Below are 108,224 nucleotides of genomic sequence, written 5' to 3' on the forward strand. Positions count from 1 at the left end.
GTGTGTGTAGCTTCCCAGGTGGTGCTAGTGGTTGAAGAACCTGCCTGACAGTGCAGGAGACATAAGATATACAGGTTCGATCCCTGGGTGGGGAAGATCCCCTGGAGGAAGGCATAGAAACCCACTCCAGTATTCTTGCCTGGAGAATCTCATGGACAGAGGAGCCTGGGAGACTATGGCCCATAGGGTCGCAAATCTTTGGACACGACTGAAGCAACTTAGCTCACATGCTTGCAAGGTGGCTTTTAGAAATAATCAAGATATATCAAATAAGGTGTTTCCAAGCTGTATACACACCATTCCAGTGAGGGTTATTAGTAAGATATTGTATAATTTAACCAGTACTACCACTCCAGTACTCTTGCCTGGCAAATCCCATGGACGGAGGAGCCTGGTAGGCTGCAGTCCATGGGGTCGCTAAGAGTCGGACACGACTGAGTGACTTCACTTTCACTTTTCACTTTCCTGCATTGGAGAAGGAAATGGCAACCCACTCCAGTGTTCTTGCCTGGAGAATCCCAGTGATGGGGGAGCCTGGTGGGCTGCTGTCCATGGGGTCGTACAGAGTCGGACACGACTGGCGACTGACGTGACGTGTTGTGACCAGGAGTGGTCGGTAGAGGGAGCAAGAGGAATTTTTAGTAACTTTCTGTTGGTTTTATTTCTGGTTTCAAGAAGTCGAAAATAAAGAGATGAGTGGAAGCCAGGATGAACCTCCTCATGAGCTTGAGAACCAGTTTATACTGCGTCTGCCTGTGGTAAGAAACCCTTGTATCTCAGACCAAATATCTTCAGTGCATAAGTATTAGCTTTGCTTGGATTCTTAAATATTTCTGTTTATTTAAGATAGCCTATAAAACCAAGAACATTTGTTTCCCAGGAATCGTATTCTATTGGCAGCTCTATCCCAGCATGTACTCTTTTAAGCAGTATTTTTTTCATCCTGCACATGCCACTTATCTTCCTGGTTGATTTCCTGGCAAACGGTTAGGACAATGATGGACTCAGTCACTTATCACCAGTGCTAAGGGCTTTGCTCACTGGACAGCCCAGACAGGACTCTTCTAAAATAGAGTTCTTTTCTGTCACCTCAAAAGGGGCAGTCGAGTGGTCAGCACTGTCTCCTCAGATTTGTCACCATGCAAGGCTGTTGAAGCTCACCTCAACAGTGTGTTAGCGTTTCTTCCCCTGTTGATGCCTGTGTTCAAGTATTATTTAGTCTAAGAAGGGTATATTAAGGATGGGCTTCAGACAGGTATTTCCCCACTTAGGGTTAATTAATATACCCTATAATTAGTCGGACATGACTGAGCGACTGAACAACAACAAATATACCCAGTAAACTGCAGCTAAGCCTTCCCTTAGCAACCACAACTGAAGGGCAGCAGTGAAAACCAGGAATGTACAGCTAGGAGAAGGCATTATCTGTAGCTACTAAGAGACAATAGTGAGATTAGAGTCAGCTTCTTCCTAACGTGACTTCACAGTGCACAGTATCACATGGTGCATGGCACTCTTCCTAACGTTTGAGATGTTTAAGGTTTTATTTAAAGGAGGACTGTTTCTGACATATCTTTCTATTAGCTGCTAAGTTGACAGCTGATCCTTCTGATTTTTCAATTTACCTCCTTTTTAGGAACATGCTTCCATTGTCAGAAAGATGGTGCACTCTGGAACTTCTTCCATGAAGAATAAACTAAAAATTGACTTATTTTGTAAGTAGTTAATATCCATTCACCATACATTGAACAGTAATTCATTAAGGGATTGCTGTGTGTCAGGCATAGTATTAGATGCCAAGGATGTGGCAAAGAATACAATGTGGTCTCTGCCTTGATGAACTCAAAGAGAGGCTTCAGTCACCCCCATCTCTCCTTTTTAAGAGGAAAGAAAATAGAACTTGCATAAAACTTGAGGTAATTATCATGGTGTGTATAAGACAGAACTTGGAGGTCAACTGTGGGATTTACATACTGGTGATTGTCTGCTAGATGCAAGTTTTTCTGACTTACTAGGGGAATAACAAGTGAATTTACTATTTTTTGTTCACAAAAGTGACATATCTTTATCTCTATAGTATTTATTAGATTTTTAAATATGGAGAGGTATATGAAGAATAAAATTTTAAATGGCCCATAATCCCAGCACTCAGGTAGTGTATGACTGATTGTTTCTCTCTCTCTCTCTCTCTCTCTCTCTGGCTATTGTATAGAATTTTACCTTTGTGACTTTAACTAGAGATTGTAACTTGAGACATATTAGTACTATTCTAGAATCAACCGTTCCCTTTGAAAACACCCATGTTCAGTGACATGATTGAGTGCTCCTAATGGTGTCCAAATGAATGGATTTGAATGAATGGAGTTGGTCTTTCAAGATGAGAATGAAAGATTTACTGCCTCATTCACTTTTAGTTCACAACCATTACCAAGAAACTTATCTACTTTTGATTGAGTGACATAAACTGGAAAAAAAAAAAAAAAAAAGAGCTCCATATACTCCACTTTCTTTGCTCTGGGAAGTTGCTAGTTGTGTACCCAATTCTAGCATTATGAGAAATAGTGTTTCAGTGAAAGATGCATCTGTCTCACATAAGTCTTCATTATTCAAACCATCAGTTTTAAGAGTACATTGGGAAGATGTGAACCTTAATTTTTTCTACTTTTCTTTAGCTGACGCACGTCGTGCAGTTGTTGAGGTAGACAATGTCTCACTAGCTGCTAAGCTGGTTGATTTGCCTTGTGTTATCGGAAGCCTAAAAACTCTGGATAAAAAAAGTTTTTATAAAACGGCAGATATTTCCCAGGTATGGACAAGTTTTCTTAATCTATTCACCCTCATATCCTTTTAGGATTTCCTTTCTCCCTCCTTTTCTTTCTTTCTTTTAATTCTCCTTTCACCCGTTTGTCATTTCTAATTTCCAGCTCAATTGCAGAGGAATACAATGTCATCTGCTAGTGTAGCGTTTGATCCGTCACTTTTCACTACTTAATTTTATCCAAATAGCCTTTAGAGCCTCCTGTTTGCCATTTATCATTATTTGAAAACTATGAACATCTGGGATCTTCGTCTGAACTTCCTGCTAACTCTGGAGGTTTACACTGCTTCTTGTTCATCATCTCTACTGTTGATTTTTTGATTTTCTTTCTAAAGCAAAATGCTAAGATATATCTTTTTTTTCAGCCATATTCCTTCTGCAGCGGTAAGCACTTGAGCAAAAAGCAAAACAAAATAGAAACCTCTCAGCGTCCATATGCAGTGCTGCTGAGATAGAGAGGGAATGAATATGAGTGTATGTAATACTTGGTTTTCTGGAAATGCCAAGTAACATTCTCCTTCTGTGCCACAGGATTGCTGGTGGTAAGAATGATCACTGTCCATTACTAACTGAAGATTTGTGGCCATGGTCAACTTCTTTGTCTTTGTCAAATGTAGATGCTTGTGTGCACTGCTGATGCTGAGGTTCCCTCTTCTCCTGAAGAACCAATAACCTCTACTGATCCTAAAGCAATCAGGAAAGCTGAAAAGCGGAGAAAGAAAAAATATACCTGGAAGCATGGCAGTAAGTCAACGACAGTCCCTTGCTCATTCTGGCTAACTATATTTATCTGCTGAGTTCTGATTACTTGTGAGCCAGGGATCTGTTGTCATACTTAGGTATTTGGCTCAGGAGGCATCTAGACACCCTTCAAAGAACAAGTCATGTCACGAGCCTGTAGCTTATAGTGTGAGCTTTCTCTGTCCAGTTCAGATAGATATGTGACTACCATCAATCATATATACATTTCACCACGTTGAATTTATTTCAGTTACTCCACCACTTCAGAATGTCAGAAAGAGAAGGTTCCGCAAAACAACAAAAAAGGTTTGTGGCATGCAATTTCTGTGTCTTCTGGGTGGATTGGAAGAGGATTATGGCGGGGAGGGAGGGAGACAGTTGGATGTTCATTTGTTCATTCATTTATAAGTCCAGTAAACATTTATTGAGTGTGAGCAACATGCCAGGCACTGTGTGCTAACAAATGGAAATATGTAATGAACAAAAATAGACTGGACTCTTGAAGTTATAGGCTGCTGCTGCTGCTGCTGGTGTAAGTCGCTTCAGTCGTGTCCGACTCTGTGCGACCCCATAGACGGCAGCCCACCAGGCTCCGCCATCCCTGGGATTCTCCAGGCAAGAACACTGGAGTGGGTTGCCATTTCCTTCTCCAATGCACGAAAGAGAAAAGTGAAAGCGAAGTCACTCAGTCATGTCCGACTCTTCGCGACCCCATGGACTGCAGCCCACCAGGCTCCTCCATCCATGGGATGTTCCAGGCAAGAGTATTGGAGTAGGGTGCCATTGCCTTCTCCAGTTATAGGCTAGTGTTTAGGAATCTAGATGTGTCATGAATTTGAAACTTCTGCTAATGCTTTCAAACATTTCCAACTGCAAAATCTTATTTTAAAGTGAACCCAGCCAGAACATGAGAATTGGGAAATGTGGTTGTAGTCCGAACCTTACCTCAGATTTGTAGAACCCTGGGAAAACTACAAGAGTACTATGCCTTGGCTTCTTTTTTAATTACATTTTTTATTTTGAAATAATTGTAGATTCACATGCAGTTATAAGCAATAAAAAAGAGATACCATGTACCCTTGACCTAGTTTTTCCCATTGTGACTTTTTGCAAAACTATAGTAGAATATCACAAACAAGAAATTTACATTATCACTATTCACTAATCTTTTTCAAGTTGCTCCAGTTTTCTTGTACTCCTCTGTATGTGTGTGCATGTGTTTGTTGTTGTTGTTTAGTCGCTAAGGCATGTCTGACTCTTTGCAACCCTATGGACTGTAGCCTGCCAGGCTTCTCTGTCCATGGGATTTCCCAGGCAAGAATACTGGAGTGGGTTGTCATTTCCTTTTCCAGAGGATCTTCCCAATCCAGGGATCGAGCCCGTGTCTCCTGCATTGACAGGCAGATACTTTACCGCTGAGCCAGCAGGGAAGTCCTTGCATGTGTTTAGTTCTATGCAGTTATCCCATGTGTGTATCTACCTACACCATCAAGATACTAAACAGTATTGTCACTACCGGGATCCCTCATCTTGCCCTTGAAAGCTACACCCACCTCCCTCCAACTGCCACCACCAGGCTCTAACCCCCGCTAATCACTAATACGTTCTCCATCTCTATAATTTTGTCATTTTGAAAATGTCATATAAGTGGAATCATACAAAGTATAACATTTGAGATTGGCTTTTTTCCACTCAGATTAATTCCCTTAAAGTCCATGCAGACTGTTGCATGTATGAATCGTTCCTTCCTTTTTATTGCTGAGTGGTAGGCTGTGTTATGAATGTACCATAGTTTGCTTAATTGCTCACTCATAGAAGAACATCTGGGTTGTTTACAGTTTTTGACTGTTATAAATAAAGCTGCCAGCAGATTTTTTGTGTGTGAACATAAGTATTCATTTCTTTGGCATAAATACCCAGGAGTACAATTACTGGATATGTTGCATATTTAGTTTTATAAGAAACGACCCATAGCATTTTCCAGAGTGGCTGCAGCATTTTACATTAGCACCAGCAATGTTCACACATCCAATTCTCCATTTTCACCAGCATGAGGTGTTGTCGCTAGTTTTTAATTTTAGTCATTCTGATAGTTGTGTAGTGATCTCACTGTGGTGTTTGCTTTTCCCTCGTGGCTAATGATGTTGAGCATCTTCTCAGGCGCTTGTTTTCCATCTGTATGTCCATTTCAGTGAAGTGTCTGTTCATGCCTTTAGTCCATTTTCTAAATGGACTGTTTTTAATTGAGTTCTGAGAAGTTCTTTTTTTATATTCTAAATACTAGTTTTCTGTCAGATACGTGGTTTGCAAATATTTTCTCCCAGTCTGTAACTTGTCTTTTCAACTTCTTCACAGGGTCTTTCAAAGAGCTAAAGATTTTTATTTGATGAAGTCCAATTTATTGATTTTGTTTTCTTTTAAGGATCTTGTTTCTCATGTCAATTATAAGAACTAATTGTCTAGCCCAGATCCTGAAGATTTCTCCTATTTTTAAAAAAAGTTTTACATTTAAGTTTGCAATCTATTTTGGTGTTAATTTTTGTACTTGAAGATTAGTTCAAGATTCTTCTTCTTTTTTTTTTCTTTGCATGTCCAAAATCTCCAGCACCATTTGTTAAAAAGGCTGCCCTTTGTCCATTGTATTGCTTCTGCACTTTTGTCAAAAATAAGTTGGGCAAAAAAAAAAAAAAAAGTTGGGCATATTTGTGTGAGTTTTTTTCCTGGATTCCCTATTCTGTTCGACTGATCTGTGTGTTGATCACCAGTTCCACAATGTAGCTTTGTAAGAAGTCTTGGAATCACGAAGATTGATTTTATTTTTTATTCAAGATTATTATAGCCATTCTAGAGCCTGTACCTTTCCATATACATTTTAGAATAAGTTTGTCATGTATTACAGAAAAGGTTGTTGGAATTTTGATAGGAATTGCATTAAACCGATAGATCAATTTGGGAAGAACTGATAGTTTTACTATGTTGAATCTATGAACACAGTTGCTTTGGCTTTATACGGTTAGTCTAGAGCATTTATTGAGTGTCTACTAAATAGAAAACTACGTTAAGAATGGGTCTAGAGCTCTTTACACTTTAGTAAAATAGAACAATTTCATCGTTTACTGTCTTCTCTTTCATAGGTTACTGATATCAAACAAATTGAAGAAATAGAGCTTCCTGAGGTAGACAAATCATAATATAACCTCGTTGTTTACCTATAGTGGATTTTATTTTGCAGCTTTTAACAAACCCCCAAAACTATCAAGTTTACTTTTGAGCCTTCCTTCTCACCTGTAACCCCCACTCCCATACACATAGACTGAATTTGATTCACTGAAAAATGAAGAATTCATTGTTTAATGTTTGACAACTCCTAGAGCGGAAGATGCAATTTGATCAGTAGTCTTGGTATCTTAATCTGCTTCTTTTCTGTGATATTTATTTTAAAAAATTTTCTTGGAAGCCAGAGTTCACTTTTACCAGCAGTTTTTTGCAATTGCTTATTCCCCCTCAAAGTTCTAATTTCTATTTGTGGCACAATGAATTGGTTGCCATGGAGATAATTGTCTAAAACTGGATTTAAGGGAGAATGTGTATAAAAACAGGCTAAGGTCCTGTTTTTATAAGAAACTCTCTAATAAAGATTTGGGAAAGTAGAATCTGGGAATTTGGGTCTTTACACAAAATTACGTCTAAGTAGCAAAATATCATAGTTCTTTGCTAGTAAGGGTCAATGCAAATAATTAATAAGTGAGACTTAAGGGTGGTACTTCTGAGAGAGTCTTTAGAGTTGCAGATTGAAAAGATTAAATGTCTCAAGTAATTGGTTGGGAAAAAATAAGCTTGCTGTACAAAAATGTAGACCCTGATCAAAGTTTCATTTATAAATAGCATTGTTTAAAGTAGAAATTTGATTGGATGTATCTTAAGCCTAAATTTTTTAATTCATTTGTGTGTAGGAAAAGGCCATTCCTGCAGAACACAGGGTGTTAAGTGACATTGGTATTCCTTCTTTCCCTACTGTGGTTCAGCACATTGAATCTCCTGATGTGGAAAAGGAAGTGAAAAGACTGCTGTGTTCAGATGCTGAAGCTATCAATGCCCGTATCCTTTTATACAAAATATTTTCTGTGCAGTTTGTTCCACCTCAAATGCACTTGGTGGCAAGCCCTCGTTTCTGGTATTTGTGTGCTGACGTTAATGTACAGAACTTAGAATTGGGGGTAATGTTGCTTCCCAGCTAGGAACAGTACATTCACATAATAGAAATCATTCACTTGTGTAATTCAATATAAAACATTTATCCATACTAGGAATCCAGCTACAAGCGGCCTGAAGTTGGACTAAATTAAATAGCACTTTCAGATAGAGAGCCTTTTCCCTTTCAACATTGCCTTCTTTCTTTCTGCCTTTTCCTTGACTTCCTCTCCTTTTAGGGTGGGAGGTCATTGCTGAAGATGAAACCAAGGAAATAGAAAGTCAAGGCTCCATTCCTAGCTATGCAGTAGCCTCAGGAATGAGCGACTATAAGCAGGGTCCTATCTTACCAGGTACGCTAATAAAGGCAAAGCAGAAGATTCAGAGAGAGCAAGTGTTGACTGTGTGTAGGCCCATTCTCCACAGACTCACAGGCCAATCACAAAAAAATAAAAAAATAAAAATGATGCCTTTGCCCTTCTTGCCTCTTATTGTTCCCTCAAGTTAAGGGGTTTTATATTAGGGTTCTAATATCCCATCCATCACTGCTATTCTAAAATTCCTATGGGCCCTTAGGTTGTCTAAATATTTTGATCATTGAATACATGAGTGAATCTTACACTGTTTTGTATTTTCTGTCCTTGTTTTATAAAGGGAATCATCTTCCTGTGAGACAAATTATTTATGAAATTCATTGGTTGCCCAGTAAACTTGAAGGGGAGTATAATTGCAGCTGGTGTGGGAGTCATTTAAAAAGCTTAAAATGTTTTCACCTTCCTCTCTTTTAAAACCCTTAGAATATTACATGCTTCAGGAGATGCGCAATGATTCTAGCAATAACACTGAGGAGGATGATAAAGAGGAGGAGGAGGAGGAGGAGGACGACTATTATGAAGAGGAGGAAGATTATTATGACGAGGACATAGAAAGGGAGCTACAGGCTGGGTTCACTGAATATGGCCAGTGTGAGGCAAAGGAGGGAACCAGCTCAATGGGTAAGTTAGAGGGAAAAACAAAAGGGTGGGACAGAGTGGGTGCCAGTACTAAAGACTGACTTTTTTTTTTAATTTTAATTTTTACTTTATTTTACTTTATAATACTGTATTGGTTTTGCCATACATTGACATGAATCCACCACGGGTGTACATGTAAAGACTGACTTTGAACTTGCATTAGATGCAAAGTTAAGTTTGAGAAATTATTGCTCAAATATGTGCTGGAGTTTTAGTTGATTTGGACCTTGGTCCACTAGTTTAGGCCTTGTTTAATAGATACCTGACGGTTTTATCTATCTTTGTTAGTCATGGACATTCAGAAGTACACTCAATACACAGAGAAAAAGCTCCATGAGATTCAGCGCAAGGCACAAAGACAGAAGGAGCTCATCAGCAAAGTGGAAAACCTGACACTCAAGGTAAATTCTTGTTGGCGGGTATAAAGATCTTACTTTCAAAATCCCATCTCTGTGTTTTCCACTCATCTCATCTCTGTGCAGCATTCTAGTTCATTCATGAACCTGAGCCGTATTTTGTTTTACCTGAGTAATTTTGTTCATCCTATATAAGCATTTGGGGGAAGGGACCAGCAGACTTGAAATAATACTTGCCAACTTTGAACATTTAACAATGTGAAAGGCATACACAGAGCTAAGCATTTTACATGTTTACTATATTTCATCCTGACATCCCTGAAATACAGGCACTGTCACTATTCCCATTTTATAGATAAGAAATTGAAATTCAAAGTTCAGGAATTTGCTAGGGACCACAGTAAGTGGTAGAGCACAGATTGCATCTTATTGCTCTGTATCAAAATGTATTCATTGCAATGAAAGAGAATTAAAGTTAATTTTTAAATTTCATGATGCCTGCTTGAATAAGAATATCATGCTTGAGTTTTATTAATACAAATTAATGCATATTTTATTAATACACATTTCAGCAAAAGGAAAATGTATGTCTAGGCCATGTTTCTTCCCCTTTTATAGTGAGGGAAATTCTGAAGCATTCGGGGAATTTCTTGCCAGATTTCTTTTTCTGTAGAGCTTTTGTCATTGAAGGGGAGAAACCTGATACAGAACTGTACTTATTCAGAGTGTTGTCCTTCACAATAACCAAGTGAGATAATAGATGTGGACATACTTTGAAAGCTACAGATATCGTGATTACTATTGCGTGCAGTATTAGTTAAGAATGATAATATTCTGTCCGAGTGCAGGGGAATGAAAGAGTCAGTAACAAATTCCAGGCCAGCTTTTTAAATGGTTCACCACAGTCAAAGAATTTGTACTAAGCTAGAGAAAGGTAACATGGAGGCATTCCAACTGTTTGTTTTAGGGCAAGAAAAAAAAATGCTTTGTAGGGTCAAAAAATCAAATAAAATGGCCCTGTAGTTGGAGAGCATAGTTTTTATACTCTAAATCCTTTTTAAAATTTTCTATTGAAGTATAGTCGATTTACAGTGTTGTGCCAGTCTCTGTTTCATAAAGTGATTCAGTTACACACATAAAGACAGTCTTTTTCTAAATCCTTTTTAAAAGTCTTTTGTTACAACAGACAGTTTTTTTTTTAATTTATCAAATTATTTGCCAAACTCTTTGTCTCTCTTGGTTCTCTTTTCCTTTGCGACTCAGCATTCATCATTTATATGATTTGCTTTCCAGAATCATTTACAGTCTGTGCTGGAGCAGCTTAAGTTACAGGAAGAAGAAAAAACTGAGCAGGTAAGAAGTGTGTTTTCACATCAAAGAAAATTATTTGTTTCATACAATAAATTATTTGATAGAATCCCCCAATCTCATTTCTGGCTATTCTTTTCATAGGAATAGTAGTGGCCCAAATCTTCTAAATGAAGGTAGCAGGTTGAAACAAAGTCTTTGTGAAAATTCACTCATTCAGTAGGTATTAAATGCCTACTAAGTGAAAAGCACTGGATGTACACATAGTGTTGAAGAAGACAGATACAATACTTGTCCTAATGGAACGAACAGTCTAGCGGGGAAGATCAACAGTAAACAAATTATAATACAAATAAAAAGGTGCAAATAATAAAGGAGAGCTGTGAAGGAGAGTCAGGGATGTGCTTTGAATAAAGAGAGTCCTGAATTAAATTGGGAGGGGGGATCATCATCAGCCTTTCTGAGGAAGTGATATTTAACCTGAGACCTGAAGGGTAAGTCCAAGCAAAAAGGATATGAAGAACTTCTTGGGTGGAGCATATGCCAGGTCCCACACTGGAAAAGAGCTTGGTCTCTTTGAGGACCTCTGAAGTATTTAAAGCAAGGAAGTGACTCAACGTGAGGTTGGTGAAGTATGCAGAGGCCATATTGTATGGTCCCTTGCAGGCCATGATAAGGAAGATGGGTTTTATTCTTAAGAATGCAGTGGGAAACCTTGGAGAGTTTAAAGCAGGAAAGTGACATTTAATTTATAAGTTTTAAAGATCCCTTTGATTATTGATATCTGGAGAATGGATTGTGGGAGGACAGGACTAGAAGCTGAGAGGGCAGTTAGGAGGCTGTGTTGTAGTCTAACAAAAGATGATGGTAACTTGAAATAAGGAGGTGGAAATGGAGATAGAATAAATAATTTTCTTTTTTTTACTGAAGTATAGTTAACTTACAATGTTGTGTCAGTTTCAAGTGTACAGCAAAGTGATTCAGTTATATTTGTGTGTATGTGTGTGTGTGTGTGTGTGTACATGTGTGTGTGTATCCATCCATATATCACGTGCTCAGTCGTGTCTGACTTTTTGTGACCCCGTGGACTGTAGCCCACCAGGCTCCTCTGTCCATGGATTTCCCAGGCAAGAATACTGGAGTGGCTTGCCATTTCCTGCTGCATGGGATCTTCTCGACCCAGGGATTGAACCCGAGTCTCTTGAGTCTCCCACATTGCAGGTGGACTCTACCGCTGGAGTCATCTCTTTTCAGACTCTTTTCCATTATAGGCTATTACAAGACACTGAGTACAGTTCCCTGTGCTATATAGCTGGTCCCTGTTGTTTATCTAGTTTATACATAGTAATATGTATATGGGGTTCCCTGATGGTTCAGTGGTAAGGAATCCACTTGCCAAGCAGGAGATGTGAGTTTGATTCTTGCCTGGGAAATCCCATGGACATTGCAAAAGTCAGACACGATTTAGCTACCAAACAGCAACAAACACGTATATGTTAATCCCAAACTCCTAATTAATCCCTCCTCACTCTTTCTCCTTTGGTAACCATAACGTTGCTTTCTATGTCTGTGGGTCTATTTTGTTTTGTATATCAGTTCATTTGTACCATTTTTTTAGATTCCACGTACAAGCGATATAATATTTGTCTTTCTCTGACTTACTAATACTTCACTTAATATGATAATCTCTAGATCCATCCATGTTGCTGGAAGTGGCATTATTTCATTCAGAAAGAATATATATATTTGTAAATGCAATAAAATGTTTTATAACTGTTTTATTGGGATATAAATTCATGTGCCATACAATTCACCCATTTAAATTGTACAACTCAGTGACTTTTAGTATGTTCACAGAATTGTGCATTCATCACCACAATCAATTTTACATTTTCATCACCCCCAAAAGAAACTTGTACCCATTAGCAGTCACTTCCCATGTCTTCTGACCCTCCCACACACTCCATACCCATCCCCACCCCCCAGCTCTAGGTAACCACTAATCTTCTTTCTACTACCCTACTTTGCCTATTCTGATTATTTAATATAAAAGGAAATATAAAATACATGGTCTTTGTGTTTGGCTTCTTTCACTTGGCATAATGTTTTCAAGGTTAACCGTGTTGTGGAATGTATCAGTACTAGATTCTATATTATGGCCAAATAATATTCCATTGTACAGATATACAACATTTTGCTTTATCCATCAGTTGGCACTTGGGTTGTTTCCACCTTTTGGTTATCACGAATAATGCTGCTGTGAACATTTATATATGAGAGAAGATATTTTAAAGTTAGAATTGATGGGACTCAGATCAGTTTCTGGGCATTGAAGGAGAAGGGAGCGCTAAGGGCATAGGCTTGATTTCTAACTTAAAAGACCATTATTTAAAGCCCCCAAAGAGTGAGCAGAGTGAAAAGAGAAGAGGGCAGTGTGGGATTAGTGAAGGTCAAGCAGCTGTACAGAAATGTATGCTGCTTAAGAGTAGGATAATGGTTTTAAAGAGAATGGTGGTCTTATTATGAGGATGGACTTAGCATGGGGCTCTTTTTAGTTATTTACTTTTGGCTGCCCCATGCAGTTTGGGGAATCTTAGTTCTCTGACCAGGCATTGAACCTCCGCAGTGAAAGTGCACAGTCCTAACCACTGGACCACCAGGGAATTCCCTAGCATGGAGCACTTAAGGTAATGATGCCATTCCCCCATGTCCATCCCCATACCAACAAGGTCAGGAGAATTCTCACATTCTGTATATGCCCTTCCCCTTGGCACATCACTCACCCAAGTACTGCTTATATACAACCATGTGAACAGTTAATGCTACGATTGCTTTAACACCCACTGAACATCTTTATTTTCCTCCATAAAAGTAGTTAATATTGGGGAAGTGCTATTTTCAACATAGAACTATTGCTGTACTCTTTATTCACTTAGAGTCCTTTGTGTGCTGCGTGCTGAGTTGCTCAGTCACGTCTGACTCTTTGCGACCCCATGGACTGTAGCCCACCAGGCTCCTCTGTCCATAGGGATTCTCCAGGCCAGAACACTGGAGTGGGTAGCCTTTCCCTTCTCCAGGGGATCTTCCCAACCCAGGGATCAAACCCAGGTCTCCCACATGGCAGGTGGATTCTTTACCAGCTGAGCCACAAGGGAAGCCCTTTATGTTAGCTCATTGATTCAACACAGATTTATTGGGTGCCTACTTAAAGCTAGGCTCTGCAGGGAACGACAAAATGCTTATGTCACAATCTCTGCCTCCAGTTGGGGAGAAATCCATGAGAGGGATAGGAATTTAAAGGAATGAGGGCTCACTTTTGTCCATGGAGATTAGAGAAAACTTCATACAGAGATGGTGTTTAGGGCCTTAAGAGGTGGGTAGGGTTTCCCTTCCCAGGTGGCCAAGTGGTAAAGAATCTGCCTGCCAATGCAAGAGACTGGGTTTCGATTCCTGCGTCGGGAAGATTCCCTGGAGCACAAAATAGCAACCCACTCCAGTATTCTTGCCAGGAAAATCCCATGGACAGAGAAGCCTTTGTGTCCATGTGGTCACAAAGAGTCAGACATGACTGAGCAACTGAGCACACACAGACACACGGTTTAATAAAGAGATAGAGAAACAAAGGCATTCTGTGTGGAAAGTAGCATGCACAATGGCTCAGAGGTGGTGATGCCAAGCTTCAGAGTTGAGATTTTTGGTGTAGTTCATAATAAACCTTAAAAGCTTTTTCACCTGGAGAGTAACTCAGGAAAATTTCTGTGCCAGAAGTAGATAGGAGAAATTGAGGTAGGAAAAGATTAGAGGAAGATGCAAATGATAGAAGGAATGTGAACTTAAAAGTTGATTGGCACTGTTCTTTTTTAACATTTTAAGACTAAATAAGATAACCTTATAAATGCCAAATGACAGTTTTTCTATTTGGTTTATATAAGTAAATTCTAGATCAAGTAATGGGACTTAAGATTTCAGATGAATTTTTCATGTTTTTTTCTCCCTCTGCCTACAGCTCAGTTATCTACAGGAAAAACTGAACTATTTCCTGAAGAAGTGAGGAGAGTCTTCAATCTGGCACCCAGGCCTTCGATTAACCATCAGACCGAAGCCTAGATAGATAAACTGTGCCTGTTTCTTTTCCTTTCATTGCCTTATGCCAAATCATTTGTATTTACTTCTCTGAACCTTTTTTTTTTTTTTTTGCTAGTTCTGTAGGACCTGAAGACCCAGCTCAACTATGAGACTTGGCTTCTTTCTATAAAGTTTTAAGAATTTATTAAATGCTTCTGTACTGTGGTGCCATCAGATAATTTGGCCATGCTTGCCAAAGGCAGACAGTCTTAACCTGAAGGCTACATAGCCAGTCTGCATAGATTTTAGCTTTTTCTTCTGCTTGTTTCAAATATTTACTGAAACAGAACAAAGTCAAACCATTTCTGCCAAGTGCTAGAACCCGCCACAGTGAATTTAAGTGCCTTCCTGGCAGCAGTTGATACTAAGTTGTGAGGTGTCTTTGTTCAAGCATTAGCAGCTGCTTTCCTGCTCAGGGGAAATTTCTTGCTGCCACCATCTTCTTTCCATTGTTAATATTTTTAGAATTGTGCCTGGTTGTTATTTGGAAGCTATGGGAATAGTTAGAGCAGAGGTGAAATTCTGAGCTGTTATCCTTATGTCGAGCCTCTGCATCCTAACCCCCACCAGAAAAGGTTAGGAAAAAGCAGACACCTGTGAGTGTTCCCTGGTAGCCCACTGGTTAGGATTCCAGGCTTTCCACTGGCGTGGCCAGGGTTCATTCCCTCGTCTGGAAACTCCTGCAAGCTATATGGCCCAAACCAAAAACAGATGCCTGTGAAAACATCCTTAAAAACCCTGGGCCAGTTCCTTTATTTCTAGCTGTATTAAGATTTTCTAGTCTGTGTTTTTAAGCAATAAAAATATTTAAGTGGACTACTGTCACTTTATTAAAACAGTTCCCTCGAGAAGTACATTCAAATCCAAAAGGAAACTGGTGAGACAAGCAATAAATTCTGCAGTTAGGAAATGACAGAAGATGCTGTCAGCACTGGGGCATCCTTCTAAAGAGCTCTTAGGATGATTCCTAATGAGCTAAGCAAATCGTCTCATATTCACAATACATCACTGGGCTTTTGAGAGAACATACAGAGAAGTGATAAAAATGGCAGCTCCAATATTTGCACTGAATTATGTTGTAGTCGAAGGAACACAAGGTTAGAATCCTGGCTCTGCTACCTAACTTGGGCAAGTCCCTACACCTCTTAGAACTTCTGTGTCCTTATGTGGAAATTAAGGGTGATAATGCTTATCACCAAAAGGCAGCTGAAGGTTTTCTGCAAGTAGCCCAGCTTGACCCAGGTCTGGTCTTAGTTGGTGAAGTTGGTGCCACTCTAGGAGATGAGCCCCCAAGCTTTCTCTGCCACTTTTAGTGCTCCCATTCCAAGCTGGAAGTAGTGAGCCAGGGGCAGAGAAGGGGAAGTTAATATGTATGGGCTGGGCCTGTGCAGAAGGGATGAAGACAAGGAATGCTTGGGGGAAAATGCCGGGGAAAAGTGGGACTAAAGGGAAGGAGAAAATGAAGCCAAGCTTAGGAGAGAAGCTAGAGGACAGTTTGAAAACCAAGATGATTTTTTTTTCAGAAACCCAATTTAAAAGATGAAAGAATAGGGAAAAGGAATTGTCATAGGCAGATGGTGGGGGAAGAGGCAGGATTCGAAAAGAAGGTAGGCGTTTCCAGGTGAAAGATGGCAGAGGACTAGGGAAGAAATGTAAACAGTGCCCTGGGGACATGGCTGGAGAGACTGCGGCCAGAAAGCTGGCACATATGCCACATGTGGGGCCATCATGTGGGAGCAGGAGAGCCTTAGTCCGGCCTCTGTCCGATACTGCACCCCAAGAGCAGCCAGAGCTCTGGTGAGAGGCCATGGGGAAGAGAAGACAACAGGCAGGAGCAAATTCATGCATCTGTGGCGCCCTTATGCTCCCTCCACCACCACATCTCCTCACCCTGGGGAACTGCCTCACCACTGTCCAATCCCCCCTCAGGCGGCAGCAATAAGCTGCCCTGACTCCCTCCTCACCCCAGCACACACACGTGATACATCATGAAGTTTTCCTTCTCTACAGCCCAGTGATTCTGACTTTGACATGTTACAGAACTGCGCTGTCCAATATGGTATCCACTAGCCACATGCAGCTTTTGAGCACTTGACCTACGGCTAGGCAAAATTGAGGTGTGTCTTTCCACATAGGCAAGGCTCAACTGCAGGAAGCCCTAGGCCTTGGCGGAATGCTCCATGAGCCTCCTGAAACCTGGAAAGATAGGCAATCTCATGGGGATTCAGGACACTCAGCTTCCTGTTTGGAGGGAGGCTGTCATGGGGCAGTTTCTCATCTGCCTCCCTCGTCCTGGTGAGGCATGGGGTTTTTTTGCCTGCCTCCCTTCTCCCCTGTCCTTGCCCCAGAGGGTTCTGCTGCAAGCCGTAGAGCTGCTTAGCGGAGGTGTGGAGCTGCCACTCAGGAACACAGTGCGCCGCCACTCCTATTGCATGCCATCTGGCCCCTTTTGTTTCAGTATCATCCTGTGCAACAGGGACACATGGAACAGTTCCCATTGCTGGCCTTGCTTTTACTGTCTCTTCAGTAATAAAGTGCCTGGCTCTATGTGGGTTTCTAGTTTTTTACCAGCTGAATTTGTACCCTGCTTGACAATTTCTGAAAGTGTAAGTGAAAGTCGCTCAGTCGTGTCTGACTCTTTGCCACCCCATGGAGTGTAACCCACCAGGCTCCTCTGCCCATAGGGATTCAGGCAAGAATACTGGAGTGGGTTGTCATGCCCATCTTCAGAGGATCTTTCCAACCCACAGATCATAGCCAGGTCGCCCACATTGCAGGCAGATTCTTTACCTTCTGAGCCACCAGAGAAGCCCAAGAATACTGGAAGGGGGTAGCCATTCCCTTCTCCAGGGGATCTTCCTGATCCAGTAATCAAACTGGGGTCTCCTATATTGCAGGCAGATTATTTACCAGCTGAGCTACCAGGGAAGCCCCTGACAATTTCTAAGGCTTATTTAAAAAAAAAAAAAACACCAATACAGTATACTAACGCATATATATGGAATTTAGAAAGATGGTAACGATAACCCTGTATGTGAGACAGCGAAAGAGACACGGATGTATAGAACAGTCTTTTGGACTCTGGGAGAGGGAGAGGGTGGGATGATTTGGGAGAATGGCATTGAAACATCTATAATATCATCTATGAAATGAATCGCCAGTCCAGGTTTGATGCATGATACTGGATGCTTGGGGCTGGTGCACTGAGACGACCCAGAGGGATGGTACAGGGAGGGAGGAGGGAGGGGGGTTCAGGATGGGGAACACGTGTATACCTGTGGCAGATTCATGTTGATGTATGGCAAAACCAATACAATATTGTAAAGTATTTAACCTCCAATTTAAATAAATTTATATTGAAAAAAAACAATATAAAATATGTTAGTAATGGTTTTATACTGATTACATGATAAAATGAAAATATTTTGGATATATTGGGCTATTATTAGAATTAATTTCATTTGGGTTTGTTGGGCCTTTTTTTATTATGGCCGCTAGAAAATTTTAAGCTGCATATGTGACTCACACCATATTTTATGTCAACTTCATTGACAATGAAGTCATAGACTGGTGAGAAAGAAGATTGGTGGTGGGGAAGAGGGACTGATGGGGATTTATTTTACCAGAAAGATGTATTAAAAAAAACTTACCACCAATTCACAGAGACATTTAACACAGACATCCCCTCAAAATATATAACCATAATCTCAGAATAAAGGATACATTTTTCCTGTATCAGGATACATTTAAAAATTGAATATATGTAACTTTATGGAAACTCCCTGCATTGTCCATATTTTTCTCTTACTGCTTTAGGGTGGTGAAAAAGCCCTCAGACTGATGAGGACGGTGTTGAAGAACCATTGCTATAGAGAGCTAATTCCCTGAGTAAATAACTAGCTAATTTTTATGGGGCCTTTAGAGGTGACCACTGCAGGTAACAGTGGTGGATGAGGCTCATGGGGTGTGCCTTTTTTGTCCTGTAGGTGTTGGACTCTTCTGGTGTGTTTTGCAGTGTTCTTGTGGGCTTGTGGCCCCACCCTCTCCTCCCACACGCAAATGAGGGAACAACAGAGAGTGTCAGAGTCAAAGAGCGTAACCAGAGGAACCAAAGTCAACAAATACGAATTTATTCTTTCAAAGCAGAATTTAAGGGAAAGGGGGGAAAGCACCACGGTGAGTGGCAAAGTTAATCAATTTGTTCCCAGCCCTGTCCTTTCATTCCAAAATTTTCTAGACTAGTATGCCACGCTTTCTGCTTCCCTGAATACCACCCTTGTGGCCACCAGCTCTTGTAGCCAGCGAGCAGCATCACAGGCTTCAATCTGGCCTCAAGACTGCCCTAGGGACACCAAAGACATTGAGCAGGTGCCCCTTCAAATGTGGCAGCTGTGGGAGGAGATGAAGCCTAGGAGCTTAGCCTTGGCCTTGAACCTTTTGCTCTCCCACAGTCACTGGTGTTTAAAGAACAACAAGGAGCTGATGTATTCCTTTGTTCTCAGAGTCAGCTTTTGGCAGGAAGGCCCAGAGATAGAACTGCCCAGCTGAGTAAGTCTCCACAGCCCTAGGGCAAGCCTCCACCTTTCTCCTCCAGAACTATTTGTCTTAGGACAGTTACATTCTTAGTTATCTGTCACTTACATCAACAGAACTTTGATGAGAGTCTTGGCTTGAAATGTTCTCAGAGGCCATGATTCTGTCATTGAGAATGCCTGTTCAAGGAATGTTCTAGCCTGAAGTTGAATATGGAGCCCAGATCCCAAACACACACCGCAAGCATCATGGGTATTCCTTAAAATTTATCCGGAAGGAAATCATCACCCAGGATTGGCCTCGGTTTGACCTCAGGGTTTCTCATTACCATGGCCTGCCAGCCCAGCCCCTAAAGTACGACAAACTCAAGCAAGTTTCTCTACAAGGAACTATCTCCAAACTTTGGGCCTTGAAGGAAATGGGCATTTGAGGGCCTTGGTTTCAGCCTGTCCATCCTGGAGGGAAGGGTGCATATCCTGGGTTGGACCCTCTCTAGGGAACCATGCAACAAACAGCCGGATGTCCTCCAACCAGTCAGCCTTCCTTAATAATTTCCCAGTCAACCTGACTCCACTCTGCTCTCACTGGAAGCAGAGGCACCCTCCTAATGGCTTTTTGGCCTCTGTCAGATTCTGGCAAGAATATATCACCTATCGATCCTAACTGTTCCCCATACTATATGACCACAACCCCAGCAAACACTCACTTTCCTTACCACTGATGCTAATCCCACAAGTCAGAGGTTTTCATTAGGCCGCCTACCCAGCAACCCCCCTCACCACCCTTCCAGCGCAGGGCCATAAACTACGCAGCACCACACACTCTACCTCTAGGAGACAAGCCACACAGCAGACGGCCTAACACACAACACATCTCAGGAAATCTCACCTTCATCTGAATTCACAGTGCCCAAAGATCTGTTAACTTCACTGTGGGCAAACTGTGCTGCAGTGACTATCACTGGACCCTTGAGCCATATGCTCACCTCAGGCATCAAGGTAAACACAGGACCACAAAGTGTCAGTGACCCTATTACTGAGAATTCAACCCTTGACCTGCTGCTTCAGTCCGCCTATAACACAAACCCTACATAACGAGATCTACATCTTCTCTACCGTGACCCACTGCAGTTGTCATGGGCCCTCAAGAGCCCAAGATCTCTCAGGCGGAGTAGAGATTATGGAAAAAGAGTTTGCAAAACTTTCCTGGTAAGATTGTTTCATAACATGTGCTTTCTTCAGGCTTAGGCAGGCATATGCCTCAAAGATCCTGAGCTCTCAGTCCTATAGAAAATTTCTCCTATCCCTAATGTGCTCAGTTGCTCAGTCATCTGACTGTTTGAGCTACACACCCCATGGACTGTAGCCCACCAGGCTTCTCTGTCCATGGAATTCTCCAGGAAAGAATACTGGAGTGGGTTGCCATTCCCTTCTCCAGGGTATTTTCCCAACCCAGGGATCGAACCTGGGTCTCCTGTATTGCAGGTGGATTCTTTACTGTCTAAGCCACCAGGGAAGCCCCTACCTATATTCTAGGCTCCTACAAATACAGGTCCCTTGCCAAGCTTGCTAACCGATGTCCAGGCTCTTTGTTTGATGCCTACCTGCCACCTGCTCACCGTATATTACCAGTTCTCCTGCCCTGAGACCTCATGAGCAGTAAGGCAATTGTCATGAAAAAGTCTGACACCCTGAACCTGTGGCTAGTGCCCCTTGGTGATTCTAGAAGGAGGCAATCCTAGGTTTCTGGACCAAAGCCACTGCCTTCCATGCCCTGCAGTAGATAAATCTAGTTTCCCAGCAGTTCTACCCACTGGCTACTGCTTGATTATAAGAGAGCACGCCAACCATCTCACACCCTTCTAACCTTTGTGGCAATTTCTACTTTCTTTAAAGCCCTGAGTCAGACTTAGAAATTGGAAGGGGCAAGAAGATGTACTCTGTGTCTTAGCCTGGCTATTTGTTCCTCCCTTTATGCACAGGATGGGTAGAGCTTGGATTTTCTTTTTTTTGGCCCTTGAACCATTATTCAGAGAAGCCCAGAAAAATTCACCCCAGGACCAGGTCTTCAGGGAACAAGATTTGGAATGAATGAAGAGAACAGAGTGACTCTTCCTGTTACATTCCTCTGTGGCCACAGGCTTTCTGTTGCTTTGGTCTTGAGGATGGCTCACCTCAAATATGAATGGAGAGACATCCTAAATGAGCAGCTAGGAGGCATCTTATCTGTCCATCCAGAGGCTGGGACTAACAAAGAGCAAAGCAGAACATTAATACTTCAAGAGGTATTAGAATTTAATGTGTGAGTGAGGCTGGGGTAGTACTGATGTACAGTCAATATGAAGGATAGCTAAGTATCTATATAAACTTAGGCAAATCAAGTCAGTTGCAGGATTCTAAGTTATAAAGTTCCTTTTGACAGAAATCTGCCTAAATGAGACCTGACTCTGTTCAAAGTTCCCAAGCCTGCTCCCCCGAAGCTCCCCCCTCCCACTATCTACTCTGAATAGTTTCTGGATAAAGGGATCATGGTATGTGTTGCCTAGGAAGAGTTAGATAAATCCAGAAATCTGCCTAACAAATTTGAGGACTGGGTTCATTTTCCAGAGTTAGAAAGAAAGGTTTTATGCAAAGGAAGGCCCTGCTGTTGTCTGTGCAGAAAGTAGCCAACTTGCTGATCTGAAGCCCGTGGATCCTAGGAAAGGGCTGCTATTCAGGGTGGACTGCTGCATGTGCCTTCTGCTTAGCTGAGGGATATCAGCCACCTCACCTGATTCAACTTAAGAGAAAGAAGGGTCACAGCCGTCAAGGGTGTGGGACAGTCACACTCCTCTGGTCTAGAGGGTGGCTTTCCTTTCCTCACCCAAGGAGAAGGCCCCCTTGCTGAGAAGCTGCCAGCCGCCCCCCGGGGCTGTGAGGGCTGACTCAGAAGAGTTGGTCTCTCAGGATGCTGAGCCTTTCAGGAACGAGGAGGATCCGGGGAAAATATCTAAGCCCTTACATATTTCTTTACTGTTTCCCAAAGTAAGGTGAAAATAGGAACCTGAATGAACTGTTCCCCCTTGAGAAAGGTCTGCCAGGGACTGAGGCAGAAGAAACTGAAGATATTCACAGGGGAAACAACATCTAGGTAGCATCAGGAGGACCAGAGCTATACCCTTGAGCTGAAGTTACATGACATACATTGCCCAGATTTTTCTGGGGTACTTTGGGGGGGGTGGGAGTGTCTTCAGACTACCCCTTCACCTCCCTTGTGTTGGGTCAGAGAGTAGGGCTAAGTTCTGTGTATTCATAATGCTGGAGCCTTGGGGTCATTAGGTGCCCTCCATCTCCATCATTCCATAGAGAATGGAAAGGGACCAATGGGCACTGCTTCACAAGGCAACCCATCTGAATGGCTTCCAAGTGCCATCAGCCTGGGCTGCAACAGAAGCGTACTGAAGGGACTGACCTCAAACTTGAAGTAAAGGGCACATTTCTAGAATCAGAGGAATGATGCCTCTCCCTCCTCCAGCCCCCCTACCCCCGCCTCGCATACCACCAAATCTCTGCTGCTGCCCGGAGCACAAATTACTCCAGCTGAGGAGAGTGGGGCCACTGGGGACTGGGAAGATTGGGTGAAGTCTGAGGAAAGCCTTTGGCCAGACCAGGAGAGGACCATGGACTATAGGATGGGGCTCTGGTTCCCTCAAGAGGCCAGCAGTGTGTTGGCAGTCACATCAGAACTTCGTACACTGGGGAAGGCATGGCGGAGCTTCTCCATGATGTCCTCCAAGCAGAGGCTGACATCTTGGCTCTTCAATCCCACATCATCTGAATTGGAAAGAAGACAACTAGAGATCCCCTTATGAGGTCGAGGGGCCGAAGTAGGATGCTGCCTGCTGAAAGATCAACCTGTAGCATGTGTATCTTCCCAGCACGATGCCTAGGTACGCATGAGGTGATCAATATACATTTGTAGAATAAAGAAATGAACGAATCATCAATAATCCAATCATCCCTGACCCTAAGCTCAAAGACACGAGAAGAAACCAGTCCCAGCCCTAGCAGAACCTTGGGCAGGAGACCTGAGGCAAGACAAAGCCATGGAGGAAGGGGTTGTGAGAACTCACCTGCAGCTTCAGTGTCTGGAGTAGTCTGTCCTTTCTCTTGGGGGTGACTGCCTTCTGACTGCTGTGGAGAGGAAGCCAGAGACGAGCCTGCAGAGCCATTGCCATTGGATTCGATAGGTGGCTGGCAAGAGGTAAGGCAGAACTTAAGTGACTTTGCCTTCCTGACCTTACTTTGACAGACTCTTGAGCTTAGAAAGGTCCTTAGAGACCTCATGCCCATCTCTTTACCCTAGGACTTGAAGAAACATTTGATGGTGCCCCAGTCAGTGGCTTCTCCTTTCAGGAAACTTCTTAGAATATTTAATTACTAAACATCTTCTTCCTTCAACACCAGGTATCAAAGGCTTCCAGTTCTTATAAGGATGGCATTGCCCCCAGAAGATCTCTTGCTTGTCATTTCAGCTATAATTAAACTATTTAGAACCCAATTCTGTCTGGAAATATAGAGTTGCACCCCTGATCCTTAGGTCATGACATAATATCATTTGTTAAGACCTCCAGAAATTGATCCAGAGGTCATCCCTTGGAAGATCTGGTGTGGTATTCCCTGGTATGGATAATGACAACAATAGGTAACACTTATGAAGTGTTTACTAATATTTCTGGCATCATGCTAAATTCAATAAATGTATTATCTCATTAGATTTTTACCACAATTCCATGAAATTGGTATATTTTCATCCCTGTCTTACAGATGAGGAAACGGGCTTAGTGAGGCTAAGGAAGTTGCCTAACAATCCAGGGCCACTAATTGGCAGAACCATATTCAATTCTAGGGCTGTTGAACTCCCGAACCACACTACATTCTATACACTCCCTCTCAAAGAGGAAAGGGATAAAAAGTAACAAGTGATCTGTCCACAGCTAAAATCTTTCTTTCGCCAAGCATGCCCAAATTCGCTTCTTTCCAGCAAACATCAAAGCAGCAAAATCAACCTTTTGGATGGTTCTTTAAACTTGTTCTTTCAATACCAGACTCAAATGGGGGTTGGGGACATGAGCCCCCAAAAGCCCTCCCTCTGCCCGAGGCCCCATGGTGACTTGAGAGTAACACAGAAGGATGGAGTGGAAGCTCAGTGCAAGAAAACTGGCTGAGTGTTGTGATATAGTGGCTCCTTCATTACCCCATCTTTTCTGATTGCCAGCTCAGCGCTCTTTAGAAAGTCTTTCCAGCCCTCCCGTGCCCAGAGGCTGCTCTGGTTCTTCCCCTGGCCCCAGACCCACCTGTAGGAGCAGCTCCCTTAGGCGCTGCAGCTGGGACTCCAGTTGCTTGTTGTGGTCTTCAAGAATCTGCATGCGCGTCTCCAGGCGGCTCTTGTGCTGCCGAAGGATCCGGGCCTCAGCCAGCAGCTCCTCATTGCAGTGGCCCTGCGCCACCTCGGCAGAGCCCTCAGTCAGGGCGGGTACCTCAGTGGCCTCCTCATGCTGCCACTTCAGGCGCCTCAGCTCTCCCTGGAGAATCCTGTCAAGGATGGAGAAGCCGAGGCTGAACGTCCTCATGGGGTATTGACTGTCCAGGGCCCAGCGTCCGCTCAGAGCCAGGTGTGAACAGTCCCTTTGCATTCCCGTTCCCGGCCCACTCCAGCTGCGCTCCTGCCTGAATGGCCATACCCATTTCCTCTCCAGCATATGTGTCATTCACTCTGCTGTTCCTAGGCTGCTTTGGGGATTAATTCTGACCTTAAAGCCAGGCAGAAACACATTCTGCAAAAAAATGAGGCATGAGAGCCGCTGACTCACCTACTCCACTTTTAGATTTTTAGATTACAGGGGAAGACATGACATAAACAAAAGATCACCCATCTTTCCTCTTCTCTCTGCCACCCTCCTCTTTGGCCCACTTTAAACACCCACGTTGGGTCATCAAGGAAACAGATTCCAAAGAGATGGTCTCCTTTGGGGGATATTACTTTTTTTTTTTTTTTTAACAATAGAATCACTCTCTCTCCGGTGCTTCCCAGGGCCTCCCCACCACTGCTCTAGCACAGCACTTCTCAAAATATCCATAAGGAAAAACCAGGGGGATTTTTCAATCCATTGAGGATCAGCGTTTGGTCTGAATGCATATGGCTAGTACATTGGTCATGCCACACAGCACTTGCCACACAAAGTTCAACAATACTCAAACTGGTCTACATCCTATTCAATGGAGACAAGTCCACTCATTATATGCTTGGATATCATGGCAATGTCAAATTGCTATGAAAGTTTCTAAAAGCTTACTCTGTATTTATGTATTTATCTTGTCTTGAACCAGTAAAAGATACTTTGCGAACAGGCACTGTTCTAAGGACTAGCAACTCCAGACACAGTCTGTTAGGCCAGCAGCATGGGCAACTTCTAGGTTAGAAGAGCAGGAACTGAGGCCTCACCCCAGACCTGCAAATCAGAACCTGCATTTCACCAAGCTTCCCAAGTGGCCTGTATGCACACTGATGTTTGAGAAGCACTGTTCCAGGGGGTGCTATTTATTCTAGGACACACCCGCAAAGAGGCTTAGATGCTCTTCAGACTCCTGCTGCCCTCTGTGCTTTAGGGAGATCAATGTCATCCCCGTAATCATCTTCATCTTCGCTCTTCCAGTCCTCACATGTTCTATGCAATATTATCCTCCTCTCACCACTTTCACTAAGTGATAAGGATTTCTTTCCATTTCCAACAGCTGAAAGTTTCTTGAGGGCAGAGACAAGCGGCATCTCTTCTGTATTCTCAGTTTGCATTCTGTCTGCCAGCATCTCCTGGGTACTTGGAGATACTCAGCTTGACTTAAAATGATTCAAATAATTATTAGTAGTGTGTGTGTGTGTGTGTGTCTATTTGTTCAGTCATGTCTGACTCTTTGTGACCCATGGACTGTAGCCCACCAGGCTTCTCTGTCCATGGGATTCTCCAGGCAAGAATACTGGAGTGGGGTGCCATGCCCTCCTCCAGGGGATCTTCCCGACCCACGGATTGAATGCATATCTCCCATGTTGCAGGTGGATTATTTACCATCTGAGCCACCAGAGAAGCCCAAGAATACTGGAGTGGGTATTCTAACCCTTCTCCAGAGGATCTTCCTGATCCAGGAATTGAACCAGGGTCTCCTGCATTGCAGGCGAATTCTTTATCAGCTGAGCTACAACAGGGAAGACCAATTATTAGTATAGCTAGCTTTTATTTTAGCTATTGAAAGGGCCATTTTAGAACCCTTTCAATAAGACAGACACTGGCTAACACATTATATGCCTGATCATTCTATCTTCACAAATAACTCTCAGACATAGGTACTATTATCACCATCCCCATTTTACAGATGAGGAAATGGAAGATCACAGAATATAAGTCACTTGTTCGAGTCCACAGAGTTAGGATGTGGAAGTCCAGGACTTGAGTTAAGCTGTGACTGTAGAACCCACACAGATCTCTGCCATTGTCACACCCACCGGTTCTCATCCTCTAGGTGGGCTAGGATCTTCTCAAGCTCCCCTTTGCTCCCCGTGGCCATGCTGTGCAGAGCCTGCTGTCTGAAGGCCGGCTCCCGGTCTGTAACAGGGCTGGAGTGCCGTAGCAGGTACTGGTCCTCATCTCTGTGTGCGTGTGGAGAGAGGAAAGAGGGCTGGGCATTGAACAGGGAAACAGCTCAGGGTGTGAGTTCTCAGCTCCCAGCTCAAGCCCCAAGACACATGTTGGGGAAGTCCCTCTCTAAGTTGCACACAGCAGGAAGAGGGATCAAAGTGTTCAAAGGTGCAAGGGTCGTGCTTGGGGGTGACAGGAGAGAGTGCTTCCAGGATGCTGGGGCATCTGGGTTCTACTTGTAGTGATCTGGGAAACAATGAGCAAGTCACTTCCCTTTCTGTGATGTTCCCCCACCCCATCCTCCTTCGCTTTCCCATCCCAGTCCCAGTCCCAGAACTGGATTTATCCATGTAACTGACAGTTCCTAGGTCCTCTGAGAAAGCTGGGAACCTCCCTAGAAATGACAGGTCTCTTCTCTGGGCTACAGCATCCAGGAATCTCTCTGGCCACACTTCAGTCAAGCCCCTGATATCTCCCCAGGGTTGATGTGACCCAAGATGGGGCATTAGCATTTTGAGCATAAGATACGGCTTATTCGTGAAACTTTAGATGAGGGCATATTCTTCTTCCCTTAGAGTTGGGTATAGAAGGATGGGATCTTACAACAGAAAGGGACCTTGACGGATGGCAGGGAGGTAGTACATCCTTCACTGCCCATTTCATCTGATAGAGGGCACACTGTTTCCCTCATTAAACACTGTGCCCAGAAAGCAGCCTTCTTTCCTTAGGGTGTCAAGGACCCTAACCACCACATCCCTCTTCCCTTGAGGATATACCCTTCCCAAATAGTGGCCAAGGAGAGCTATTCTTGGCAAATAAGCAGCTGTGAAAACTCACATGCTGTCATCTGGGGACAGGCTGTCATTAAAGAAGGAGCAATTTTGACTTTCCATCTCAGCAAGCCTGGGAAGAAAGAGCAGGAACATAAGGGAACACAGAATATGAAGCTTGCTTTCATCTCAAGGACTCTCATCACACAAGAGGATAATCAGGGACTTTGGGGGGCTGTCCCAACTCTCCCTCCCCCCAAACATTGGGCCTTGCTGGCTGCTGCCTATCCTCACTCTGCCCATCCCCCTGGCTGTGGTGCCATTCTCTTGCCCCTACTGAAAACCCCTTCCCCCTTGGACTCCTGACAATTCTCCTCCCCCAAATGTGGTGGTACCTGCTGGCAAAATGCTCAATTCGGGAGTGTGTGTCAGCGTGTGGCAACATCGGGGAAGAAGCTGGCCTGGAGGAAAGCAGCAAAGACTCAGAAGACCAAAGAGTGCGCAGCTGGGCAGCCTGTCTCCTCACCACCACCTATCCACACCACCCCGTCACCACCACCCATCCACACACACCCTGTCACCACCACCCATCCACACACACCCCATCACCACCACCCAGCCACACCACCCCATCACCACCACCCAGCCACACACGCCCCATTACCACCACCCATCCACACACAGCCCATCACCACCACCCAGCCACACACACCCCGTCACCACCTTGGAATTAGAGAGCTGGGCAAGAGCTGATGGGAGCAAGATCCAGAGACTGGATTCAAATCTGTTTCTTGGGTCAGACTCCTGGTCAAGCCCCAGCTGAATTGTGCTGTCACTAGTTGGGTTTGTCCTGGAGCACTGCCCTAGCCCACGCAGGACTCAGCCCCTTCACAGCATACCCCTAGGCTCAGTGAGGATGCCTGCAGCCCCTGCTCAGCCTCCCGTACTCACGTCTCACTGTAGTCAGCCTCCAGCACTGATTGAACAGGCAGATAACCTCGCTGAGGGTGTTTGCTGAAATAATGCTTTGAGCGGAATTTGTTCTTTAAGGTAGTGGCAAAGTCCCTCATGTTCTCACTGGATGTGGTCTGGGGGGAGACAAGACAGGGGGACTCACACTAATGGGCTTTTCTATGGAGGTGTGGCTGCTCCACTGGAGTAGGGAACGTGACTGGTAATCAACTCTCACTTATCTTCATCACATCTCACTCTTAGAAAAAGATCTAGAAGGATATGTGCCAAACTATGAACACTGGTTGCCTCAGGGAAGTTGGGCTGGAGGGGTGGGGAACATACTGAGAAAAGGGGACTTTGTTTTATATTTTAAACACCTCTAAAAATTAGAATCTTTCATAATGATCATATATTTGTTAACTTTTAGATATCTTTTACATAAATTCTAGAGATGCAGAAGATGAGCAGGAGCTAGAGGATTATCAGTCTACCATCTCAAGCCAGTTTTCATGTATGATTTTAATAAATATTTATTTTTGCAGTGCATGGTAAGTCGCTTCAGTTGTATCTGACTCTTTGTGACCCCATGGACTGTAGCCCACCAGGCTCCTCTGTCCATGGAATTCTCCAGGCAAGAATACTGGGTTCCCATGACCTGGGTTCCCATGACCTCCCCCAGGGGATGTTCCTGACCCAAGGATTGAACCCGCATCTATTACATCTCTTGTATTGGCAGGCAGGTTAATTACCACTAGTGACACCCGGGAAGCCGAATGCTTATTTTTAGATGATAATAAAAGAAAAAATGTAAGGGCAACATCACTGCTTCCATTGGGTCACACATGTTTCTGTGCCAACAAAACATAGAGAAGAAATGACAGCTCATGGAGATGGATTATGGAGATGAGGAGAGGAGATGGAAGAGAGCAGTGGGGAGAGCTAGGGATATGCCTGGGACTTTGGTCTTATCTGTGGGAAGAGGGATAAAAGAGTTTAGGGAGCAGAGTCAGCTCAGGAAGCTAAGCCTGGAGCTGTGGGTCCTGAACACAGCAGAGAAGAAACTCTGTGGCTTGAGTTCAGGGATTCTGACCAACCTGGTCTCAGGAGGCTATGAAGGGACCAGTTTTCAATGAAAGCCAAGTCAGTTTTGGAGACCCAGGTAAAGAGCATTCCCTCCCTTTCCCACAAGAGACTGAGTAATGAATCTGAGCACAAACTTTAAACTTTGGTTTTGATTCAGAGGGATAGAAGCAATGACAAAGTAGCAAGTGAAGACCAGGGAACAAGAATGATCCAGGAAGCTAAGCAGGAAAAACTAGAGGGATCAAAGGCTAGTCACCAGGAACTGCCTTGCTCTATTTTTTTCCTAGACGTTTCTCTGCAGGAGAATAGTGAGTGCCTTTTAGATGACCAAGAATGTCCTGGGCTGATCCAACCAGTTGCAGCCCAGGTGAGGATGAAGAACAAGCTCTGCTAGAAGAACAGGCCTGGATCCCTCAAACCAGTCAATTACCAGGCCTCTATGGAGGATGCTCCCCAATGGAGAGCACAATACAGTGAGCCAATGCTGGGAAAAATGGATCAAGCACCCAGAAGCTGAGAGCTGCCGGCCCCTCCCCGCCAGCCCAGAGGCTCCATACCGGGGTGTAATACTCCATGATGGGGTAGTGAAGTTTGTTGCCCTTGCTGGCCCTGCCAGTCAGGAAGCAGGTCTGGCAGATGTCCACGTTAAACTGTTTCAGACTCCGGTACCTTGGGGAGAGGAGAGGTGGTGGGAAAGAGGATACAATGTACTCTAGTGACCTTCCCCTCCCCCAAACATCCAAATTCACACCTAAATTAGAAGAGGGTGAAGCATGGAACTATAACCTCCTGTACATGGGGCATTTAACCTCCTACACAGAGCAGTGGCAGAGTCCTCACTAGATGGCTAGTCTTACTCCAGAGACCATAAATCTCCATGAAATCACATGCTCAGAGTTACAGGAAGTTTGGGAAATAGCATTGCCTCACCATCTTTTTCAAAGGGTGGGTGGTATAAATAACAAGGTCCCACTGTATACAGAGAACTAAATTCAATATCCTGTGTTAAACCATAATGTAAAAGAATATTTAAAAAGAATGCGTATATACACATGTATACATATATGTGTATATATACATTCTGAATATATATATAATGTATCCAAGTCACTTTGCTGTACAGCAAAAATTAATACAATGTTGTAAATCAATTATACTTAATGTTGTAAATCAACTATACTTTAATTAAAAATATATAAAGAGGAGGGTGGGACAGGGGTAAAGAGCTCATTATATCAAATGGCCTTCTAAACAAGGGTGGCCTGAAAGGGTACAGTTTGACAGGTATGACCACCTTCCTTGGAGAAGGTACACTTTCATTATGAAGACAACTGATTCTATCAGCTGTGGGCATGTTGACTAAAAGTTATTCCTCAAAGTTATTATAATAACTATTATGACTGAATACAGACTAGCCATTCAGATCCAATTCCAAAGCCTTCCTGGACTGCCCAGACCTAGTAGCATGGCATGGTTAAGTACCTAGACTTAGAGCAGTCAGAGGTCTGACATCTTGTCCTAGAGCTACACCAGCCAGTGGCATAACCACCTCTGTGCCTCATTTACTTATAGAAAGCAGACTGCTTGTCAAAAGAGTATGTGCTAGAGCTTTAAAAAGGTTTTTGTTATTTAGTCAAGAAGTTGTGTCCAACTCTTTTGTGACCCCATGCACTATAGACCTCCAGGCTTCTCTGTTCGTGGGGTTTTCCAGGCAAGAATACTGGAGTGGGTTGCCATTTCCTTCTCCAGGGGATCTTCCTGACCCAGGGATCGAACCCACATCTCCTGTATTGGTAGGCATATCTTTACTGCTGAGCCTCTAGGGATAAGAACAAGCATTTTATGATGAAAGCCAAATTCAGGACAGTAGTTATCTTTGTGGGAGTAGGAGGGAAATTTCATCAAGGAAACTTCAAATATATTGTTTTGCATATTATATAAAATGTTTATAATATATAAATTAGTAGACATAAAATATATAAATATATAACATATATACAAATATATTGTAAAATCTTGTTTATTTCTTCAGCTTGGTGATGGGTGCCCACCATGGGGTACGGGAGCCAGCTCATACCAGCTCATGGGAGCCAGTTGTTAACATTTCAGGAATTTTCCAAGTTGATTGTTAACTATAGCTATTATTTAAAAATTAAATCATATAAACTCACAATTAAGCAAAGAGTGTTAAAAACTAAGGTAATAAATACTCAAGCTTATCACTTCCTGTTTCACTATTATTTATGCTCTGGAGGTTGTCTACATCTATTGTACCCTGTGGTGGAAAGACTGTAAATGGTGTACAACTGTGCATCTCTTCCTGACCTCCTGTGGGTATCCTGACTTTGGCCACCGTGGTAGTATCTATATCATGGAAATTAGCCAATGCTCTATCAGGTGTCTCTTCTGCTTTCTGGAGAGTAGGCTGTGAACCATTTGCCAGCACACCTTTTGGTACATAGGTGTTCTCATAGGTCAGGATGCTGGAGGTTTTGGGTTCTACTTAATGCTCCCTGGGAAACAAAGAACAAATTACTTCCTTTTCTGGGCTGTTGTCCCACTCCACCCCCACTTTGCTTATCTATACATTTTTCTAGGTCTGAATACTTCATAACATAACTGAAAAAATATTCCATCTTTTTTTCTTTTTCAAAAATTAAACAGAATGCAATAGAAAGAATTACAACCATATACAACAACATATATATATATATACATATATATATACAATGGATTAGTTGTAATTATATAACTACATAATGCATCGTTTTGCAATATATGATTTATATGTGACATTGCCTATTTTTCTCAGTATCACTCCAGCAGGTATTGTTTTCCCTACCTGAAGCCCTTGATGGGGCACTGCCTACAGATAGAGCACTTGGTCTGATGCTTTACTTGCTCAGCAATGGTGACCCGATGCAGAACAGCCAGCCACACCATGGACTGGGGCTCCAAGTTGACCCATTCCAGGAACTGCGAAGCTTCAATGACTGGCTTCCCAGTGCTCTAGGGAAACAAGAAGCCCAACGGCGATGTCTGAGGCCCAAAGCGTCTTGAGCCTAGAATGGCAGCCCTCGTGGGAAGAAGAGAAACAGCAAGGCCGGGTTTGCCTGTTCTTTAGAGGTGTCCACCTTCTACCCTGTCCTAGTGGACCTGATGCCCTTCCCACCGGACTCTGATCCTAAAAACCCAGAGGACCCTCTGCCCTGTTGTTCCAGCCCAACAAACTCCCTTCCATCTGAGTACTATAGAACAGGCAACTCTACTCAGTACTCTGTAATAACCTGTATGGGTAAAGAATCTGAAAAAGAATGGGTATTTGAATATGTATAACTGAATCATTTTATTGTACACTTGAAACTAACAAAATATTGTAAAGCAACTATATGCCAATAAAACTTGAAACAAATATGTGAAGCAAAGCAAAACAAGAACAGAAGCCCAGCTTTGAGTCCTCCCTCCCTTCTTCCCAATCTCTGTCTCATCGTCCCTCCTTTCCTCCCTCCCTAGCTCCATACTCACAAAACGGAAGCAGCTACGGACACTGGGCTCCACGTTGCTGCCACCAAAGGCTGCCACTTCCCCCAGCTGACGGGGCACCTGAATGGCCTCATGAAGCAGGACACCAAGATGGCGTTGGTCACACTGGCTGCCTGAGTTGGCCACTTGGCTGAAGAGGTCTGCTGGCCCCACCATAAGTCATGGCCAAGCCCACAACAGAAATGGCCAGGGAATGGTGTGAAGAGAAAGAGGAGAAAAAGAAGGAAAGGTAAGAGTGCACTGACTTAGCTAATGACTTTTGAAACTGGAATACCTAAAGGTCCCCGATCTTCTAGAAGCCCTCTAAGAACATTCTAATGCTCTCCTTCTTTGTGTCTGTCTCACTTTTTTCTCTCTGAACACAGAGAGGAGGAGGGAAGGGTGAAGAGAGAGTGAGCTGTGCATGAGAGCAGTGCCAGACACAAATACACTGCTGGGAAAACAGAGTCTCAAGAAGCAAGATCAAGGGGTTGAGGGTTCAAAGGTGCCCGAATATGAATCAAGGTTGGTCTGCCCTATCCCCTCCTGTTTGTGTAGCCCATGTAGTCTCATACAGCAGCAATCTCTCAATTATCCACACAAATGAAAAGAAACACTGTAGAGATACTCTATAAAGAGGACATAAGTCAACCCATTTGGTCATCTAAGAATTCACTCTAAATGACTGTGGAACAGCCTATGGGACTTATATTTGAACATTGCCCTTGTGGGAACTCCCCTATTCCAACCCAATTTTAAAAAACCTCCTCCAGAGTTTCTTGTCTCTCTGCTTCATGCCTCACCTAAGGCCCAGAAAACAAACAAAACTAGAAGACAGAGACGGCCTGGAGTTTAGTTCTTGACCCATTACTAACTAGCTTGGGAAACACTGGGTAGGTCATGAATCTCTCTATGCTGAAGTTTCCTTACTTATAGATGAAGCCTACATCATCACTGTCCATCCCATCTGGAAGGAATGTTGGGAGAAATAAATTACATCATAGCTATAAATGTACTTTGGAAAGTCTTCTTCCCTGTAAAGCTTTCCTAGATTGTTGTCCTCACTCTTCTGTGATCTCATATAGCACATATCCTTTCCCATTCGGGTTATTCTAATCAGCACTCTAAGAAATGCTTTCTCTGTACTTCTGTCTCCTCACCTGGACTATAAACCACTTGAGACAGGGACCACATCTAACTGGGTCTTGTACTCACCACATTTAACACAGTAGTCAGTGAACAGTAAATACCTGACAACTAATGATGCTGCTGCAGAAAAATGCAAAATGCTGTACAAATGATGGAGGATGGAAGGGAAAACAAAGATATTGTACACCAGAGAGGTTTAAACTTGCAGAATTACATGCTGTCCACCCCCCAGATAATGGGGTTATTGCATACTGCCCATGTTATCCCATGGAAAGTCTCCAGCAGAACATGTGACATAGTTTGAGCATCAGATTGGGAGAGGGCTAAGCCTGATGGTCCATCGGGAAGTAGAACTAGAAAGTCCAGGACCTGGGTATCCCAGGATCCCAACTCAGATCCCCATCAAGTAATTACACTAGATCAGAAGGAAGCAAGGTCCTTGGAGGGACAGTGGGGATGACAACAGGCCTTAGACCCATCTTGGCCTTTGGCTGTTGTAGATTCTTTCCAATAGCCTGTACCAGGAAGCATTACAATGTAGTCTGAGTAGCCCTGTGCTGAGTCATAAGCCTGGACCTCTGCTTATCTTGCACCTTTCTCTCTCCCACCACAGCCCTCCCTCCACCCAACTCCTCTTCCGGACTTTGGAGTTGTACTCACACTGCAGTTTTTCCTTCACTTCCGTGCCACACAGGCAGGCAATGCCAGTCTTAAAGGATAATGCCCGCATCTTTCCACTGCGACCGCTAGGTTTAAAAGAAGAGATTGAGAACTTGAATATCTGCAAAGGGTTAACATCTTGGTGGTCATTTCCCTCATGGGCTGGATCCCAGCAGGGCTTGGTGCCACCCATACCCCAAGCTGAGCCGAGTCCAGATCCACCAGGGGAGCAAACCCATCCCACTGTGTCCACTCCAGATATCCCACTGGAACTTCATCCTGGAGGCTGCCAGGGCAGCAAGGCCTTACCTATCAAAAACATTGAGGAGCCAGTTGAGACTCATGTCCACACAGAGCGGCACATTGACCAGGATGCCTCTTTCCTCCTCCAGCCGTTCATATAAGGCAGTCAGGCAGTGAATGACCTCCACCACATCCATCACATGCTCACTGGCCTGCAGATCATGCTCATTGAAGATCTCCAGGGCTGTGGTTAAAGTTACGAGGTCCACTGGGGAGAAAAGGAGAGAAAGAGAAAGTAAAGCCCAAAGTAGAAGCCCAGGGACTAGACGGGGAGATACAGACACCAGCATCACCAAATCTGACTCTATCTCCAGACTAGCCATTTGTAGTACGAAATAAGCTTGCCCTTTACCAAGACACACAACCCAAGTAGGGAGAAAGCATTAGAAGACCCCCTAAAGTAACTCCAAATGTTTCTATACGCAAATGATCCTTGACATCAGTTTCAAGAAGATGGTGGGATTTGGGTAAACTCCCAGGGATCAAATACCATACCATTTTTTCAGTTTCTCTGTCCTTACATGCATTTCAACTGCAAATAGGTGGGTCCATGGACCTTGTTCTAAAAACCTAGACACTGGTTATGAAGGCTCATGTATGGCTGTGTGAATGTGACATACCTTAGGAGGATTTTTTAATTGCCCCAAATGCTGGTATCAGCCTAGCCAGATACACTTGGTCCAGGAAGACTGGATGGACAGTGTCTCGGAGAGGAGACAGAAGGCGCATTATATCTGCAGCCATGTTGTCCCCTATCCATTGGCATTTGCTTCAACCGTTCTGCTGCTACATCCAATAACCCCAAGATGGTGAAAGAACACAAGCCTTCAATGGCTCCAAACCATTTGCTGGATACTTTTTGCCATAAAACACTAGATTGATTGTCTGTGTTGGGCAGGGAAGAAGGGACAAAGGAGAGGAGAGCTGTGGGTTAATTTGGAAACGAGTCTGGAGGTTGGAGAAAATAGAAGGGCCCGGGAAAGATCAGGTGTCCACAGCCAGCATATCCCTGCCTTTGGAGAGTCCCCACAAAGCTGACCAACAACCTTGGCCAAGGTGGGATGGGAGTGGGAAACAGCCAATGGATGAGGAAGGATGAAGGCCATAAGGGAAGTGTGATGGGAGACTTACAGCGCAGTGCCTTCTGGACTCGGCGTAGCTTCATGGCAGTGCGGTAAGCTGAGAACTTAATGTTGTTCAAATCAGCTGCAAAGAATGGAAAGAGATCCACTCAGATCAGGGAAATGCAAATTAAGACCACAACAATATATCATATTACACCTGTCAGATTGACAAAAAATAAAAGTCTGACAGTAGCAAGTGTCAGCAAAGATGTGGATGAATGAGAGTTGCTAGTGGAAGTGTAAACTGACACAATCATATTGGAAAACAACTTGGTACTTCCTAGTAAAACTGAACATTCATATATCCTACAACCCAGCCAGCTGTATATATATTCCAGAGCAGTGAGTTTTACATTTTTTTTACCAAGCAGCACTGTTTTTGTTAGCTCTAAAGTAGAAATGACCCAAATGTCCATTAACAGTAGGATGGATGAGGAAACTGTGGTATATACAATGGAACACTCTATGGCAGTAAAAATGAATGAACTATAGTCACGTGCATCAACATGGGTAAAACCTACGACATAATAGTGAGTCTCTTAGCAGTGAAAGATAAGGCACATGAGAATCATATTCATCATATTCATATCATAGAGAGTCACATTCATATTATAGCCTTGATAATGTCTTTCAAAGCAGATATAGCATATATCTATAAGCATAATTCCCTGATGTGATGATAAAGTCGCTCAGGGGGAGAATAAAGCTTCCTGTTGAGGGAGGTGCAGAGAGGAAAGGAAGGAAGCCACTGGAAAAAGGACAAGGACTCACTTCCACCCTCATCTGCTTGTTGGATGGGATTCCTTTGTGTTCTTTCTTTTTATTCTTATTGAGACAACACTGGTTTATAACATCATATAAGTTTCATGTACACAATATTTTATTTCCACCTATCACCATTCAGTCAATCCCCTTACCTATTTTACCTTTCCCCTACCCCTTCTTTTCGGGTAACCACTACTCTGTTTTTTGGTATCTATGTATTTGTTTGGTTTGTTCATTTATTTTCTTTTTATATTCACATATGAATGGAATAATATGGTATTTGTCTTTCTCTATCTGATTTATATCACTCAGCATAATATCCTGAAAGTCTATCCATGTTGTTACAAGTGGCAAGATTTCATCCATTTTTATGATTGTGTTCTACCACGTGTATGTGTGTGCGCATGCATGTGCGGGTGTATGTATGATCCAGCTATCCCCACTCCTGAGTATTTACTCAAAGAATATAAAAACACTAATTCAAAAAGATACATGTACTCCTATATTCATCACAGCACTATTTACAATAGCCAAGACATGAAAACAATCTGTCTATCAGCAGATGAATGAATAAAAAGGATATGGTATACATACATACAATGGAATATTATTCCCCTGTATTCTTATAGGACAAAGGCAACTGTATAGATCTCCACCCTGTACAGGAACCTTGAATTCTTACCTAGAGTTTGGTATAACTCGGTCATCTTGGGATGGTCCCAGCATGTGGTTTGAGCCTGGTGGCTATAAATAAAAGCATCAATAGCACCAGGGTCCATATCACCCCCCACCCCATAGACAAACATGCACACATCCGTCAGTGATAGGTTGGATACAAGGAGCAGCGGGATCTGAGGGTGAACCCTGAAGATCCCAAAGCACAAGGGTTCACCTTTACCTGGTAGAATATTGAGCTCTTGAGATGAGTAAGAAGAAAAACTGGATTGGATGGAGGAATCCCAACAGATAGGGGTGAAAGGGATAGGTAGAAAAAAAGACAGGAGAGAGAGAGGGTGGGCAGGTGATTGACCTGTTTCCGATTCAGATGGTCACTCACTTGATGTAGTAGGGAACTTTATTGGGTGAAATTGCTCTTTCCCAGGGAACCTGAACAGAGGCTGGTGAGGGAGAAGAGAAAGAGAAAGAAGCTGGCCACTAATGTTCTTCAGGCCCCTAATTACTCCCCTGTTCTATCCTCCCAAAGAAATAGCTAAGCCCAAAAGGGGATGCCTGAGTCTCATTGCAGGTCTTAACAGGACCTGAGCATGGGGCAAACACTTCTAATGAAGACACTTCGCTCCCTGATGTTAGGGTGAGGGATGGAGAAGAGGTTGTCACTGATACCGTCATGTGCCAGAGGCACAACAAGGGCATGAACAGGTGACCTTGGCCACCCTGACAATCTTCCCCCTGAGCAGGCTGTCATTTTGTCCATTCAGCTGCAAGCAGCTGCTGTGCAACTGTGGATATGAAGTGACCCTACTTTCTTCATGAGACTCAAAGCCCTTCCCCCAGAATGGCCAGCTTCTCAGTCCTATGAGACAATGGGGAACAGGACTGCCTACTCATCTATGGTAAGAAACTCTGGAAAATGATGCTTCTCTCAGTTCCATGTTTTTAACTTCCAGATGTTCCAGGAGAGGCTCAGTCATCTGGTCAATCTCTTCCTTGCAGTTTCCCTGAGTACAAGAGCTTTCTGCAGGTGTAGCTGCATGCCAGTCATTATAATGCAACAGTTTGAATTGCCATTAACATTTATTGAGTTCCTACTATGTGCCAGATACTCTACTGAATGCTCTGTGTGCATATCTAATTTTCATATCTAGTTACATTTCCACCATCTCCACTCTGATTGGGTCACCATCATTTAGATGATCACAATATGTACCCTAACAGGTCTCCCTCCTCCTATTCTTGGCCCCAACACTCTGTTGAAACAGAAGTTGGATCATGTCATCCCTCTGCTCAAACCCCTACCTGGGTTCTTCATTCTACTCAGAATAAAATCCTAGTTCTTACCATAGCCCTCCAGGCCCTCCATGCTTTGGCTTCCTGCTCGCATTCTGATCTCTCACTCTCTCTCCTCTTCACTCACTTCTATACTGGTCTCCTTGCTGTTTCTCAGGCATGCCCCTGCCTTACGGTCCTGGAAGTTATTGTTTCCTCTGCCCAGTCTGCTCTTCCCTCAGATATCTACATGGCTCATTCCCTCACCTCTTTGAGGTTTCTACTCACTTGCCATGATTTCAGTGACAACATTCGCAACCACCCTATTCAAAATTGCAATGCCTCCTCCATTATGTCCAGCACTCCCTAACCCATAACTTCCCTGCTTTACTTTTTCCTGGAACACTTGTCACCAATTGACATTTTACACACACACACTTATTTGTTTATGGTTTGGCTTCTTCTAGCAGAATGTAAGCTCTCCAAGTCCAAGAATTTCTGTTTTGTTCACTGATGTAGCCCCAGTGCCTAGAATGGTACCTGGCCCACAGCAGGCCATCAATACATATTTTTGGAACAATAAAGTCATTTAATTCCCATAACTCTATGAGCTAGGTATCATATTTCTCCCTCTTTTTAATATATGGGAAAATTGAAGTTCAGAAAGATTAAGCTATTTTTTTCAAGCCTGCATAGCTATGAAGTTGAGGAGCTCTGACTCAGATCCAGGTCTCTCTGACTCAAGAGCCTGTCCTTTTACCACTATCCTACACTGCTTTATTCTACTGCTTCTTAGATGCCAAGGTACACTGGGCTCCCACCAGGCCCCCAACAGACAACAGTAGACTCTTGGAAAGTGTCTGAGGTTCTACAAAGTGAAGTACAGCTTGTCTCACATACAGGAGAGGAAGTGTTGTGACCCAGGCCCAAAGTCCCGGTGAGCATCCTGAAGCTGCTTAAGCCTCTCGCCAACTGACACCTATGGAAAGAATATGCAGGAAGTCAGTGGCCTCATTCCAAATATCCAGGGTGGGATTTCCAGGTGCCTCCGGCCATCTTTGTGAATTCCCTCCAAGGCTGCCTCTTCTCCAGTTCCAGATCCTCCCACCATTCACCCAAATCTTAGTTCTCCCGTGTCACTCCCAGAGGTCAGAGAAGAGCATCTCTAACTCCAGGCCACAGTCACTCTTCATCTGCCCCTGTCTACTCTGAGTGCTCAAATGCAGACAGGCCCCTCTCAGATTATTTTAATTACTTCCTGCAGTTTAGAGGTTGAGAAGCTTGTTTCCTGGCCCCAAATTTTATACAACTTTTTCCCCACATAAATCCCATTTCAATGCCCCTTTACTTCCTGAAGGCCTGGAGAAATCCCCCCATCACCAAGCCTAGTTATACTGAATCTTTCTCCCATGGCTCACTTTAGGCTTCTCCTTTACCTGTAGCTGTTTCCACCGGATGTTGATTTGCTCCAAAGCCCGGGAGTTCTCCATTGACAAGTGCACATCAGAAATGGCCAATTGATGGGCCAGATCATTTACTAACTTCACTCCATCTTTCATGGGGGAGAATTCTTCCTTGAATAGCTATGGAACCAGGATCCAAGTCCCACAACAGGTAGATAAGAGGAACCATTAGTCATTCACACCAACTCCTTCCTCTTTACCCAGAGATTTTGTTTTAGTAGCACAGCTTCCATGCTTGCATATTAGGGCAACCAAACTAAGATGTGTGTGTATGAGGGGTGGGGGTGGGCATTGTCCTTACTTCCTTTTCTTCTCTCAGAAAACACCAGGGAAAGAGAAGACAGGAGGACAGAGGAGACCTCAGCTAAGTGTGTTATTCATTCAGTCATGTCTGACTCTTTGTGACCCCAAGGACTGCAACCCAACAGGCTCCTCTGTCCATGTGATTCTTCAGGCAAGGATACTGGAGTGGGTTGCCATGCCCTTCTCCAGGGGATCTTCCCAACCCAGGGATCAAACCCAGGTCTACTGCATTGCAGGGGGATTCTTTACTATCTGAGTCACCAGGGAATCCCTTCCCCAACCAGAGAAGCCCTCAGCTAAACCAGCCCCCAAACCCAGCAGAGAAACTGGGAGAGACTCTGTTAAAGTCCAGGGCAACAATGGAGCCTCAGCATCAGGAACACTGTCAGGGTCTGGATGGAGTATCTGATCTCTGGGTAGCCAGGAGAGAGGGCCTGCATACCTTAAGAGCCTGGATATGCTCGGGAAGTGAATCAATGAAGAGATCCCCGATGGGCTCCCAAGTGGCTCGGACTCCCTCAGCCTGGGTCAGAGATGCATTTATTTCCTCCATTGCCCCTTGGATCTCCAACAGCTGCTCCAGAGTGCGCTCAATGTGGCGGTGCTGGTCCACGCAGCGGGCTGTCAACTTCTCCCAGAGTTCACTGGCCACTGTTGCCTGCTTCCACACAAAGCGGCTAAGATTCTGGATCCGCTGTCTAGGAGAGGTATCTGCAAGGGCAGTCATGAAGTCAGGTCAGGCCAGCCAGGCAAGGGTATCCCACAGAAAGACAAAAACAGCCTTTTGTAAACAGGTGTGTGCTGTGTGTGTGTTTTCATACACATACAAATACATATTTTTTATGGCTGAGCTCCTTTTATAAATGTGGCTTTTTAAAAAATTAAAACTTTAATTTTGAGTTCATAGTAGATTCATATGCAATTGTGAGAAATAATAGAGATCTCATGTAACCTTTAGATAGCTTCCCCAAATAGTAACATCTTGTAAAAATTATAGTATAACAATCAGGATATTGACATTGACACGATCCAGAATTTTTTTTTTCCGAATTTCCCAATTTTGCTTTTACTCATTTGTGTATGCGTGTGTGTTTTGTTCTATGTGATTTTATCACATGTGTAGGCTCATGGATCCACCACCACACTCAAGAGACCACATGGGTGTTTTCCACCTATGGTATCATGAGGATTTCCTCATATTCTTAAGAAATGGGCAAGGTAAAGAGTGAGTAAAATATTTAACAGGCACAGTAAGGCCAATCATCCAGAGTTCTATTCACATGACCTTAGAATGTGATTTTGCATTAGTGTCTATTGTGTGTGTGTGCTAAGTTGCCTCAGTCATGTCCAACTCTTTGTGACCCCATGGACTGAAGCCTACCAGGCTCCTCTGTCCATGGGATTCTCCAGGCAAGAATATTGGAGTGGGTTGCCATTTCTTCCTCCAGGGGATCTTCCCAACCCAGGGATCGAACCCACATCTCTTACATCTCCTACATTGGCAGGTGAGTTCTTCACCACTAGCGCCATGTGGGAAGCCCAGTGTCTGTTGTGCAGTTCCTTCCAAAGAAGGGAGGCATTTTATGAAGGTCTAGCAGAGGAGAGGTTAGTATAACTTTCCCAGCCTTTCCACCTAGGCTCCTAAATTGTAATTTTCCTTCTCCTCCCTCAGACCTCCCCTCAAAAGTAGATTTAGAGCCCCCAAACTCCAGGCTACTTGGAATTGCCCTGCTCTCTTGAGCTTGTTCTATCTGAGGCCCATTGGGTGGTAAATTGAGTACTGGTTAGTACTCAGTAGGAGGGGCTCAAGGTAAACTGAGAGGGTCAACATCATCGACAAAGGGCTCCATTAATGAAGGGTCCTGTCAGGTCTCAGAGTGTCAAAGCTTCTTTCTGAAGAAGAGGGCTTGCTGGGCCATCACTTGGAGCTAAACACCATGGATCCCACCCTGATGCCTTATTTAAACTTAGACCTATGTGACCCACTCCATCAGAGAAAGAGAACCAAAAATCATCAGGGTCAGAATTAAAGAGCCACAATCAGTTTTCTTCTCAAGTACCATCACCTAATTTTTAAAGATTTTTTGAAAGGATTTTTATTTGCTAGTTGATTGGAGCAGTGTCACATGCCTCTCTATACTGGAATAAAGCAGTACGTTTTAAAAAAACACACTACTACTTTTATTTACTGAGTTTGTTTAATGCATTTGAGTCTTTTTTATTTCTTCTTCATGCCTTCTTAGATAGCCACACACGATGCTCCAGAGAACCACATACAGCTTTGGGCCAAACGCTCGTCTCCCCTGCTCCAGGATCTTCTCTTTGCTTTTCTTAGAGTATGAATCTTGTTCCTTCCCAATTTTGGGCTCCTAGGAATAAATTAGGCAATGGCAACCCACTCCAGGACTCTTGCCTGGAAAATCCCACGGACAGAGGAGCCTGGTAGGCTTCAGTCCATGGGGTCGCTAAGAGTTGGACATGACTGAGCGACTTCACTTTCACTTTCCACTTTCATGCATTGGAGAAGGAAATGGCAGCCCACTCTAGTGTTCTTGCCTGGAGAATCCCAGGGACGGGGGAGCCTGGTGGGAGCCAGAGTCGGATATGACTGAAGCGACTTAGCAGCAGCAGCAGCAGCAGGAATAAATTATCCTCCTAGGTAACAGCTGAGAAAATGAGTTTGGGATGGGCATAAAGGTGTTTAATGGTTCATAGCTGGAGAAGAAGATGAAAGAGAGGAAGACCACCCACCTTTGCTCTCAGAACGAGGCTCCTCTAATTCATCAAATGGGTGCTGGGATAGGAAGGCCTGAGCTGACTCCAGCACAGAGTAAATATAGGGGCCTCGAGACTTGACATCTTCCATAAAGGCCTGTGAAGTTTAGCAACATGGTCAATGGGGAAGGAAAGTCTTTCAATTGCTTTGAATTCCATCCTGCAATTGACAATCTTTCTTCTCCTCAGTGCAGTTTGATATCCTGTATCTTTGGGCTACTCAGACTAAAAGAGGAGCAGTCTTCTCTATAGGCAAAAGAATAACTTCGATACTGGAAGGTCTATTTACTCTGAAATGGGTCTGTCTATGCCACAAGGTACAGAGAAATATGGGGACTTGGGGCTAGGAATCTTGGTTCTCTGGAAGACTCAGAAAGTCCTCTGAAAGGGGCTTTAAGAAATCAAAACCAGGATGGGCTAGATTTATATGAAAAGTTTAATTAAATTTTTGTTGAAATATACGTGAGTACACAAATCAAAAGTGTACTTTTCATCACAGCTTGATGAATTTTCATAAAGTGATTCCATATCTGTAACCAGTGCTGAGATGAAGAAACAGAACTCCACCAGCATCCCAGAATGCCCTGTCATGACCTCTTTCAGTCACTCTCTCCTCCTCCCCTCCCCCAAGGTAGCAACTATCCTGACTTGTGCCGCCACTGATAAGTTTTGCCAATTTTTTAAACCTTATTATATACATGGAACCACACTGTATGTACTCTTTTTTGTATTTGACTCTTTTTTTCATTCAACATATTGTCTTTAAAATTCAGCCATACTGTGGCACACATTCATAGTTTATTTTCCTGCTGTATTGTATGCATCTTTTAAATTGTGCTATAATTGACCTATAACATTGTGTAAATTTAACAAGATGTACAGATTTGATTTAGCACAATATACTTATTTAATACATTTGTTTAATATGATTGCCTCTGTCACATCGCATCACATAGTGATCATTTCTTCCGGTGCATCTGTGTTCATTTTAAGAAACATTTGTTGTTATTTTCTGATTATAGAGTAAAGATATGTCACAGAAATCTTAGAAATTTCAGAAAAGGATGAAAAAAACAAAATTAAAAAGAACTAACTTCATCCTCTGGAGTTACCCATTGTGAAGATTTTGATAGAGTTCCTGCTTATGTGTGTATGCACACATACACATCTACACATCTGTATTGATTTTTATACAATTGAGATCTACCTATAAACAGTTTTGTATCTTGTGTTTTTTTCAGTGAATATTATTTTGTGTTCATTTCCCATGTCCTCGTTAAACATCAGGGAAGCATTTTAAGGGAGGCCAATATTGGATGTGATGTATAGAGGGGGGAGATTTGAGTTATTCTCTGGAGTGCCGTCCACAAACCAGTAGGACTGCATACAGCTTCCAGTGATTTTAAGCACCTAAGCAGAGACTGAGCATCCGTCTGTCAGGGCATTGCAGAAGACATCCCTTCCCAACCGAGAGACTACACACCACAGCCTCTGTAACTCTAACCTACCGCGTGTGTCTCCTTCTCCTGTTGCACCAGGACCACATCCCCTTGTAGGGGCAGCTGAGCTGACAATTCCTCATCCTTTTGGCTGAGCCAGTCAATTATCTCTTGGAGAGGGAGCTGAAGCTTTCCACTGTGGTCTGAGAAGGCCTCTAGCCGGGCACTGCACACAATGGTAAGACCAGTGATTTTCAGTCCTCTTGTTAAGTGGCAAAACATTTTTCCCCAGCAGATATGTAAGTGGAATCTTACTATATAAACAGATGAAAGAGGTGCTGCTCTGGTTGAAGTGGGAGAAAGCCCGGAACCCAGCCTCTGACCCACCCACAGAGCCTCCCAAGACACCTCCCCAGAGCACGGTACCAAAACATTTGGTGGACTTCAGTTCATTCAGCTGTGCACCCAGAATCAGGCTGCGAAGGGCAGTGAAGTAAACAAGGGCGTTAGTGGAGACAGCTGTTGTGTTGCCCTCTTGCCCTGGAGGAACTCAAGTCATGCCAAACTGTTCATCCTCAGAGGCTGCCTTCTGAGCAGGAGCAATGCAGTGGGTGGAAAGGGTGTGCCAGGTGGCTGAGTGTGGGCACGCATGTGTGTGAGGTTGCATACAAATACAAGCAGCCCAAGGGTCCCAAAGGATGAGGGCAACATAGACTAGAAGCTTGACATACAGAAGGAGGAAAACATGTGCAGAATAATCACCTCTGTCTGCCTTCCCCTCTCCCCACAAATGAGCCGTGAACTGAAGTCCAAGTGGTAGGAAGCCAGAGGCCAGTCCAGGCTGTGTGCAACCATTGAACCCATTCCCCTTAGATGACTGGTAACTGGTTATTCCGTCCCTACCTCTTCGGCCAAGGCTTTTACATAAATTTTTGCTTCTACTAATTCTCAGAGCAACCTTGAGAGGTAGCCACTGGTGTTGACCAGAGAAGTTACGTAATTTTCCCAAGGTCACACAGTAAAATCACTGGATTTGAACTCAGGGTTGTCTGATTTCAGAGCCTGCATTCCTTCAGCTTCTGTACACTCCTCATCTCCACCAGAACCCACCAGAAGCCAGGAGTTTGGTCTTTGATGATAGAGAGTAGAGAGGAAAAGTGTGTGTTTGGGGTGAGGTAGTGAGAGGGGAGTTATGGAGAAGGGTAGAGGAAAGAGGGACGACTGAGTTACTGATTTGCTCTTAGTTTAGGGAGGCATGGGTTGGGGATAAGCAGTGGATGGGAAGAGAGGGCTAACAACCACTACAATTATCCTGCAATTAAAATAAATACAAAATTTTAAAAGATGTGAAAAAGCAGATGAGAGCTACTAAGATAGAAGACAGTTATGAGAGGAAGGCAGGCAGTAATCAAATCCTCCATTTATACATCAGCGCTTTTAAGTGCAGAAAGCATTTTCATATCTCATTTGAGTCCTCATAACAACACTGGGAAATAGAACAAGCATTATTCCTTTACTCATTTTGTTGTTGTTGTTAAAAAAATCCAAACAAGTGGAAGCCAACTGTCAGGGATTACTGAAACCAATTTTCCAAGGTGACACAGCCTATTGAGGCTCGGGATGGGAGGGGAGTTTGGGGGAGAATGGATATATGTATATGTGTGGCTGAGTCCCTTCGCTATTCACTTGAAACTACCACAGCATTGTTAATTGGCTATAACCCAATACAAAATGTTTTTGGTGTTAAAAGATAAATAAAAATAAAGGAAAAAGACCGAGACTCAAATCCAAGTCTCCTGACTTCTGACCCAGGGTTCTTCCCCCAGCACCAGAGCATGAAAAGGAGGAAAAACAGGATAAAGCTGACAAGAAGGCTGAGAAGAGGGTGACGAGCAAGAGAAGCCCAACATCATCCCTACCAATGCCCCAAAGCCCCTGTTTCAACGCTCCAGGCCTTACCGGAGATTGTGAGACTTCTTTTTGATTTCATTCCAACACAGATTCATGGCTGGTGGTTCCAGGGTTCTGGCGGCACCAACAGACCCGTTGAATAGCTTTGGACTTAGGCTGGGTACCCCAGCACCATCATGAGGAGGCGCAGGGGTGGTGGCAGCAGCCCTAACCTGTACAGAAACACAGACACCTCTACAGTCCCGGGAGTGTGCCACACCCTGGTCTGTGCCAGGCCAAGCATGGGACAAGTGTGAATGGGGCGGGGAGAAGGGGTTGGCTCTAGGATGTGTTTGAGCGGTTGAGAGAAAGAAAGACTCTGTGGTTCTGGGGCAAGGTCCTCTCTTAGTGCTGCGCTGTGCTCAGTTATGTCCAGCTCTTTGTGACCCCATGGACTGTAGCCCCCACACACGGGCTTAACACATGTGTTAAGCACTTTGAGTTGTGCTTTTAATGGGAAGATTGGTTTCCCAACTTGGCGAGTCTTGTGTGGGAAAGATGTATGGTTTGGGGGGAAGGAGAGACTAGAGGAAGCTCAGCCACCAGCAGGGCCATTTTCCTTCCACAGAAGGGGAGCAGGTAGACAGGCATGCATGCAGGTGGGTTTCCCCAGGCTGAGATTTCCTCTCCACACTCCCCTGTCCTTCATTCCATTCTGCTTCTGCCTGAGCATGTCTTGAACTGCGAGGGAGACAGCTAACTCCTGAAGGGCTATTTGGCACACCTCCCATTCTTCCAAACCCCATAATACCCTACAGGGTGAGCAAGTGATGGGAGCCCCTTAGCTGTTGACTTTTGTCAGAGTTCTTTGGAGATCAGGACCCCAAATGCTACCTTAGCCCTTTCTCAACCCATTGAAGATGAGCAGTGCTCTTTAGGACTCTCCTGACTGTGGTGGGAAATATAAGTGGTGAAGAGGGAGAAGGGGGCACCAAGGCCCCCTTGGAAGTAGGACATCTACTACAGATGGCTCGCGCTCGCTCTCTCTCTCTCTCTCTCTCTCTCTCTCTGAATTTGTGGGACAGCCCTTCAGCTTTCTTTTCTAGAAGGCTGGGTAAACTCTGGAACACTGAACTATGAGCCTACGGCTTACCTTGAATGCCATGGTTGCCAGTGTTTGGGCAATTTGAACAGTTCTAACCTAACACAAGTACTTCCAGGATCTCATCTGGGCAGTAGTGCTGGCAGAATTTGTAATAGTAAGAGTGATAATCATAGGAGTCAGCAGTTAAACATAACCAACCTGTACTAAGAGAGGGCTTCTTTAGTACTAGTGCTAAAGAATCCGCCTCCCAGTGCAGGGGACAAAGGAGATGCAGGTTCGATCCCTGGGTTGGGAAGATCCCTTGAAGAAGGGTATGACAACCCACTCCAACATTCTTTCCTGGAGAATCCCCATGGACAGAGGAGCCTGGCGGGCTGTAGTCCACGGGTCGAAAAGAGTTGGACATGACTGAGTGACTCAGCACGCATGAATCTATAGATAAAGAATATTCAAGATTTTTTTTAAAAAAACTCCCACAGCTCATAGCCATACACAGAAGGAGAAGTGGGAGAACAGCCAAGCTCCAGGGCACAGCTCTAGAGTCAGTTGCTCTGCATTCCCATGAGTGGACCCTACCTGTGCCGCCTGGGGACCCGCTTGCAGGATTGGGAAGCCCCATGATGCTCCTCCGAATGAACCCAGACCCAGCGCTTGGTGAGCCGCAGGCAGAGTCCAGACAGGCTCTGAGCAGGCTCCCTAAGGGAGGGCGAGCAGAGCTGAGCCAGGCCAGGAGGCGGGATCTGTCACCCTGTTTGTTTACTGACCCCCCAGGAATCCAGAGGGGGCGGCTATGTCAGGATTGGGGACGGTGAATCACGGCTTTGTCCCTGGGGAATTCCGGCTCGCTCCCAACTGGGCCCGCCACACCGGGGCCAGGAGGGCCCTCCCAGGCTGGCAAGGATGGTGAGAGTGGGATTGGGCATTCCATGGTGCTGAGGAGGGGTGCGCAGAGGGGAGCTTCTGTTGGTTTATGTTCCCTTTGCCTGGAAGACACAAAGAACTCACTCTGCCTGTAGTTCCCTCTCCCCTAAGCTGAGGTGGAGGAAAAGATCAGATCACTTTGGTGACAAACCTTTGGTAAGCAGTTTCACCAAGGCCTGGCAGGACAATGAGCTTGAGGATCAGCCTTGTCCTTTAGCATGTAAGCGTCCTCAGAGACTGTGAGGGATGTATGCAAGGACAGAGCCGTGGGATGGTGGGCAAGACAAGACTGACCCAAGCCGGCAGTGAAAATGAGGGGGGATTCTGCCCTGCCTTTGGAAAAAGAGGACAGAGAGCCTTGTCCCCACTGACCTCCCCCTGCACTCTAAGGCCAGGGGGAAACATATGGTCTATGGGCATGCGCCCTGGACTTCCGCAGGGTGGGGGAGGGCGAGATGGAACCCAGGAGCTCGGTGCAGGGAGCCTCCTGTGCCCTGCCTCTGCTGTCCTGGGCTACTAGCCTGGAGGTGGCCACTCCTTTTCCAGAAGACTTGCCTGGGGAAAGGTTAACATTCCCAGGCTGACCCCTCCCCCCCCGCCCCAGCACTGAGGGAAAACACTTCGTTTCGACCAAAAAGGGTTCTGTTCCCATCCTCATTTATCTCCCACAGAGTCTTCTGTGGGGCTTTCCACAGTTCCACATTGTTTCCATGCTGAGGCCCACCTACAGGAATAGTTAGAGCAGCTGCCTGAGCCTTTCTTGGGGCCCAGGGTGGGGCCATGTAGGGTGGATGGCAGAATGGCAGGGGACGGCAGGCAAAGAGCAGGGAGTGGCTCTAGCTCCAGGTTGCAGCTTGGTTTATGCTTGGTCTCGAGCCATCCTCACAGAGTTCCCTGGGCTGGGAATGCCCTAGAGTTAGAAAGGGCCTCTTATGATCCGGCCACAACGAAATTGTCATGTTCTGACGGAAGTACCCATGATGAACAGGGCTCCACCCATGTTAGCCTTTCAGTCCCTCCAGCCTTCTTAGTTTCCCAAGTGTGAAAAGTGTGAAAGTGTTAATCACTGAGTTGTGTCCAACTCTTTTGTGACCCCATGGATTGTAGTCCACCAGGCTCCTCTGTCCATGGAATTCTCCAGGCAAGAATACTGAAGTAGGTTGTCATTTTCTTCTCCAGGGGATCTTCCTGACCCAGGGATCAAACCCTGGTCTCCTGCATTGAGGGCAGATTCTTTACCATCTGAGCCACCAGGGAAGCCCTAGCTTCCTAAATGCCACCCTCCAGTTTGGTTCCCTTAATAGACTCCCTCACCCTGTTCTCCCCTCGGAGTTACCCCTATGAATCACAGTCCCCTCTAGCAGAGCCAAGTTCTCAGGCAAATGATGACTGATCCTTGATTTCTTTCCCTATCAATAGCCTTCTACTTCTGTTTTTGTGATCAACATGTTTGGTCTGCCCACTCCCCATAGGACTTTCTCCTCACCTCTTGAAACTTTAAGACACAGTCAGAGCTGTAGAGAAAGAAGTGAAGGAACTCGACAGTAACTGAAGAGAGGGCTTGATCTCACCATTCTCTGTCACAAAATTAAGCCCTCATGTCCCACTGCCTAGGTAGTGAAGCTTGCAGGGAGTGGGCAACAAGCAGGAAAAGCCTTCTGGAAGGACCCACGGTTTTCAATCCCTCGACCGTCTGAAAGTCCCACTCTGGGGAAGGGGTAGATTTGCAGGGGGACTCTCAGCTGACACTGGCTTTGAAAACATTTCACAAGCAGCGACTTCTCTGTGGTTAGATGTGTCAAAACAGTTTGGAAGGCCTGGACCTTATGACTGTCTGGACCTTCATTGTCTCTCATTCTCTGCCCACATGGGCTCCCCAGCACCTCCATTCTCCATCCCTGCCACCTTGGTAGCTCTCTTCCTCCACCATATATATTCAGTGGCTGTTCACACCACCCATAGTGACTCAGCATCACAGCCCATCTGTGAGATCCTAAGAAACATAGTACTTTCACACACTCCCATAGTCTCTGAACCCCAAAGCATTATGTGTACTAAGTTGCTTCAGTCATGTCTGACTTTTTGCCACCCTACGGACTGTAGCCCACCAGGCTCCTCTGTCCATGGAATTCTCTAGGCAAGAATATTGGAGTGGGTAGCCATTTCCTTCTCCAGGCGATCTTCCCCACCCAGGGATGAATCTGAGTCTCTTGCGTCTCCTGCACTGGCAGGTGGGTTTTCTACTACTGAGCCACCTGGGAAGGTTAAGCATTATAGGGCAAGCCAAAATATGCTTAGACATCTCCTTTTTCTAATCAACTTTCCCTTGGACTTCCCTCATTGCCAGAAAAGTGGGTTGCCTTCTGGGATTACTGCCTCTCACACACCCTCTGCCCACCTGGCACCACAGGCTGGCACACTCAGCCTCACCACTCCAGTCATAGGGGAGGAGAGAGAGAGGACAGGCCAGTAGGAAGCTCAGGAGATCTTTAGTGGGGTTAACCCAGGAGCTGTGAGTAGGACCAGGGACTTGAGAGGAAGAGCCAATGGAGGGAGAGGAAATATTCTGCAGGTAGAGGATATGAGGAAACCACAGAGAAGTCAAGGCAATGGAAGGTCCTGCCTTGTCCTAGGCTATGCCCTGAAGGAGCATGCTCTTCTGGGACCTCCTCTGGAAGCTTAAATGAAACCAGCCACCTTAACCATTGTAGGCTCTTTGGCTTTTCCAGATCAACACACTTCCTTTGCCCCATAAAAGGCCTCATGAATGGCAGGGATGGGCCAGAGGAGGCCTCGTTGTGTGCAAGGGGTTTCATGTGTATGAAGACTACCCTTGAGCCTTAAGAAGCATGGATACCCACAAGAACACACACAGATCCTACGTCCACCCTCTCTCCATGGTTCTGTCTTTTGCCCTGAGCCTCTTACCTGAGGCTGGGGGCAGGTGCTTCGGAGGCTGCGGCTATGATGGAAGTTGTCAGCTGCCTGCCACTTATGACATCGTGGGAGGGTGTAAGGGCATCCCTGCATGACCATAGGTTGCATCAGAACCGAGGCTCATGGGGGTGGGTGGGGACAGGCAGTACATCAGCTGTTGAGCATAAGCACCTGGAAAAGTAACAAGGTCAGATTTAGAGTCAAAATATAAAAAAGGCTTGTAAATGCAGCACTTACCCAGGGGTGCCTTGACCAGTTATGTCAATAAGTATTCAGAGCTTACTGACCTATCCAATAGTTTTTCCCAGGCCATCAAGCACCATAAAAAAACTTGAGTTAATAATTGATCAAGGAAGTATCTATTGTTTCTCTATTGTGCTTTGTGCTAGAGACAAAAAGATGATATGGTGTCTGAGATCTCATTGCATGGGGATAAAGTGTGGGAGATGGGGGGGGGACAATTGTGTAAGCTGATTGTTGTTTAGTCATTAAGTTATGTCTGGCTCTTTTGTGACCCCATGGACTGCAGAGTGTCAGGATCCTCTGTCCATGGAATTCTACAGGCAAGAATACTAGAGTGGTTTACCATTTCCTTCTTCAGGGGATCTTCCTGACCCAGGGGTTGAATCTGTATCTCCTGCATTGGCCAGAAAATTGTTTACCACTGAGCCACCAGGGAAGCCCATGTAAGCTGATAATGATAATAAAATACTTATGCAGCAGATGCTGTAAATAAGGTTTCACCAGAAGGTTAGGGGAGCAAAGAATATGGAATAATTCAGTCTATCTGAGCATATGCAGAGATTTCAGCCAGATTGCATTTGAGATGAGTCTTGAGGGGTGAGTAGGTATTTGCCTATGCAGAGAAGGGGGAAAGGAAGAAGTGCATTCCTAGGAGAGGGAGCCAGCTGTGCAAAGGTGGATGTCACCCAAAAAAGCACAGCATGCTCAGAGAACAGTAAGTTCATTATGGCTGGAGTTTGGGAGATGAAAAGACATGGTGAGGAGTTCTCATACAGAGAGAACAGACATGGGGAAATCAAGCCATAAAGTGTTACTGCATTAATGGCAGAAGTATTTATGGGATGGAGTGAAGGGATGGATGAAGTGAGCCTTATCTGGTCATGTCAGGAAGGCTCCCTAGAGGAAATATTCTTGAGGTGAGTCATGAAAGAGAAATTGGATTGTCATTAGACAGAGAAGATAAAACAAAAAAGGAACATTCCAAAGAGCAGAAAATCAAATGTATGGCGCAGATCAGAGTACAGGTAGGTGCCTTGTTGGGGCGTATCAGATGAGGCTGTGGCCAGATTGGGTCATGGCTTGAATGATAAGCAGAGGATTCTAGGCTCTATCTTATAGACAATACGGAGGTACTGAAGATTTTCAGCAGGGGAGTGACACAACCAGATTTGCATTTTAGTGGGAGCCCTCTGTCTTCCTTGTGGAGAGAGTCTCCCAAAGGAAGAATCCATTAGAAGCTGTCAAAACAGGCAGGCAGTTGCAGGGAGGAGGGAGCAGAGAACACGGCATTGAGATACATTGAAGAGGTAAAACACAGTGGATTCGGTGATCACTTGGATATGAAGAGTGAGAGAGGTGAAGGAGTTAAAGGCTTATAATTTGGGAGCTGGATGAATAATGTTGCCAACAGCAGGAGGAGAAAACAGAAGAAGCAAATTTGGTGTGGTAGGGGAGTGAGGTCAGTGTTCTATAATAAGCTATTCTTGAGACATGTTCAGCTTTTGAAGTCAACAGCTAAGACAAGAGTGAAAAAGTTAAATGTACCAAACCAGTTGACAGTTTGGTGAATGTACACATATCTGATTAGGATGGGTGGCTAAGACAATGCTTGCAGGTGAAATAAGTGGTATCTTTTAGTGCTGGACAAAGATGTGCAAACTTTGATCCAATAGCAAGAAGTGAACATCTCTCTTTTTTTAAACTTTTTAATTTTTATTGGAGTATAGCTGATTAACAATATTGTGATAGTTTCAGATGGACAGTAGAGGGACTCAGCCACACATAGACATATATCCATTCTCTCCCAAACTCCCTTCCCATCCAGGCTGCCACATAACTTGGAGCAGAGTTTCCTGTGCTCCACAGTAGGTCCTTGTTGGTTATCCATTTTAAATATAGCAATGTATACATGTCCAAACTCCCAAACTATCCCTTCCCCCATCCTTTTCCCTGGCAACTGTAAGTTTGTTTTTGAAGTTTGTGAATGTGTTTCTGTTTTGTAAATAAGTTCATTTGTATTATGTCCTTTTAGATCCTACATATAAGGGATGATTCCTGATACTGCTGATTAAATAGCCACCATTTTTAGTTTCTACTTCAGTGGTTCCCAACATAAGGGCCCCTTCTTAAAGATAAAAAAAAAATCTCACTTCACCCACTCACACCTACAAAGGAGCTGTACTTTTAGTACTTACAGAGTGATAAAAACACTTATACATTTAAAGATCTGTGGACTCCTTGAACTAAGTTACTCTTCCCTCCTCCTCATGGGTCCATGGTCCAAAAACTGGGACTATTACAGATCACACAAATGCAAGAACTTACGGTCTGAAGGATGTTTTATTGTGATCAAAGTCCCTAGAGATCACACAGCTACATAATTCCTCATCCCTGAAGAGATTACCCCAAAGAATGATTGAAAAGATGGCTCCTCTCTGATCCAACACCAATATAAAAGAATTCATCACTAAGACTTCCCTGGTGGTCCAGTGGTTAAGAATCCATCTGCCAGTGCAGGGGACACGGGTTCGATCCCTGATCCAGGAAGATTCTGTGTGCCACGGAGCAACGAAGCCTGTGTGCCACAACTACTGAGACTGTGCTCTAGAGCCCACAGGCCACAATTACTGAGCCCCGGTGCTGCAACTACTGAAGTCTGAGCGCCCGAGAGCCCATGTTCCACAACAAGAGTAAGTTTGTGTGCTCACCCATATCTGACTCTTTGTGGCCCCATGGACTATAGCCCACCAGGCTCCTCTGCCCATGGAATTTTCCAGGCAAGAATACTGGAGTGAAGTGCCATTTCCTATTCCAGGGCATCTTCTAGACTCAGGGATTGAACTCGAGTTTCTAGCATTTCTTGCATTGGCAAGTGGATTCTTTACCACTAGCAACACCTGGGAAATCCACAAGAGGAGCTACCGCAATGAGAAGCCCAAGCACCTAAATTAGAGACTAGCCCCTTCTTGCCACAACAACTAGAGAAAGCCCACACTCAGCAATGAAGATCCAGTGCAGCCAAGAAACAATTAAATTAAAAAATTAATCACTCAGATAAAAAATGAAGTATTGCTATGGACATATTCTAAGTATGAAGGCTACAAAAATTTTGCTTTCAGACCTCTTTTTACATTAACATTTAAAATTTTTGCTGATTATATAAGCAATACCTGTTCTTTACAGAAAAATGGAAATTACAGAAAATCATAACTGAAAATAAAAATGACCTATACTACTACTATCCAGAGGTAGCCAGCCATTACTAACAGGTATGAATCCTTACAGTAGTTTTTCTGTGAAAAATATATACTTGCACTTTGGAAATAAAATTGTCATCATATTATTTATATATTAATTATATAGTTATAATTTATATCATGCTTTTTAAATTTGCCATTTATATCAGGATCAGTTTAAAATTTCATTAACTATTCCTCTAACATATGACTTTTAATGGTTGCAAAGGTTATAGAGTTCTGTGGCTGAGGCCATGGGCTTTGGCGTCAGATAGACCTAGGGTCAAACTCACTCTATTCAACCTATTAGCAGTGTGGCCTGGGAGCAATTAACCTCTCTGAGCTTCAGGGCCCTCATCTGTAAAATGGGGATGACTGCCCTTGTAGTCTTGTTCTAATGATTAAAAATTATTAATGTATTTAAATAACTTAGCACAGTGTCTGGCAATAGTACACTATTCAATAAATGTTAGCTTTAATCTGGCAATAGTACACTATTCAATAAATGTTAGCTTTAATCATTTTTGTATAATATTCCATGGAATGGATAAAGCATAATTTATTTTAACAGTAAAACATGTCACACTGCAGTTTGTAGCCTTGTGCATATTTGTGATTCTTAAGATAACTTTGTAGAAGGGAGAGTTTGGGAGACTTTCTGGATTAAAGGGCATGAACCAATTTCAGACTTGTATTAATAATGAAAGTGAAAGTCTCTCAGTTGTGTCCGACTCTTTGTGACCCATGGACTGTACAGTCCATGGAATTCTGCAGGCCAGAATACTGGAGTGGGTAGTTGTTCCCTTTTCCAGGGGATCTTTCCAACCCAGGGATCAAACCCAGGTCTCCCTCATTGCAGGCAGATTCTTTACCCACTGAGCTATCAGGGAAGCCCTGTATTAATAATGCATCCTTCTAAACTGCCCTAACAAAAATTAGATATCTTTATACCACCCTCAACAACCTATGAGAGAGCCTGTTTCCCAGCACACTTGCCAACAGTGAATATTCTTTTTTTTTTTTAATATCTTTGCCAATTTTGTAAGTGAAGATGGCATCTTGAGAATTACTTTGTATTTCCTTAGTTACTTGAACTGCTTAACTTTTTCCTTACATTTTTAGTGGCCAGTTGTATTTCTTTTTTCATAAACTTTTTTTCTCTTTTGAGGTTCACCTCTCTACAGATTAAATTCCTTCCTTCATATTCTTCCCTACTGACCTGATATAAGTTTGATGCTTCACAAAGTAACAAATCCAGGTATCAGGGAATTCAGGTTTTCTAATCCCAATGCCGGCAAAAAAGGAATAAACTCTTTCTTGTCCTGGCACGACTATCATCTGCTCTTTTCAGATGGTGCCATTGACTGTGACTTCAAGTCATTTCACCTCCTAGACCTTGATTTGCTAAAATGTTAATGGTTAACAGTTGCTACACATCAAAATGTTTGCTGTTTTAGTAGAACATACTTTTGTAGCCTGCTGTACTGTCTGTCTTTCTTGGTCCTCAAAGGACCCAACCAGAATTATGAGTCCATCTGACAGATGAAGAAGCTGAGACCCAAGTGAACCTGGACCTCCTGACTTCTGGCCAGTGCTCTTTATTCTACATAAAGATTCTTCTTTCTGCCTCTTTATTTATCTCCATTCTGTCCTAATTACCACCTGTACATATTGATTCTCTTCCTACTCCTCCTTTTAACTTGCTGAAGCTGTGAGGAATTGGAGATGAATCTGAATCGGTCCCCAAATGGCCAAGTGTAGAAAATAAGACATGTAAACAAAAAAAGTATCACTTAAGGGAGAAATGATTCATACCTTCTGCAGGACACAGACATCAAGTTATGAGAGGTCACAGAGCAGGAACTGTTCCTTTCAAATTGAAAGGATTTAGGATGTATTTATGGGAAGAGATGTTTTTGAGCTAAGGTGAGAGAGGAAGATTTGGATGTATAAAGTAGTATGGAGGATGCTTTTGGGGTAGAATTCATTCATCTGTGCTCTCCCCTAGGGATCCTGCTAGATACGCAACTGCGACTTTTTCCCACTAGGAATACTCTTTTCCTAATTCTCAAAACCACACACAGGCCCTTCCAGGAGGATTCAGCATGAGACATTGTTTAACTTGGGCAGAGATAAAAGCTTTAAAAACATGTGGGGGAATACCAGGATTTCAGCATGAAAGCAAGATTGTTGGCTAGTGGAGGACATGATTCATGCCCATTATTAATTTCTACTCCACACATTTTTAAACACAGAGCCAGACACAGAGCAGGTACTCAGTGAATGTCTCCTGACTTGATTTTTTAAAAGGGAAGTTTAGTTGGTTTACAATATTACATTAGTTTCAGGTATGCTGCTGCTACTGCTGAGTCGCTTCAGTCGTGTCTGACTCTGTGCGACCCTATAGATGGCAGCCCACCAGGCTCCGCTGTCCCTGGGATTCTCCAGACAAGAACACTGGAGTGGGTCGCCATTGCCTTCTCCAAGTTTCAGGTATACAACATAGTAATTTAGTATTTTTATCAATTATCCTCCATTTAAAGTTTTTATCAACTAATGGCTATGTTCTTTGTGCTGTACAATATATCCTTGTTGATTATTTTATGCATATGTGCTTCCCTGGTGGCTCAGAGGTTAAAGCGTCTGCCTCCAATGCGGGAGACCTGGGTTCGATCCCTGGGTAGGGAAGATCCCCTGGAGAAGGAAATGGCAACCCACTCCAGTATTCTTGCCTGGAGAATCCCATGGATGGAGGAACCTGATAGGCTACAGTCCACAGGGTCGCAAAGAGTCAGACACGACTGAGCGACTTCACCTTCATGCATAGACAAGTACTATGTGAAATCTAAAAAATAAAACAAACAAGTATATATAACAAAACTAAAACAGATTCCCCAGATTCACAGATATAGAAAATGCTAGTGGTTACCAGTGACGAAAGGGAATCAGGAAGAGACACAAATTGACTTGATGTATTGAATTGAACTCCAGTTAAGTGACTATACAGTCCCTCAATTTTGTAGGTACAAATTCCAGGGAACATGAAGAGAAAGGCTTTGGATATACACATTTCTTGTGTTTGTGTGAAATGATGTATACAGAACGTTAGCATTTGAAGCAGGGCTTGAAATGAAAAAAAAAAAAACAAAAAACCAACAAACTGCAAATGACCTAAATGTCCATTACTTGGGGATTTGTTAAATAAATAATGGTGTATGCATACAATAGAATTCTATATAGCTATTAAAACCAGAATTAAAAACTCTTTATGCTCCAATATAGAATGATCTCTTGAGGTAAAGTTTTAAGTAAAAAGAAAATAAGAAAAAAGCTGTTAATCTGTTTTAAAACAAAACATGTGCTTATATATACAATAAAATACCTTTGGAAATATACAAAAGAACCTGTTAACGTCGATTGCCTTTGGAGAAGGGAACCAAGTGGCTACTAAACAGAGATGGGAGAATTCCTTCCACTCTTTTGAGATTTTTTTCCCTTATTTTCTCTCTTTTTAAAACTGAGAAATATAACTTACAAAAAGTACATAAAATATATGTGTAAAATGTATTGAATTATTACAAAGCAAATCCCCATGTAATCACTGCTTGGGTTGAGAAATAGAATAATTATTTACATCCACAAAAGCCCTGTGTCACTGGGACTTCCCTGGTGGTGCTCTGGATAGGAGTCTGCCTGCCAATGTAGGGAACACAGGTTCAGTCCCTGGTCTGGGAAGATTTCATATGCCGCAGAGCAACTAAGCCTGCATGCCGCAACTACGGAGCTCGACTGCTGCAACTCCCAAAGCCCGCACGCCTAGAGCCTCTGCTCTGCAACAAGAGAAGCACTGCAGAAGGAAGCCTGTGCACCACAACCAGAGAGTGGCCCCCACTCACTGCAACTAGAGAAAGTCTGTGCAAAAGCAACAAGGACCCCACACAGCCAAAAATAAAAAGAAAGAAAGAAAATTAAAAACCCCTGTGTCACCACCAATAGGAGATATAGTTTTCACTGAATATCCTTTTGTATCTTTGGAATTTTGAAGTGTGTGAATACATTAGCTATTTAACAGCTACTTTCTCCCTTCTTTCCCACTCCTCACCAAAGTGCCATAGACATCGTCAACTGTTTTATGGAAAGGTTGATATAGCAGCTTTTCCATAGCCAAAAAGCAGTAACAGTTAAAATTTACTTTATTCTATATTTTGCATATATTAACTAATCAGTCTACATACAGGAAGTCATGGAATCCTCAGGACAATCTTATGAAGTAGTTACTACTGCTGTCTATATTGTGCAGATAAGAACATGGAGGCACACAGCAATAAGTAACTTGTTCAAAGTGATATTGTGACTATGAGGTAGGGAACTGGGATTTATATCCAGGCCAGTGTGTCCCAGAATACAAGTTCTTTACTGCTACACTCTTCTGCCTTTGTAAATTCTAGAACTCGGGCTCTGAGGCACTGTGGTCACCGGCACTTGGCAAGTAGAGAAAATTCGTGGCTCTGGGCCACCAGCTGGGAGCCCAAGGACTGACTCAGACATGCCACTACCCAGGCAAAGACACAAGCAATTAAGAATGGACAGGATGCAGTGGGTCTGGGGTATCACCCAGCTGGCAAATCTCGCAGACCATTTAAATGACCTTCCTAGGGCATCTGGAAAGTAAAAAGCTGGTCAACTCTCCCAGTCTGACCTCAGAGCTTCCCCAGTGCCTAAGAGCTAGGTAAATATTTTTTGAATGAATGAATAAACTCTTTCTACCTATAAACTGGGAAAGTTTAGGAACCTATCCTACAGAAATATCTGCAGAAGTAGATGAGGGTATCTGCTGCAGTTTTGGTTGCAATAGCAAGACTGCAATCAACTCGGATGTCCATCAACAAGGGACTAGTTCAGTGGACTGTGTCGGAGAGACGGCACAGCCTGACAGTGAAGGGTGTGGGCTCTGAGCCAGCACACTCGAGTTTCCATCCTGGCTTCTCGACCTATCAGCGCAGGTTTGGACAAGATCCCTGACTTCATATTTCAGTTCCTGCATCTGTGAAACAAGAATAACAAAAAGACGTACTTCATAGCCTTGTTGTAAGGACTTAATTCATAGTTACCATCTAGCAAGCACTCAAATCTTTTCTCTTATTGCAGTCACTCATGCCATGAAGTGACAGGGGCTTCGCTGATAGCTCAGGCAGTAAAGAATCTGCCTGCAGTGCAGGAGACCTGGGTTTGATTTCTGGGTCAGGAAGATCCCCTGGAGGAGGGCATGGCAACCCACTCCAGTATTCTTACCTAGAAAATCCCATGGACAGAGGAGCTTGGTAGGCTACAGTCCATGGGGTCAAAAGAGTCAGATATAACTTAGTGACTAAACCACCATGCCATGAAATATTACATAGCTGTTAAAAAAGAAGGAGGTAGGTCTGTACCCACTGATTTGAACAGATGCCAAAGATATGTGTTTTAGGTTTTAACACAGTTTCAGAGTGAATGTGTCTGGTATAACTTTAATTTTATAAAAAAAAAAAAAACTAAAACAAAAACACGAAAAATCTCTTCTTTCTGTGTATGCACAGAAAGAAAGTCTACAAGGATACACAAACTGTTCAGTGACATTTCTTCTGGAGAGTTATATTAAGGGGACTCTCATGTTGAGTTTATACACTTTGTGTGTTTGTGTGTATAAAGTTTTTTATAACAAGGATTTATTGTTCTTGGATGAAAATAAATAGGGAGGCTCAGGAAAGAACAAGACAGTGAAAAGAAGACCCTTTTTTGTGAGTACAGATTCCTCTCTCCAACCCAAGGTAGCACTGCATGATGGCCCCCCTCTCACAGCACTGCCTTTCTACCTGACAGCATGGCACTAGGATATGAGACACATTTCATCTGCACCAAACCTTATTATGTGTTCCTAAAATACTTCCTGCAATGCAGCCAAAACCCAAGTTTCTGCTTCAGATGCTCTCACCTAATGAATAAATCATGGGCCACAGATTGTCAAGCTGGTAGAGACCTTAGAGATTATCCAGGCCAACCCCCTCATTTACAAATGGAAACAATGAAATGTGTTTCTGAGAAGGTAGCTGTCAGAGAAGGTAGCTATCAAGCAATTTCGAGAAAGAAAATTTCTTTTCCATTGGAAAAAAGTCAGAGATGCATCCTTATGAGGACAATTTTACTATAAAAACCAATTAATAAACAAACTTATGGTTACCAACAGGGAAAGGGGGAAGGGATAAGTTAGGAACTTGGGATTAATATATACACACCTATATATAAAATAGGTGGCCAACAAGGACCTACTTATAGCACAAGGAACTATACTCAGTATCCTATAATAAGCTATAATGGAAAAGAATATGAATACATATGTATATGTGTGTATATAACTAAATCACTATGCTATACACCTGAAACTAAAACAAGATTGCCAATCAACTATACTCCAATTAAAAAAAGAAGAAAGAAAACCAAATGAAATAAAAGATATAGGAATTGGAAAGGAAAAAAGAAACAATTAATGCAATGTATCTGAAACCTTTACACACTGCTGATGGGAGTATAAATTATTAACCATTTTGGAGAACAAACTGACAGTATCTCCCAAAAGTGAAGATTCTCATATCCTGTGACAGGACAATTGCCTTCTAAATATATACCCAATAGCAATAGTCACAGAAGACTATATCCTCTGAAAAAAAAAAAAAAGAATATCTCCTCAGAAATGATCATAGTAGCCGTAATTGTGAGTCCCAAACTGGAAACAGCCTAAATGTCTATCAACTGCAGAATGGATAAATAAATCATATTTCTTAAATGGAATGCTATATAATAGTGAAACGTGAATGAACCAGAGCCACATGTCACAATGTGGATGAATTTCACAAATATAACATTGAATAGAAAAAAACAAAAACAAATTGAAGAAGGATACATACCACTGATATACATTTTTAAAACATAAAGCAGTGGCATATGGTGCTTAAAGACATATACATATGCAGTACAAATATAAATAAATGCATGAGAGGAACTTTGATCACAGAGGACAGACAGGGGATTTCAAGTCTATTGGTGATGTTTTTTTCTTAAGCTGCTGCTGCTAAGTCGCTTCAGTCGTGTCCGACTCTGTGCAACCCCATAGACAGCAGCCCACCAGACTCCCCCATCCCTGGGATTCTCCAGGCAAGAACACTGGAGAGGGTTGCCATTTCCTTCTCCAATGCATGAAAGTAAAAAGTGAAAGGGAAGTTACTCAGTCATGTCCAACTCTTCGAGACCCCATGGACCGCAGCCTACCAGGCTCCTCCATCCATGGGATTTTCCAGGCAAGAGTACTGGAGTGGGGTGTCATCACCTTCTCCCTTTTCTTAAGCTAGGTGGTGAATATCCTGATTTTCGTTATTCTTTACATCTCTTTGAATGCCCCCAAATTTTCTAGCACATTGTTTCAAAAAATGCAACAAATCACATGCTGAAAGGGAAATTCAGAATTTTCAGATACAACAAAATAACGAAAGAAATCTGTAAGGTACAAATGTCTCACTAAAAATGACAGGATCATTCCTTCAACCTGCTTCTTTTCCCAGGACTATTTTCACAGAACGGAAACTGCTGCCTGTGTGCTCAGTCGCTCAGTCGTGTCCGACTCTTTGTGACCCCATAGACTGCAGCCTGCCAGGCTCCTCTGTCCGTGGGATTTCCCAGGCAAGAATCCTGGAGTGGGTTTCCATGCCCTTCTTCAGGGGATCTTTCTGACCCAGGGATTGAACATGAGTCTCCTGCATTGCAGATGGATGCTTTACCACTGAGCCACCAGGGAAGCCCAGGGAACCTGCTAAAGGACAGAAATTGGGCATAAAGGACTGAGAATCAGGATATATGGGTTCCACTCTCTCAGATGCTCAAAAAGAACAATTTCATTAAACCTCTCAAATTTTCACCCTTCAAAATGTGGTGCTGGATTAGATTATTTTTACAAGTTTTTTTCCATGTATCAGTTTATTCCAGGATTTTTTTTTTTTGAGCAGCAATTCCTAACACTGTGTGTGCAAGATACAAAAATTTTTCCTTGGAGAAAAGAGGTCCCTGATCAAATCCATGTGGATTTCACTGGGTTGAACAGAATTAAACAGATTTCTGTACAGCAGTACTTCTCAGAGCCTTTAATACACTTACATACATGATGACTCTCCAAAAGGAGAATTCAGTTATGAAGCATTTTCAAAAAAAGAAAAAGATTGGACCATGGAATAAACCCCACCCCCCACCACAACTCCTTATGTTAAAACAGAATCTATTAACATTCTCTGCAAACAGTGTTCTGTGGAACATCGGTGGTTTGGTAAATGTCATCCTAGAAGGATTTATCTCACTTGCTCTTTCAGTCGCTGATGTGTGTGTAGAAGAATCTTTCCTAAGACAGGAATGTAGTTTCCTAGTTTAACTTCCAGAATGGGATTCCTGTGAATGTCCCTGACCAGTGTAGAATGCTGTCTTCTCAGGCTTCATTAGTGAGAGCCTATCCTCTCTGACTGTTCATGGGGCTCTCAAGGCAAGAATGCTGAAGTGATTTGCCATTCCATTCTTCCTTTGCAGGAGAAGAAGGGGATGACAGATGATGAGATGGTTGAATGGCATCACCCACTCAATGGACATGAGTTTGAGCAAACTCTGGAAGATAGTGAAGGACAGGGAAGCCTGGTGTGCTGCAGTCCATGGGGTCGCAGAGAATCAGACATGACTGAGCGACTGAACAACAAATCCTCTCTGACACTGTGGCAGATATCACATCAGAAACTTTTGTACATCTGTGGTTAGAAGTGCTTCCTGAATGGCCCCTCTGTGCCTGGCTCTTGGACCCTTGCTAACTTCGCTGCTTCGAGCCGTGCTCCCACTTGGGTGATGGTAGAGCTGAAGTGTGCTCAGACCCAGAGTTCAGGCTGAATGCCTGGGGGACAAGTCTCGTGGGAAGAGGAGCCCTGTCCAAGTGCCCTCATTGTACGGCACTGGTTTACAGGAGAACTGCAGAGTCGAGGCCAGCCCACCCAGGAAAAGAGGGGCTCTTTTCTTCTTTCAGGGATAGGACACTTATCACTTCCACTGGCAGCACTGCCTTTTGGGGGGAGGGTTCCTTGGAAGGTCCCAGGGTTTTCTGGAACCATCTCCTCATCCTAAGCCCAGAGAGGAAATCTCCTGAGGTTTGTGGCCCCCACTGGGCCTTTTAAAAGGTGTCAATGTATGGCAAAACCAATACAGTATTGTAAAGTAAAATAAAGTAAAAATAAAAATTAAAAAATAAATAAATAAAATAAAATAAAAATTGGATGGAAATATATAAAAAAATAAAAGAAAATAAAAGGTGATTTACCTGAGGGCCTTTAATCTAGAAACAAGGATTCCATTTGGAAAAGTCAGGCGCTAAGGTGGACGAGACAGAGAGGTTTTTTTTAAAAGGCTTTTTTTCTTTTGAACAATCAAAAAGAAAACATAAGAGAAAAGTATGTTTGTTTCCAAGCTGTGGGAGCTACCCTTCCTCTCTCTCTACCTCGCTCCACCCCAGCCTGACCCAGCCCCGGCTACCGCCTGGGACCCAATCCCTCTGAGGCCTGGCTCTTCCTACCAAAAAAGAGCAAGGTAAGTCTTAACCCACACAGTCTCAGGGCTACTTACCAGGCTGGGGCACAGGGCCTGAAGCCGGGGAAGGCTAAGGAGAACAGAAGGAACAGGGTGTTCGATTCCAGGAGAGGTGAGCCTGGTTTCAAAGCTCTCCAAGATCCACTCTCAAGAGTGGAGAGGTGCCTCCTGGTTACAAGGGGGTAGAAAAGACATCAAGGGGAGCAGCCAGGAGGAAAACTGCAAGAGGGGAAGCTGGACTGAGCCAGGAAGTAAATGCAGAGATTAGGATGTGCCTTCAACCCCAGCCTCCTAGGTCAGAGCCCAGTTTGCTCCAAGGAAGCGCTCCTGTGTCCTGTCTGCCGGCCAGACAATCATTTGTTCAGGGGACCTGCTCTGAGGTCCCATGTCTCCTCTGTCCTCCCTTTTCAGCCAATGCTTTCTACACCCTTTCCCTTCCCTCCCACCAGGAGATCCATCCATGGACAAAAAGCCTGCCATTGAGAACAGACATAAATAAATAAACAAACGAGTTAATAAATAAATACCCCTCTCCTCTCAAAGCAGCAAACTGTGGACCTTCCTCATTCATTTTTAGACCCTGCTTGCTCAAATTGGCTGGAGTTTCTATTCCTGGGCATTTTTTTTTTCTTTCTATGAATCCAAGCGGTAGCTACTTCATTGTGGGCATTTTTTAATGTAAGTCTTCCCCCAAAAGCACAAGCAGATGGCTGGCAGGCAGGTGCATACACACACACACACACACACACACACACACACACACACAGAGTACCTCTGGAGCCTACCTTCCTTCAGTCATTCCCCCAGTGGGCTGAAAAAGGGCGAGGCTCAGAAATCATTTCTCTGTGGCCTACCTTCTGATTCCGGCAGGTCTGAGGATCAGGCGGCAACTGGGAGCTGGGTGGCTGGAGCTGGGCTGCTTCTGTGAATCAGCAAAGAAGTCCCTGAGACAGGAATGCCGACAGCTGCTGTATGCACACTCTCCCTCCGTCTCTCCCACCTCCCTGTCCTCCTTGTGCCCCTCCTCCCCTCTTTCGGAGCCGCTCTGTGTTGCTATGCAATCATATCATTGGCACTAATAGCATCTATCCGACCTCAGGCAAAGATACCCTTGACCGGGCAGATGCAGGAAGAGCAAGGACAGTTTTGTGAAACTACCAGAGCCTTGGCGGCTCTCAGAGATTTCAGTTCATTAGAAGCTGAAGAGGAAAGCGGAAGAGGCTGAGAGGCAGAGGGGGAGAGGCTTCCACTGGGGAGGAGGAGACAAAAGAGGCTGGGAGATCAATACAAGCTGCTGAGCCAGGAGCCTGGGCCCCAACTTCCACAGATCGAGCTCAGAGCCAAAGCCAACTTCAGAGCCAGCAGCTGGCATGATCCCTTGGTAGCCAGTCCAGGATTCAGTTTCTGTGTTGGAGGTTGAAACACTCTGCTCTAGAATTGTCACTGGTACCCAAGGTAGAGTCTTGGGCCCAGGGCAGTCTGCCAGTCACCCGTTAAGTTCCATCCTCACCTCCTCTTAGATCTAAAGGTGGAGAAATCCTTACCCATGAGGAGAGCAAAATGCACCCTGAATGATTTGAGAAAACACAGCTCCTTCGTGCCTCCACTCAGCCACTACACCAGTCACTCTCCTTCCTTCTGTCCATACTAGGCTTTACTCTTTTAGCTGTCACCTCTGTTTAAGAGAAAAGGGTATGAATGCCAAACACATTGCCAGACATGGGAGAAACAGCTGAAGAGATGGAGACAGTTATGTCCCTTTATAGGGTGCCCAGAGCACAGTACAGTAACTCAATAAAGATTTACCAAATGAGTAAATGGGGTGGATGGATGGATCAATGGCAGTCAGAAGGCCCCTACCCAAATCCTCTTACACAAACACACTCATACTTAAAGGCCCCATAGCTCCAGATCAGGGCAAAGAATAAGAGAAGCATTCTTCTTTCTTCTCTTCATTTCTGAGAACAGGGTGTGTATGACAGGGAGAAACAGATTGGCTTGGGGGTGGGTTGCTTAATTTCACTCATTTGCCTCTAAGAACTTTATAAGCTCTGATCGCACTGCAATTTAGAAGAGAATACACTTCCTGGCTCAAAGGACTTGGCACTAGTGTTGACAAAGTTTCTACAAAGACTGAGAATTAATACCATTATTATGATTGTTAGAGAAAACTCTCAGATAGGAAATAACTAGCACATGTATGTGTTTTCTTTTGAGATAAAATGTTAAAAACTTAAGCTGCTGGTGTCAGTGAAAGATTAGCCATAAGGCTGGATCTCTTTAAAACAAACAAAATTGGAACCAACTGCTCCCTCCACCAAACAAGGCTTTCAGAGCTGAGTGAGTGACCCCTCCTGCCTGGCCAAAACAGCAGCAGCCAGGCCCCCATGCCAGTGCAGAAAAGGCCTTTGATTTCTGAACGGTTTTGAAAGCACATCCCGGCTTCTCAACCTACATACCCCCGACAGAGCATTTCTGAGCTCCCCAGCCTTGCCCTGCCTGGCCCCAGTCTTAGCCCTGCCAGCATGCAGGTTTTCTCAGCACCATCCTGACCCAAAGCCCCAGGAGCCCTTTACATCTGACTTGGAATGACTTGGGGATAGGGGGAGTTGGCTAGAAGAAAGATTAGAGAAACACTCTGAGAAACTGTTTGGGTTGGCACAGTGCAGAGCACACACCAAACACATGCAACCTAACTTCAATCTCACCCCTGGCACCAGTAGGCTGGTGGGTCAATCCATAGCCGAGCTTAGATCTAGAAGGAGGAAGGAGAATGAACCGGATGGGATACTTGTTCCCCACCTTGACTGCACTTGGAACTGCCCAAATCACTATAAACACTCAGAATCCTTCTTCATTTTTCTATCACTAGAGAAAACATTCAGGTAGCAGATACAAAAAGACAGTACCAGCCTCCAGGAAAATAAACCCATAGAGTTTCTTTCACAGGATACAACAAAATCTTTCCCCAGATCTCCTTCCCACTGACCCAATCATCATGGAATCATTGGTCCTTTACTTCAGGCACTCAGACCTCCTGTGAAAAATGAGGATATTACCATGAGACAAAAAATATTATCAGCGACCAACAATTAAGATTTAATTATTAGATTATAATAATGGCTAACATTATTGAGAATTTACTTCAGGCTAGGCACTGTTCAAAGTGCTTTGCATACGTTATTAGCTCATTTCATCCACATAGTAGATTAAAAATAGGTTCTATTATTCACCCCACTTTATAGATAAAGCTCTATAACATGGTGAGGTTACATGACTTGCCCAAGGTCACACAGCCATGCATTATGGAGCTAAGACTTACACTAGATCTCTCTGGGCAATGCCCGCATTGTTAACCATGATGCTATACTGCCTGAATCTATGTTCTAGTGGCCTGATCAGATGTCAAACCTAGGTAGGTCATTGAGACAACTGTGACTAGGACAAAGTCCCTGGATAGTTTTTCTAATCTTTTGTGCCTTTCTCAAGCTATTTTCTCTATTCAAAATGTCTACCTTCCCTTTAGAGATCAAAAACACAAAGTCCCAAGTGAGCAGACTCCACACAAATTTTGATTAAAACTATGAATGGAGTATGAAAGGGAAAAGACAAGTGACCTTGAGATGAGGTGGATCGCTCCAGTTTGCTATAGTTCCCACACGGCCCACTGTACTCTGCTACTGCTAAGTCGCTTCAGTCGTGTCTGACTCTGTGCGACCCCATAGACGGCAGCCCACCAGGCTCCCCCGTCCCCGGGATTCTCCAGGCAAGAACACTGGAGTGGGTTGCCATTTCCTTCTCCAATGCATGAAAGTGAAAAGTGAAAGTGAACTCACTCAGTCGTGTCCAACTTTTAGCGACCCCATGGGCTGCAGCCAACCAGGCTCCTCCATCCATGGGATTTTTCAGGCAAGAGTACTGGAGTGGGGTGCCATTGCCTTCTCTGCACTGTACTCTAGTCATTTATATTTCCTGTTTAGCTCCTGTGGTTTTTCAGTGGGTGCCATCTCATAGGCTACCCAAGGTGCACTCTTTACTGTGGTATTTTTGGGGGTATTTGGAGGAGGACTGTTTGATTTTTGTTTCCTGGAGGGTATTGAGATAGTCTCTATAGTTGTCTCTCAGGAGAGGTAACATCTTTGCTTGAACATTGCAATTCGACAGAAAATTTCACTCTGACATTTAAATCCCATGCATGCTCAGTTGCTCAGTCACATCCAACTCTGTAACCCCTTGAGCTGTAGCCCACCAGGCTCCTCTGTCCATGGGATTTCCAAGGCAAGAATACTGGAGTGGGTTGCCATACCCATCTTCAGGGAATCTTCCTGACCCAGGGATCGAACTTGAGTCTCCTGCATTGCAGGTGAATGCTTTACCCCTGAGCCACCGGGGAAGCCCATTTAAATCCCAGGGAAACTCGTTTTCACCCAAGCGACATTTGGACAAAGCAAGCACACAGGCTAGCTTCAACTATTTTTCTGAGGAGGACAAAGAAAGATCAAAGGACATCAGGCCACAAGCTTTGATTGTAGCTCTACCCTGGTAACCTGTAGGAGGATGTTTGAGACCCATCCTAGTATCACTGAGCAGGACTTTGCTCAGTGGACAAGGATAGGTGGGGCATTTCAGGCAGAGATAAAACATGTGCAAAGTTACAAAGCTGACAGAGCACTGCTTGCTAAGGGATTGTAAGTACTAGAACACTAAGCTAGGATGGGGTTGCTGGTGGGAAGCAGCAGGGAGTGGCAGATGAAGCTTTGCAAGCACACATGAAGGTGCTAGGGTCATCTGTGTTTTTGTGTTTTTTCAAGTAGTGAAGTGGCATGGTCAGATTTATGTTTTAGAAGTATTACTATCATTCTAATGGCTTCCATGGAAAAGACAAGTTTTTACATTGAAGTATAGCTGATTTACAATATTAGTTTCATGTGTACAACATAGCAACTCAATTTCTTTTATAGATTATACTCCATTTAGAGTTATTACAAAATAATGGCTATATTTCCCTGTGCTGGAAAATATATCCTTGTTGCTTATTTATTATATATGTAGTGGGTTGTGTCTCCTAATCCTCTACCCCTATCCCACTCCTCCTACCTCCTCACTGATAAATACTAGTTTCTTCTTTATAGTTGTGAATCTATATCTGATTTGCTATATTCACTAGTTTGTTGTATATTTTAGATTCAACATATAAGTGACATCATACAGTATTTGCCTTTCTCCATCTGACCTATTTTACTTAGTACAATACCGTCCAGGTCAATTCATGTTTCTGCAAATGGCAAAATCTCACTCTTTTTATAACTGAGTAATATTCCATTGTATATACACCTTCTTTATCCATTCATCTGTTCATAAGCACTTAGGTTGCTTCCATATCTTGATTATTATAAATACTGCTGCTATGAACGTAAGGGTGTATGTTCTGATTAGTGTTTGTTTTTTTCCTTTTGGTTATACACATAGGAGTGGATTGCTGAATCATATTGTAGTTCTAGTTTTAGGCTTTTGAGGACCCTCCATGCTGTTCTCCATAGTGGTTGCATCAATTTAGAATCCCACCAACAAAGTCTTAAGATTCCTTTTTCTCCATATCCTTGCCAACATTTGTGAAGAACAATTATTAGTGCTTGCTGCATACTAGATCTGTGCTAGAACTCAGGAGCACAGAGAAAATTTGGAAACTACCTTCAGGTTGCTCACAGCCTAATGGGTGAAACAACTAATTAAACAGAAATATAGTCGACTGCAATGAAGGATGAATGGGAGGGGAGGACTGTGGAAGCTTGGATACTTGGTAGGAGGCAGTTGTAGTACTCATCTGATGAGGGCCTGAAAACAGAGCAGTTGGTAGTGAGGATGGAACAGTGCCCCCATCCCTAATGGATCTTCCTCATATTATCCTTTCCTTTTATCATTTCTTCCTAGCTTTACTACTTGCCGAGTTGCTAAAAGAGAAATAAACTGTGAATATGGTAGGTGGGGGAGAGGCGGTGTAGGTCACTCCCATTGTCATTCCACAACCTTATTATCGGCCCCCAATCATGTTTACCAAAAGTACTACTTGAAATTGTTTCTACTCTTCTCCAACACCCAACCCAAGCTCACCTACCTCAGCAAATAACCACCATTTTTGTTTGGCTGAGTGGTGAAAGATATCCCTGTAAAAGTCCTCTCTACTTCAGAATTTCATCCCATCTTCTTCCCCTCCCACCATCCTCTGACAAAGGACCTCCTTTCACTTTTTCTTCACCAAGGTCAATACCTCTGCTCATGACCTCACATCATTCTCTCTCTATCTTCTCTAGGAACTTCATGAATTTTTGTTTTTCTCTGGTTTTCATCTTCAGTCTTTTCCTTGCTTCTGACACTTTCCCCTGCTATCCAAAAACATGTGAGGAGAAGGGAGATTGCTGACTCCTGTGGGCTAGGAAAGGGGAAGAATGTTTCCCCATTAGAGAGAGCTCTCCAATTCACTCTACAGGAAACCACTGCACACACAACCAGGTCAAGACTGTCTTATCAACAAGGTAGAGAAAGTTTGAAGGGAAGAAACATCATCAGGGTAAAGAATTACTAGGTTTCAGGTAAGGCTGTGAAGTAAAAAGTCTCACTAAGAAAATGCAGAGGAGGGCTTCCCTGGTGGCCCAGTGGTAAAGAATCCGCCTGCAAATGCAGGAGACACAGGTTTGATCCCTGATCTGGGAAGATCCCACATGCCACAGGGCAACTAAGTCCATGCACCACAACTACCGAGCCAGTGCTCTAGAGCTGAGCCGCAACTAGAGAAAGCTTACATTCAGCAACAAACACCCAGTGCAGACAAATACAATATTGTAAAGTAATTAGCCTCCAATTAAAATAAATAAACTTAAATTTAAAAAAGAAAAAACCTAAAAAAATTAAAAAATAAATTAGTAGATAAATAAATCTTAAAAAAAGAAAATGCAGAGGATAATAATAATAATAATAAACTTTTTTACCAAAAGGGAAAGGGAAGAGAGATAAATTGGGAATTTGGGATGTTAAGATACACACTACTATATAGAGAATAGATAACCAATAAGGACCTACTGTATAGCACAGGGAACTACATTCAATATCCTGTAATAAGCTACAATGGAAAAGAATCTGCAAAAGATATACTTTTGCAAAAGGTATACTTTTCTGTATCAGTACAGTTCAGTCGCTCAGTCGTGTCCGACTCTTTGCGACCCCATGAATCGCAGCACACCAGGCCTCCCTGTCCATCACCAACTCCCGGAATTCACTCAGACTCGCATCCATCGAGTCAGTGTGAAACATTATAAATCAACTATACTTCAATAAAAATTTTAAAATAAAGAATTTGCAGAGTGGTTTTTTTTTTTTGCCACATTATTTTATTTACCTAGCAGAAATTGCTTCCAATGAACGGGAATTTCATGCAGCAAAATTGAAAGGGTTAAGTAGAGACAGAGCTGAAATGCCTCAGAAGAAGTTGGGATTGTGAGAATGAGTCAGGCAGTAGGAGGGAGGGAGTTTCACCAAGTGTCTATAACAGACAAGGGAGCAGAAAATTGGGTGCTATGTTGGAGGAACACATTTGAAATGTAGGGACACACTGCTGAAAAGGCTGGGTTTTGTCACTGAAATTGGTAAAGAATAAGGTGAAACCACAACAGAGAAGGGTTGAAGAATCAGTGTTGTCCCAGTCAATAGTCTTGGCACCCTCTGCTCTTTCTGCTGAACATCTCAAAATGTAGAACTCATCTTACACACCTGGCTACCTCCCACCCTCTTCTGCTGCTTTTCAAGCTTCTGCTACACCAGACCCAGCAGCTGGGATGTTATATAACCAAATATGTTCTATTTATGTTCTTAAATGTATTCCATTTAGACCAAAACCATTCAAGCTACAGTAAAGGTGGTATAGTGGAAAGAACACAGAATTAGGGGTCAGAAGACAAAGGTTCTAGTACAATTTTGCTACCAAATCGCTGTTAACCTTTTTGAACCTTGGGTTTTTTCCCCCTTCACCAGAAAGAGGATAATATCTGCTCTGTTCACTTGATTAGGTTGAGAATCAAACAGAATAATGGATATCAGTATATACTGAATATACTGAAATTATAAAATGCTGCTCAAATATAAGAGATTATTATTTCCATTGCTTCAAGGTCCTGGTGGTTCTCCTATCTGCAAAATACATAAAGACTCGGAGTAGATTATAGCAGCTAAAGAAGCAGAGCCAGAAATGTAATTAGCTCCCTGTCTCCATAATAGATCAGATACTATATGCTTTAAGTAGACATACCAACAAGGCACATCAGATCATTTATCATCCTTCACATTATCAACATTCTCATCCTCTTTCCAGCTGAGAAGGCTAGATATATACACACACACTAACAACCTTCACATATGCAATTCTAGGCTAGGATATACAACACAATGGTAGCTCAGATGGTAAAGAATCTGCCTGCCTGCAATATGGGAGACCTGGGTTCAATCCCTGGGTCTGGAAGAGCCCCTGGAGGAGGAAACGACAAATCCCTCCAGTATTCTTGCCTGGAGAATCCTGTTGACCGAGGGGCCAGGAGGGCTATAGTCCATGGTGTCGCAGAGTCAGACACAACTGAGCGACTAAGCGTTCACTCAAAGCAAGACTCTGTCAGTGTTAAAAGGATGGCTTACACAGTGTTTTCTGGCTAATAACCAACAACTCACAGCTACTGCATGGGCCCCTCCTTAGACTTGATCTTAAATGCAGTCTTATAAGGGTGAATAAAGTCGGTGGGTATCTACTTGATATGACTTGAGGAAGACTGAAACGCTATCTCTAATCAAAATGATTTCCCCTGCTGGCCCTGTCATGAGACCTGCAATTCCCTACTAATCTCTTCTTTCAGGTTAAGGCATCTGTCAAAATGTAAGTGCTATCTTCAGTCATGATACATTATAATCAGTAGTTTATCACTTTCATTCTGATCACCAGACAGGTATGGAATGCAGAGCAAATTATATCAAAGAGGAAGGCAGAGAGAAAGCTTCAGTATGATGTATGATGGACAGCTAGAGTCCAAAGAGTCCAGATGAAGACACTTAGAAACCTCAACCACCAAAGAGGTAACATTACAAATCCTATATGCTGTGTTGTGCTAAGTCGCTTCAGTTGTGTCCAACTCTTTAAGACTCTATGGACTGTAGTCCTCCAGGTTCCGGTGTCCATGGGATTCTCAGGCAAGAATACTGGAGTGGGTTGCCTTGTCCTTTTTCAGGGGATCTTCCCACCCCAGGGATCGAACCCGCATCTCTTATGTCTCCTGCATTGGCAGGTGGGTTCTTTACCACTAGCACCTCCTGCTTCCCTGGTGGCTCAGAGGTTAAAGCATCTGCCTCCAATGCGGGAGACCCAGGTTCGATTCCTGGGTCGGGAAGATCCCCTGGAGAAGGAAATGGCACCCCACTCCAGTATTCTTGCCTGGAGAATCCCATGGAGTGAGGAGCCTGGTGGGCTGCAGTACACGGGGTCACAAAGAGTCGGACACGACTGAGTGATTTTACTTACTTACTTACTTACTTACTTAGCGCCACCTGGGAAGCCCCTCAAATCCTATATGCCAATATATAATTCAAGATAAAAATAATATTAACCTATAAAGTAGGCATAAGATGGTTCAACAAAATCTGATTTTTCCCATAATTTACACTGCAATTCTTTTCTATTGCCATACAATTCATACTTCAAAAGCATACACTTCAATGGCGTTTAGTATATTCAAAGTTGTGCAATGACCACTATGATCAATTATAGAATATTTTCATCACCCTATCCCCTACTAAAAAACCTTATCAGTCACTCTCTATTTCCCTTGTCCCCTCCTAGCTCTAGGCAACCACTAATCTACTTTCAGTCTATGTAGTTTTTCCTATTCAGGACATTTTACCTAAATGGAATCATACAATGTGTGATCTTTTGTGTCTGGCTTCTTTCACTCAGCATAATGACATCAAGATTCCTTCTGTTGCAGCATGTATCAGCACTTCACTCCTTTTATGGCTGAATAATATTCCCTTTTATGGATATAACACATTTTGTTTAGCCATTCATCAATTGATTGACATTTGGTTGCCTCCACATTTAGGCTATTATTGAGCATTGCTGCTATGAACATATGTGTATAAGTTTTTGTATGCACATATGTTCTAAATTCTTTTAAGTATATATCTAGGAGTAGAATTGCTGGGTTATATAGTAACTCTATATATTTCACTTTTGAGAGACTACCAGACTCTTTATCAAAGTGGTTATACGATTTTATGTTCCCGCCACACCAATACTTGTTATTGTTTTTTGATTATAGTATTCTAGAGAGGATCATCAAAAAAGCAAGAGAGTTCCAGAAAAACATCTATTTCTGCTTTATTGACTATGCCAAAGCCTTTGACTGTGTGGATCACAATAAACTGTGGAAAATTCTGAAAGAGATGGGAATACCAGACCACCTGACCTGCCTCTTGAGAAACCAATATACAGGTCAGGAAGCAACAGTTAGAACTGAACATGGAACAACAGACTGGTTCCAAATAGGAAAAGGAGTACGTCAATAAGTCACCCTGCTTGTTTAACTTATATGCAGAGTACATCATGAGAAATGCTGGACTGGAAGAAGCACAAGCTGGAATCAAGATTGCCAGGAGAAATATCAATAACCTCGGATATGCAGATGACACCACCCTTATGGCAGAAAGTGAAGAGGAACTAAAAAGCCTCTGGATGAAAGTGAAAGAAGAGAGTGAAAAATTTGGCTTAAAGCTCAACATTCAGAAAACGAAGATCATGGCATCTGGTCCCATCACTTCACGGGAAATAGATGGGGAAACAGTGGAAACAGTGTCAGATGTTATTTTGGGGGGCTCCAAAATCACTGCAGATGGTGACTGCGGCCATGAAATTAAAAGATGCTTACTCCTTGGAAGAAAAGTTATGACCAATCTAGATAGCATATTGAAAAGCAGAGACATTACTTTGCCAACAAAGGTCCGTCTAGTCAAGGCTATGGTTTTTCCAGTAGTCATGTATGGATGTGAGAGTTGGACTGTGAACAAAGCTGAGTGCCAAAGAATTGATGCTTTTGAACTGTGGTGTTGGAGAAGACTCTTGAGAGTCCCTTGGACTGCAAGGAGATCCAACCAGTCCATTCTGAAGGAGATCAGCCCTGGGATTTCTTTGGAAGGAGTGATGCTAAAGCTGAAACTCCAGTACTTTGGCCACCTCATGCGAAGAGTTGACTCACTGGAAAAGACTCTGATGCTGGGAGGGATTGGGGGCAGGAGGAGAAGGGGACGACCGAGGATGAGATGACTGGATGGCATCACTGACTCGATGGACATGAGTTTGAGTGAACTCTGGGAGTTGGTGATGGACAGGGAGGCCTGGCATGCTGCGATTCATGGGGTCGCAAAGAGTCGAACATGACTGAGCAACTGAACTGAACTGACTGATCCTAGAGAGTGGGCTTCCCTAGAGCCTCAGTGGTAAAGAATCTGCCTGCAATGCAGGAGACCCGGGTTTGATCCCTGGGTCAGGAAGGTCCCCTGGAGGAGAGCATGGCAACCCACTCTAATACTCCTGCCTAGAGAATCCCATGGACAAAGATATCTGGCAGGCTGCAGTCCATAGGGTTGCACAGTCAGACGTGACTGAAGCAACTAAGCAGCAGCAGCAGCATCCTAGAGAGTATGAAGCTACATTTCATTGTGTCAATCCTTTTTTGAAATATCAAATATCCAGTTCTTAAAAAAAAAAACCCTTTAGTGCTTCTATTTAGCTGGTTTCCTAAGCATATGCTTCATCTGCCCATTCTTAGAGCATCCAGGACTGAGATCAACTAGAATTGATTTGGTTTCTGGGGTTGGAGGGCACATAAGTGAGGGCCTGACAGGTAAAACATTTCCAACACCAAACTAAGACACAAAGATGACTAAGCCACACTTCCTGTTTAACAGAGGAGTCAGTCTCCTACTCAACCAACTACAAAACAAAGTACAATGAGGGAAGTGCTATAATAAGGCAATGGAAGCACAGAGGGGTATCAGAGCAAACCAGATGCAGTTCTCTCAAAATACAATGCTAAGCAACCCCCAAATCACCAGAGCAGCCTAATTCTCCACTCCTACCCAGTCACAGTGTGAATCCAGAGTCTTCTTGGAAACAGTCACAAAGGAAGGGAACAAGGCTCTTAGAGATATACTGTACTGGGCCTGAGAGGTATGTTTGTCATTATCTCACTTCAACTACCAATCATGCTTATTACCCACTGGCTGGCTCTTTCAGATTGGCCCTCATTATTTTCAGTCCTACATCAATTTGTAGGACTGCACTGAAGAATGCTTGTAAAGTGCTTTGTAATTCTAAAGTGTGTTATAAATGATAATGTCCCATTGCACCCTTCTCAGCAACAACAAACAAATCCTATTCCAGCAGTTCATTGCCCTCTCCCCAATCTACCATTTTACCTGAATTGTTCCCATTATACCTCTTTGCATCAGTACACCCTAACTTCTGGAGATAATGCTTGCTATCAGCTAAGCCTTCAGAGAGCCTTGCAGTCTTAGAAGCACTTTGATTCTGAGTTTTGCTTTGGAAATAGAAAGCAAGCCCAAGAGACTGCTCCCATTTCATCAGGGAGAGGCTGAGGCATATGAAGATTGTGACACAATAATTTAAAAGAAATCATGTAATCAGACTGATGTTCTGTGTGTCCTTCCTGTCTTATGCCCATCTCTACCCATGAGAAAACTGCAGCTATTGAGATTGTGGGTTTGGGATACCTATTCCCCAGGTCTTGAGACTTTCTTAAGAGAAAGACTTTCTTAAGAGAAAGTCTCTTAAGACCTTCTCTTTCTCCTGAGAGTAGTTAAGAGTAAGCCGGCTGCCTGAGCACAGCTAATTCACATTCACAGACCAGAGAAGACAATTTCACTTTTGAACTGCTCTCTACTTTTCTGAAGTGGGACTCAAATGTGCTCAAAAAAGTCAAGCACAACCGAATCACCCTCAACCATCTGTCTAAACCCTGCTCAGAGCAATGGGTTAGGGTGTTGTAAAAACATGTGACTCTGCTTGAGGGAGGCCTTGGAGGAAGCCCTTTGGAAAATAAAGACCTCTCATCATTGCTCTATTTATTCAAATATTCATTGAGTACTTACTAATTTGAATACTTCAGAGTGGTAATAACATAGGGGTCATCAGCACAGGTTCTTAAGGTCAACTGCCTGTGCTCAAATCCTGACTCTAATGCCTGCTTACTGACTTTAGTTTCTCTCTTGGTAAAATGAAAATAATAAAATTACTCATGCCATAAGTGTAGACATGAGGACATATCCATATGAGATCTATATCTGAAGTTGCTAGTGCATTGCCTGGTCTGTAAGGAATTTTCAATAATATAAATACTATCTAATATTGCTATTCACACAGAATCAGAGAAAACCTGTCAGGGAGCCATGGATGGGAGTAAAATTTGACAGACCTTAAGCCAGTTTATGGCAACCCACTCCAGTATTCTTGCCCGGAGAATCCCATGGACAGAGGAGCCTGGTGGGCTACAGTCCATGGGGTTGCAAAAAGTCGGACACGACTGAGCGACTTTACTTACTTAAGCCAGTTTCACGGGCCCATTGCTGGAACTGTTCTGGGGAAGAGTCAATGTGCTGAGAAGAGTGGTAGGAAAATGCCATGATTGGAGGAAGTAAAGTAGAAACCATACTTGGGAACCACTTGCTGCACTACAGAAGTTTCACGAGAAGATAAGCACCAACGAGGAAATTATTGCATATCAATACATTCTGTTCTAGGGTAAATGATTCCTGCTAACACAACTGAGCCCCTCCCAGTCCCATTTTCCATCACACGACAGAGGACAATGAAAATTTAGGGAGGTGATTGTTAGGTGCAAAGTCTGGAACCTAATGTTATTTTAACTTCCTTCCAGCAGCACTTTTCCTGGAATTAGTCCCGTGAGTTAGGGTACCCCAACTGACCCCAAGAAAAGACAAATATGCAGAAGAGAAGATCCAGTTGATGAGCTAACTGAGAGGTCTGATTTAAGACTATCTTGAAGGGGTCTTTTGCTGGGACAAAGCTCAAAAGAAACTTAAGGAGGGTGGGGAGTGAAAGTGAGAATACTGTTTTGACCATGCTAATTGCTGTCATGCAGGAATCTTTTTGATTCGTTTATTTATTTATTTTGGCTGCTCTGTATCTTCCCTGCTGTGCACGGGCTTTCTCTAGTTGAGGCAAGCAGCAGCTACTCTAGTTGCAGTGCACAGGCTTCTCATAGGGTGGTTTCTCTTGTTATGGAGCATGGGCGCTAGAGTGAGCTTGTTGTTTAGTCACTAAGTCATGTTTGACTCTGAGATTCCATGGACTGCAGCACGCCAGGCTTCCCTGTCCTTCCCTATCTCCCAGAGTTTGTTCAAACTCTTGTCCATTGAGTCAGTGATGCTATCTAACCATGTCATCCTCTGCTGCCCCCTTCTCCTTTTGTCTTCAATCTCTGGTAGCATAAAGGTCTTTTCCAATGAGTCAGCTCTTTGCATCAGGTGGTTAAAGTATTGGAGCTTCAGCTTCAGCATCAGTCCTTCCAATGAATAGTCATGGTTGATTTCCTTTAGGATTAACTGGTTTGATCTCCTTACTGTCCATGGGACTCTCCAGAGTCTTCTCCAGCACCACAGTTCAAAAGCATCAATTCTTCGGCACACAACCTTTTTTATGGTCCAACTCTCACATCTCTACATGACTACTGGAAAAACCATAGCTTTGACTATATGGCATGCAGGCTTTAGTAGTTGCGGTACACTGGGCTTAGCTGCTTCGTGGCATGTGGAATCTTCCCAGACCAGGGATCAAGCTCGTGTCCCCTGCATTTGCAGGCACATTCTTAACCACTTGACCACCAGGGAAGTCCCAAGCAGGAATCTTTAAACCCCATTCCTGGCTTTCACGTTTATCGAGCCTCTCGTGTGTGCAGAGTAGTGCTGAGCATTGCAAGGGACCCCAAAGAAGCAACAAATGAGCTTCCTGCTTCCAGACAGTGATTAAACTGAACTGGGGAAAAATAGTCTATATTTTCCGCCTGTAACTTAATTCCAGATTGGAGAGTACAATAGTAACAGCTGCACTAACTGCTTTTATTTTACACAGCGCTTAGAGTCAGAACCTCTTGAACTCAATTCACAAAGTGACAAAAAATCATGTGTGGGCACTTCTGTTGGTTATAGGATTGCTGCCAGAACTGTATAAAATTCTATATTTATGTTCTCTGCTGCACCACTCTCTCACTGGACTTGCATTCCATAGTCTTTAAACAACAACCAACCCAGTGAAATGTCTCTGGTTTTCCCAGGGAAGGACTTGAGAGACTCAAGGGCATTCACACAGTGAGTTAATATCACTGGGCATTCCAGTACCAACTCTGCTGTTTTCTCTCAAGTTCCCTTGCCATTTGAAGGCCCCGTGTTTGTTTTTCACTCCTGATGGGCTGAACCTCAGGAACAGTGGGCAGGTGAACAACAATTGTGAACAATCTAATTGTGAGGAAATCAGGGCAATGGCAGACTGAGCAGAATGAACCTGAAGCTCTAATGAGCTACCAACCCATGCACTGGTACACTCTCTGGATTCCTGTGTCCCAGTTCCTTGCACCTCCCACTTAGGGTAACAAAGCTCACAGTGAGAGGGAGGTACTAGACAAGCAAGCAATTTGCTAGGATTATTTTTTCTCTTCTACAAGACATTCTCAAAAAGTTCTCCTTTGCTGGTCTAAGGTGGGTTAGGTGCAGTTCTGCTGAAAGCAGAGACAGCCCCTTCCAGCCACGTGAATCTCTGGGTATATTTCCTGACCCCCACAGAGATGAGCCACTTTTAGCACCCATGCTGTGTATAGTCCTTTTTTATGTTCAAACCTAGCAAGGGCTAAGCTATCCAAAAGACCTCTGCTTATTGAAAGCATGCTGCTACTGCTATTACTACACCTTTCATCACTGCTTCCTCCCCTCGGGGAAGCTCAGCCTGATAGCACAGTCACTAAGAAATTAACTTTGACTGCAAGGGGAGAGAGTCTGTGAGACTTCCAACAGGGACTGATACTTAAACTGGTCACCAGGCAGGGAAGGGCATTCCAGGCTGAGAGCAACATGAGCAAAGGTGCAGGGCTTGGTAAGTACATGGTGGATTCAAGAAAGTGGATAGGGACTTCCCTGGTGGTCCAGTGGCTAACACTCCACGCTCCCAATGCAGGGGGCTGGGGTTCGACCCCTGGTCAGAGAACTAGATCCCACATGCCACAACTAAGTGTTCACATGCTGCAATGAAGATCGAAGATCCTATGTACCCAGTGCAGTCAAATAAATACATAAATAAAGTTTTTAAAGAAAGAAAGAAAATGAATAGCTGAGTGGGACACATTGGAAGGTATCAGTGAAGGGAGACTGATGTCTGAGAGACTGGACCACTGTAGGGTGGGGCAGAACACGCAGGGCATTGAATGCCAGGTTCAGCACGTGGATTTACTCCTCTAGGCCATGAGGTGTCCTAAGCAGACGAAACACAATCCAACTCACACTTACAAAGAGAGATCTGTGGGAGTATTGAAGCTTGATAGGCAGACCATTGAGGAGGCTTTAGGCAAAGGGCTGGATAAGAAATGAGAGCCATGTCTAGGGTAGTGGTAGTGGGAACTGAAGGTGGCAGATTTGGATGCACTAAGAAGCAGTCATGTTCTGGTAAACAACTGGCTCAGAAAAGAAAAGGGGGAAAAAGCCCTGATTCATAGTGTTCATTGATTTCCAAGGAATAAATACTTTATCATGGCTGCTTTTAAGCTATCCACTAGACATCACTGGATGTGAAGTTGGGAAGACATGTGCTCAGTCAGCTCTCTCTGGCCAGTGTGAGCTGGTGTTCCACTATCTAGTGACCAGTTCAATGTGGGAGAGACAGAGAAAAAACAAATGTGATGAACATGTCTAATCTGGATGACTCCTTAGATGTTAACAGATAAAGGGAACCCAGGGAAAAAAACCAGACTTTGTTTATTTATCTGTTTGTCTGGAGTAGGGGATAATTTAAAGGCATATCATGAGAGAACTGTGACTTTGATTTTAGACATGTTGGTTTGGAAGTCTTAGCCCTGGAATTCAACTTTCACTGAGGCTCTACCTTATAACAATAACTCACATTGATGAAATATTTTTATTGTGCTGAGTACATTATATTTGTTTATGATCTTTCAGTAATGCCACAACCCTATGGATCTAGTAGAAAAGCTGTCAAATAGTAGTTACACAACAAATATCTTTTAAATGAGTGAATGAATTAGGTAATCTTATTTTCTTCATTTTACAAATAAGAGAAAGGAGACACAAATTGATAGTAACTTTCACAAGGGCATACATCTGGGACTCAAACTCAAGCCTGTATGATTCCAAAACCACTCTGCTATACTATGTATATGTGCTGTGGAAATGAACCATGAGAGTAACAGAAAAAGACAGTGTTAGGTGCTCACTCGTGTCCAACTCTTCGTGACCCCGTGGACTGTAGCCCACCAGGCTCCTCTGTCCATGGAATTTTCCAGGCAAGAATACTAGAGTGGGTTGCCATTCCCTTCTCCAGGGTATCTTCCTGACCCAGAGACTGAACCCAGGTCTCCTGAATTGCTTACAGATTCTTTACCATCTGAGCCACCAGGGAAGCCCATGGATCCCATAGACATCTTTATCTCTACACTTAGTCTCCAGGAGCAAATCCCTTTTCTGTTTGTAATAGAAAGATACTTAAAAGAGTGGACTACTGACATCTCATCCCATTTCTTTCCTTTTTATCTTAGTAGCTGTTCACTGGATTGTCAGTTTTACTTTCACTGTATATGTTTTTCTGACGATATATATCAATGTCAACCATTAGCAAGAACAAATTTAACTATTTTATCTATCTCACAACTCCTCTCTGCAAATCTGAAGCTTCTTCTTGACTAAAGATTCTCACTTCAAAGAAAAATTGCTGGGTAAGGATTCTGAGTTCATCAATTATTATCATGTTAAGCAAAATATTTCCTTGAAAACCAAAAGGATATAGGAAAAATGAAAGCTTACTGTTTTCTCCATAGTACTTAATGGTGGTAAACTGGGGGAAGAAATAATAATGGTTAACATCCATCAAGTGACCACTATATACTAAGCACTGTTCTAAGTTGGTTTTAGAAAAGGCAGAGGAACCAGAGATCAAATTGCCAACATCCACTGGATCATCAAAAAAGCAACAGAGTTCCAGAAAAACATCTATTTCTGCTTGATTGACTATGCCAAAGCCTTTGACTGTGTGGATCACAATAAACTGTGGAAAATTCTGAGAGAGATGGGAATACCAGACCACCTGACCTGCCTCTTGAGAAATCTGTATGCAGGTGAGAAAGCGACAGTTAGAACTGGACATGGAACAACAGACTGGTTCCAGATAGGAAAAGGAGTACGTCAAGGCCGTATATTGTCACCCTGCTTATTTAACTTACATGCAGAGTACATCATGAGAAATGCTGGACTGGAAGAAACACAAGCTGGAATCAAGATTGCTGGGAGAAATATCAATAACCTCAGATATGCAGATGACACCACCCTTATGGCAGAAAGTGAAGAGGAACTAAAAAGCCTCTTGATGAAAGTGAAAGAGGAGAGTGAAAAATTTGGCTTAAAGCTCAACATTCAGAAAATGAAGATCATGGCATCCGGTCCCATCACTTCACGGGAAATAGATGGGGAAACAGTGGAAACGGCATCAGATTTTATTTTTTGGGGCTTCAAAATCACTGCAGATGGTGACTGCAGCCATGAAATTAAAAGACGCTTACTCCTTGGAAGAAAAGTTATGACCAACCTAGATAGCATATTGAAAAGCAGAGACATTTTGCTGACTAAGGTCCATCTAGTTAAGGCTATGCTTTTTCCAGTAGTCATGTATGGATGTGAGAGTTGGACTGTGAAGAAGGCTGAGCGCCGAAGAATTGATGCTTTTGAACTGTGGTGTTGGAGAAGACTCTTGAGAGTCCCTTGGACTGCAAGGAGATCCAACCAGTCCATTCTGAAGGAGATCAGCCCTGGGATTTCTTTGGAAGGAATGATGCTAAAGGTGAAACTCCAGTACTTTGGCCACCTCATGTGAAGAGTTGACTCATTGGAAAAGACTGTGATACTGGGAGGGATTGGGGGCAGGAGGAGAAGTGGACGACAGAGGATGAGATGGCTGGATGGCATCACTGACTCTATGCACGTGAGTCTGAGTGAACTCCGGGAGTTGGTGATGGACAGGGAGGCCTGGCGTGCTGCGATTCATGACGTCGCAAAGAGTCAGACACGACTGAGCGACTGAACTGCACTGAACTGAACTGTTCTAAGTGCTTTACATATACTAATTCACATAATTCTTAAAATAGCCCTAAAAGGAAGGTGATATTATTATCCCTACTTTACATATAAGGAAACTGAGACACAGAGAGATTAAACAACTTGCCCAAAGCCACTCACCTAGTGTGTGGCAGTCTAGATTCTAAACTAGGCCATCTAGCCTCAGAGTCCACTCTGTTAACTACCATACTATTAGGTTAGTTTTTATTCAAAGTTTCTAGATACTCAAGCTTTTAAGGATGGAATAGAAAAAGTAGAATTACCCACTATCTATTTTTCTCCTATTTTCTCCTATTTTACTGGAACTGTGCCAGTAATTTACTCATTGCCCTTCAACTCTACTCTACCATTCTAGACTTTGCTCTGTACATTTCCCAGGCTCTTTTGCTAACTTAGCTTGCTGTTCGGGTCTGCAAATGAGAGGCAGTGACAGGAGATCAGAAGGTGGAGAAAGAGATGCTTCCTGCTTTTGTCTCTGATGGGTGGCAATTGGTGATAGAAGATGTAGTTGCAGAAATAATAGTTTTTAGCCCTGGTTAACCAGGTGGTGATAGCGGTAAAGAACCCACTTGCCACTGCAGGAGACATAAGAGACACAGGTCCAATCCCTGGGTCAGGAAGATCCCTTGGAGGAGGGCATGACAACCCATTCCATATTCTTGCCTGGAGAATCTCATGGACAGAGGAGTCTGGAGGGCTGCAGTCACTTTAGTACTCGTGTCTGGTGAAGCTCATGGACAGAGGGGCCTGGGCGGCTGTAGTCCATAGTCTGACACAGAGTCGGACACGACTGAAGCAACTTAGCACAAGCATGAAAAGTGATACTACTGCTTATTTAACTTCTGTGCAGAGTACATCATGCGAAATGCTGGGCTGGATAAATCACAAGCTGGAATCAAGATTGCTGGGAGAAGTATCAACAACCTCAAATATGCAGATGATGCCACTCTAATTGCAGAAAGTGAAGAGGACCTAAAGAGCCTCTTGATGAAGAATCAGAGAGGAGTGAAAAAGCTGGCTTAAAACTCAACATTAAGTAAACTAAGATCATGCATCTGGTCCCATCACTTCATGGCAAACAGATGAGAGAATAGCATTGAACATGTATATTACCACATGTAAAATAGATGACCAGTGCAAGTTTGATGCATGAAGCAGGACACTCAAAGCTGGTGCTCTAGGACAACCCAGAGAGATGGCGTGGGGAGGGAGGTGGGAGGGGGGTTCAGGATGGGGGGACACATGTACACCTGTGGCTGATTCATGTCAATGTATGGTAAAAACCACCACAATATTATAAAGTCACCTCCAGTTAGAATAAAGAAATTAATTTTTAAAACAACCCGGTGCAGCCAAATAGATATTTTTTAAACCATTGACAAAAACCCTCAATATTCAATAAACTAAAATCATGGCACCCAATCCCATCCCTTCATGGCAAATAGATGAGGAAAAGTGGAAACAGTGGCAGATTTTATTTTCTTGGGCTCCAAAATCACTGCAGATGGTGAATATAGCCATGAATTAAAAGACGCTTGCTCCTTGTAAGAAAAGCTATGACAAACCTAGACAGTGTATTAAAAAGCAGAGACATCACTTTGCCAACAAAATTCTGTATAGTCAAAGTTAAAAAGGTTAAAAGTGTTAAAAAGTTAAAAAGGTTAAAAAATCCACCTGCCAATGTGGTGGACATGGGTTGGATCCATGCCACGGAGCAACTGAGCCCGTGCACGGCAAATATGAAGCCTGTGCTCTAGAGCCTGGGAAATGCAACTACTGAGCCCACATGCCACAACCACTGAAGCCCGCAGGCCCTAGAGCCTGTGCTCCACAGCTAGAGAAGCCACCGCAATGAGAAGTCCACTCCCCACAACCAGAGAAAAGCCCTGCAGCAACAAAGACCCATCACAGCCAAATTAAACAGTTTTTTTTAAAGTAAGATCACTTTACAAAATGAAAAATAACAAGCGTTAGCAAGAATGTGGAAGAAAATGGAGCTCTCATACATTGCTAATGAAAATGAAAAGTGGTGCAGACACTTTGGAAAACAGTTTGGCAGTTCCTCAGTAAGTTAAACATGTAATTACCATATAACTTTGCAATACTATTCCTAGGTACACACGCCAAAACACTGAAACACAGGTGTTAAAATAAAAATTTGTATAAATGAATTTTCACTGCAGCACTATTCACAATAGCCAAAGGTGGAAGCAACTCAAATGTCCATCATCTGATGAATAAACAAAAGTGGTGTGTCCATACAGTGAAATATTATTCAGCCATGAAAAGAAATGAAGTTCTGATACATGTTGCCACATTATGCATGTGAAAAAAAACAGACACAAAAGGCCACGTATTGTATGATTCTACTTATATGAACTATGCAGCATATTGGGCTGAGAGAAGAGGGGGAAGTGAGGAGCAACTGCTTAATGGGTATAGGGTTTTCTTTTTGGAGGATAAAAAGTTCTGGAAGTAGATATTGCTGAAGATTGCACAACATTGCAAATATACTTACTACCACTGAACTGTATAATTTAAAATGATTAAGGTTGTAAGTATTATGTGTATTTTACAGAATAAGAAAAAAGCATCAAATATAAAAGTTATCTTACCAAAACTAATCTTGCAGAGTTCTTAAATAAACCTGATAACACAAAAATGTGAAATATGAAAAGCTGTCAAAGGTATTTGGTAATAGAATGATAAAATGCTAAGAAAAGAAAGAATCCTTATTAATGTCAAGGAAAAATCTGAGGTTTAGGGTAAAACGATCTAATGTAGCTATTAGTCAGTATGTCTGAGTGAAACTTGTTCAGTCGTGTCCGACTGTTTGCAACCCCATGGATTATACAGTCCCCAGAATTCTCCAGGCCAGAATACTGGAGTGGGTAGCCTTTCCCTTCTCCAGGGGATCTTCCCAACTCAGGGATCAAAGCCAGGTCTCCTTCATTGCAAGCAGATTCTCGACCAGCTGAGGCACAAGGGAATGGCTAATAGGGGTAGGGTTTTTCAAGAGGTATAGAACCCAGCAAGATTCAATTATTGTCTGACCCCTAGACCCTAAGTCTATATCTGCTACTGCTAAGTCACTTCAGTCGTGTCCGACTCTGTGTGACCCCACAGACGGCAGCCCACCAGGCTCCCCCATCCCTGGGATTCTCCAAGCAAGAACACTGGAGTGGGTTGCCATTTCCTTCTCCAATGTATGAAAGTGAAAAGTGAAAGTGAAGTCGCTTAGTCGTGTCCGACTCTTTGAGACCCCATGGACTGCAGCCTACCAGGCTCCTCCGTCCATCGGATTTTCCAGGCAAGAGTACTGGAGTGGGGTGCCATTGCCTTCTCCAAAGTCTGTATCAAGAATCCTCAAGTTGAGAGAAGCTCAATTTATTTCCAGACAGAAGGGAAATGGATCTTTGTAGTCAAGAAGGGCAGAAATCAGAATTGTACTCTAGCTCCCCCATTCAGCTCAACACATTCATTTTTCCTTTGTCTGCACTAGCAGAGGCTACTGAAAGTGAAAGTGAAGTCGCTCAGTCGTGTCTGACTCTTTGCGACCCCATGGACTGTAGCCCACCAGGCTCCTCCATCCATGGAATTTTCTAGGCAAGAGTACTGGAGTGGGTTGCCATTTCCTTCTCCAGAGGACCTTCCCAACCCAGGGATCTAGCAGAGGTCAAATTCCTTGTAGTGGGGTAAACGTCCAGCAGGGGGAGATGCTAAATTATTCTAAATTCAATAGTAACATGGAATTCTAAACACAACCAAGATTTTCTTACATAGAGCAGCTTAGAAAACAGGTTAAGTAATTGAAATAAACTTAATTTTTACAATTCTCACTTGAAATTAAATAGGTTAGTAAATTTTTCTTCACGATTATCCATATAGAAATGTGAAAATTTCCCATTTCTATTTAAAATATCATTCACTCTGACCGTATCCTCATTCAGAATAAAGAAAATTAAATATTTTGTTAGAAACTCAGTTGCCCTTAATTTGTTTGAATATATCTATTATAATTATATTATATATTCTATTTTTGGTAGAAAAATATGCAAATACCTCTAAAATTGATCAAAGCCATTTTTAGAGAAATAATATTACAGTGATTTTTACCCACAGTTTCATAACCTACTCCCACTTACCTATCTATACTTTAGAAAATTGTTCCAGCTTATCTTTTTTCCTTGCTTATCCTAAAATATCTTCAATAAACATGCAAAGCTAATATCTACCTTTAAAAATTCTTTAAAATATTTGATAGTTACACAGTTATCATATAAAATTCTCTTTGCATAGGCCTAATTTCCTAGACTGGAAGAGAATAAGGTATGAGAAGAGACACAGATAGTGATTTTATGACTATAATTTTTTTTCAAATTCATTATTATACAGTTAAGATAATCATTATCCAAACATGAGATCTTTAAGATTACTTATCTCATCCTTTTCCAAAACAGGACTTAAGACAGTTCTACAAGCTTTTTCTAAAGAACTTTAGTGATATACTTAATAACATAAAATTAGTGGTTTTTACCATATTTACAGAGCTTAGAATACTTTTATCATCTTAAAAAGAAACTTCATAGAGTGCCAGGCTGAGCTCCCTGTGTTGTATAGCAACTTCCCACTATCTATTTTACAATGGTAGTGTAGATATGTCAATGCTACTTTCTCAATTTGTCCCACCCTCTGTGATGACCTAGAGGGGTGGGATGGGGGAAAAGGAGGGAGGCTCAAGAGGGAGGGGATATATATATATATATAATTATGACTGATTCGCACTGTTGTAATGGCAGAGACCAACACAGCATTGTAAAGCAATTTTCTACCAATTAAAAGTTTTTTTTAATGAGAATTAAAATAAAAAGAAAACCTCATATTCATTAGCAGTCACCTCCCATCTTAGTTCTTTGGGGCTGCTATCACTGGGTAGCATATAAACAAGAAACTTTTTTCTCATAGTTCTGGAGGCTGGGGCATCCAAGATCAAGGCACGGAAAGATGCAGTGTGTTTGGTGAGGACCAGCTTCCTGGCTCATAGACAGCCATCTTCTTGCTATAACCTTACCTGATGAAAAAGGCAAGGAAGCTCTCTGGGGTCTCTTTGATAAGAGCATTCATCCCATTCATAAGAGGTGCACCCTCACAACTTGATCACCCTCAAAGGCCTCACTCCAAATATCATCACACTGGTAATTCAGCAAATAAATTTTGAAGGAACACAAACTTTCAGTCTATCAGTTCAGTTCAGTCACTCAGTCGTGTCTGAATCTGTGTGACCCTGTGAACCGCACCACGCTGGGCCTCCCTGTCCATCACCAACTCCCGGAGTCCACCCAAACCCATGTCCATCGAGTCAGTGATGCCATCCAACCATCTCATCCTCTGTCGTCCACTTCTCCTCCTTTCCTCAATCTTTCCCAGTATCAGGGTCTTTTCAAATGAGTCAGCTCTTCGCATCAGGTGGCCAAAGTACTGAAGTTTCAGCTTCAACATCAGTCCTTCCAAAGAACACCCAGGACTGATCTCCTTTAGAATGGACTGGTTGGATCTCCTTGCAGTCCAAGGAGCTCTCAAGAGTCTTCTCCAACATCACAGTTCAAAAGCATCAATTCTTTGGCGCTCAGCTTTCTTCAAAGTCCAACATACATGACCACTGGAAAACCCATAGCCTTGACTAGACAGACCTTTGTTGGCAAAGTAATGTCTCTGCTTTTCAATATGCTATCCAGATTGGTCATAACTTTTCTTCCAAGGAGTAAGCGTCTTTTAATTTCATGGCTGCAGTCACCATCTGCAGTGATTTGAGAGACCCCCAAAATAAAGTCTGACACTGTTTCCACTGTTTCCCCATCTATTTCCCATGAAGTAAGGGGACCAGATGCCATGATCTTAGTTTTCTGAATGTTGAGCTTTAAGCCAACTTTTTCACTCTCCTCTTTCACTTTCATCAAGAGGCTCTTTAGTTCTTCTTCACTTTCTGCCATAAGGGTGGTGTCATCTGCATATCTGAGGTTATTGATATTTCTCCCAGCAATCTTGATTCCAGCTTGTGCTTTATCTAGCCCAGTGTTTCTCATGATGTGCTCTGCATATAAGTTAAATAAGCAGGGTGACAATATACAGCCTTGACGTATTCCTTTTCCTATTTGGAACCAGTCTGTTGTTCCATGTCCAGTTCTAACTGTCGCTTTCTGACCTGCATATAGGTTTCTCAAGAGGCAGGTCAGGTGGTTTGGTATTTCCATCTCTTTCAGAATTTTCCACAGTTTATTGTGATCCATACAGTCAAAGGCTTTGGGTAGTCAATAAAGCAGATGTTTTTCTGGAACTCTCTTGCTTTTTCCATGATCCAGCTGATGTTGGCAATTTGATCTCTGGTTCCTCTGCCTTTTCTAAAACCAGCTTGAACATCTGGAAGTTCACGGTTCATGTATTGCTGAAGTCTGGCTTGGAGAATTTTAAGCATCACTTTACTAGTGTGTGAGATGAGTGCAATTGTGTGGTAGTTTGAGCATTCTTTGGCATTGGCTTTCTTTGGGATTGGAATGAAAACTGACCTTTTCCAGCCCTGTGGCCACTGCTGAGTTTTCCAAATTTGCTGGCACATTGAGTTCAGCACTTTCATAGCATCATCTTTCAGGATTTGAAATAGCCCAACTGGGATTCCATCACCTCCACTAGCTTTGTTCATAGCGATGCTTTCAAAGGCCCACTTGACTTCACATTCCAGGATGTCTGGCTCTAGATTAGTGATCACATCATCATGATTATCTGGTTCATGAAGATCTTTTTTGTACAGTTCTTCTGTGTATTCTTGCCACCTCTTCTTAATATCTTCTGTTTCTGTTAGGTCCATACCATTTCTGTCCTTTATTGAGCCCATCTTTGCATGAAATGTTCCCTTGGTATCTCTAATTTTCTTGAAGAGATCTCTAGTGTTTCCCATTCTATTGTTTTCCTCTATTTCTTTGCATTGATCATTGAGGAAGGCTTTCTTATCTCTCCTTGCTATTCTTTGGAACTCTGCATTCAAATGGGTATATCTTTCCATTTCTCCTTTGCTTTTCACTTCCCTTCTTTTCACAGCTATTTGTACGGCCTCCTCAGACAGCCATTTTGCTTTTTTGCATTTATTTTTCTTGGGGATGGCCTTGATTCCTGTCTCATGTACAACGTCACGAACCTCCATCCAAAGCTCATTAGGCACTCTGTCTATCAGATCTAATCCCTTGAATCTATTTGTCACTTCCTTTGTGTAATCATAAGGGATTTGATTTAGGTCATACCTGAACGGTCTAGTGGTTTTCCCTACTTTCTTCAATTTCAGTCGGAATTTGGCAATAAGGAGTTCATGATCTGAGCCACAGTCAGCTCCCAGTCTTGTTTTTCTGACTGTATAGAGCTTCTCCATCTTTGGCTGCAAAGAATATAATCAATCTGATTTTGGTGTTGACCATCTGGTGATGTCCATGTGTAGTCTTCTCGTGTTGTTGGAAGAGGGTGTTTGCTATGACCAATGTGTTCTCTTGGCAGAACTCTATTAGCCTTTGCCCTGCTTCATTCTGTACTCCAAGGCCAAATTTGCCTGTTACTCCAGGTGTTTCTTGACTTCCTACTTCAGTCTATAGTACCTCCCATTATCTTCACCCTATCTCCATCAGCCCCAGACAATCACTTAACTATTTTCTGTCTTTACTGATTTGCCTATTGTGGACACTTTCAGATAAATGGAACCATACAATATGTGCTCTTATGTGACTTATTTCACTTTGTATAATGTTTTTGAGGTTTGTCCATATTATAATATGTACTACTTCTTCACTCCTTTTTTTTTCTTTTTGCTAAACAGTATTCCATTATATGGTAATGGCATATTTTATTTATTCATTCATCAGCAGGACATTTGGGTTAATTCCACTTTGAGGCTATTATGAATAATGCTGCTATGAACATTTGTGTACAAGTTTTTGTGAAGACATGTTTTCATTTCTTTTGAGCATATATCCAAGAGTAGAATTACCCAGTCATATAGTATCTCTATGTTTAAGATCTTGAGGAACTGTCAAATCGTATTCCCGAGTGGCTACACCACTTACAGCCCAGCCGGCAGTGTGTAAGTTTCAATTTCTCCACATCCTCGCTTGTCATGTCTTTATTATAGTCATTTTAGTGGGTGTGAGGTGGTATTGCATTATGGTTTTGATTGAATTTACTTAATGATGAATGATGTTGAGCATCTTTTTCATGTTCTTATTATCCATTCATACACTTTACTGGGAAGAAATATCTACTCAGATATTTTGCCCATTTTTAAAATTGTATCATCCTTATGATTGGATTGTAAGTGTTGTTTAAGTACTCTGTATACAAGACATTCATGAGATACATGATTTGCAAATATTTTCTCTCATTCTGTGAAGTTTCTCTTCACTTTCTTGGTGGTCTCATTGAAGCACAAAGTTTTTAATTTTGATGAAGTTCATGATTTTTTTTTGTTTGTGCTTTTGTTATCAGAGCTACAAAATCAATGACTAACTTAAGGTCATGAAGATTTATTCCAATGTTTTGTCTAGTTTTACAGTTTTAGACATTACTGTTTCTCATCCATTTTGAGTTAAGCTCTGCATTTGATGTGATATATGGTCCAACTATACTCTTTGCTTCCCAGGTGGCATGGTAAAGAACCAGCCTGCCAATGCAGGAGACATAAGCAATGTGGGTTTGATCTATGGGTTGGGAAGATCCCCTGGAGAAGGGACTACAACACTTCTCTATTCTTTCCTGGAGAATCCCATGGACAGAGGAACCTGGTGGGCTACAGTCCATAGGGTTGTGTATAGTTGGACATGACTGAAATGACTTAGCACAAACTCTATTGCATGGGAATATCCAGTTGTCCCAACACCACTTTCTTTCCCCATTGAACTGTCTTGTCATCCTTGTTGAAAATCAAATTGACCCCACAATGAACTGGGTTTATTTCTGGACTCTCAATTCTATTCCATTGATCTTTGCTTATCCTTATGCCAGTACAACACTATCTTGATTAGTAAGCTTAGCATCCAGGAAATGTGAAGCCTCCAATTTTGTTCTTCTTTTCCAGTATTGTTTTGGTTATTCATGGTACTTTTTGTTTCCATTTGAATTTTCAGGATCACCTTATCAATTTCTGCAAAATACCAAGTGGGGTTTTGAGAGGGACTGTATTGAAAGTGTAGATCAGTTTTGGGAGTACTACTATATTAATAATATTCAGTCTTCTGATCTATCATCATGGGATGTCTTTGCATTTATTAGATGCATTTTTACTTTCTTTAAACAATATTTTGGGACTTTCCTAGTGGTCCAGTGGTTAGGACTCCATGCTCCTAATGCAGGGGGCAAGGGTTTGATCCCTGATTGGGAAACTAAGATTATTCCCACATGCTGCATGGCATGGCCAAAAAAAAAAAAAAAAAAACCCTGATGTTTTGACACAGTGATGTTAAGCCATCCTTGTATTTGCACTACTGGGGTAAATAAATCCCAGTTGATTATGTTTTTATGTTGGATTTGCTTTACTAGTATTTTTCTTGAGCTTCTTGGACATATAGATTGCTTTTCATCAAATTTAGGGCAGACATTATTTCTTCAAATATATTTTGTCTGTTTTGTCTCCTCCTCTGGTATACCCATTATGAATGTTTGTGTGCTTAATGTTGTACCACATTTTCATAAGGCTCTGTTCATTTTTCTTCACTCTTTTCAAATGAGAAGTTCAGCTTTTTGATTTGGGGTGTGGTGGGTGTATTCTATCGTTTACTAGCATTTTCCTTTCTCCCACTTGTCTTTGGCTGCACTGGGTCTGTGTTGCTGTGTGTGGGCTTTCTCTAGTTGTGGCAAGTAGGGGCTACTCTCTAGATGTGGGGCGTGGGCTTCTCACTACAGTGGCTCCTCTAGTGGTGGAGCATGGGTTCTTGGCACGTGGGCTTCAGTAACTGTGGCACATGGACTTAGTTGTTCTGTGGCACATGGAATCTTGCTGGAACAGGGATCGAACCTGTGTCCCCAGCATTGGCAGGAATGGATTATTAAACATTGGACCACCAAAGAAGTCCCAGTATTTTCAATGAGTCACTGTCATCACATATTCCTTTAATTATTTAAACATGGTTTAAGTTCTTTGAATGTATTTAAAATAGATGTTTGAAGTCCTTAGTCACCAAGTTCAACATCTGACTCCCCCTCAAAGGCAATCTTTTTTCCCCCTGCATATAGGTCACACTTTCCTGTTTATTAATCTGAAGTTAGGTAACATATTGTAGCAGCATTGGATTTGGTTGTCTCTGCTCCAGAGTCTGTATAGTAACTTGGCTGGACTAATTTCTCGTGTGCAGGCTCTAATTTCTGGATTTTTAATTTTTATCTTGACACCTAGGTTCCTAAAGTAATTCCCTGTGTCAGAGGTATTGTTTAGCAGTCATCCATTGATTGACTGGAGTTGTACCATAGCCCCCAAGTACAATAGAGCCAATAAGATTTTCTTCTTTTGCTGCTTGACCAGTGCGGATTAGATTGCTTTCACACTTCTGGGAGTCTACAAATTGTCTCACATTTAGTCAAGGACTAATAGCAAATAAGTGTCCTCTTCAGTTGCTCCTGAGAGAGCAGAGCCTTAGGTATGTGTACACTCATCCTTATCACCAGACCTCCTTGGCTGGCTCTTTCTCTCATATGTTAAACTTCTGGCTGGTCTGCCTCTGTAAGTATCATACCATGCTTTTGATTGTTTGATACCATGTTCCACTGATTGTTTGCTGATTTTTACTTTGTACAATTCCTTGAAGGCACAAATTGCTACACAATCCAAATAAAGTAAGGTCCCTCAGGCAGCACCATGGTGTTGCCAATTTTTGAGTTTTTCTATGACCCTGTTTGAACCTCTATATTATGGACAGTATCTAAGGGAGATAGGAGCTGCCACTTGGCTGCCAAGCTCTCTGTAATACCTGTTCTGCAACAAGGAGCTGGGTGGGGAAATGGGTGTAACGTCTAGCTCACATGTTAAGACTCCTATTACCGAGCTTTGCAGATATTTAGTAAATGGTTTTCAATTTGCTGCAAATCCCTTTATCATTCTTTAGAGACTCTGAATGATGGTCTTGGCTAATTTTAATACCCATTAGGCAAAGATTTTTCTGGGGAGAATTTCCATTGATCTTTTCATATTGCCGCCTAGAATTCCTCCCCATTACAGTTTTCAATTGACTATGTAGAAACTGGTGATCAAGTTTATGAATTTAACCTAGTCCACAAACCTGATTACAAAAAGGATTCAGTTCTATTTTTAAGTTGAAATTAACATCTAATTAAAAATTATATACTATTTTTTCCTCCATTACCCCAAGTAACAGAAAGTACATCTACATATAGATACAAGGGGAAAGTATAGCATATAAAATATTCACTCTTGTTCTAATGCTTAGGATGGCAAACTATTAAGTAGGTGCTAATTCATTCATACTTCCAGCACTTTTCTCAGAAAGTCTCAGGAAAGCTCTGTTCACACAGAGAGTAAAGTATAGAGAAAATACATTATTCCAGTAAGCTACTACCTCCTGTTGTTAAGCCATTAAGTTGTATCCAACTTTTTGCAGTCCCATGAACTGCAGCATGCCAGGCTTACCTGTCCTTCACTGTCTCCCAGAATTTGCTCAAATTCATGCCCATTGAGTCAGCGATGCCATCCAACCTACTTCCTAAATCTTTAATTGAATTTTTATAAGATAGTATACTTTGATCAAATACAGCTTGCAAAGTAGGAAAAACCTATATATCATTTCTCCTCTTTTTGGCTTTTCAATGAAATTTTTACAGGATTTCTATCATTTTACATGCCAAACCTTTGAAAAATAGATCTCAGAATCTAAATTTTACCAAAAAAGGAATCAAGAGGCAAAATACTTAAGTGACTTCCAAGGCCATTTTGTTGTTTGGTCCTGGAGTTGCGTCCGACTCTTTTGCAACACCACAGACTACAGCTTGCCAGGCTCCTCTGTCCATGGTATACTGCAGGCAAGAATACTGGAGTGGGTTGCCATTTCCTTCTCCAGGAGACTTTCCCAACCCGGGAATCAAACCCATGTTTCCCGCATTGCAAGCAGATTCTTTACCACTGTGCCACCAGGGAAGCCCAAGGTGACAGTAATGACGAATCTAAAACTAGAAGCAATGAAAGGTTTTCTTAACATCCAGCCTTCAGCTCAGAGAAGGCAATGGCACCCCACTCCAGTACTCTTGCCTGGAAAATCCCATGGATGGAGGAGCCTGGTGGGCTGCAGTCCATGGGGTCTCAAAGCGTCGGACACGACTAAGCGACTTCACTTTCACGCACTGGAGAAGGAAATTGCAACCCACTCCAGTGTTCTTGCCTGGAGAATCCCAGGGATGGAAGAGCCTGGTGGGCTGCCGTCTATGGGGTTGCACAGAGTCGGACACGACTGAAGCAACTTAGCAGCAGGAGCAGCAGCTGCTTTCAGCTCTGTGCACCAAATCAAACTAGATAAGCTAATATTCTTCCTGACAAGCTGAAAAAGTCTGCATTCCTGTACATACTTTAAAGTGGACTTTAATTCACATACACTATTATGTTCCTTGGGAAGATACCCTTTTCTGAATATTATAAAAATAAAGCATTAATGATGTCAATGATACAGTCTGTTAAACACTACTGCCCATTGTCTTAGATCAGGCTGCTATATAATAAAAATATCACAGACTGGGTGGCTTTAAAAAACAAATTTACTTCTCACAATTCTGAAGGCTGAAATTCTAAGATCAGGGTATCAGGATGAATCTTATTCCAAGCTTGTAGACAGCAGCCTTCCCTGATGGATCTTTCTCAAAGGGGAGGGAAAGGTTATCTGTTGTCTTCTCCATTAAAGGCACTCTTAGACTTTCTGGGTCTCCTGGACTCAGGACCCAGGAGAAAGGATCAGTGACCCCACAAGAGACTGAGCCAGACCTGCCTGTGAGTGTCTGAGAGTCTCCAGTGGAGGCACGGGTTGACAGTGGCCTGCCAGGGGGTCAGGGACACTGACAGCAGCAGTCCTGGGAGGTGTGGCATGCTGGCATAAGTTCTTTTGGAGGGGATCACCATTACTGCCATAACCCCTACCATTGATGAAGAACTGATGCTTCTGAATTGTGGTTCTAGAGAAGATTCTTAAGAATCTTGGATAGCAAGCAGATAAAATGAGTCAGTCCTAAAGGAAATCAACCCTGAATATTCATTGGAAGGACTGATGTTGAAGCTGAAGTTCCAATACTTTGGCCACCCGATGTGAAGAGCCAACTCACTGGAAAACACCCTGATGCTGGAAAAGACTGAGAGCAGGAGGAGAAGGGGATAACAAAGGATGAGATGACTGGATGGCATTACCAACTCAATGGACATGAGTCTGAGCAAACTCCGGGAGATAGTGAAGGACAGGGAAGCCTGGCATGCTATAGTTCATGGGGTTACAAAGTGCTGGAGGCAACTTGGTGATTGAGCAAGAACAATCCCTACCATAGTTTGGTCTCAGGCCAAATTACAGGGAGGGAACACAGCCCCATCCACCAACAGAAAACTGGATTAAAGATTTACTGACCAAGGCCCTGCCCACCAAAGCAAGATTCAGTTTTCTCCACAGCCAGTTCCTCCTATCAGGAAGCTTCCACAAGCCTCTTATCCTCATCAATCAGAGGGCAGACAGAATGAAAACCAAAATCACAGAAAACTAACCAAAATGATCACATGGACCAAAGCTTTGTGTAACTTAATGCAATTATGAGCCATGCCGTGTAGGGCCACCCAAGACGGATGGGTCATGGTGGAGAGTTCTGACAGAACATGGTCCAATGGAGAAAGGAATGTAAACCACTTCAGCATTTTGCCTTGAGAGCCCCATGAACAGCATGAAAAGGCAAAAAGATATGACACTGAAAGATAAAACCCCCAGGTTGGTAAGTGCCCAATATGCTACTGGAGAAGAATGGAGAAATAGCTCCAGAAGGAATGAAGAGGCTGTCAAACTGGAAATGACGCTCAGCTGTGGATGTATCTGGTGGTGAAAGTAAAGTCAGATGCTGTAAATAACAATACTGCATAGGACCCTGGAATGTGAGTTCCATGAATCAAGGTAAATTAGAAGTGGTCAAACAGGAGATGGCAAGTGTGAACATCAACATTTTAGGAATCAGTGAACTAAAATGGATGGCAAGGGGTGAATTTAATTCAGATGACCATTATATCTACTACTGTGGGCAAGAATCCCTTAGAGGAAATGGAGTAGCCCACATAGTCAACAAAAGAGTCCAAAATGCAGTACTTGGGTGCAGTCTCAAAAATGACAGAAATGACAGAATGATCTTGATTCGTTTCCAGGGCAAACTATTCAACATCACAGTAATCCAAGTCTATGCCCCAACCACTAATGCTGAAGAAGCTGAAGCTGAATGGTTCTATGAAGATTTACAAGACCAGCTAGAACACCCAAAAAGAGAGGTCCTTTTCATCATAGGGGACTGAAATGCAAAAGTAGGAAGTCAAGAGAAACCTAGAGTAACAGGCAAGTTTGGCCTTGGAGTACAAAATGAAGCAGGGCAAAGGCTAACAGAGTTTTGTCAAGAGAATGCACTGATCATAGCAAACACTCTCTTCCAACAACACAAAAGACAACTCTATACATGGACATCACCAGATGGTCAATACCAAAATCAGACTGATTATATTCTTTGCAGTCAAGGATGGAGACGCTCTACAGACTCAGCAAAAACAAGGCCAGGAGCTGACTGTAGCTCAGATCTTGAACTCCTTATTGTAAAATTTAGACGTAAATTGAAGAAAGTAGGGAAAACCACTAGGCCATTCAGGTATGACCTAAATCAAATCCCTTATGATTATCCAGTGGAAGTGACAAATAGATTCAAGGGACTAGATCTGATAGACAGAGTGCCTAAAGAACTGTGGATGGAGGTTTGTAACACTGCACAGGAGGCAGTGATCCAAACCATCCCAAAGAAAGCAAGAAGGCAAAGTATTTGTCTGAGGAGGCCTTATAAATAGCTGAGAAAAGAAGTGAAAGGCAAAGGAGAAACAGAAAGATATATCCAACTGAATGCAGAGTTCCAGAGAATAGCAAGGAGAGATAAGAAAGCCTTCTTAAGTGAATGATGCAAAGAAACAGAGGAAAACAATAAAATGGGAAAGACTAGAGATCTCTTCAAGAAAATTAGAGATACCAAGGGAACATTTCATGCAAAGATGGGTACAATAAAGGACAGAAACGGTATGTACCTAACAGAAGCAAAAGAGACTAAGAAGAGGTGACAAGAATACATAGAAGAACTGTACAAAGCTCTTAATGACCCAGATAACTACGATGGTGTGGTCACTCATTTAGAGCCAGACATCCTGGAGTATGAAGTCAAGTGAGCCTTAGGATGTATTACTACAAAGCTAGTGAAGGTGATGGAATTCTAACTGAGCTACTTAAAATCCTGATAGATGATGCTGTTAAAGTATGGCACTATTTATGTCAGTAAATCTGAAAAACTCAGCAGTGGCCACAGGACTGGAAAAGGTCACTTTTCATTTCAATCCCAAAGAAGGGCAATGCCAAAGAATGTTCAAACTACACTGTACAATTGTGCTCATTTCACATGCTAGCAAGGTAATGCTTAAAATCCATCATGCTAGGCATCCACAGTACCTGAACTGAGAACTTCTAGATGTACAAGCTGGATTTTGCAAAGGCAGAGGAACCAGAGATCAAATTGCCAACATCTGAATCATAGAGATATCCAGAAAAACATCTTCTGCTTCACTGACTACATGAAAGCCTTTGACTTTGTAGATCACAACACACTGTGGACAATTCTTAAAGAGATGGGAATGCCAGACCACCTTATCTGCCTCCTGTGAAACCTGTATGGAGGTCAAGAAGCAACGGCTAGAACTGGACACAGAACAATGGGCCAGTTCAAAAATGGGAAAGGGGTACATTAAGGCTGTATATTGTCACACTGCTTATTTAACTTCTATGCAGAGTACATCATGGGAAATGCCAAGCTGGAGGAATCGCAAGCTGGAATCAAGATTGCCAGGAGAAAGAACACCCGCAAACACGGAGATGACACCACCCTAATGAAAGAAAGCAAAGAGGAACTAAAGAGCCTCTTAATGAAGGAGGAAGGGGAGAATGAAAAAGCTGGCTTAAAACTCAATATTCAAAAAATTGAGACAATGGCATCTGGTCCCATCACTTCATGGCAAACAGATGGGGAAACAATGGAAACAGTGACACACTTTATTTTCTTGGGCTCCAAAATCACTGTAGACAGTGTCTCTAGCCATGAAACAAAAGACATTTTTTGTAAAGGAAAAGCTATGACAAACCTAGACAGTATATTGAAAAGCAGAGATATCACTTGGCCCACAGATGTCTGTATAGTCAAAGCTATGGTATTTCCTGTGGTCATGTATGGATGTGAGAGTTGGATCATAAAGAAGACTGAGTGCCAAAGAATTGATGCTTTCAAACTGTGGTGTTGGAGGAGTCTTGGGAGTCCCTTGGACAGCAAGATCAAGCCAGTCAATCCTGAAGGAAATCAAACCTGAATACTCACTGGAAGGACTGAAGCCGAAGCTGAAGTTCCAATACTTTGGCCACCTGATGCGAAGAACTGACTCACCGGAAAAGACCCTGATGCTGGGAAAGATTGAAGGCAGGAAAAGGGGATGACAGAAGATGAAATGGTTGACTGGCATCATCAATTCAATGGACAAGAGTTTGAGCAGACTGGGAGATAGTGAAAGACAGAGAACCCTGGTGTGCTGCAGTCCATGGGGTCACAAAGTGTCAGACAGGACTGAGTAACAACATAAAGGCACTAACCCCATGTCATGAGAGGTCCATCCTCAAAATCTAGCTACCTAAGGCCCCACCTCTAAACACCATCACATTGAGAGGGAGGGACCGGAGTTATGACTTCAACAAATAAATTTGAGGGAAACAAATATTCAGTCCACAGTGTCCACCTTTGTTAGAAACAAGATTTTTTTTTTTACATGACAGAAATAGAGGTTCTCTATACATTCGTGGCTCAGAAGGTAAAGAATCTGCCTGCAAAGCAGGAGACCTGGCTTTGATCCCTGGGTTGGGAAGATTCACTGGAGAAGGAAATGGCAACTCTCTCCAGTATTCTTGCCTGGAGAATTCCATGGACAGAGAAGCCTAGTTGGCTACAGTCATGGGGATGCAAAGAAGACACGACTGAACGACTAACACTTCCACTTTCATAAATTTAAAAACCTAATAATTTAAACAAAGTGAAAAGTAGTATCAATTCAAAAAAGATCTTACACACAGCTGTGTCTTTTTTCCTGTCTTGCATACAGGGTCGTCATTGCCATCTTCCTAAATTCCATATATATGTGGTAGTATACTGTATTGGTGTTTTTCTTTCTGGCTTACTTCACTCTGTATAATCGGCTCCAGTTTCATCCATCTCATCAGAACTGAATCAAATGAATTCTTTTCAACGGCTGAGTAATACTCCATTGTGTATATGTACCACAGCTTTCTTATCCATTCATCTGCTGATGGACATCTAGGTTGTTATGGGGAGGGCGGTGGGAGGGGGGTTCATGTTTGGGAACACATGTAAGAATTAAAGATTTTAAAATTAAAAAAAAATTAATTAATTAATTTAAAAAAGATCTTAAAAATATAATAACAAGCGGTGCTGGGAAAACTGGTCAACCACTTGTAAAAGAATAAAACTAGAACACTTTCTAACATCATACACAAAAAGAAACTCAAAATGGATTAAAGATCTAAATGTAAAACCAGAAACTGGAAAACTCCTAGAGGAGAACATAGGCAAAACTCTCTGACATAAATCACAGCAGGATCCTCTATGACCCACCTCCCAGAACATTGGAAATAAAAGCAAAAATAAGCAAATGTGACCTAATTAAAATTAAAAGCTTTTGCACAATGAAGGAAACTATAAGCAAGGTGAAAAGACAGCCTTCAGAATGGGAGAAAATAATAGCAAATGAAGAAACTGACAAAGAATTAATCTCAAAAATATACAAGCAACTCCTGCAGCTCAATTCCAGAAAAATAAATAACCCAATCAAAAAATGGGCCAAAGAATTAAACAGACATTTCTCCAAAGAAGACATACAGATGGCTAACAAACACATGAAAAGATACTCAACATCACTCATTATCAGGGAAATGCAAATCAAAACCACAATGAGGTACCATCTCACGCCAGTCAGAATGGCTGCTATCCTAAAGTCTACAAGCAATAAATGCTGGAGAGGGTGTGGAGAAAAGGGAACCCTCTTACACTGTGGGTGGGAATACAAACTAGTACAGCCACTATGGAGAACAGTGTGGAGATTCCTTAAAAAACTGGAAATAGAACTGCCTTATGACCCAGCAATCCCACTGCTGGGCACACACACCAAGGAAACCAGAATTGAAAGAGACACGTTGTACCCCAATGTTCATCACAGCACTGTTTATAATAGCCAGGACATGGAAGCAACCTAGATGTCCATCAGCAGATGAATGGGTAAGAAAGATGTGGTACATATACACAATGGAATATTACTCAGCCATTGAAAAGAATATATTTGAGTCAGTTCTAATGAGGTGGATGAAACTGGAGCATATTATACAGAGTGAAGTAAGCCAGGAAGAAAAACACCAATACAGTATACTAATGCATATATATGGAATTTAGAAAGATGGTAATGATGACACTGTATGCAAGACAGCAAAAGAGACACAGATGTAAAGAACAGTCTTTTGGACTCTGTGGGAGAGGGAGAGGGTGGGATGATTTGGGAGAATGGCATTGAAACATGTATATTATCATATGTGAAACAAACCGCCAGTCCAGGTTCAAAGCATGATACAGGGTGCTCGGGGCTGGTGCACTGGGATGACCCAGAGGGATGGGATAGGGAGGGAGGTGGGAGGGAGGTTCAGGATGGGGAACACATGTACACCTGTGGCGGATTCATGTCAATGTATGGCAAAACCAACACAATATTGTAAAGTAATTAGCCTCCAATTAAAATAAATAAATTTAATTAAAAAATAAAAGGTCACCTAAAAATATATATATAATATCAATTTTAGAGAATAATTTTTCTTCTAGTAAACTATTTTGTGATAAAATATAACTGATATAAAGAGAATTTCTACTATGCTAATAAAAGTTTTTGAGGCACCATAGTTATCATTTTTTCTTTCCAGATTGTCCCCAAGACCAGACGAAGAAGTTATGATAAAAAAGTTAGAAATCTAATAGCATTTTATTGAATATTAAGTCAATATTTATAACATCAGCAATTTTACAGAGATACTGGTTATTCTTTTTGTACAATTGGGAAAACAAACCACATTTTCTATTTCTTTTCTTAGACATGTTTTGCATGCAAGCAAAATATTCTTGTTTTTCTTTGCCATGAAGATTCTTCAAAAAAGACTTTTCAAATAACTAGATTTGGCATATTTGCACAGCTGTATATCTAATTTTAAGTGTGTTAAATAATTGATCGAGAAGAATATGGTCAAAGAGGTACCCAGGGAATAATTATTGAAGAAAAACGCAAACTAAGGGGAAAAATTTTTTTTCTCCCAGAATATAAACTCAAGTTTAGAGAAGTTTCTTCCGTGATATGAGATTGTTAGGGGTTATATTTTCATAAAAACTAATCAAACCCCTTCTCACAATTTAAAGTTCTACATGATCTTAAGGACCAAAATAATATGTTGTGAAAAACAATATGGGAAGTTACTTGGAGTACGAAGTTAAAAGCAAATTTTCTAAATGACAATGGCTACCCGTTGGGGAAGCTATCAAATTTACTTCAAAGCAGCTAAAGCTTCTTTTATCCAGGTATATGTAAGCAACATTCCATACCATTAAATATCCCCTCCTTTTTGAAACATTTTACTTGGCCTCCAGCACATCAGTCTCCTAACTTTTCTTCTAGCTCACTAGTGAGTACTTCTCAGTCTCTTGCTGGTTCCTCCTCTTCTCTACTACTTAATATTCGCATGCTCCAGGGTTCAGTCCTTTGCCATTTTCTCTTTGCAAGCTGTACTAAGTGATCTCATCCAACATCATGACCATGAAATAAAGATTCCCAAATCAATTGTCAGAATCAAAATGCACCCTGAATTCTAGATTTGGATATCCAACTGCCTATTTAGTATCTCCAAACTAACATGACCAAAAACACCCTCATGACTTCATACTCCTTCAAATCTGTTCCTCATCTCTCCATTCCAGCATTCACCCAGTCGCTCAATCAAAAAACTAGATGTCATCCTTTATTCCCCTCCCCCACTTCATATCCAAGCTATCAGCAGAGCCTTTAAAATTTAGCTTGAATACAGTATCTGACTACCCACCCACCCACCCCACCTCTCCCATCATCTACCACACTAGTCTAGGACTCTTGCCTGGAAAACTGTAATAACCTAACAGCTCTCTCTGCTTTTACCCTTAATCCTCTTCAATCTGAACTCTACACTGCAGCTCTATAGTTCAGTTCAGTCACTCAGTCATGTCCCACTCTTTGTGACCTCATGGGCCACAGCATGCCAGGCTTCCCTGTCCATCACCAACTCCTGGAGCTTGCTCAAATTCATGTCCATTGAGTCGGTGATGTCATCCAACCATCTCATCCTCTGTCATCCCCTTCTCCTCCTGCCTTCAATCTTTCCCAGCATCAGGGTCTTTTCCAATGAGTCAGTTCTTCTCATCAGGTGGCCAAAGTACTGGAGCTTCAGCTTTAGCATCAGTCCTTCCAATGAATATTCAGGATGGATTTCCTTTAGGATGGACTGGTTGGATCTCCTTGCAGTCCAAGGGACTCTCAAGAGTCTTCTCCAACACCACAGTTCAAAAGCATCAATTCTTTGGCACTCAGCTTTCTTTATAGTCCACTTCTCACATCCATACCTGACTACTGGAAAAAGCATAGCTTTGACTAGACAGACATTTGTTGGCAAAGTAATGTCTCTGCTTTTTAATATGTTGTCTAGATTGGTTAGTAGTAGTAGTAGTAGATTGGTTGTAGCTTTTCTTCCAAGGAGCAAGCGTCTTTGAATTTCATGGCTGCAGTCACCATCTGCAGTGAATCTGGAGCCTAAGAAAATAAAGTCTGTCCCTGTTTCAATTGTTTCCCCATCTATTTGCCATGAAGTGATGGGACTGGATGCCATGATCTTTGTTTTTTGAATGACAAGTTTAAGCCAGCTTTCTCACTCTCCTCTTTGACTTTCAAGATGCTCTTTAGTCCCTCTTAGCTTTCTGCCATAAGGGTGGCATCATCTGCATATCTGAGGTTATTGATATTTCTCCCAACAATCTTGATTCTAGCTTGTGCTTCATCCAGCCTGGCATTCTGCATGACGTACTCTGCATGTAAGTTAAATAAACAGGTGACAATATATAGCCTTGATGTACTCCTTTCCCAATTGGGAACCAGTCTGTTGTTCCATGTCCAGTTCTATCTGTTGCTTCTTCTTGACCTGTATTCTCAGGAGGCAGGTAAGGTGGTGTGGTATTCCCATCTCTTGAGGAATTTTCCAGTTTGTTGTGATCCACATAGTAAATCTGTGATCCACAATGTCAAATTATGCCACTCCTCGGCTCTCCATCCTTCTAATAGCTTCCCATTACATATCCATACCCAGCTACAAGGATCATCATCAACTACTCTCTGGCTCTCTCCCATTTCATTTCTTATCATTCCTTTAATCACTAGGTTGTAACCCTACTGGCCTCTGCTATTCTTCAAACATGCCAAGTAAGTTAACATTTTCAAACCTTTTTACTTGCCTTTACCTCTTCCTAGAATGCTCTTTTCCCCAATATTCACATGGTTCATACACTTATTTCATTAGGGCCTCTGCATATGTCACCTCTTCAAACAGGTCTTCCTTAAGCATCTTACGTTGCAACCCTCTCAAACATGTATATCTCTTTATGAATAATTTGGTGGAAGGCAGAGTCTGATGATGAAGTCATTTTTCACTTCCTGGCTAAAGAACCCAGATCCTGCAAATCAAAGTTGGCCACATTGAAGCTCTCCTGAGCCATGGATAGGAAGACAATTTTAAGGACTCCCTGAAGATGGCAGTGTGTTGCTGAAGTGAATATGGAAACTCATGAGCCACTGGGCCTCTACCAATGAGGAAGGAATTTAGTACCATACACTCAGTTTGTTTCTGTCCCTATTCTTTGCTTTTTCTTTATAGCATCTGATATTATACATCTATTTACAACCTGTATTATCTGTCTTCTCCAATGGAGAAGTAAATCCCACAAAAGCAGGTACTATATAACCAGTACACAGAAGAATTCACAGCACATGGTAAGCTCAGTAAATATGTATAAAATAAAAAATGAGTGAATAGGATTCTACTCTGAACACCTTCCAATAATATAGTTCAGGGTTGTTTTGCTTTACAGGAAAAAAGAACTGCAATGTGCCCTTAAATACAAAAGTATATTCAGCTTTATTTCTCTCAAATGATACAAATTTTATTAAAAGGCAGAGAATTTTTCTGTAGCACTGAAGCAAAATTCTGTGGTAAATTTTGAGCAAGATATTCTAGCTATTATAAAAATTTTAAAAAGCTTCAGAATTATTCCTGAAAATAAGTTAGTTAATTTATTTAAACCTAAACATTCAAAAATGGGATATATACATACACATACATGCACATGCACAAAATAGAGCAGTCTCATAAAATCAAACTGGCAAAACTCCAGGAATGCAGATTATCCCACAGTTCTCTCCTTTTCCTTCTCTCATCACATTGCTACTAACAGTGAAGGCCCAAGAATCTACCAACTACCTAAAGTCAGCTTTTAGAGTTAGAAATATATCCTGTTAACTTGGTGTTGGTATGGTTGTCCAAAATCAGTAAAAGGGCAACATTCGCAGAGGTTTCAGAGGCAGCTGAGTATTTTGCATAAATATGTCCGGCTTAGCTGCCACTGTATATTATCATCTGCTCTCTTCCGTAAAAATGCAAATCATAGTTTACAAAAATGTGAAAAATCCCACCACATAATGGATATATCTCTTTATGCATAATTTGATAGAAGGCAGAGACTGATGATGAAGTCATTTTTCACTAGTGGGCTAAAGAACCTAAATCCTGGAAATAAAGTCAGCCACACTGAGGCTCTCCTGAGCCATGGGTAGAAAGCCAGTCTAAGCACTCCCTGAAGGTAGCAGTCTGTTGGTGAAACGAGTATGGAAACTCAAGTTGAGCCTCTTGATCTCTTCAGCAACAAGGAAGTTTAGTCCCATATGCTCAGTTTGCTTCTGTCAACATTCATTTAATGTTGATCAGGTGGAAGAATGAAAAAAGCCCCTTTGACTCAATGCTGTCAGACAGCATAAATCATAAAATTCATGGATTTTCATTTTTACAAGAAGTGCATAAGCAATGCCCACTCTCCTCCTGAACTAGCAATTGGGGATTCTAAAAGTGGTTGCCAACTTTGTAAAGCAGTTAACTCCTGCAAACAGTTTGCTACATGAAAAGTCAAAGGCTATACTTATCCTGTTCTCAGTTTTACAAAAGCTGATGGCGGCCACAGCAAAGAATGAGCAGCTAGTAAGCTGGGTGTACCTCTGCTCCTGTGCAAAAGGCCTGAGAAACTCTGAAGCTACACTTGTACACACGTGGTCCAATGATGCCATCTCCA

At 42.8% G+C, this 108,224-nt stretch overlaps 2 protein-coding genes and 1 non-coding gene across 3 annotated transcripts; 2 read left to right on the top strand and 1 right to left on the bottom strand.

Annotated features, from left to right (window-relative positions):
* The first annotated feature begins 692 nt into the window (after positions 1–692).
* TAF7L (TATA-box binding protein associated factor 7 like) lies at positions 693–14,478 on the top strand. Its single transcript, XM_052663712.1, has 12 exons — positions 693–758; positions 1,637–1,715; positions 2,673–2,806; positions 3,436–3,562; positions 3,810–3,865; positions 6,694–6,735; positions 7,585–7,657; positions 7,990–8,103; positions 8,548–8,745; positions 9,052–9,164; positions 10,413–10,472; positions 14,434–14,478. The coding sequence occupies exons 1-12, from the start codon at positions 693–695 to the stop codon at positions 14,476–14,478; spliced, it is 1,107 nt and encodes a 368-aa protein (XP_052519672.1).
* Positions 14,479–22,772: 8,294 nt separating this feature from the next.
* DRP2 (dystrophin related protein 2) lies at positions 22,773–65,126 on the bottom strand. The gene is made up of 23 exons (XM_052663108.1): positions 65,019–65,126; positions 51,856–52,035; positions 46,971–47,134; positions 45,081–45,237; positions 43,549–43,669; positions 41,240–41,508; positions 40,468–40,614; positions 39,932–40,010; positions 38,142–38,202; positions 37,767–37,828; positions 36,327–36,401; positions 35,202–35,403; positions 34,893–34,978; positions 33,087–33,244; positions 32,404–32,570; positions 30,119–30,230; positions 28,476–28,612; positions 27,920–27,985; positions 27,592–27,657; positions 26,622–26,765; positions 24,421–24,658; positions 23,197–23,317; positions 22,773–22,897 (listed from the first exon to the last, which is right to left on the bottom strand). Exons 2-23 carry the CDS (start codon positions 51,970–51,972, stop codon positions 22,773–22,775), a joined length of 2,874 nt encoding a protein of 957 aa, XP_052519068.1. The 5' UTR covers positions 51,973–52,035; positions 65,019–65,126.
* On the top strand, positions 57,960–58,031 carry TRNAW-CCA (transfer RNA tryptophan (anticodon CCA)). The gene has a single exon. It is a non-coding gene; the product is annotated as a tRNA-Trp (tRNA).
* Positions 65,127–108,224: the final 43,098 nt, after the last annotated feature.

This window comes from Budorcas taxicolor, chromosome X (genome assembly GCF_023091745.1).
Source record: "Budorcas taxicolor isolate Tak-1 chromosome X, Takin1.1, whole genome shotgun sequence".
In the NCBI taxonomy this organism is placed as follows: Eukaryota; Metazoa; Chordata; class Mammalia; order Artiodactyla; family Bovidae; genus Budorcas; species Budorcas taxicolor.

Excerpts from the sequence above, each read along its gene's own strand:
- TAF7L (XM_052663712.1), top strand. The coding sequence starts at position 693 with ATGAGTGGAAGCCAGGATGAACCTCCTCATGAGCTTGAGAACCAGTTT. Across the intron at positions 8,746-9,051 it reads GGAGGGAACCAGCTCAATGG|TCATGGACATTCAGAAGTAC; the intron begins GTAAGTTAGAGG and ends TATCTTTGTTAG. Across the intron at positions 10,473-14,433 it reads AAGAAGAAAAAACTGAGCAG|CTCAGTTATCTACAGGAAAA; the intron begins GTAAGAAGTGTG and ends CTCTGCCTACAG.
- DRP2 (XM_052663108.1), bottom strand. The coding sequence starts at position 51,972 with ATGCAACCTATGGTCATGCAGGGATGCCCTTACACCCTCCCACGATGT. Across the intron at positions 34,979-35,201 it reads CTCCTCAATGTTTTTGATAG|CGGTCGCAGTGGAAAGATGC; the intron begins GTAAGGCCTTGC and ends TTTTAAACCTAG. Across the intron at positions 32,571-33,086 it reads TCCGTAGCTGCTTCCGTTTT|AGCACTGGGAAGCCAGTCAT; the intron begins GTGAGTATGGAG and ends TTGTTTCCCTAG.